Genomic DNA, 144179 nt, shown 5'->3' on the forward strand with positions numbered 1-144179 from the left:
TCTCCACTCCGAGAAATCTTCAACAAAACGGGGTAGTTGAAAGAAAAAATAGAAATTTATAAGAAATGACAAGAACCATGTTAAATGAACATAGTCTACCTAAGTATTTTTGGGCCGAAGCCGTTAATACGGCTTGCTACGTCATGAATAGGGTTCTAATAAGACCATCTCTATCAAAAACTCCCTATGAATTATGGAATAACAGAAAACCAAATGTTTCTTATTTTAAAGTTTTCGGTTGCAAATGCTTTATTTTGAATGAAAAGGATGCCTTAGGAAAATTTGATGTTAAATCCGATGAAGGCATCTTTTTTTGTTACTGTTCCGTTTCTAAGGCTTTTCGTATTTTTAACAAAAGAACTTTAGTTATAGAAGAGTCTATTCATATAGTTTTTAATGAAATTTCCGAGTTAAAGAAAAATAATTTTGATGATGATCTTGGTTTTGATAATTTGAATTTAAATGAACCCCCTCCTCAAAACAACAACTTGGATGCATCTTCTTCCGAAATTTCCTTACCCAAGGAATGGAAGTATTTAGATGCTCATCCAAAGGAGCTAATTATAAGAGATACATCAAAAGGGGTTCAAACTCGTTCTTCCTTCAAGAATTTTTGTGCTAACACCGCATTCCTTTCTCAAATTGAACCTAAATGCATTAACGAAGTCTTGAAAGATGATTTATGGGTCATTGCAATATAAGAGGAATTGAACCAATTTGAGAGGAATGAGGTATGAAAGCTTGTTCCTAGACTTAGTGACCATTTAGTCATAGGTACTAAATGGGTCTTTAGAAACAAGCAAGATGAATGCGGTATCGTGGTTAGAAACAAGGCTAGACTAGTGGCCAAAGGTTTCAACTAAGAAGAAGGTATCGACTACGAAGATACCTTCGCTCCTGTGGCTAGATTAGAAGTCATTAGGATGCTCCTTGCCTATGCTAGTAGTAATGATTTTAAACTATTTCAAATGGATGTCAAAAGTGCTTTCTTGAATGATGTTATTTCCGAAGAAGTGTATGTTGAACAACCTCCCGGATTTGAAAATTCTCTTCTTCCTAATCATGTATTTAAATTGACTAAGGCTCTCTATGGCTTAAAACAAACTCCTAGAGCTTGGTATGAAAGACTTAGTTCCTTTCTTATTTTAAATAATTTTACAAAAGGCAATGTTGATACTACATTGTTTATCAAACATTTTGAAAATAATTTTCTTATTGTTCAAATTTATTTTGACGATATTATTTTTAGTTTTTCAGATGAATCACTATGTGAATCATTTGCCAAATGTATGAGTCATGAATTTGAAATGAGCCTAATGGGAGAATTAACCTTCTTTTTAGGATTGCAAATTAAATAACTTAGTAACGGTATATATCTTAATCAATCTAAATATATAATTAGAATTGTTAAAACGATTTAACATGGATGGTTCAAAAGCTATAAACACTTCTATGAGTACTTCCATTAAATTAGACATGGATAAAAGTGGTGAAAGCTTTGTTCAAAAAACATATAGGGGAATGATTGGTAGTTTACTTTACCTCACTACAACTAGACCGGATATCATGTTTAGTATAGGACTTCGTGCTAGATTTTAAGCTAATCATAAATTGTCTTATCTTATAAGTGTTAAAAGAATCCTTAGATATCTTAAAGGAACTCCTAATTTAGGATTATGGTATCCAAAATCCGATAATTTTGATTTAATAGCTTATGTAGATGTCGATTTTGGCGGATATAGGATAGATAGAAAAGCACATATGAAACATGTTAATTTTTAGGACATGCACTTGTTTCTTGGACTTCCAAGAAACAAAATTCGGTTGCACTATCTACGGCGGAAGATGAATACATAGCTGCAAGTGCATGCTGTGCACAAGTTGTTTCGATGAAAAATACGTTGGAAGACTATGGAATTTACTTAAAGAGCATTCCCATAAAATGTGATAATACAAGTACTATTTGTCTAACCAAAAATCCAATTCAACACTCTAAAACTAAGCATATTGACAATAGGCATAACTTTATACGAGATCATGTCAATAATAATAATGTCATTCTAGAATTTATTGATACAAAGCATCAATTAGCGGATATTTTCACAAAAGCCTTAAATAAAGATCAATTTGACTTTATTAGAAGGGAATTAGGTATGTTGAATTGTCCTTGTGAATGATCTTGATTGTATATATTTTCTGGAGATTTTTAATCCTCTTTTCGGTTTTTGTGGATTTGACTTCTTTTCGATTTTGAATGACATCTTAAAGAGTGATCCAAGACACTATCCTTATAAAGAGGGGGGGTTAGGGTCGGCGGTGGAACCGCCCCTAACTCGTGAGAACCCTCCCTAGCACTCCCACTAACCCCTCTAAACCTCTCTCACCCTCATTCTAAGCCTCTAGAAGCCTAAGAGAGGGGTTCTTCTTGGATCAAGCTCTCAACCTCCCAAGAAAATTTATATAAGGTAAGATCTAAAATTTTTTTTTTTCTCTCATTATTTGGCCTATTCTTTACAGTTCTCTCTTGATCTATCATCATAATTAGATATGACTCCTAAGAGATCATCAAGAACCAAAGGGAAAAGGGTGGAAGGAGATTCCTATGACCAAATCCTCTTTAGATCTAATGAAGTAGCTCTTAGGTTTCCTAATTTCGAAACAAGAACAATACATAAGGGCAAACATGTTGATCTAGATGAACTTAGAAACCTAGAACCCATTAGATGGTTTGCAAATTTAGATACATTATCTCTCTTCCAAATCAATGAACCAATTTATCCTAGGTTAGTTAGGTTATTTTACGCAAACTTAAGTATGGACAATGATAGCTTAACTACCTACCTCTTAGGAACACAAATTCAAATCTTTGATAGCACTATACGCGAGTTAATTAGAATTACCGAAAAGGATAGGGGTTGTTATTTTAAAAGTAAATGGGATATCAATGCAATCGGAGCAACTTACTCCGAAGCCTTAGAAACTGTTTTTGCAAATTCGAATCTAGGCATGATTCCCAAAAGTTGCGAACACTTGTTGCCCTTTAACTCTAAATTTCTTCATCACATCATGATAAGCATCCTACTTCCTAAACAATTTCATCATGATGAGATTAGTCAAATAGAGTTAAGGACTATGTATTGGATTATGACCGGCCAAAATAATTGTTTTAGATACTTAATCTGGCAACATATGTAGGACACAATAGCTAAAGACTCAATGTTACCGTATGGGGGGTTAGTTACTCGATTAATGCTTGCCTATAATATTTGTATCTCACCCGATGAAGAAATAATCCAGGTCGATCAATTTAACACTATCAACAGAAACATACTCAAGAGACTTAGGTGCACTTTTAGCAATGGTATATGGATTAGGCAACCTAGAAGGACTGATCCAGTTCCCCCACCAGTAGAACACCCTAAAACACCTAGTTTTAAGGGAAATGAATCTTCTCCTTCTAGTCCCTTTAGTGCAGGACCTTCAGAACCAACTCTCGCTTCATCTTCTGAAGATCCTATTATGGTAGAATTAAATCAAATTAAAACACAACAAGAGCAACTCAAATCACAGCAAGAGCAAATCCAATTATAGCAAGTTGAAATTTTGAGGGAACTACAACAGATGAACCAAAAGATAGATGTCATGTATAGGAATTTTGGAATTCCTCATAAGAATTAATTGATGTGTTTCCTTATTATTGTAAACCTCTATGCTACCTTGACATGTGTTTGCATTATCCTAGTATATGATGTTGGATGTTTCTTTCCGAAATTTTGTCAACATTTTGATGGCACCTTCATGTTATTTTGGATGATGTGTTATCTTCCTTGAATGAATGATCTTAATGCCAAGTTGAAGCCTTGTCAATTTTGTCATCTCATTTTCAAGATTTTTTTTTCTTATGAGATGATTTTATGAATGGCTCCAATGATCACGAGTTTTATGCTTAAAACCTCATCTCCTTTTTTTTTTATGACAAAGGGGGAGAAGAATGTGTAAAAGATTGATGACTTATGCAAAATATGAAATTTGCATGACTTATATGTTGTATAATGCAATGAAAAATGTCTTATATGTGTTTTATTCCTTCAAAGCATCGCAAAACTTTTTTGAGCATATCGAATATGAAAGTTTTTTAGATTGGTTGTCGTATCATGTTTATCAATTTTTAAAATGATAAGCAATTATCTCATGATCAATATGAAATCATTCCTTGCATTTATATCATGAGATCCAATATGAAATTTCATATTATTATTATTTTTGTCGAAATGATAATTGTCTCTTATCATTTGGCTTGAAAATAATTTTCATGCCTTGAATTTATGAGAAATACGAAGAGGATCAAGCTATGAAAATTATTTTCAAGTCGAATGATAAAAGACAATTATCATTTCGACAAGAGATATGAACTTTCAACATAAATCTCATGATATAAATGTAAGGCATGATTTAATATGATCATGAGATGAAACGACAACCAATCTAAAAACTTTCATATTGCGATATTCTCAAAAAGTTTTACGATGCATATAAGACATTTGCATTACACAACATATTAGCTTTTGCAATTCATATAAGTCATACTATCACATTTGCGATGCATATAAGACATTTGCATTACATAAGCTTTTGCAATTCATATAAGTCATGCTATCGATGCATATAAGACATTTGCATTACACAACATATTAGCTTTTGCAATTCATATAAGTCATGCTATCACAACATATTAGCTTTTGCAATTCATATAAGTCATGCTATCACATTGGCACAAATCATCAATCTTTTGCTCATTCTTCTCCCCTTTTGTCATCAACAAAAAGGAGATGAGACTTTAAGCGTACAATTTGTGATCATAAAATCATTAGAAAAGGAGTTCAGCATAAAGATCGATCATACAAAATTCATCTCATTAGAAAAATTCAGCATTCACACAAAAAGGAGATGGCAAAAAAAATGACAAAGCTTTAACTTTGCATTAAGATTAACCATACAAGGATCGCATGTCAAGGTAGCAGAATAAGAAGGCATATCGATTAATCCTTAGGAGGAAATCCATAGTTCTTATACATGACATCTATCTTTTGATTCATTTGTCGTAGTTCCCTCAAAATTTTAGCTTGCTGTAATTGAATTTGCTCATGCTGTGATTTGAGTTGCTCTTGTTGTGATTTGATCTGATGTAATTCTGTCATAATGAGATCTTCAGAAGATGAAGCAGGAGCTGATTCTGAAGGTGCTGCGCCAAAGGGACTAGGAGGAGGAGATTCATTTCCCCTAAAAATTGGTGTTTCGGGGTGTTCTACTGGTGGGGGAATTGGATCAGTCCTTTTAGGTTGCCTAACCCAAATACCATTGTTAAAAACTGTACCTAAGTCTTTTGAGCAGGTTTCTATTGATAGTGGTAAATCGATCAACTTGAATTATTTCTTCATCGGGTGAGACACAAATATTACGGGCAAGTATTAATCGAGTGACTAACCCCCCATATGGTAACATTGTGTCTTTAGCTATTATGTCCTGCATATGTTGCCGGATTAAGTATCCAAAACAATTATGTTGGCCGGTCATTATCCAATACATAGTGCTTAGCTCTATTTGACTAATTTCATCATGATGAAATTGTTTGGGAAGTAGTATGCTAGTCATGATGTGATGAAGAAATTTAGAGTTAATGGGCAATAAGTGCTACAGTGCTACAGTATTCGGCTACAGTGCTACCGCTAGCCTATCGGACCGGTACGTACCGCCCGTACCGGGCGGTATGATTCGGTATGGCAGACCTTGCTTGCAGCTATGTATTCGGCTTCCGTCGTAGATAGTGCAACCGAATTTTGTTTTTTTGGAAGTTTGAAAATGATTTTGTAAATGCATAGAGATTTCGATTCGACAAAGAATGACTTGGTAACAGTAGCTCGAGTAAAGTAAGGAGATGAAAACCAAAAGCTTGCTGCTATGTAAATAACGGTTTCAGAAAGGTAAACACTCACACATTTAAGGAACACACCAATTTAAAGTGGTTCGGTCAAATGACCTACATCCACTTGCGAAGCCTTCTTCGATGAGGCTCCTAACTTCCACTAGCAAATCACTTTGAAGGGGAAGGACAAATACCCCTCTTACAACCTTTTACAAGTGGTTCACACTCTTATAGCTTTTCAAAGAGAAAGAGGGAGGTGAACACTTAAGCTATTGAAAACAAGACTTGCTAAAGACTGTGCTAAGGCTTTATCTCAATCTCTAACTTCTCAAAGGTTGTATTCTCTGTTGAGAATTGAGGGGTATTTATAGACCCCAAGAGGATTCAAATTTGGGCTCCAAATTTTGAATTCCTCTTAGATTCCCGGAGCTGGCGATGCCACCGCCTGACAATGTCATATTGATCGTTTACTAGCGGTGGCACCGCCTGTCGGTGGTGGTCGCCCGATCTTTCGGGTGCTGGGCGGTGCCACTGCCCAGTCTGACGGTACCACCGCCCGATCCTTCGGGTTCTGGGCGGTGCCACCGCCTAGACTATTTCAGCTCATTGGTTGGGCTCTAAACTTAGCCCAAACCAGCCCAAACTCGGGCCCAATTGGCCCCTAATCGGGTTATAGGATTAACTCTTAATCCTAACCCTAATTACATGCAAACTATGAAATTAAGACATAATCCTAAGCAAGTTTTTAACCGGCAACGTCTAGTTTCCTTCCGGCGAGCTTTTCGGCGAACTTCTGGCGAACTTCTGATACACCCTCGGATTTCTTCTGGCGGGCTCCCAGCAGGCTCCCGGTCTTGTGGCTAGTTCAACGAGTCTTTGGCAAGTAGCCGAACCTTCTCGGTGATCTCTGTGAACCTCCGACGATCTCTTCGGCGGACTTCCGAAAACTTTGGCAAGTCCCCGATTTCTTCTCGGTTGGTTTTGGCAGCACTTCCGACGAATCTTCGGACTCTCGACGGAGTCTCGAACACCCATCGAACTTGACTCCAGTAGACTTACTTTATGTTTTCAAGCTATCGTAGTTAATCCTGCACACTTAACTCAATAATATGGATTAGATTAATTAACCCATTAATTGATTTCATCATTAAAATCCGAGATTCAACACCCAGAACCCGAGAGTTCCGACGGTGGCACCGCCAGGACACTGCTGGACTGGGCGGTGGCATCGCCCAGAAACCGAGAGGTCTGACGGTGGCACCGCTAGTACACTGTCAGTGTCAGACACTGACAGGCAGTGGCACCGCCAGCACCGGGAACCCAAAAGTAATTCAAATTTGGAGCCCAAATTTGAATCCTCTCGGGGCCTATAAATATCCCTCAATTCTCAGCAAAGACAACACCTTTTTGAGAAGTTAGAGATTGAGAAAAAGCTTTAGCAAAGTCTTGTTTTCAATAGCTTAAGTGTTCACCTCCCTCTTTCTCTTTGAAAAATCTGTAAGAGTGTGAACCACTTGTAAAAAGGTTGTAAGAAGGGTATTTGGTCCTTCCCCTTCAAAGTGATTTACTAGTGGAAGTTGGGAGCCTCATCGAAGAAGGCTTCGCAAGTGGATGTAGGTCATTTGACCGAATTACTTTACATTGTGGTGTTCCTTGAATGTGTGAGTGTTTAATTTTCTGAACCACTTATCTTCTTAGCAGCAAATTGTTCGGTTTTCTTCTCTCCACTCTTGACTTCCTTTACTTGAGCTATTTTAGCTAAGTCATCATTCATCGAATCGAAATCTCTACACATTTATGAAATCGATTTCAAACTTACGAGTTTTAATCCGCTGCACTAATTCACCCCCCCTTTTAGTGCCGCTCCGATCCTATCAAGAAATATTGAAATGACCCATCTTGTTCTTTTCTTTTACAGTTTTTGATCTAGAAAGAAGAGCTAGCTTTCATTTTCTATTTCTTTGAGTTTTTTGTATCTGAGTTTAAAAAAGGTTTTATTTTGTGAGAACAAAAATGGATTTCCTTTTCCATTCTCCAAACTTTTTAAAGATATTTTCTTTGTTAAAAAGGATATCTATAATGAGATTGTATTGATAGTGTTTAACTTTTTGCAAATGTCTTAGGTAGAATGAAAATTGAATATATAAATATTGATATTGTGGATACTACCAATGTCGGTCCTAAGCCCGGATGAAGAAAGTAAAAGGTTGTGTTAGGTCACTAGCAACTAACATTTTAGATCTCATTAGCATGGATCTTAATATATTTTAGTATAGGGTTAGGTTATCTTTCGAAAGTGATGCAAGACACTTTCACCAACTAGGTGTCCCCAATTGCAAACAATAAGTAGGTTGCTAGGAAGCAAACCATCATACCAGCACTCGGATATGGTGCAAAGAAGGCAAGGGTTTTCTCGTTGTCTTCAACCATTGCGAGTACAAAAGTTAGTCCAGATTAGGTTAACAACTTGAAATATATGAACACTAAAAAAAAAAAAAAAGCTAGAATTTGTAGATACTATGACCAGAAGAAAAATAAGCATGTTTTGCTTACGAAAGACTAAGTGGGTAGGAGAAAAATCTAGAGAAATATATAGTATTGGTTAAAATTTAGTATATTAGAAAAGTTAAAAACAGAAATAGTGTAGAAATTGTTTCATAAGGAGATAAGAACAATGTTGTAGATGTGAAAAGATTTGGAGATTGAAGTATGTCTCTAAAATTTGTGAGAAGAGATTTTGAATGTTATAAGTTTTGATGCCCCACAAGTTGGATTGGATGATTAAAACAAAAGATATTTTTTGAAGAACTTACAAGATATTATTTAAGCGATACCTATAATTGAAGGAGATATAAATGGCTATTTAGTAATTACATATGATAAATTTAAAGACGTGCATGGGGGGCTTTGGTTATGAGGAGAGAAATGAAAAGAATGGTATGGTTTTGAAAATCTCATAATTGTAAATACTCACTTCAAGAAGAGATGAATATTTGATTACTTATAAGAGTGGCCATGACTTGACTCTAGTCAGATATACTTTTTTTCCTCACTAGAAAGTTAGATAAAATTATATATAAGAATTGTAAAGTTATACCCGTCGACTAATCAACATAAGTTGATGGTATAGATATTTATTACAAAAAATAGAAACAAAAATAACAAATTTTATAAGACTAGATGGTGGAATCTTAAAGATAATAATATAAGGATTTAAGAGAGATTTTTGATAAAACCGACGGTAAAGATGTAGCTTTAAGAGAGATTTGGTGGTGGTATGAGAAAATTCGAAAAGCAATTATTATTAAAAGGTCATGCTTTAAAAGTTGGCAAAATTATAAAAATAATAGGAGTGGCTAAAAGAGTTGTTGGTATAGTAATATATTATGGTAATTTTTATAACAAATTAGTTACTAAAGATGGGAAAAAAAAAAAAATATATATATATATATAAGGCCTCGTCGCGTCGCCTCAGTGACATCGCCTTTCCCTTCTCCCCGCATCGTCGCCTTTTATAATATATATATTATATAAATATATAAATATATATATATATTACCCGGTAATAATATATATATATATATATATATATATAACGTCACCTTTCCCTTCTCCCACACGGGGCGACGTCGTCGAGGCGACGTGACGTCACCTTTTTCAACAACGTCGCATTTTATAAAAATATTTATATATAAAAAAATTTATATATATAAATATTTATTTATATATAAATATATATAATTTTTTTATTTTTATATATATATTGGCGACTTCACCCCGCTTGGGGAGAAGAGAGAGGCGACGTTTTCGAATTTTTATTTTATTATATATATACTTATACCGAACGGTATACCGCTCGATATATAGTATCGTATCGTACCGGGCGAATATCAAAACTTCGGTACAGTACGATATTTCAATCCTTGTTATATATATTTAATTGCTAAATTGTGTAAGAATTTAGGTAATATTAGATACACTAAATATGAAGGTCAAGGAATCCTTGATAATGATAATGAAATCAAGGTAAGATAAAGAAATTATTTTTATAAATTATTTAATGAACATCCCATGGATGATACTTTTAATGATAAATAATAGTGGTAGATTTGATACATATAGATTTTCTCGTAAGATTATTGCTAGTGAATTAAAATATGTCTTAAAAAGGATGAAAATAACTAAGAGTATGTAAGACCTCATGATATCTATATTGAGGTTTGAAAAAGTTTAAGAGACTATGTAATAGCTTGGTTAACTAATTTATTTAACAAAATTTTGAGATTTAAAAAAATACCTAATGAATGGAGGAAAAGCTCTTGGGTGCCAATTTATAAGAATAAGAGTGACATATAAATTATTCTAATTATAGAGGACTTAAAATCATGAGACATACTATAGAGCTTTGGGAAAGAGTTATCAAAAGTAACATAAAATTTGAAAAAAAAAATCTAGCAAATCAATTTAGTTTTATATATGGAAGATCAATAATAGAAGTTATTTATTTATTAAGATAATTTACGAAAATTTATAGAAAGAAAAAAAAATTGCATATGATTTTATTGATTTAAATAAAGTTTATGATAGAATTGCTAGAGATTTATTATGGTGAGTTTTAGAAATGAAAATGGTATCAACTAATTATAGTAATGTTATTAAGAATATATATGATAATATAATCATTAGTATTAAAACTATAGGGAATTTGTTTAACGAGTTTCATATTAATATATGACGATATGAAAGATCCATATTAAGTCCCTACTTTTTTCATATTAATAATGGATGATTTATAGGATATATCTCTTGGATGTATGTTATTTACTGATGAGAGTTTAAACAAAATTCATTTTAAACTTGATTTGTGGAGATAATCCTTATAAACTAAATGTTTTAGCTTAGGTATAATAAATAAATACTCGAGATATAATTTTAGTTATAGTAGGAATAGGAATAGACAGGATGATATAGTTAAGTTGAATGGATAAAAGTTTCATTAAGTAAAGCTTTAGGCTTTTTGGATCAGTTATTCAATAAGATGAAGAGGTTGGTGAAGATATTATTCATAGAATAAAAGTATAATGGTTAAAATGGCAAGCGGTGTAGGAAGTCTTGTGCAATCATCAATGTTTTATATTAGAAGAAAAATTTTATAAAACAATTGTTAGATCGACAATGCTTTATAAATCTAAGTGTTAAGAAAATAAGAAACATTATATACCAAAAAAAAAGTTTATATTACTAGACAAGTATATTGAATTGGATGCATGAATTTACTAGGAAATATAGGAATAAAAACATTTATATTTATGAATAATTAGGTATCACTTCAATCGATGTTGGATAAAATAAGGGAGAATCGTTTAAGATGGTATGCGTATATGCTTAGAAATTCATGATAGTAAAAAGAGGTAAAAGAGTTACTATTAATGGTACAAGGAGAGATAGAGGAAGATAGAGGAAGACCTAAAAAGGTTTTAATAGAAACTATAAATAAAGATTTAAATGTTCCTAGCTTAATATATTAACTAAAAATATAATTTTTTACAAGTCTCAATGGCGGTAAAAGAACCATGTAGTCGACCCCAAATAGTTCATATTATGGTTTTGTTGTTGTTGTATCCATTGATAGTTTGTGTTTAACATGCATGTCTAGATTTCATTCCCTTAATCGTTAATTTACTTGGGAACTGGAAAATGATTATTTAGGACTACAAATTTAGTTGATACATATAAGGCTATACCTTTCTCTTTGTTTGGTTTCCATTTTTGCCTCTCTTTCTCCCTTCCTTTTTTATTTCCTTCTCAAAATTAGACATTTCTAATTGTAGTTTTCTCCCTGATAAATTTGCAAATTCCTAAAGTTGGATTGTTCATTGTCCAACTTATGCTTCTAGAAACTTCGAACTATAGCTGGAGTTACGGGTATATGGTTGATGAGTTTCTTCTTTTTCTTGGTTGACCATCTTTGTCCATTTTGCTTGCTTTAAGATGTTTGTGTTTCTTGTTAAATCTTACCCTCATTTTACTTTAAGGATCCTTGAGGTTTTGGGTACTTGATTTGCTTGATTGAGTTGTGAGACAGTTGCATGTTTTATTTTTTGCTAGGCTCCTATGTAACTGTTTTTATAAATTAAATTGTATATCCAAGGCAAGGTATTAGAAATCTGTCAAACCATTTCATACAGACTAGTACTGTTTCAACCGATCAATCTTATCCGATCTTGATTCTCCCTGCCTTCTGTTGTTAATATGCTGCCACTAGCTGTCTCATGTTTCCTGCTGCCTCACCGTCTCTAGCACTTCCCCTCTTCCTACTCCACGCTTATCCTTCTCTGTTCCCTTCTCTATCTCCACCAGTATATTGCGATTTTGTGTGTTGGCATATTGGTGTATACCTGATCCATACTGGTTCAGCTAGGGATCAGTGCTGGTTCAATATCTAGATTTAGAACCATGATCCAAGGTGCTATCATTTTCAAGGGTTATTTCTTTTCCATGTAGTATTACTACTTTCATGTCACTGCTACCTTTTTTTCGTCTTGTAACATTTCCTTTAGTCTTTATGTTCTTGTCTAATTATTCTCAAATTCTTTTCCATTTTTATTTTTCTTTTTGTGTTATCCTAGCAAACAAATAATATCCCTCTTTAAGATTTATATATTTTAGCAGTTGAAACTTAAGTTCTTGGGTCATTTAATATGCTTTTATATTTTTATCATAAACACTATCGATGTTGATTCTAAGCCCAAATGAAAAAGGTAAAAGGTTGTGTTAGTTCACTTAATACCAGCGTAAAACTATGTCAAAACTGATTTTAGTATATGCTAGGTCATCACTTAGAAGTCGCCTTCACCACCTGGGTGCCTTGAATCGTATACAGTGGTCTAGGAGGTAGTGAACGTTCTATAAATGACTTATTTTTAATGATAAATAATAGTGGTGGATTTAATAATTATATATTATTCATAAAATTAGAGTTAGTGGAGTTAAAAACACGTCAAGAAAAAAGTAAAAACAACTAAGAATGTAGACTTGATAGTATCCCTATTGAGGTTTGGAAAAGTCTAGGAGATCAAGGAATAGCTTGGTTAACTAGTTTATTTAATAAAATTATGAGATTTAGAAAAATATCATAAATGGACGAAGAGTTTATTAGTGCTAATTTATAAAAATAACGATGATATATATAACTATTCTAATTATACAAAAATTATAATCATTACTCACATTATGAAACTTTAGGAAAGAGTTATCAAAGTAGGATAAGATTTGAAACAAATATCTTTGAAAATCAATTTAGTTTTATACTTAAAAAATCTAAAATAAAAACTATTTATTTATTAAGATAATTATTGAAAAAGTATAGAGAGAAAAAAAAGATTTACATATGATTTTTATTGATTTAGAGAAAGCCTATGATAGAGTTCCTAAAAATTTATTATTTAGTAGATTTCAGAAAAGAAATATGTATCTATTAATTATATTGATGTTATTAAGGATATATATTATAACGTAGCCATCGGTATTAGAACTATAGGAAATTTGTCTAGTAAATTTTTTATTAGTATACGACTGCATCAAGAATATGTATTAAGTCTCTACCTCTTCATATTGATAATGGATGAACTTATTAATTATTTATATTGTATTATTTGTTAATATTATTGTCTTAGTTAATGAGTTTTTGTGAATTAATTCTAAACTTGAGTTGTTGAGATATTCCTTAGAAATTAAAGGTTTTAGATTAAATAGAACAAAAACTGAATATATAGAATGTAATTCTAGTAATCTTAGAAATAAATAGGAGGGTATAGTTAAGTTAGATAGACAAAAAGTTCTATTAAGTAAAAGCTTCATTTTTCTTGATCAATTATTCAACGTGATGAATATACTATTCAAAAATTAAAAACAAGATGGTTAAAATGACGAGTGGCTTAGGAGTCTTGTTTGATTATCAAATAAAAAAATAATTTATAAAATAATGTAGTATTCGATGGTTAAGAAACAATATATACAAAATATTTGTGTTGCTAAGATGAAAATATTGAGGTGGATTTATAGAGTTACTATACAAGATAGAAAAAAAAATTATTCGTGAATAATTTAGGTATTGATTCGATAGAGGATAAAGTGTGAGAGAATCATATAAGATGATACAAACATGTACTCAGGAGGTCTATTAATTTGAAAAGGTGAAATGATTAGGTAGAGGATGACCTAAAAAAAAATTAATAAAAACTATAAATAAAGATTTGAATATTATTAAGTCAACTAAACACATGATTTTTTATTGGTACTTTAGTTATATCTAAATGGTGGCAAAAGAACCATGTAGCTAGCTAACCCCAAATAGTTGGTACTTTACAGTTTTGTTGTTGATGTTGTATGATTGTTATTCATGACCAAGCAATCACATTTGCTCAATGGAGCAATCTCTATTGACAATTTGATATATATTAATCACTATTAACTTGATTTTGCACTTTGGTTCGTTAACTATGTGCATGTTTTTACAAGAAAAAATGATGGTTCTCTTTCCATTTAACCATATATAGGCTTTCTTTTTTCAGTTTCTTTTTAAAATTGGCTGCTTAGACCTAGGCAGTCCCCATAGATGACCAAACATTCATTATAGGCAATTTGGGGTTTTTGACACTTATGTATTGCTTAGCCACCTTAGACAACATTAAGTTGGAGACTTTAAGTAATTTGTTCTATCATGAGAAAATTGTTCAGCTGTTTGAACATAAATTGAAGACTTTCAATTGTCTACAAAAATATATTACTTGGTCAAACATTTTAATTAAATCAACCCTGAAGTTTCTGCTATCTCTGTTGGCAGGTGGCTGAGAGGTCATTGTTCCTATGGAATAATGATCATATTGAAAACTTGATCAAACAAAATGACAAGGTGTTATTACCCATAATCTTTCCTTTACTTGAAAGAAATGCAAAGTGTCACTGGAATCAGGCTGTTCAGAGCTTGACGTTAAATGTTTGTGAGATTTTCTCTGATAACAACCATGAGCTCTTTGCTGACTGCCTGAAGAAGTTCGAGGAAGATGAAGTTAAAGGCAAGGAGATCCAATTAAAACGGGAATCCACATGGAAACGCCTTGAAGAACTTGCTACTACAAAAGCTGCAAGTAATGAGCCTGTGCTTATTCCATGCATCATTCGCCATCCAGTTTAAGCCTACTTGTTGGTCAATGTACTTTTTTGTCTTATGAGTTTATTGGACGATATGGGGAAACATCAATGGGTATAGATCACACAATGTAATGCACCTGTATTGTCTGAGTTGTTGGGTGTTTGGAGGATTCAGGAAAATTGTACAGTTTAATCTGTAAATGTTGTTTATTAACAATTTTCAAGGAACAACAATGTCAATGTCTAGATTATGAAAATGTTGGAGCATGTTACTGCTCTATAAGCACAGTGGATAGCATCTGAAATTTCAGATGACTTGCTTTGACCATTAATGTTTTTTATGGTTATGATATGAAGCACTAAAGCTTTATGCTTTTGCTTCTCTCTGAACCTTAAGTTGTATGATTTTCACCTTGGATATATTTTTTAAGGTTCATCAAGTCATTGAAATATGCAATTGGTGATGTGGGCCTGATTCAAAATTGGTTGGCCAAGTCTGTCTTCTACTCTCTCTCTTGCTGTTGCCTGGCATCTGAGTTTACTAAACCTGTCTGGTCCTTGTTGATTTGTCATTAAAATTTTTCTCTTTTTTGTCCAAGTTGAACAATCTTTAAATCAATATTGTGAATCTTGTCTGCAAGTTTATAAGGTGTGGTCCTCACAAAGAAGTGCTGTGCTTAATTGCATTTATCAAATTTACTTTACAATGTGCTTAATTGCCTGTTCATGGTATGCATCTGTATAAGATTAATTGTTCCTTTATTCTGGTGCTTGCTCCTAAATTGAGAAGCTACTGTTTTGGGAATTTCCTCTTAATTCTTCATGACTCTTGCTTCTTACTCTCTTAGTTCTTATGCAGTTGCTTTAAACTCCAGTAGGTTTTTTGTCCTTTTTCGTTGAGAAAGCAACTACGAATCAAATGTTTGCTTGCGGAAGACTGCATCTAAAGGCATCTTCATTGTTCCAAATTACTAAACAAATAAGCTGGATGGGGAGTTAATCCTATCAATGGTTGTTGATATATGAGCACCGAATTAAGCATGTATCTTTTATGTTTTTTTTTTCCCCAGAAAAATATCATTCGAGTCCTATGGAGAGATTATATTTCAGGAAGTAGTAGCCTGAAGAGCAGCCAAAGTTCCAAAAGAAGGAGAACTCAAGTTCTCCCATAATTAACAAGGTTATGAGCCAATTGATTTTGCAGTCTTCCGCAATCTGGAAACAGCGACTATATGTGACATGAGACCTCTAATGTCTGAAATAAGGGAGGCTAAATACCATATCCGAGATTTGTGAGATGAAATCTTTAATGTCTGAAATAAGGGAGGTTAAATACCATGGGACATTGGTGAATCCCTTAGTATAATTAATTACAAGTTTCATGTTGGAGCAGACCCAAATGGAATTCAAGTTATGTAAGAGGCAGACTTCGATCCCTTCTAGTAAACCCCAGCTGCTAGCACTCCATCTCTATTCTTGATCGTGTAGCCAATGTTTGCCATATTATTAGGAGACTTAAATGAACAATCACAATCTAGAGAAGCTATTATCAAGATTATTTGTAAGCCTAGTTAGAGTTCCCTCAAGTTTGTCCTCATTTGTTATGGCTTCATTGGCAAAAGCCAAGACCTTCCATTATTCTTGTTGAACCAAGGTTCCATAAAGAGTAAGAGAGAACCAAGTGAGCTGCAGGTTTATCCAAATCGTTGGCCTCCTCTAACCAGGCTTTCATGTGCTAAAAGACAAGGATTTGAAGAAAAAAATGAGCTTAAATTGTAAAAATATATAGCAAAAAAATTATAAAAGCATATTCAAAGAGTATATATATGGGGGATTTAGTAAAAGGTGATAGACTAGATAAAGATCGATTTGATCATGGAAAACATGTGAGTAGAATTAGGACGTTAGTAATATGTGCTAAAGTAATTTTCATAAGAAAACTTAAATTTTGGAACCACTTTGAGCTGTCATAAATCAGTCAATTAAGTCTTGATGAGGGAGAGATTTTAGATACTTGTACGCACCAGTAGTCGAAACCATTCTGAAAAGATTAGGGGATAGTATTCATTCATCATCATGAGTGATAGGGCACATTTTGGTAATACACCCTTTGACAGTAGCCTACGCCTACGACAGCATCGATGGGGATTTCAGAGGCCGCTATGGCGGACCACGTCGGCCTAATGCCTCGGACCCAGCTAACTCAGTCACCTTCCTGTGTGGTACAGGGCCGTGCAAGGCATGCCCCCGAAAAGCTCGAGATAATGCCGTCGGGTATGAAGCCGCCCCAAAAAACTCGAGACGACACCGTCGGGTACGAAGCCACATCAAAAAAACTCGGGACGGTGTCACTGTTAGGAATGAGTCAGCACTAAGAGGGGGGGGGGGTGAATTAGTGCAACGGATAAAATTATGTTAGTTCAAAAATATTCGTACGTTGAAAACCGATTTAAGAAAAGATGATAACTTGAGACACATTCGTAAGAGTATGTAACTAAAGTAATTAGGAAGTATGGCAATTTACAATAAATGTAAATAGCAAAGCATAAATGCAAACTAGATTTTATAGCGGTTCGATCGTCGTGACCTACATCCACTACGTCGATTCCTCTTCCGTCGAGGCCACCAGCATCCACTAACGATCTTCCTTCAATGGGCGAAGATCAACTACCCTTATAACTCGATTCTCCTTTTGACAAGTTCAGGAGAGAACCTTTGCAACCCCCTTCACTCCTCTCTTAAACAAGTCTAACACTTAGAGTTTGAGAGGAGTTCACACAAGATTATAATAGTGTTTTCTTTTCTTTTTGCTCTCAGTTGTATGTTTGTTAACTAGGGATGAGAGGAGTATTTATAGGCTTCAAGTGAATTCAAACTTGGAGCCTAAAAGTATATCATCCCGGGTTTCCCGGGTCCTAGCGATACCACCACCTGTACTGGGCGGTACCATCGCCTGCAACACTAACACTAGGTGGTACCACCGCCTGGCACCCTGCCACTAGGCGATACCACCACCCAGTCTGGTGGTACCACCGCTTGACAGTTTCTCGGAGACTGTGTCTGGGCGATACCACCGCCTGACACAATCTCGGAGACTGTGCCACGATAGTTCCACTTGTTGGGTCACTGTTTAGGACTTTCACTTAGCCCAACATAGCCCAAACTTGGGCCCAATTAGCCCATAATTGAATTAGCCAAATTTCAACCCAATTATGTGCTAACTACGAATTTTAAGGCATACACTAAGCTAAATAAGTCCGGTAAGTCTAGGTTTCTTCTAGCAAGCTTCCAACGATCTTTCGGCGAACTTCTAATGATCTCTTGGCAATGTTCCAGCGAACTCTTGGCAAGCTCCTGGACTTCACGATGATCTTCTAGGCGAGTTTCGATAAGCTTCTTTAACAAGCTCTTGGACTTCTCGGTCAATTCCGGTAGAACTTTTGATGAATGTTCGGACTTTTAACGAACTCTCGAACTCCCAACGAAATCTCATTCTTGACTCCGGGACTTCATTTTGCTTTATGCCTTGATCACTATTGTAGTTAATCCTGCACACTTAAAACCTATTTCGATCTACACAATTATTATAAAGCTAAATTAAATGTTGTCCAGTATATCATTGGTTCATCGACGCTTCGTCTGATTCTTCGGCGCATCGTCCTCTCTTACGGCCTATTACCCAGTTGGCCAATTGACCTCTGCAACTCTGATTTCCTTAGTGAATTTCTGCTCTTCTTAGCCCGATGCTCAAATTCATGGCCCGAAGCCTTCTGCCGATACGTCGACCAATCATTCGGTTCGACGTCCAATCTTCTGACATGTTTCTCTCTGGCCCAACATGATTCTTCCTTCTTTAATTGTCTCTCCCTGATCGAAGCTTCTTGTGTCACTCAAAATGCAGATCAAATCATAAACACTATCAATTGGTTTCATCATCAAAATCCGAGATTCAATAATTGTCGGGTATGAAGCTGCCCCAAAAACTTAGGATGACACCGTCGAGTACCAAGCCACCTCAAAAAACTTGGGACGACATCGTCAGGGATGAAGCTACCTTAAAAAACTTGGGACGACACCGCGGGTATGAAGCCACCTAAAAAAACTTAGGACGACATCGTCAGGTACGAAGTCGCCTCGAAAAACTCGGAACGACATAACTCGGCGCCATCTCGCACAACATGACCGACTTCTATGTACAAGTATAAGAGCCCACCGCTTGGCCGATGCCAAGGGGGGACACTCAACTCTCTATCATTCCATGCCATTCTAACTTAAACTTCGGAAGGGTCGAGTCAGGAAATCCCCCTCTCGACCTTATCCTGAGTGCAAGGGCTGGCGACAGAAAAGTGGGCAGTGAGGCTAGCAGATCAACCCGACCTGAAGTCCGCCTCGGCCACCAAAGTTCTCATGTGATCAACCTTGGATATTTGGGATTGAGCTGAGCCATACTGACTCCTTGGCCATGGCGTAAAGGTGTACAAATATTTTGGCGCTAAAAGGAGGGCCTGATGTCGCAAGAACGCGCCCAACCGAGCAACTTTAGAGAGCATTCCGGAGAAGAGCCACTCCCAGTTCACCCGACCTTCAAATTCGGAGGGCAGCTCCACTTCCCTCGAGCTTGGAGGGGAACACCACCATCGTAACTCTGAGCTACTATTGGCGACTATTTAATGATCCTGGGCTGACGCCCCCCGGGACCACCATGGGACGACCTCCCATCTCAACCGAGGCATTCATTAGCCTCATGCACCAAGTCCAAACCTTAGTAGGAATGATGCAGGCCATCATTCCTCTCATCCCCTAGTATGCCTAGTAGTCGACGCCATCCTAACCGCCACTACCACCACGGGACCCGTCGACCCCTGCTCCCGAACCAAGAGCACCATCCCCGGCTCCTCAACAACCCCAAGCAGTGGGCGTCGATCCGTCACACGAGGGGTGATCGGGAAACCCAAGGTCTACCCCAAAGCATAGCACCTTGGGTCCCCGATACACCACCTCGAGCCTCCCTGAGCCCGACACCCTATCATCCGACTCGGTGGACTCCCTCCGGGCTCAGCTATTCTCGGTCAATCGACATCTAGACGAGGTCTAGGAGTTCCACAAGTCCAAAGAAGAGCTCGGGAAACCCTCTGTGGTAGGATCTCCCTTTGTGCAAGAAATTCAAGACAAATCGATCTTGTTGAGCTTCCGCCTCCCCACACTCGAAGCTTACGATGACGGCTCCAACCCCGCCGAACATGTTGTCGCTTGGCTCCGACCCCGCCGAACACATCACTGCTTTCTGGCTCATATGGCCCTGTATGGCACGTCTGATGCTCTAATGTGCCGAACGTTCCCAACTACACTCCGAGGTTCGGCTCAGATGTGGTACACCCGACTCAGATCAACTGCCATATCATCTTTTGATCAGCTCACAAGGGAATTCGAGCTTAATTTCCTAGCCAGTGCATAGCCAAAACCGTCTGTGGCCATGTTACTTGGCTTGAGACAAAAGGATGATGAACCCCTCTCTCATTTAGTCTCTTGTTTCACCACTGAAATCCGAGGAGTCCTAGATGCCCACACCTCTCTGATTATGCAAGCATTCTTAATGGGACTGTATCTATCCAGGTGTTAAATCTCATATTTTGATGATGAAACCAATTGATAGTATTTATGATTTGATCTACGTTTCGAGTGACATAGGAGGCTTCGATTAGGGAGAGACAACTAAAGCAGGAAGAATCATGTTGGGTGGGAGAAAAACATATTAGAAGATAGGATGTCGAGCCGAAGGATCGGTCGACGTATCGACAGAAGGCTTCGGGCCATGGGTTTGGGCATTAGGCCAAGAAGAGCAGAAATTGCACCAAGGAAATCGGAGTTGCGAAGGTCAACTGATCGATTGGGCAATAGGACACAAGAGAGGACAATGCATCGAATAATCAGATGAAGCATCGATAAACCAATGACATGACAAACAACACTTGATTTAAGCTTTATAATAATTGTTTAGATCGAAGTGGGTTTTAAGTGTGTAGGATTAACTACGATAGTGATCAAGGCATAAAGAAAAATGAAGTCCAAGAGTCAAGAACAAGATTTCATTGGGAGTTCGAGAGTTCGTCGGAAGTCCGAACGTTCATCAGAAGTTCTGTTAGAATTAATCGAGAAGTCCAAGATCTTGCCAAAGAAGCTCTTCGGAACTCACTAAAAAGATCGTCGTGAAGTCCAAGAGCTTGTTGGGAGTCCACTAGAACATTGCCGAGAGATCGTCGAAAGTTTGCTGGAAGATCGCCGGAAGCTCGCCGGAAGAAACCTAGACTTACAAACTTATTTAGCTTAGTAAATATCTTAAAATTTATAGTTAGCACATAATTGGGTTGGAATTAGGCCAACTCAATCAGGGGGTCAATTGAGCCAAGTTTAGGTTGTGTTGGGCCAAGTGCAAGGCCCAAATAGTGACCCAATAGGTGGCACCGTCATGGCACAGTCTCCGAGATTATGTCAGGTGATGGTACTGTCAGACTAGACAGTGGTACTGCCCAATGTTAGTGCTGCAGGTGGTGGTACCGCCCAGCACAGGCAGTGGTACCATTAGGAACTGGGAAACCCGGGATAAGACTCTTTTAGGTTCTAAGTTTGAATCCACTTGAGGCCTATAAATACTCCTCTCATCCCTAGTTAATACACATAAGAATTGAGAGCAAAAAGTAGAAAAACGTTGTTGTAATCTTGTGAGTACTCATCTCAAAAGCTCTAAGTGTTAGTATAGTTTAAGAGAGGAGTGAGTGGGGGTGTAAAGGTTCTCTTCTGAGCCAACAAAAGGAGAATAGAGTTGTAAAGAGGTGGTTGGTCTTTGCCTATTGAAGGAAGACCAATAGTGGATGCCGATGGCCTCCACGGAGGAGGAATCGGGAGTGGATGTAGGTCACGACAACCGAACCACTATAAACTCGGTTTGTATTTCTGTTTTGCTCTTTACTTTAATTGCAAACTACCATGCTTCCTCGTTACTTTAGCTGCACACTCTTACGAACGTGTTTCAAGTTAACATCTTTCCGATATCAGTTTTAATTGAACGAAATATTTTTGAATCGACGTGATTTTATCTACTTCACTAATTCACCTCCCCCCCCCCTCTTAGTGCCAACTCGTTCCTAACAGTTGGTATCAAAGCCAGGTTATTTCTCATTTGGTTTAACACCTAAGAGAAATGGCTCTTTTCGGCTTTCAAGAGGGTTTTTCTATCGTTCATCCTCCCATGTTCAATGGGACGGACTATATATTGGAAAACTCGAATGAGAGTTTTCCTGCTTTCTTTATATTTGAATTTATGGAATATTATTAAAAATAATTTTTAAAAGTCTTCTATTCAAATGAAAGAATGGAATGATTTGGAGAATAAAACTTTTTCTATGAACGCTCTATTTTGTGCTTTGAGCAAAAATAAATTTAATCGAGTTTCTATTTGCAAAATGACTTTCGATATTTGGCACATTCTTGAAACCACATATGAAGGCACTAGTAGAGTAAAATATTCGAAGATTAATCTTTTGATGCATGATTTCGAGTTGTTTCGAATGAAGCCGAGCGAAACTATTGTTGACATGTACACTTGCTTTACGGATATCATCAATAGTTTAAAAACTCTTGGCAAATGCTTTTCAAATTTTAAACTTGTTAACGAGATATTAAGATCCCTTCCAAAGAGTTGAGATCCGAAAATAACTATAATACAAGAGGCAAAAGATCTCAATAATTTTTTACTTGAAGAACTTTTTGGTTCATTGATGACATATGAAATAGTGCACAATGCACATGATGAATATGATGAACAAAACGAACATGAGAACAACCTTCTAAAGAATGGATTTGACACTTCGAACACTAGAATACCACTTGAGTGATAACTCAAGTAATGATGATAATGACTTTGAACTTCTCACTATAAAATTTAAAAATTCATGAAACAAGAATTAAAGAATAAAAATAAACTTAAAAAGAACGTAACTACTTGCTATGAATGCAAGAAGAAGGAAGTATATTGGGATGAATCGAGCTCATTCGATGACGAGGAGCAAACCGATGAAGACAAGACGACGAGCTTCGCTTTGATGACTCTCGACAATGAGGTAAACAACTCAAACGAAACTCCTTTACTTTATTTTGAGATTAATTGATGATTTTTCATGAGTTATTTTTAAATTAGTTAGTAAAAAAATAAAAATTATAAAAAAATTATACCATGCTTCTTTTTCTAGCTATTTTGAAAAAATAATCATGGCAATTGCATGTTTTATAAAAATATAACAAAATGATACTTGTACACCTAGTAAGATTAATCTTATGTTTAAGAAGCAATAATGTGTATTATGTTGAGTTCCGTATTGTTTTTCGATTTTGATTGAAGATGCCTTATGTTCAATGAAACCATGCTTGATGTTTTAATGAAAATGCTAAGAGGTTTAATATCATGCTTAATGAGTTTATCTTTCAAAATTATGCATGATAATTTTTATGATTTATGGATTATCAATCTTTACCGTAATGAAAGTTCTTTTTCGGTTTTAAATGTTGATGCATATTTTTATTTGGCATAAATGAAAAGGGCATGCTTCTATGAAATAAATCACATGAATTGAAACAACTAAAAAGAGAAAAGCATTTTTCTTGAAAATTTATTTTTCTCTATCTTATCGATTTTTCACTAAGAAATTGATAAAGTATTTATACCATTTTGAATCTCTTGAAAGTAATTTTGATGATTTGTTGATTTGAATTTGGATGAGTTTTATCTAACCATGATGTTTATCTTGATTTCTCGACATTTATAACTTGAGATTTACCCTATATGAATCGAGATCTTTTATCCTCGATATTTCTTTTTGCTATCTACTATCTAAATGAATCATGATTTTCTAAAATTATAATTTTTATGATTCATACTGAATTGAGAGATATTATATATGAATCAAGATCCTTTATGTGTTCTCTCGTGATACCTTTTGCTATAGGAATGTCTTTATCGACATCATGATCTTGAATTCTCGATATTGAAACTTGAAATTTTTCTATGAATCAAGATCTTGTTTTTAAACTCCCATGTTTCTTTTTTATTATTTACTAAAAGAGAGATTTGTCAAGATAAATCATATCATTTAGTATTCATGGCTTAATCCTTCATGATCTTTGATATTTTATCTTTCATGATATGATTTTTAAGTATAATTCCTTGCATTCATGAAGTGTTTATCTCATCACCCAACTAATTTTTCTTGATATTCTTCATATCATAATATGAAATTATGCATGAAATACTCATGATATTATGTTGATGCATATAAATGAGAAGTTATGATCATGCATAGTAGGATGCAATATAATTTGACATTTTGATACCATCATGATTTGAAATACTTATGATTTGGAATGATGCATGCAATACTATGATTTTTTATGAAATGATGTAAAAGTCAACAATTATCATTTTTTGATACCATATTATAATTAAGAATAATACTTTATCTTTGTCATGATTTAGAAATTGATGTAAAGGGAAAAGAATTACAAAATTATATTCTTTCCTTCTTTTTGATAACGACAAAGAGGGAGAAAAGTTGCTAGTTTGCACATCAGAAAGAGAAGCAAAAAGCTTGCTAATATCAAAAGATGCAAAACTTTGTCAACTTTCAAATGTTGTAAAATTTACTAGCTTGCATGATGTAGAACTTGCTATCTTGAACATCACCAAGAATTACTATCTTACCTATCTCAAGAAGCAAAACATGCAACTTGCACATTGCCAAAAAAAAAAAGCAAGAATTGCTAGTTTGCACACTTCAACAAGAGGCAAAAATGCTATCTTGCATTCTTTTTCCAAAACTTGCTAGCTTAAACATGACAAAGAAAAGCAAACATGCTAAACTCTGCATATCTCTAAAACATGCTAACTTGTATGATGATAAAACTTGATATTATGTTTATTATGAAATGATTTGAAATTATGTCTAAAAATTTGCTAGTTGTACTTCTCCTTTTTGTTGATGACAAAGGGGGAGAAGTTACGATGACAATCACATATGGAAAGATGTATTGAATGATTTGATTATGCATGATTTTATGACGACATATTATAATTATTAATGATTAAATTTGCTTAGACTTGAATTCAATTTGAATTCAAGTTTCTATCTCACATATGTCATATTGATAGGGAGAGTTAAGGTTAACTCCATCATCAATTGGTTGTCATCATCAAAAAGGGGAAGGTTGTTGAATCTTGAATTTTGATGATGAAATCAATTGATAGTGTTTATGATTTGATCTGCGTTTTGAGTGACGCAGTAAGCTTTGATCAGGGAGAGACAATTAAAGCATGAATAATCATGTTGGGCTGGAGAAAAATATGTCAAAAGATTGGACGTCAAGCCGAAGGATCGGTCGACGTATTGACAGAAGGCTTAGGGCCATGGGTTTGGAGATCAGGCAAAGAAGAGCGAAAATTACGCCAAGGAAATCAGAGTTGCAGAGGTCAATTGACCGATTGGGCAATAGGCTGCAAGAGAGGACGATGCGCCGAATAATCAAACGAAGCATTGATAAACCAATGACATGCCGAACAACACTTGATTCAAGCTTTGTAATACTTGTCTAGATTAAAGTGGGTTTTAAGTGTGTAGGATTAACTATGATAGCGATTAAGGCATAAAACAAAATAAAATCTCAGAGTCAAGAACGAGATTTCATTGGGAGTTCGAGAGTTCGTTGGAAGTCTAGACGTTCATCAGAGGTTCTGCCGGAATTGACTAAGAAGTCCAGAAGCTTGCCAAAGAAGCTCGTCGTAACCCGTCAAGAAGATCGACGTGAAGTCCAAGAGCTTGCTGGGAGTCCGCTGGAATCGTTGGAAATTCGCTGGAAGATTGCCAAAAGAAACCTAGACTTATGGAGTTATTTAGCTTAGTAAATGTCTTAAAATTTATAGTTAGCACATAATTGGGTTGAAATTGGGCCAACTCAATTAGGGGTCAATTGGGCCAAGTTTGGGTTGTGTTGGGCCAAGTGCAAGGCCCAAACAGTGACCCAACAGGTGACACCATTGTGGCATAATTTTTTAGACTGTGTCAAATGGTGGTACCGCCAGACTAGGCAGTGGTACCACCCAATGGCAGTGTCAAGTGGTGGTACCGTCAGTTTGGGTGATGGTACCACCCAGACATAGTCTCCCAAGCGATGGTACCGCTAGATTAGACGGTGGTACCGCCCAATGTCAGTGTTGCAGGCAGTGGTACTACCATGACCCGGGAAACCCAGGATGAGACTCTTTTAGGCTCTAAGTTTGAATCTACTTGAGGTATATAAATACCCCTCTCATCCCTGGTTAATACACACAAGAATTGAGAGCAAAAAGTAGAAAAATGCTATTGTAATCTTGTGAGAACTCCTCTCAAAAGCTCTAAGTGTTAGTATAGTTTAAGAAAGAAGTAAGTGGGGGTGTAAAAGTTCTCTCCTAAGCCTGCAAAAGGAGAATAAGGTTGTAAAGAGGTGGTTGGTCTTCGCCTATTGAAGGAAGACCAATAGTGGATGCTAGTGGCCTCAACGGAGGAGGAATCGGGAGTGGATGTAGGTCACGACGACCAAACTACTATAAACTCAGTTTGCATTTCTGTTTTGCTCTTTGCTTTAATTGTAAACTGCCATACTTTCTCATTACTTTAGCTGCACACTCTTACGAATGTGTTTTAAGTTAACATCTTTCCGAGATCGATTTTAATTGAACAAAAGATTTTCGAACCGACGTGATTTTATCCGCTGTACTAATTCACCCCCCCTCTTAGTGTCGACTCATTCCTAACACCAGGTTCTTTTAGTCGTTGGTCGAATGGCGAATGACAACCATTCCCGAGATGCTCCAACGTGAGAGTATTAAAGCAACCATTGAGAAGCAAAATGAGTGATACATGTCAGCTGCTAACAAACTCAAAAAGCATGTGGAGTTTAATGAGAGTGATTTGGTTTGGATTTATCTAAGGAATGAGAAGTTTTTAGTAGGCAAATTTAGAAAATTGAAACCAAAGGCTGATGGTCCATTCAAGATACTTAAGAGAATTGACAAGAATGCTCATAAGATCGAGCTACCTGGAAATTATAGAGTATTCTCAACATTCAATGTGGCTAATTTAAGTCCTTATCATGTTGATGGAACAAATAAGGACTTGAGAACATATCTTTTTTAACCAAGGGAGTTTGAAATAGGAGTGCCTAATTTCTTACAATCAGCTCGCGTAAATCTTGATGATCCTATAGCAATCTCTACAGCTCACAATGCTTGTCCTATAATCTTTAATCCAGACCTCTCAAATGTGATAGCCCATAAGCCAAATGAGTTGTAAGCCTATTTTCCAAAGTTGCAAATGGTCGAACTTAATTGAATTGCCCAAATTAAAGAGTGCCTTTATAAATAAAAATAAGCTCAAACTCAAAGCGAGAGTTAATTTTTTTTTTTTCATGATCAAGGAATATATTAATGGGTTTAGTTATTAGTTGCAAAGTAATAAATTTCATAGTTTCGAAAAGTTATTTCATGCATTATTTTGATGTTTTAGAGTTAAAAACCACTTAGAATCTAATTATATTTATAGAAACTCTTTGAGTTCTCCCTCTGTATCTTTTTTATTTATTATAAAATGGTAGGTTTCATCTAAATCAAAAAGTGGTGAGTTTTGTCTTTATATTTCTTAGATATTTTTTTGAGTAGTGAGTTCATTTTTAAAGTTCTACATCCTTGTTTAATTATCCTTTAAGGGTGGTGAGTTTTTATATCCCTTTATGATTTTAAACTTATTTTCTTTTCAAAAATATTTTTAGTAAATATAATTATCAATCTTTCAATTTTTATTTCTTTTTATGACAATGATTTTCACACCTAATGCCTAACCTGTGTTATTAGTTTGTTGATTGCAGGAGACTTTTCTAATAACCTGTGTTATTAGACTTATATATATATATATATATATATATATATATATATATATATATATAATTCAATGTATATAGGATTTGATTTGAAGAAAGAAGATCAATTAACTGTTGAATCTTAGATTTTGATGATGAAACCAATTGATAAGTGTTTATGTTTTAATCTGTGTTTTGAGTGACGCACGATGCGTCGATCAAGATAAGATAATTAAAGCAGGAAGAATCATGTTGTGCTGGAGGAAAACATATCAGAAGATTGGATGTCGGACTAGTAGATCGATCGATGTATCGACAGAAGGCTTTGGGTTGTGGATTCGGGAATCGGGCCAAGAAGAGCGGATATTGCCCCAAGGATATCGGAGTTGTGGAGTCAACTGGCCGATTGGGCAATAGGCCGCAAGAGAAGACGATGCGCCAAAGAATCGGACGAAGCGTCGAGGGACCAATGACATGTCAAACAACGTGATTCATGCTTAGTATTAATTGTCTAGATCGAAGTATGTTTTTATATATGCAGGATTAACTACGATAGCAAGGCATGAAGCAAAATGAAGTCCTGGAGTCAATGATGCAATTTCGTTGGGAGTTCGAGAGTTCGTCGGAAGTCCGGACGTTCGTCGGAAGTAGTGTTAAGGATTCTAAAGTCAATTTTTTGATGCACAATTTTGAACTATTTCATATGAAACCAAGTGAAACCATTGTTGACATGTACACCTGTTTTACAGATGTCATTAATGGTTTAAAAGTACTTGGTAGAAGTTTTTTGGATTTTGAACTTGTAAACAAGATTTTACGATCGCTTTCTAAAACTTGGGACTCTAAAGTAACGGCCATACAAGAGGCCAATGATTTGAATCATTTTTCACTTGAAGAACTAATAGGGTCCTTGATGACTTATGAAGTGACGTGCAATGCACGTAAAGAACTTATGAACAACCTTCCAAGGGACAGGAAGGATTTCGAACTTAGAACATTTGAAGACCACTCGAGCATAAGCTCAAATGATGGTGAACTTGAACTTTCAATGAAAATTATGAAACAAAAATTAAAGAACAAAAAGAACGTAACTACTTGCTTTGAATATAAGAAGAAGAACAAAAATTGGGATGAATCGAGCTCCTCCGAAGACAAGGAGAAAATCAAGAAAGGCGAGGTGGCAAACTATGCCTTAATGACTTTTGATGATGAGGTAATCAAAATCCCCCTAATTTATTTCAAAATTACATAATGCCTTTAATGATGCATTTTTTTTAGAATAATTATTTTTCTTGAAAATTGTATGTTTAAAAATGTAATGAAAATGCAAAAATCGAGATCATGCTAGTAATTTTAAAAATAATAATAATAATAATAATTACATGTTTTATGTTAAAGGAATAAAATATTATATTTAAATCTAATGATAATCCTATTTATGTTTTTGAAGCAAGAATATGTATTTTGATGATTTCCATATGGCTTTTCGAGTTTGATTGAAGATATGATATGAAACCATGCTTGATGTTTTAATAAAAAGACTAAGAGGTTTAATATCATGCTTAAAGAGTTTATATTTAGAAATGATGCATGATGAATCTTTCGATTTACGGATTATCAATTTTTACCATAATGAAAGTGCCTTATTGATCTTTGTCGTAATAAATCTTGCACTTTTGGTTTTAAACATGATACATGTTTTGATTTGGCATAAATGAAAAAGGCATGCTTATATGAAACAAATAAAAAGAGGATAGGTTTCTCCTCGAAAGATTTCTTTATCGAGTTTTCAAAAAATGAGAGATTAATGAATCTATCTATACTTTTTTATGAATATCTTGAAAACGATCTTGATTTGATGATTTAAATTTAAATGAGTTTTATCTTGATTTTTCAAAATTTATAACTTGAGATTTCTTATGCACGAATCAAGATCTCCTATGTTTCTTTTCTCCACTTATAAAAAGAGATTTATTGAAATAAATCATGTCTTATGACATTTATGAAAAATTGAGACATTATGCATGAATCGAGTTCTCATGAGAATCTATTTATGTTGTCTTCATTAAGTTTTCTTGAAAAGATATTGATGATTTTGATGATTTAAATTTGAATGAGTTTAATCAAAATCATGATCTTGATTTCTTGGAATTACATGATTTTTTTAAAAATCAAGATCACTTCTTTGTTTTCCTATGATTCTACTTGGTATTTTCTTAAGAGGAGATTTACTAAATGAATCATGATTCTTCTTGTGAGTTCTTGGATTTATTACTTGACTTTTTTAATCAAGATCTCTTATTTTAATCTATAATTTTTAGTATTTTATTTAAAGAAAGGATTTACTATATGAATCATGTCTTTTGGTATTTAATTGGTCTTATCCTTCATGACATGATTTTTTGTGTTTATAGCTTGTATGGCTTGAAATGTTTTGGAATGATGCATGCAACACTACGATTTTTCCCTTAGATAAAAATGCATGCAACACTATGATTTTTAAAATAATATAAAAATCAATAATTATCATTTTCTAAAATAATACTCTAGAATGATGACTTGAAATCATGCATGTAATGATAATTTTATATTTTATATACATGATGATTTGGTATTATACATGCAATACTTTAACTTATGATAATGATGCATGCAATGATGAAATATTCATGATAAAATAAGTGTTTTGACACTCATGACTTGAATTTTCATCTATGTTATTTACCTTTGTCATAATTTGAAAATTGATGTAAAGGGTCTTCCCTTCTTTTTGACAATGACAAAGGGGGAGCAAAACTTGCGAGAAAGTAAATTTGCTAGCTCGCACAATTCAAGAAGAAAGCAAAAATTACACTTCTCAAAAGAGAAGAAAGAACTTGCTTCTTGAACATCTCAAATTGCTAGCTTCCATGTTGTAAAATAATGTAACATTTTGTTAGCTTGCATTTTTGTAAAGGAAGTAAAAATAATCACACTTCTCAAAAGAGAAGAAATTGCTATCTTGAAACATAACCAAGAATTGCTAGCTTGAAATCTCAAGAAAAGCAAATATGTCAACTTGCATATCTTTAAATTTGCTAGCTTGTATGTTGTAAAACTTGCATATCTAAAACTTGATAGCTTGAATGTTCTAAGCATAATGTAACAATTGTTAAATTTTCTAGCTTCAAATTGTATGATGATAAAACTTGATATTATATTTTTCATGCAACGATCTGAACTTATATGCTCAAACACATGAGAATTGAACTTCTCCTTTTTGTTGATGATAAAGGGGGAGAAGTATGTTGATGTCATGCATGACTTGATCATGACATATTGCTTGGATTTTTGAATCCAAGAGTTTCTATCAATATGACATATTGATAGGGAGAGTTTGTTTAAACTCCGGGAGTTAAGATTAACTCTATCATCGATTGGTTGTCATCATAAAAAAGGGAGAGATTGTTGAATCTCGAATTTTGATGATGAAACCATTTGATAAGTGTTTATGTTTTAATCTGCGTTTTGAGTAACGCAGGATGCTTCAATCAAGATAAGATAATTAAAGCAGGAAGAATCATGTTGTGCTAGAGGAAAATATGTCAGAAGATTGGACGTCGGACCGGTGGATCGGTCGACGTATCGACAAAAGGCTTCGAGCCGTGGATTCGGGCATCGGACCAAGAAGAGCAGATTTTGCACCAAGGATATCAGAGTTGCGAAGTCAACTGGCCAATTGGGCAATAGGATGCAAGAGAGGACGATGCACCAAAGAATTGGACGAAGCGTCGAGGGACATTGACATGCCGGACAACATGATTCATGCTTAGTATTAATTGTCTAGATCGAAGTGTGTTTTTACATGTGCAGGATTAACTACGATAGCAAGGCATGAAGAAAAATGAAGTCCCGGAGTCAAGGACGTGATTTCGTTGAGAGTTCGAGAGCTCGTTGGAAGTCCGGACGTTCGTCGGAAGTTCTGCGAAACCAACCGAGAAGTCTTGGAGCTTGCAAGAGAAGCTCGTCAAAACTCGCCAAGAATATCGTCGTAAAGTCCAGGAGCTTGCCGGGAGTCTGCCGGAACATTGCCAAGAGATCGTCGGATGTTCACCGAAAGCTCGCTGGAAGAATAGACATAGGGACTTGTTTAGCTTAGCAAATGTCTTAGGATTTTGTAGTTAGCACGTAATTGGGGGTTGGATTTGGGCCAACCCAATTAGGGGCCAGCTAGGCCCATGTAAGAATTGTGTTGGGCCCAATAAGAGGCCCAAACAGTGCCCCAAGAAGTCTCACCATCGTGGCACAATCTTCGAGATTATGTCAAGCGGTAGTACCGCGAGTCTAGGTGGTGGTACCGCCCAACACTGCCCCCCAAGCGGTGGTACCGCCTAGGGCAGTGTTAGTGTCAGACTGACATTAGGTGGTGGTACCGCCTATGCCCGAGGAACCCGGGATGAAAAAGTTTTAGGCTCAAAGTTTGAATTAACTTGAAGTCTATAAATACCCCTCTCATCCTTGGTTAAAACACACAAGTACAGAGAGTCTAAAAGCATAGAAACACTATTGCAATCTCTTTAGAAATTCCCTCCTCTAAATCTAAGTGTTAGAATTCTGTTTAAGAGAGGAGAGTGAGTACTTGTAAGGGTTATCTTCTAAACCTAGTAAAAGGAGAAGAGTGGTATAAAAGGTGATTGGCTTTTGCCTATTGAAGGAATGTCTCTAGTGGACGCTGGTGACCTCGTCGGAGGAGGAAGCCGAAAGTGGATATAGGTCACGTTGACCGAACCACTCTAAAATCTTGTTTGTGTTTTATTCTTGCTATTTACCTTATTGCAAACTGAGTCTTTACATCCACTACTCTTTTACCTATGCTTTCAAGTTAAGTTTCCGAAATCAGTTTTCAACGTAAACGATTTTATCGTATGAAAGTTTCAAACTGATGTGATTTTACCGCATTAGTGCCGACCCCCGATCTCAACATTAACATACATCTGCAATTAAAATTTCAACAATACAATCAAAATAGGCTAAAGAAATGAGGTGTGAGATATCTTGATGCAATTTTGGTGAATAAAAAAAACAAAGGCAAAACTAGAGAGATGCATGTGCTCACACAATATATTTATGAAGTATCATTTCTTGAGCCTGCAAAATGTATTCCAAGTTTATTGTTCAATTATCAGATTAATGCATCCCGACCCAAACAAATGCCATGTTCTTGTCGCCAACACTATATCAATACCGATTCAGTTCATTGAATCATAAAAGATTCATCACGATCACAACAATGATGTGTTAAAAACCTGATTTCATGGACGGAGTTTTTCTTGAAGTTTCGTAAGACTTGATATCTCATTAGTCTTTGTTTATCAAGTGAATTATTCTAAAATCTAATCAAGTATTAAAATCCCTCGTGCTCACATTTTCTCAAGTGATTCGAGACGTCTCTCACTCGTGCCACTTCAATCCACTTTAATTAATCAAACATAGAAATTTAAATCTTTTTTTTGTAGAGAAGTCGACTTAGATGATTTATTGTGCGTGTCACAATTTGTAACAATATATTTCTTATTACTTAATATTTTATAAATTCAAAATTATTCATATATCTATAGAGAAGGAAATAGAAATTTTGCAAGTAACTCTACCTATTGAGCTTTTGCAGACTCTGATTAGAGTGAAAATTTCTGTAATCATTACATAAAATGATATATATATATATATATATATATATATATATATATATATATATATATATATTATATATATATATTACGGAAGTAATAATGCTAAATTACTCCAACCATTAAAAGCCCATGGAAGCCCATCACAACCCAATATATGCGAGTCCGAACTACCCGTAGTGATGGGAGCGAGAGAGAGAGAGAGAGAGAGAGAGTGAGGAGCGGATGGATGCTGTTGGTGTGCTTGCAATATGCCCCTGTGGTCTATCCGAATCCTGGGGGAAGAATGGAGCCGCTGCCTCCCATGGCCGAGCCCACAGCCTCTCTTTCCGATCCTATCGCCATCTTGCCGCCTTCCAACCCTCTCCCTTCCTCGCCCTTTCCTACTCTTGCCGTCACGCAGGCACAGTTCGCGCTCGGAGGACCAAAACTCGCATATTCCTGCCACACCTTGTCGCTGCCATGGTTTGAGCTCTCCTTCCCTCTCATGCCCATCCAGGAGTGATCAAAATCTTGTCTTTCAAGCGTAGTCGTTCTTGATTTCGTGTTCGAAGTCAGGAAGGGACATAAAGCATGCCTTTCGACTGCTCTTTTCTCCTTTTTTGGGTGCAGGAAGGGGTTGAGGAGACTTACATCATGATAAAGCCCGATGGTGTCCAACGTGGGCTGGTAAGACTTTTTTATGCTTTTCCTTCTCCATACTTTATGCTTCCTTTCTGCTTGATATGTTCTATTTCTTGTTTGGTTCATGGTTATTTTGGTGAATGGCAAAGGTTGGGGAAATCATTTCCCGCTTTGAGAAGAAGGGATTTTTGCTCAAAGGTTTGAAGCTTTTCCAGTGTCCAAAAGAGTTAGCTGAGGTTCGCTTTCTGGCTTGCTTTCAGCTTCATGATTTGCATTGGTCTGGTTTATTTTTCTATTTCATGTTACTGTTGGAAAAATTACCATGCACAGGGTGAACTATGATATTATTTGTTCAATAAGGATAGAATGTTTTTTTTTTTTTAATTATGTCAGATTACTGACTATAATGTGCACATATATGTCACATTATTTTGACTTCACTGTTGAAGGACCATCATTTAGTATTACAGATGCTTCATGTAAAGCTGGTCCATTTACTTATTTTGTTTTTCTGTGGAAGTAATCTAGACATTTTTTCTTAACCTAAGCCACTAATTACTTCATAAATCCAATCAGTATGTTTGTTAATACTAGATAAGCAACAACTTACTTTGAACTTTTTTCTTAAGCTATTCCAATAAATAATTTATCAAATATGTTATCATAATATTTGCTACTTGTTTATGTTTTTCATTTCAAGATTTTGCACATTTTCACCATTTTATGTTGCTAGTATGATTGTATATCTTACTGTTATACTTTGATCTTATGGCATTAACCTCACTAGTGACACATGTTATCATATTGATCAGAGCTAATCTGCAAAATGTTTATGCACATAAAACCATCACTCTTTTATTACTCAAAATTAGTAAGAGAATTGAAGAAATGTGCACAGCTTGGCACAAATACATCCTGTATTGCATGCTAATACAAAGAGTCTTACGATTTGATAGCATAGCTAAGAGGGTGATAATGATTAAGCAAATTGTGATAGTAAATCCACTTGCTGAAATGTTCCTTACTGGGAACCTAGATGAGGAGTAGCATTTGTCATTGAAAAAGAACAAGAGATATAAGGAAAGAAATTACTACTAATCTTCTTAGCTCCACAAAATCCTACGAAAGGTGGACTCTTGAACTCTCAAATATGTGATTTTTAATTGGTAAACAATATGCTGTAACAATGTTGGGGCTTTTAGATAACAGCTGAACTCAATAGGTATTCAGAAGAGTAGTTAGAATATCTAGGAAATTAAGGATAATCTCTTTCCCGAAATAAAAAATAGAAATTAATTCCTACTGTTGTTTTTACTAAGGACCAAGTAGCTCTTCACTATTCTCTTTAGATAGGAGTCAGTGGATGCCATTCAGGCCATCATCTTGCTCAGTCATGGACTTGCAGGGCATGTGTTTTGGTTTGGTGACTGATGTGATCTTAATTTTTTCATCATACATATGGCTTTGTATGATGTTGAATGTCCAAATGAATGTTGATGTGACAAATTCTAGATGATTTCATCTTGTTGCATTCGACACTGAATTAATGATAATGAACCATTGATCATCTGGTCAAATCATCAAAGAATTATCACAGTATGTAAATTATCTCCCTGGAAAGGACTAATATGGATATCTGTAAGTGCAATCCTTTGTATAGTGATCATTGAATTAGTCCCAAAAAGGATTTTTCAGCATTGTATAAATTAGCGAAACTGGGTTTTATAAGGTGTTGGGATGCTCACAAATGTGAAATAGTCAAAGTTACATGTTTTTTCCTGTAGTTGATAGGTAGCTGTTCTTTTTTCTCCAAAAAGGAATGCAAAATAGAAAAATAAAAATAAAAGTTATTTGTGATTATGATTTGTGGATTGTTCCTTTCCATAGGCATGCAAATAAAGAGATATTTAGAAGCAGAAGCTTTTTTAATCAAAATAAAATAACTGATGAACTTATGACTTATTTGATTAACTAAGTGCTCTAGAAAGCATTTATACTATATTGGTTGAAGCAAAGCACTCCTGTGTCAACCATCTTGATTGTGTCAATAAGGTGCTGGCATGGATTCGCATGCCCTAAAGGTATTATACAAAACCTAAGAAACTATAGTTAGCTTGTGTTGTCACACCTCCTTTTAGCATGAAGGTATATTAGAAAAAAGGAGCTTTCATAAGGCATTTATGGTTCACACTAAATACTAATTAATTAAAGGCACTACATCACCTATTCCACTCACCAAAATACCAAAAAATACATTAAATAGAATGCATATGTTGAAAGCAACATATTCTAAAAATGAGATAAAAACACAAAAACAAGTAGGTAAAGTATGCTATGGTTGAATAAAAAATTGTATTCAAGTATGGTGAACTTATGCATTCTTGTTTAGTAACTTGTAATACAAAGTAACTAAAGTCTAAGAAACTAATGTATTGTTAAATATAGGTATGATAGCATGATAACAATCATATGGTACAAATAATTGATTCTACATATGATATTTGACCAACAAGTTGTTATTAGCTTTTTCTTGACCTCTTTTCCTTCTGGGGCATTTGTTCTCACACAAAACTATTTTAACAAATTATGACATAGAATGTTAACATAATGATAGTTTCAAGTTAGGAAAGCAACTAGAGAGATCATTAGAGGGGCATCTGAGATAATGTAAGAGTTAAGTAGATGATTATGACAAATGTGATGAATATTTGTAAAATTATGTTGAAAAAGAGGTGCAACACTTAGATTTTTTAACAAAGATTCATGCACCTGCGATTTTCTCAGAGTGTGAGTTACGTATCGAACCGTGGCAATTCATACCATACCCCAATACAAAGTCAGTTCTAATATCACAAACTAAGTCGGCTCCCTAGTGTTAGAGCCAAGAATATTGGGAAATGATGTCAATTGTCATGCAATTATACAAATTAAATCGTACATCGAGAAAATCACACCATGAAACTTCTATTCAAGAATCTAATTATAAAGAGATATACATTTTTTATTCAATATAATTTCACAAATATTCATCACATTTATTGTAACAAATAATCAGCTTAGCTTTCACATCATCTTGAACACCTTCAATAGTCACTTCAGATCTTTTGTCAAGTTGAAACTATTACCATGCTAACAGTCTACACTCCACCAGAATTCATGAAGGTGGTTTTGGATAAGCAGGAATGTTTGATAGGGAAACAAACAAAGTATGGAAAAGCTAATAACAACATATTGGTTAAATATCATATGTAGAATCAGCTGTGCAAATGAATTATCAAGGATAGTGTGCAGATGATAAGAATGTATGCAGTATGCATGTATGTAATATTATTCATAAATACAATCAGTCATACATATGCATCTCATCAAGCATTGACATACAAATGAGACGTCTGATGGTTACTTCTTCCACAACAACTGATGTAGAAAAACCATATAATATGTCTCATGATTGTCGCATGCGTTAATACAATATAATATACAAAATCCAATTATGCATTCACATCATCATCAACAATATCCCGATGTAGTCAAACACTTGATAGTGCACTCTCAAATAGTTGATAGAGCATGACTCTAATGGGATGAGTTCTTTATCTCCCAACAGCTGATGGAGAGAACTCATATTACACTCCCATAACATTGATGGAGTGGTGCCCCTCATCCATCGTATTAGGACATGTTCCTCCCAATGGTTAATGGAGGAATTATCTAGCTATCATGTCTAGCAGCCCATTAGATCTCGAAGGGAATGATTTTACCATAATACTATACTAGCCTTTCTATGACAAGAGCCAAGAACAAGAACAGTACTCAGAAGTTATATCATTATTTATTATATCATTTTCATACTAACGCTCAATTCATGCTAGTGAATCATGCATAGTGAATAGTGTAGGGATTCAATCCAATAAGTACTATTCAATCCATTATGGGCTTGTACCTCCTGCCATATGGAGCAAAACCACATGGAGAGCACAAGCCTAAAATATGCATATGCAAGGTAACATCAAAATACATTAATAGATACTAAGAAAATATGATCATGCAAGATGAATAAATCGTTATATGTCAAAAAAGTGTCAAAAGTATCACAATGAATCGATGCATATTATCTGGCATGTCAGACAGCCCAATGACGACTCTATACCATGATGTGACCACAGTGCCTTTCACGGATAGTCCTTTCCCCTTTGAGGACTTACTAAACCAATATATTATCAAATCAATAAAACTCAATAGATCAGTGAACATGGTCAATTAGCAATGCATGATTTATATTTGATCCAGTTTGACAAAAATACTTTTTAGATAATCATTCATATTCGAAAGAAAAATTCGATGGGAATACTTATGGTGGTCATATCTCAATTTTCATATAATGCTTTAAGATTTTCTTGACCTTTCAATGGCTTGAGAGAGAGGGGCAGAATCTTTTGATGATCATTCATATTCAAAAGAATAATTTGACGGGAATACTTTTGGTGGTTAGATCTCCCAGGCGACAATACGGCAGGAGAGAGGGCAGAAGATGATGAGCATTATCTCTTCCCTATGTGCGCTTTGAGTATGTTACTCGTATGGAGCCACCGTCGTTGAGTCCATGACATAGCCAGTATCGGTATTCCGAGCCGTCCATGGTCTTGAGTCCAGTGTCCTATTCGTTCTCCTTGTTAATATCCTATCCACGTTCAGTTGATCTCCTCTTTGCATATCATGATATGTATATTATGATATCATGTTTTTACCTTATGAAATACATTTAAGATTGATCTAAGAGAAGGCACGTGAAAAGGGCTAACCCTTTACACCTGACCAAGAAACCCATTGGCTGCATGTATTCTTGTAGGGTTTCATTGTTAAAGATCTTAGAATGGCTAGAGATTTTCCCATATTTTTTTCCTTAGACGTAGATGATAAAATTGTGTCTAAGTTAGAAATCTGGAAATCATTTAGTTAACCTTAGATAAAAGATCCGAGGATAACATGCGTCTAGTAATTTTTTTTTAACTAAATCTTTGTCCATTTGGAATAGGATGCTTATTTCCTGCACTCTCTCTCTCTCTCTCTCTCTCTCTCTCTCTCTCTCTCTTTCTCTCTCTATTTTTCTCCCTTTCACTGTGGAAATATGAATGCATATATAACCACTTATATATATGAGTCTGTATGTCTGTGTAAACAGCCAGATGCATTACTAGCATTTGGAGCAACCAGAGGAGAATGATCTTGTTCCTTAATAACTAATGTCATTTTTTATGTTATTTTAATGAACAGGAGCATTATAAGGATCTTAAAGACAAATCTTTCTATCCTAAGCTGATTGATTATATCACTTCAGGCCCAGTTGTTTGTATGGTATGCTTTCTAACATTACGGACTATATAATTTTCAACAGGTAGATAATTGTTTTCAGTTCTTAATAAATTTCTTCTTTTCTTTTCTTTAGGCATGGGAGGGTGTTGGTGTTGTTGCATCATCTCGTAAACTTATAGGAGCAACAAATCCTCTTCAAGCTGAACCAGGAACCATACGAGGTGACCTGGCAGTTCAAACAGGAAGGTTGGCCACTTGATTTCTAACCTCTGAAAGTTTCAGATTTATTTGCAATTTGTTACGTTGTCTTTTGCATCACTACTAGGATTATTTGATTCCTTTGGCAGAAATGTTGTGCATGGAAGTGATAGCCCTGAGAATGGCCATCGTGAAATTGGTAAGTTATGCAACACGTTGTTAGCCATATAAATTTTACATGGAAACAGAATTTCTCCTTTTGTAGGAAAAACTATTTAGTTTCTATTTTCTGGCCTCTGGATTTGGGCTGGATAGGCAGAGTGGACTTTATCACTCAGACACAGTAATCATTTTATGTATCTTTAAAAACATTTCTCACTCTGGAACATCTAGATAACAATCTGGTGGCGGAAACATTTTTTCCACTCTAAACAAAATCCCTGACTAATTTTTTTGGATAATTAACCAAAGTTTTACTTTAATCAAGAACATCTTCTTGATTTAGTATCTTGGCCAAGATTTCAAATCCCAATCACACCATCTAGTATGGTTAACAACTGGTTCCACAAGAGACTGGCAAAAAGGCTGGACGATTTCATTCGGTTCGGTCTGGGATAAACTGTACCATCCAGTAAGATCACTGTACCGAGCCTATTGGGTGGTAAAGAATGCAGTACAAAAGGGTCCTGGACAGTAGGTCTATCATCCAGTACTGTTAACCTTTTTTTTAATTTGGACAGCTGCAACAGCTGTCATTCATATCTTTTCTTCTCTCTTTTTCTCCATCTCACATCTCCCCGATGTTCTCTCTTTCCTTACTCCACATCCTCCTCATTGATGCTGCCGCGTTCTAATCATCGCTACATTGGTGCCTTCTCTCCACCATGTCATCACCATCGCAGCCATCACCTCCTATTGATACGCATTGCCACCTTCTAAGCATGGAAGCATACTGACACATGCTATGCCCAGCCATATCAATTAGCACAATAGAATATCAACACATGATACACCCAACTGTACCGGTATCTTACTGGTCCAAAACCTTGATTCTGACATTGACCTGGGTCTCTTGGTTATTTGACTCAACTTGTAGAGTGTCCATTAACTTCATTAACTCTGCTAATTTGTTTCATAACTTGCATTGTATCGTTATTGAGTCTAGACTTAAATCAAATTATTGCACACATCGTGGAAGTTTTTTGGACTGTTTTGTTAATTGCATGGTACTTGCGTAGAGCCAGGTGGATTATGACTAGCAACTTTTTGTTGTGTTATGGAGTTTGGAAATGTAGCAACATGCAAATTGCCACAGTAAAAAAAAGGATATTGTTGCAATTGAACAATTTGGATTACTTAGCACAAGATTCCATGAATCCTTGAAAAGACTGTATCATCTTTTGAGATGAGAATACAACAAGATGCATATAGCTGAGCAATTTGCTGACAAGTGTTGAAAAATTGGATACTGGATAGGATGATTCAATAACTAGTTGGTTTTGTTAATCAAGACTAATAAATGGGCCTGCATTTTGACTCCTTGATTTTAAGTTGATATCCACACCAACAGTAATAGAGTGAGTTTAAACACCACAATTGCTGATGCATCTGGATAGCAAAATTATGGTTGTCGTTCACATTGATGATTGCATCTAATCCTTGTATCACGTGCTCTACAGATCTATGGTTTAAAGAAGGTGAATTATGTCACTGGGTACCAGCTCAAGCACCTTGGCTGAGGGAGTAAATTTCCGCCATTATTTCAAAAATTCTTATGATTGGCGGCTTACTTTGCTGCCATGTTTTCTGAGTTCTCGTTATTCTGTTGATTGCGGCATGTGCCATCGGGTCACACACGTTACTTGATGAGGCTATGAACCATTATTACTTTGAGCTGACTGCCAGAATTGAAATCATTACGAACGACGTTTGCCTTAACCTATCATTTTATTGGTTGAGAGAATGTGGTTTGTGGTCGCAGCATGAAAACATTTTGATATTCTTTTAAATTTACATGTAATGCAAGCGTTGGCCTTTCGTCTTTTCGTCTATATTGGTTTGAGGAAGCCTTGTATTACTTAGTCGTTGGTCATATCGATTCTTGCAAGCAATTGGCATCAGTACATCTCATCTCATGTGGGAGCGAACACGAAGTTGGGATTAATACTTCGGAAAATGTGATTTTATGATATTGTTTGATGATGCCACGGTTAATATCAAGGTTTAACTAACATCTGGTCTCTTGATCAAATACTTCGGTTGTGTGTCTTCCGGTTCAATTCCAACAAGTCTGAGTTGGAATGTTTTGTACATCCGTTATCCTATCATCCTTTGGGGCAAATTGTTTCTCCCAAGTGGGGTCTGATCTGAAGTGATACTTGAAGGAAAAAATCCGATCCCTTAGAAAAATTATGCCAAGACAAAATTGATACTTTGTCGAAGAACCAACAGTTTCCCTGTGAAAGATTTCAGAAAGCTTACAACTATTCCACAATAATGTGTTTTAATGGGTATCAATAATCATAATAAATTTGTATAAAGAAACATCAATTTAACATCACCCTCAAATGTGTTCAACCAAATGCGATGTCCATTTGAAGCTTTAGCAGAGGATGTAAACAGCCTTGGTAGTGCCTTCGATAAGAACATCCATTTCGGAATACATAGCTAATGAAGTCCTATTTTCGCAATATTCTTCTAAAAAAGCCATGTTTATGTGCTTTCAGATCCTCGGCTGCAATTTTACAAAGACCACCCTATTAAATCAGTAATTGGGAGAATCTCTTTGAGTCAAATTCAATACAAACAAAGACTACAAGCTTCGTTTTAGGTAGGGAAGTTTATAAGAGTATGTGTTAGTTCTTCATAAAATCACCTTTGAGCCTTCCAGCTTTGTAAAGAACTTCTTCCGCAATTGGCCTCCACTGTTCAGCGCACGAGCAGTAGATTCTCATCCCCACACTAAGTCCTCTCAACAGCTGCATTGTCCGGAGAACAGAAAATAGTTCCTCCGGGAACCTCTATTGCAGATAGACAGGTCATATTAGTAGTGTCATAAAAAGACAACTTGGAACAGGAAATTTCAGGCAGCACAGAAAGCTAACATCCTCTATCTGGCAAAAAAGACAACCTCCTAGACACTTCCAGTCAAAGTGGGCCCCGTATTAGAGATCCCTCAGAAAAACAAGGAAGGCCACTGCTGTCAAAGAATGCCAAGCAATCTAAACCTACAGCCCAGCCGATTTGCTTGTAACTTCTTTAACAAGAAAAAAGCTTATAAAGGCATAAGTTGGCACTTGTGAGCATGCCAAATGTTTTAGTGGAAAAGATGGACACCATAGCATCCTCAATTGCATATATCTTGACAAATTTCCTAAAATAATGTAATTTAATATGACTGTATGTCATTCCATCGGTCATCTTGTGGTTATAAGCATTTCATAATATGGGATTTAGCAAATATTTATGTTACAATACACTTTAGACTTTTTATCCAAACTAAGATGCTGGTATGCATTTTTTTTCTAATTTTTAATATTTTACCCTTTTGTCTGACTTGTGATTTTACATTTTAGATGTTATTTTCCCTCTAGTTTTTATCTATGATATATTGCTAGCCGTTCTTTATAGATTAAATTGTTTGTCATATCAGATACTGTATTATTTTATGGCTAAATTATCATTATCATGCTTATACTATCAATAAAATTTGAAGTATTTTTTTAAATCAGTTACAATTGTCTTAACATCATCTAACATAAATTGTACCTAACAGGATGCTGAGTTGTTGTAATAGTCAGCATGGAAAAAAAAGCTTGTAGTAAACTAAGGATAGGCTCACAATTTAGTGTGCTCATTTGTCACTTGATTTGACAATTAAACTACCATGTTATCATTTTAATGCATGCAAGTATTTCATCATGCTGACTCTAACAAAACATTCTATCAATAATTATAAATGAGAAATGATGGTACCAACAAGTTTGCTTTCTAAATTGAAAGAAGTTGAAGTTAGGGATGAGCTTCAAGTTTGCTTATTGTTTAAGCCTTTAAGGACCATTTGATTAATTTAGCATACAGAAGTTTACACTACTCTGAGGATGCATGTATCTTGCAATTTTTTAAAGGTTTTAAACTTCATAATTTTTAAATTTTACACATGGATAACTTTACTCGATCTTTGCTCTAATTCTATTCTACCAATTTGTCTTTGTTATTATATCAAATTATTAATATGATTTATTACATGCATTTATACTAACTACAGTTAAATTACACAAATTTCAAAGTACCATTATATAACACAATGTAATATTTTTGAATTAAAAATAGTCATGCAAATACTTCTCAATTAGTATCCACTAAGCACTGTCCCCTGAATGTAAATCCTAGTTCTGTCCCTCTCAAAAACCATAATGGAATAATATAATTCGTAAAACAAAAATATAACAATGATCACACAAAATTGATGCAATCAAGTTGACTTATTCAGTGTTATCCTCAGTAAAAAAGGGTTCTAAAATGCATTATAGCTTATACTGGACACTAAAGGAGTTGCCAAATGCTCAATAACAAAAACAAGTAGGTCTAACTACAAATTACTTCAATCCTGAGTGAATAACAAATAACGGTTCTTTGATGACCACAATGTGCATAGATTACTAATTGTCCACAAACTAAACAAGATGTAAGCAACAAAATGTTCAAAAAAACATAGTCAAGTTACATCGAACTCACATTTTATTGAAAATAATGCCTTATCTATACTCTCCTACTTGGCATTAACTGCAGGTAATATTTCAACTTATAAGTTCATAGGCTCTAAAGATATGCTGGCCTTTATTAACAAAGTTCTTTATTAACAACATAACATTCTTTATATGTTATGGCACACGTACTATATCAATATATACCTATAGATCTCAATTGAACCAGTCAGCATGGACCGATAGGAAGTCTGACGGTTGCAGCCCTCTAGGCTTACTGTTCTGAACTTCCCAGAAGGTAAGACAACCAATACCAAGCTGCACCCTAATGGTATGCTACTGGCAGATATTTTAATAGCATTTGACATCAATATATATATATATATATATATATATATCTGTGAGAGAGAGAGAGAGAGAGAGAGAGAGAGAGAGAGAGAGCTTTAACTGGAAATACTCTATAAAAAGGAGCCATTATACTTGGCGCTTAAAGCAGAAATCCCTCAATCATATTCAGCTATCTGATATCCTGTCAATTGCATTTGAAAATCAAATTATTAAGTGTTACCTATAGTTCCATAAACCATGCATGCATAGATGTCCATGATGTTGCATCTATGACCATGATCTACCATCAATAATTTTCTGGATAACATATCATAAGAGTTTTCCAGGTAGAATCTCCATATGTTATTTTGTATATTGCAGATCAGTTCCAAGCCATGATTATTTTATTAAGCTGACAGCTGAACTAATACTAGGTCCATGCTTTGCCACATGCGGACATTATAGTCATATTCTAAGCATTTGCATACACCTAGTTTGGATATTCCATTCGAATGTGAAGTCTCACATGTTCTAAGCTTTTTCTATTAAGTCGCACATGTGAAGCCTAGGCAGTATTGTTTGAAACATGCAAACATATGACTGACACAGTTGGTAACATGATGTCAAGGACCTGTACCTTCTTGGATCATGAAACATCAATAATATGGTGTTATCTGCATCAGGTTTAAAACTTCAGTCTGAAATCAGTTTCAACACTTTGTTAGACCGGGAAAATACTTGTATGCTGGGTGTTATACTATCTTGTATCATCCAGTATCACTGAAAAGACTAAAAAAAATGAAAAGTGACCAACACAGAGCTATATGGTCCAGTAACAGTATGTGGTTGGACAGGTAAATAACCTTCTGTACATATTGATCTGACCAATTTTTGAAACCCTAATATTCATTTATGAGTAATGATGTTTACTGAATAAATACAAAATTAATTATCATGTTATATCCACAACAGGAGATAATAATAGATTAAGCACTTAACATGGAAATTATGAAGCCTGAAAGATCATCACGTATACTACTACTAAGGATAGTGTACCTGGACAGTGATTTTGTTCAAAGAAGAGTCTTCTGAAAATGGTGAAATCATAGTTACTCCAGGAGGGAATTTAGTGTCAAACATTTTTCGTGCTAGCGTCAACAGTTCCTGGTCACCATCTGCATGTGTACTCAAGGTTTTGATACCAAGCTCCCTACATAATTTTGTCATTTGTTAAGATAAAAATTATATGCCAAAGTTGAAGAAAAACCAGATAATATCATTTCATGTCTATAAAACTTGATAGGTCAATATTCTGACTAGAACAGAGATAAGAACTCGCTTTATAACATATATTGATCCTTCACCAACCTAACCTACTGCTTGGTTTTCCTCTTAATTAAAGAGGTTTTGGTGTAAATCTTTGTGAAGGTGGCCCAAGGACCTCACCCAGGTAAATTTTTAGGTGGGGATTAGACCATCAGTTATTATCAGCAGAAAAAAGAAGAGAAAAAGAAATTCATGTTGGTCCTTCCTAGAATAGCGTAATACTATCCAACTAAAAGGTGAGAAATTATATACTCGACACTCAGTTTAGCCATTAGAGGGTCACTATCAGCCATAGCAAGCACAAGTTTTGCATATCCAAGCCTCAAACTGTCCGGAAGATCCTTCACTTGGCCGTAATCAAGTAAGGCAACCTGACACAAAAAGGAAAAAAAGAATATATAAGTTTAACGAACCTTGAAATTTAGATATTTGCAAGGAAATTTTCCTTGTTATGAATCACAACTGCAAGTGCGAACAAGAAAGAAATTTAGAACTGTTAGATACAAAATCATAAACAATTTGCCTCTGAGCCCTTGCAGATAAGTATGTTTCCTGGATGTGGATCTGCGTGAAAAAAGCCATTCTTTAATATCATTTGACCATATGCAAGTGTCAAACTTTTCAAGATTTTCCTGCATTAACACAAAAATTTCACTAGGAACTAAGATATCTTCCTTACCAAAGCATCTGTTATCTACACTTTAAATATGAATTTTTTTTAAATGTTTTATTTAATAACAAAAAGAAACTTCAGCAAGACAAATGCAATCAGCCAATTTGAAGGAGATTAACATAATCCATGTAGTTTAAATTTAAACCATGCAGCAAGGTATTTATGCAGCATAGAAACCATCAAAGATTTTGTTTTTTCACCAAAACATATATAAAATACTCAGCTTTCGAATTTTGAACTCCACAAGAAGCATTGTCATCAATCATGTACCTATATACCAAACATAGTTGTTTTTGCACTGAAAATAATTGACTAAATGAAGAAATTTAACAAATTATCCAAAAATCATATAAAATCGACTTGAGGCTATGTTTGAATCCATAATTTGAGGACCAGTGGGATTTTATTTTGATAAGAATCTAATAATTATGAATTCATAGGACAAGCAGAGAAAGAAGATGCATAGGAGGAAAGAGAGAATAAAGGTGACAGTTGGACTGATAACAACGAGGGTGTTGAATCCCAAGGTTTTGAATATCGATCCGTAGAGCTCGGTACGATACGTATCGGGATGTACCATCGGTATAACTTGGCGTACTGACGGTACATCCTAAAACCTTAAAAATACCTCAACCTACCACACCGCCTCAGTAACAGTCAAAATCCGGGGTAGTATCAGTCGGTACGCCTCAGTACTAGTCAGTACACCTCGGTACCGGTCAAAACACTAGTACCGCTCAATAGAGGGCGGTTCGCATACCGATATCCTCTCGGACCGGTACGTACTGCCCATACCAGGCGGTACACATCAAAATTGAGAACCTTGTTGAATCCTTTGATGATGGGCTGATAACGACGAGGTTGTTGAATCCTTTGGTGATGAAATCACTTTGATGATGAAATTAATTGATGAATTTGATGAACTAATGCATTATTGAGACAAGTAAGAAATACTTCGACTAAGGATGCAGCCCATTGAAAGATGGAATGTCCAATCAGAGAATCGATCATCATGCCAAAAGATCATCGAGGCAAGGAATGAAACGTTGAGCCTGATGATTGATCAATGTGACGAAAATTGGACATCATGCCAGAGGTGTCAGAAATTGAACATTATGTCGGAGGATAAGATGATGTGCCGGAAGTTTCAGTAATGTGCCGAAAGATTTGATGATATACTAGAAGTTGTGAAAATATGTTGAAAGTTGCGACAACATGCCAGAAGCTTCAACAATGTGTCAGATAAGCCATTAATGATTAGAAGACTTGATCAAAGTCATGTTGGGACAAATAAGGTTGGTATTCGGTTGGTTTGGAGCCCATCCATTGAAGCAAGCATTGAGCTTGAAGTTTGGCTGGACTTGAGCCCTTACTAGGTCAAACACACAACCGTACACTGCCCGAGAGTGATAGTACCACCAACACAAGAGATAGTACTGCTTGAGTCAACTGACAAGAATTGTTGATGCTTTGTTAAATATTATGGTGGTAGTCCTACCTACAATGGTGGTACCATCCAGTGTCGACTTTTGTGGCATGCCAAAAATTGTGATGGTAGTACCGCTCGAAGTCATTGTTAGTACCGACCATACCCTGAAATCACGAGAATTTAAACTTTTTGGTTCCACATTTTAGGGCTTTTAGGAGCTATAAATACTCAGGTTGACTGATAGAGCATTCATTCCTTGAGTTTGCAAGTGTTGAAGCTCTCTCTTTGAGTCTTGTTTCAGTCTCCTCCACCTTCTTGAGTTGAGTTATGATTCTAAGTGGTGGGAGGTGAGAGTTCTTTGTAAAAGAATTGAGTGTGGTTCTCTCCTAAAGCCTCAAAAACGAGAAGGTTGTAAAACATAGCTAATATTCATCCTTTGAAAAGAATATTGTTAGTGGAAGCTGATGACCTTGAGGATTAAAAAATTGGGTGTGGACATAGGTCGTGAAGACCATTCCACTATAAATCAGTGTGTCATTCTATCTCTTACTTGTGCCTCCATGATTGCATACTTAAATTGTTATCATGTATATTTTTCACTTGTGCTTAAAAACTAGGCTAATTTTGTTTCTGATACATGTTTTCTCGATTGAAATTCAAAATTTATATAAGTGCTAATTCACCCCTTTTAGTGTCATTAAGATCCTAACAATTGAAGATTAACACCTAAGAAAGAAACAATGACATTCTCAAACAATTAAGATGTGACTCCATCACATAACCACCTATCTTTATGAGACGAATTACATATTGAAAAACTAAAATGAGGATTTTCTTATTTAAATGGATTATGATTTATTAAATGTTTTCAAACTTGATTTTCAAAAATCACTAAACCAATGGATGAATGAAATGACTTTAAAAAATAAATATTTTCTTTAAATGCTAAAACTATAAATGTTTTATTTTATGTTTATAAAAGAATAGATTTAATCGAGTTTCTACTTGTGATATTAATATTTGACACTTTAAATCAAAAATGAAAGAATAAATAAAATAAAAGAATCTAAGATTAATCTTTTAATTCATAATTATAAATAATTTAAAATGAATCCAAGTGAATCTATTAGTGACATGTACACCTGCTTTACAATTATTATCAATAAATTGAAAGCACTTAGCAAAAGCTATATAAACCATGAATTGGTGAGTAAGATTTTAATGTCTTTTCCTAAGAGTTAAGATCCAAAGGTAACAACAATCCTAGAAAGTAAAGATTTGAATAATGTTCCTCTTAAAGAACTCATATGATATCTCATGATCTACGAAATAACTTGAAAGTTCATGATGAAAAAGAAAACCTACCAAGAAAATCGACATTACCCTAAATCCAAAGAAGATTATCTAAAATCCAAAAAAGGTGACTCAAGTAAAAGCTCGAATGATGACGATAAAGGCATCACACTTCTCACAAAAAGATTCAAGAAGTTTATAAAGAAAACAAGACAAATCAAACAAGAAAGGATGGTAAGACCAAAGAAGATTATCTAAAATCCAAATAAGGTGACTCAAGTAAAAGCTCGAGTGATGATGATAAAGACATCATACTTCTCACAAAAAGATTCAAGAAGTTTATGAAGAAAACAAGATAAATCAAACAAGAAAGGATTGTAAGACTAAAACCGAGCCTAAGAAATATGTAATCATATGCTACAAGTGTAAGAAGCAAGGATACTCCAAGAATGAGTGTCCACAACTGAAGAAGTCATCATCCCTAAAAAAAGAAAGTTTTTAAAGTAACATAGGATGAATTAAGTGAATCGAAGATGAAAGAGCAAGCCACTGAAGTAGTGGCAAATTATGCCCATATGACTTTCAACAATGAGATATTTAACTCTCTTGAAACATCTTTATCACATAAGAATTACTTAAACATTCTATGAATTACATGATGGACTTAAAAAGATTGGTCAAAAATATAATTCATTGGAAATGAACACTAATGAGTTTGATACGTTGAAAAATGCTCGGAAGAAATGAATGTCACCATGTTGTAAAAAATTTAAAGTAAAAAATAGTAACATTCATCGTAAGCTAAGCCAACCAATAGTAACATTCTTACACATGCTCCCTTAGTAAGAATGACCATTATAAATTAATTTGGGTATAAAAAAAGAACCATAAATAATTTAAACCTAAAAGGAAGCAAAGATAATGTTAAACATGAAAGACCAAAAGTTAAATAGATACCTAAACCAACACTCTTTCTTGTACATATGTCTGTAAACAAAAGCTGGAGTAAAAGATAGTAGATGCTTAAGGCATACAATCAAAGATCCTACATTTTTTCAAAGCTCACTATCCAAGATGAAAATTATGCCACACAATAATAAAAGAAAATTTATCAGTTCTCATACCCCTCAACCAATGTGAGACTAAATGGTCTTATTAGTGCTCCCTCCTGTAGGGGAGCTAAGGGCTCATAGCCAAGGTGCACAGCTCAGGAGCGAGTTTGATCGGCCAAGGTGCAGGCCTTAGGCCCTTCTTTTAGCGCCAATCTGATAGGGGACAATTTGGTCGTCCGACCATTGGTGCGGCCCGTAAACTCGCGAGGAATTGTCCGCTTTGGATGATGGGCGTACCCGCACGGTTTTGTCCTTTTCGGAGCATGTAAGCTGCAAAAGGTGCCTTTGAGGGTAAGGGAGACCTGGCGGACTTATGAGCCCTTGGTTCCCATACTCCTCAACCAATGTGGGACTAAATGGCCTTATCAGTGCTCCCTCCCGTAGGAGAGCTAAGGGCTCATAGCCAAGGTGCACGGCTCGGAAGTGAGTTTGCTCGGCCAAAGTGCAGGCCTTGGGCTCTCCTTCTAGCGCCAATCTGATAAGGGACAATTTGGTCGGTCGGCCATTGGTGCAGCCTGTAGGCTCGCGAAGAATTGTCCGCTTTGGGCGATGGGTGTACGCGCACGGTTTTGTCTTTTCGGAGCATGTGAGCTCCGAAAGGCGCCTCTGAGGGTAAGGGAGACCTGGCAGACTTATGAGCCCTTGGTTCTCATACTCCTCAACTAATGTGGGATTAAATGGCCTTATCAGTGCTCCCTCCCGTAGGAGTGCTAAGGGCTCATAGCCAAGGTGCACGGCTCGGGAGCAAGTTTGCTCGGTTGAGGAGCAGGCCTCAGGCCCTCCTTCTAACGTCAATCTGATAAGAGACAATTTGGTCGGTCGGCCATTGGTACGGCCCGTAGGCTCATGAGGAATTGTCCGCTTTGGGCGATGGACATACCCACACGGTTTTGTCCTTTCGGAGCATATGAGCTCCAAAAGGCGCCTCTGAGGGTAATGGAGACCTGACGGACTTATGAGCCCTTAGTTCTCATACTCCTCAACCAATGTGGGACTAAATTGCCTTATCAGTGCTCCCTCCCATAAGGGAGCCAAGGGCTTATAGCCAAGGTGCACGGCTCGAGAGCGAGTTTTCTCGGCCGAGGTGGAGGCCTCGGGCCCTCCTTCTAGCACCAATCTAATAAGGGACAATTTGGTCGGTCGGCCATTGGGGCGACCCGTAGGTTCGCGAGGAATTATCCGCTTTGGGCGATGGGTGTACCCGTATGGTTTTGTCCTTTCGGAGCATGTGAGCTTCAAAAGGCACCTCTAAGTTCTCATACTCCTCAACCAATGTGGGACTAAATTGCCTTATCAGTGCTCCCTCCCATAAGGGAGCCAAGGGCTTATAGCCAAGGTGCACGGCTCGAGAGCGAGTTTTCTCGGCCGAGGTGGAGGCCTCGGGCCCTCCTTCTAGCACCAATCTAATAAGGGACAATTTGGTCGGTCGGCCATTGGGGCGACCCGTAGGTTCGCGAGGAATTATCCGCTTTGGGCGATGGGTGTACCCGTATGGTTTTGTCCTTTCGGAGCATGTGAGCTTCAAAAGGCACCTCTAAGGGTAAGGGAGACTTAGCGGACTTATGAGCCCTTGGTTTCCATACTCAACCAATGTGGGACTAAATGGCCTTATTAAATGTACAAATAATCTTTATTTATTAGTTTAATAATATTATATATTTTAATATTTTAATATTTTAATATTTTAATATTTTAATATTTTAATATTTTAATATTTTAAAGTGCGTTGCTTCGCTCGAGCGAGCACCTGAGCGCCTTGGGCATTTTGGAACCTTGGTGCCTTTTGGCACCTAGCACTTTTTAAATCACTGAAGAGGAAAGAACAAATGTCTAGAAAGGAAGATAGCTATGGAGGAGGAGGAAAAAGGAAGAAGGTGAAGGAAGAAGAGGAGGCAGTGGAGGTAGAGGAAGAGGAAGCGATGGAGCAGGAGGAAGAGGAGGAGACAAAGAGAAGAGGAAGCATACCTGCAATCAACAGCACATAGTGGGTGACGAAGGTAGGCGGCATCGGATGGCATTCCGCACTTCCTGTGTTCATAAAAGAGGCCTCGACTTGCGTTTGCGAGCCCTAATTGATGGGTAAACCCTTTTTTTTTTAATGGGTCAGACAAGGCTACTCGAAACAAGGATCATCTACGTCTCGATTAACACTCAGACCGATGCACCACCCATTTTGTACCGATCCAAACAAAACATCATTCCATGGTACAATCACTAATTAGTTTTATCCTCATTATATTACCCTTTAACTGTTTATAAATAGTGAGCCCAATCCTTTTTGCAAGATATTCAGGATGCAAGTTTTTGTGAACTTCAATTTAGAGAATTCTCTAGAGGTATAAATGGCTGGAAATTCTTTTTTTATCCTTTTTCCTTTTTTGGAGTCTTCAATGGTTAGACATGTTTAGAACCTTAGTTAATTCTTTTAGCAAGGTTTTAACTCTCAGACAAATATTGGTTCATAATCTATAAGGGGTATGATATCAGTGTGCATATATTACCCAGTATCAGCTAAAGGAATTAAAGAATTAAATACCTACCAGTACCAAACAATATGGTTAGACAGACTTGTATTTGACACAATGGTTGTTATTATCTACCCCATTGATCAAAATTATCTGGATTTTAGTTTTTTTTTCTCTTTTCAGTCCAACTTTGGTATTTAGAACCTTGGTTAACTATATATGCACCTAGTGGACTAGCAACGTTTTCATTCTATGCATAGAATTTGTTTGGTCTGTAAGTTTAATGACTTGTTAAGTGTTTTCTGTTTCAGATTATGGTTGTGTGTTATTTGTATATTTGTAAGATGTCTTTCTGGACATTAAATATATGTTCTTGCCCTAGGATTGGGATGTAACAAAATATCTACATATGATAAATCAGCTGCTTTGTTATCAAAAATGAATCTTGACTCACTCAAGGTTAAAACAGATACATGCAAGTTTAATCAGATATAGCTATCATATAACAGTATAAGCAACAATTGGTATGGAACAGCATTTATTATTCAGCTATGTATATGCATACACATGCATATGTATATATGGATGTGTTCGTATGTGTCTATGCATATGCAAATGTGTATACATTTGTGTATATGTGAATGTGAGTATGCTTATATATATGTGCATATATTAAGCATTTGTTTCTATATGTTTATATATATACATATATATGTATAAACACAACAAACTCGGATGATACAGGAGCTTACTGCTTTGCAAGTGCTGCAAATTTACCACCAGGATCAATGCCCCTTTTTGCCATTTCATCACCAAGATTCATTATCGGGATACCATCAATAAATTCCATTGCAAAGACCTTCCTAATCAATTGGAAAAATGTTAAGATACTATATTCTTTCAAAAGCAAGAAATTTGGAAATAATGCTTTTAATATTTGACAACAACAAATGTAAGCATGAGAAACAAATTTACAATATGACTTTTGGCTCTTAATATCTTGTACAGCAAGAAAACAATATGCCATATATCTGCATCCTTAGGCACAGCATACGGCAAGCATATGGCAGGAACTATGACCAACTGACATGATTTAGCCACAAGGAATGGATTCTCAAAACTTGATAAGGTTGCAACAACTGAATCAAATGTTTTCATAAGCCAAACGGTTTCGTACTATACGTATTTAATGTCTCATGACCATAAAAATAGTGAACAAGAAAGCACGATAGACACATGTAGCATAGATCCTGATGTATTAACATTTACATCTACTGCAATTGTTATGCAGATCTGGAGAAACTGAATGTTCACAAAGAGAAAATAAGAAATGGTAAAAGAGATAAAGGAGATGATATGGTGTTAGTTTCTTTGCTAGTGTTTATTAGGACCTTATTTTGCATAATCATACTGACAATAAGGAACTTACAACAAATTGATCTACTTGACATAAAATAGCATAGATCTTTCTGAATAAACAAGGCAGCATAATGTAAGAGCAGACAACTTCTGTTTCTTTGCACATAATTGCGAAATTGAAAGTTCAAGCCTGCATCACAAAAAGGTGTAAAGTTGGACAATGTTTGCATCTTTTTAAGAATCTGCACAAAATTGCACTCCATACTGCCTATTTTGTCCTTCAAATATTAGAAACATTATTAAGTATTTAATTATAGTCCAATAGTTGACCTGCAATAGCAAATTGAGGCATCAAACAGAATGGAGCATCATGTCATATACCAACTCAACAGCTGGTAATGGAAGGGCTAGAATAAACTCTGTAAGCTCCTTCAGTCTCCAAATTTTGTCACATATTTTTCCTAGATACATTTTTATGAATGATATAATCAACTTGAGGTCTGACAATTGTACATTAGGGGTTTCAATAAATTAGCATAGCTTAGCTGGTTTTACTTTTTGTAATAGCTAGAGCCAAGTCAAAAAATTATCCCAAAGGTTAGCTATCTTATCAATATTACAGTAACATCATTCTTGATATAAGCAATTACTTTCTCATGAACTTGTTTGGTGAACATTAGTATTGACCAAAAGATATCCTAGGTTATCTGGCTTTTCATTCTTATTCTTCTACCAATTTCTTGTTTCTTGCTCTTAGACAATAAGGTCCTTTGGAGCATGGTTCGCATTACTAATCCATACCGATGTATTGACCAGCTACCAGTACGATAGATACCATGCCATATCGAGCATACCGACACATGATATATGAGAGCATACCAATGTACCACCCCGTAGCGGTCCCCTGTTGGACCGTTACATACTGCCCGTATCGAGCGGTATGCCGTGGTACGGCGAACCTTGCTTTGGAGACAAGCTGACATCTTTTTCTGCATTTAACAGCTTGTACTTACGTTTACCCCATGAAAGGAAGAGATAATAAGAATGATAATTACAGTCTGTGTGTCAAATATGGAATCTTCATACTTTAAATATGCAATAGAGTTAATCAGCTGTTCAGCATGTTTGAGAACATTTGCCGCCAGAAACTAGTGTACAGGAATTTAGACATGTGAGCAGCTGACATGACATCATCTCTAAATTATGTATAAAGAGATTGTTCAGTAATTTGCTGTCTGGGTCAAATGAAACAAAAATATATATTTTTTCAATGCTAGCAGCCAACCTATATGATACTGGAACAATATGTCAAATGAAACAACTCAAAACTTGCTTCTTAGCTAGTATCTGTATATACAGCAGTCAGTAGTGTTGCTAAGAAATTCAGCAAGCAACATCTAATAATCATGAGTAAATCATTGTTCAAAAGAAGATCCAGAATCACAGAGGCTTTTTAATCTGCGAAGTAAGTTCATAAATGCTTAAGATGCCAAATTTTTTTCTCCTTAGTCTCAATGATGGACAAGATTCCGCACATGAAATATAAAGTAAATAAAGTTGTATACATATATCCTAGACTTTTTTATCAAATGTCATGATAAAGACTAACTACAAATTTTCTCTATTCTATAATTTTACCTAGTCACCATGCCTGGAATGACACGTGGTACCAAAACAGGAACCTTCTTGTTGTTATCATGAAAAAACTTATTAATTTTTTCCATGGCTGCAGCTTCTCTCAGGAAATCAAATTCATAAGCAACCTTTAGAAGCAGGCGAAAGGAAAAAAATAGTTAGAAGTAAATAACCGCAAGCGAATTGAACATGATCAGTTCTAGAATGAATCTTCTAAACCAGAATTAAGGATAAGAAGATATTAGAACATATCAACATAGGAAATATAAGGTGAATTATAAAATGATCAACACAGTCATGTGTAAACTTAAAATATGATTAGATATTAATTGTGTAAATGTCATATAAAAGATATTCGATAGAAGTCTACACCATTGTAGGCAATCAGACTACCAAAATGAATGGTGATAATAAAAGTCCTAAGATGCTTTAATAATGCCATTGACTTGAAATACTTTCTGACAAATCATTCTGTTTACTGTCTGATCCAATTGTGACCATTCTAGTATATGTTATGTATGATTAATATGAATACTTAACCTTGACCTGTTAACGTGAAATAAGCAGACAGCACAGCCAAATAAGAAACAATATATTAGAAGCATAATTTTTTTTAATAAAAAGAAGAAAAAGCCTGGAAATTTTACATCACCAAAAGACTTAACATACCCAATGCATGGGAAACTGTCACCAAAATAGAGAAGTATACTCCCATGCTATGAAGTCTTAGGTGGAACCCAATTGAGGAGTTTATGGTTGTAAACCATAAACTTCAGCTAGTGGCAACTTCTTAAGTAAAATATATTGGCTTGTAAAAGTTATCATCCAAAATATGGTCTGATAGTAGAACCTACATGATGAATTTATAGTTGTTATTGAAAAGTTCAAGCATGGTAAGTCCTCAAGAACCTTGGAATCTCAAAGCTAAAATATAAAATTTAACTCCAGTGAAGGACCAAAGGACAAACCTATGATTATGGACATTCCAAATAGATCCTGTAGCTATTATATAACAGAGGTTACTCTGAGATACCCATTTGATTAAAAATTTAACATACAACTTGCTAGACAGAAGATAGTACATAAGATTATAGAGGTATAACCAAATTCGATTAGTCCAATTGCCTACAAGATCTTAGCAGTATTCCTGTCAGCTAAAAAAGAGATTCCATGATTTATTTGAGCTGATATGGCTAATCCAATCCTAAATCTGATGGCCACCCATGGTCCTGTAACCCTAACTACAAAATGGTGCTGTTGGTGTCTAAGTCTCTTTTCTCTAAATCATAATTATGATATTCTACCTCTTGTTTCTTTTCATCTGTTTCCTAAACATTCTCTTTTACAATCTCATTTATATGCAGTATTTTTATCATTTATAAAAAAATAAAACAAAGGTTTCTTATTGCAACTTTTCATCTACTATGTAACCATGAAGTATATTTTTAAAAATAGGTATGACAAATTAAAAAGAAAACTGAAAATACACTATAGCATATAGAAATACCTGTTTCTCAACTTCTTTGGTGAGTGAGAACAAATCAAAATTGATATCTGTCTTTTGTAAAAACAAGGCAAATGCTTGCAAGTTGTGAATATCTATCATCATCAAATGTTGAACCCCAGGATGTTGAACCTAGAGATTTTCACTGAAATTAATTATTATGGTAAATCAAAAATATTAAACAGCACATGTACTAAGTATGCTGTTTCTAACCTTGATTGCGACATCAGTCTTTAGACCTCTGAGTTTTGCTCGATGAACCTGCTATAATTCATCAAGAAAGATAAACAAGGTTTCAGAATGAGTGGTGAGATAGTATTCAGAAAAAGGGGCTTGTAACGAAACCACTGAAAGGAGACAAAAGTTGAATGTAGTCCGGCAACAAGCTAGTGAGTACCAATGATAAACTAAGATGGACCTTGGACAACATTTACGATGGACTAAACTAGAACTTTACTAATTTCTTTGCTTATGAAGATTTTACTATACTAACATAATATAGCTTTGTTAACTTGTGGGTTTTGACAACAAAATGTTAGCATCGCCGATGGTATATTACATTTTATCATTTGGATGCTTCCAAAACATAGAAACATATTCTTGCACAAATAAAGGAAAGCCCTGATGAAGTTCCAGTAATCAGAGCAATGAGTCTAGTATTAGAAATATCAGCAGTATTAGAATAACCATACTGCAGACATATCAAGATTCATTCAAAACCAATAAATTAAAATTCTATGATAATTTTAACAGATACTTCGAAATGCAATGAAGTTATAGTTGATGTTTAAAAGGTGGATTATGCAGTGTTACTCCTACCCTATTAAACAGAAACTACATAAAAAGGCAGATATATTAACACTTGATGCACTAGTCCTTAACATCTAATTAGTAAACTTTATAAGAGCTATTCTTGATGGACGTTTGGTCTTATGCTTGATAAGAGATATTCTTTATGTTTAATATATCTTTTAAAAAGAAATTGTTTTGTGATATAAAAAAAAAAAAAGAAAACCAACCCATTAACTACTTAAAACAATATAATTAAGTCAAATAATTAAGACTTCGATGAAAAAATATAGGCATGAGTTCAGCGCTTAGTAAATGCATTTGATCAGCATTATTGAACATGCACATATATTTGAACTCTGAACAGAACCTGTGCAATTGAAGCAGATCCAAGAGGTTCAGCATCAAATTGCTCAAAAATATCACTGAAATTTTGTCCCAACTCCTCCTCCAATATTTTCTGGATTACTGAAATTGGGGTAGCAGGAGCCTTATCACATAAAGTGACCAGTCGTTTTACCCATGCTGCTGGAGCTAAATCAGGTTTTCCAAGAATCTGTGCAGCCTGATAAAATCCTGATACCACTAAGAATCAAATTTGTCCAAAAAGATTTAGTTTAGCAGAAAGAACTAAGAAGCATACAGGATTTTCTTCCCAGAAAATTCATGAGAGGATAATGTGCGGGAAGAGTTTATGTAGTTTGAGTGATAGAGGTAGAATATCTCAAAGCCTATAAGAATAAAGAAATAGCAACTATAATGCAAGGACTCTTCATTCAGGGTTCCAAATTATTTGACTGGGGAAGAATAATGAAGCATGGAATAACTATATAAGATATGCGTAGGTACGATCTATGATGCTTGTATGATACTTCTAGAGCACATGTTTGATTCTTTGAGGAACCATCTGAATTTTTTATAATCATTAAAAAAATCATATGATATTTTAGGTTTTATGATGCTTAGGCAAATTTTCTTGATGAAACTTTGTTTTACTTGGATACTGATTCTTTGATTATATAGGCAGAATGATTCAATAGATTATTACATGTTATTTGTGTTAAGCAGAAAAGATGAATGAAATTAATAAAATGAGCATATTACCGATGGGTTCTTGCTATCTTCTGAGTTTGTGGCATACTATATTACCAAAAGCAAAAGACTTTTTCATCACGTGTGGCTAAAAATAGCTAGTCAATATCTAGCTTTTCCAACACATAGATATATATATATATATACATCTTATTTTTCAAGTTTTTATGTATCCCCATATCCTTATCGTGTCATATGTTTCCTTTTTTCTTTGACAAATGGTAAGTCGTAAAGGCAGGGCGGGATTGAATCTCAAGACCTTGCACCATTTCTTTACTAGCTAAGCTATCCAGCTCCTTCAAAAATTTGTCTGAAGAGAAATTGGGACCCTAACCTGTGGCTATGGGATACACCACAATCAAACCAATGTTTAAGGTGCATATGATGTCATATGTTATAAAAATATTTTTGCTTCTAGGGGAAGACTCTTCATGGATAACTACTTGTTTTCAGCTGTTCCAGATTATGAATATGAAAAATCCATTTTAATAAAGGTTTGATATCTTCAACATAAGGCATAGTATGTGTCAACCAATCCCCAGGCATCACAGCACATTAAAGAGGGAAACTCTCATTAATGCCGCAGAAAAGTGAAGGATAGATAAAAGCTTGGAAGAAATTTATTTGATAATGCATGTTTTTCATATTAAAGTATACAGAGGTAGGTAATGATTATCTGCAAGGCAGCCAGAAGAGTGTTTGAAATGAATTTTTAGATCATTATAAACGCTAGGAAAGAAAGAACACAGGTTGTGAACTAAAAAATTCTTCTTGCTAAGGAAATAACCTTGAGAGTATCAACTCAAAGACATCATTCTGGGAAATCAAGCAATTCATTGCTCCTAATGAGATCATTTTCAAGAAAGCCTCATTTCGCCCACAACAGAGAGACCATCCATTTAAAAGACATCTGCAAGCACGAAGAAGACCAATCCGGTACCTTTAGGAAGAGCCCACCAAGCTCAGAGCAGAGGGAGTACATCTTAACGGCCGCGAGCTCGTGCTGCCTCTCCCACATCGCCTCCCGCTTCTCCGCATCCTTGACGAGACCCGCTCGGAACTGGCAAACCTGGTCACACCCAAAACAGCAAATCCAAGAAGCCCATTAAGATCGAGACTATGGGACAGGAAGAGCGAGGAAGGGGAGACCTTGTAGGTCGTGTACACGTCGACGGCTCGAACCCAGAACTGGAGCGAGCGGTGGCAGGGGGCAAGCTGGGCGGCGAACTTCTCCCGGAACTCTCGAAGCCCAAGGGTCGGCATTTCAAATGGCGCTTCGAGCGAGGACGGGGGTTTCTAGCTAACGAATCGGGAACGAGAGGTAGCGGAGAGAGATGTAGCAGATTAGATGGGAATTCATCGCGTGCAGGCAACAGACCTGCGTTAATCCTTGGAGGTACTTGCAATGGCTCGTCGAGGGTACGATCGATGTCCACGAGAAGGGAAGCGTTACTTGATGTGCATAAGATGGTGCGTGATCTATTTGAGCGACTAAAAATAAAAGAAAAATAAAAGAATTTATTGATAATTTATTAGGGTTCACGTGGATGATAGTTATCAAAATGACTACGTTTGCTACAAGCTTATACGTTGTTCCTCAAATTTATTCCTCAAATTTATGTTTAAGATATATTTATATCTCTCCAAAACATATATATATATATATATATGAGGGAAAAATATGATTAACATATCTCTAGGTATAAATACTATACGCCCGAGATGAAAGTATCGTGCTCCTTATTAAAATCGTAAAGACGTTAAGAGGACGAGGGTGAATTAATGTTATTGAAATAAAGTTTCAATTTGTAAATTTCAATTGATAAAACTCGTATCGAAAATATGTTTAACTAAAAATGTAAGTAACGATAGTTTAAATCAGTAAGTAATGATAAAGGAAAATAAGAAAATGATGCAAACTGATTTATGATGGTTTGGTCATCCTGACCTACGTCCACTCTCGATTTTGTTAAGAACGAGTCGGCACTAAGAGGATGGGTGAATTAGTGCAATGGATAAAAATCACGTCAATTCAAAAATCTCATTTTGATTAAACCTGTTTCGGAAAGATATTAACTTGAAAGCGTATGGGAACGTAGTGAAAGCAATAAGAAGGTAAAACACTTTGGTAAATTGCTCAAAAAGAAATGCAAACCAATTTATAGTGGTTCGATTGTTGTGACCTACATCTACTTTTAATTCCTCCTTCATCGAGGTTACCGACTTCCACTACCGATCTTTCTTCAATGAGTGAAGATCAACTACCCTTACAACTCAATTCTCCTTTTGATAGGTTCAGGAGAGAACTTTTACAACTCCGTTCACTCCTCTCTTACACAAGACTAACACTTAGAGCTTGAGAGGAATTCTCACAAGTTTACAACAGCATTTTTATTTCTTTTTGCTCTCAATTCTTGTGTATGTTAACCAGAGATGATAGGGGTAGTTATAAGCTTCAAGTGGATTAAAACATGAAGCCTAAAAGTATCTCATCTCGGGTTTCCCGGGTCCTGACAGTACTACCACCTATAGCACTAACATTGGACGGTATCATCACTTGACATAGTCTCGGAGACTGTGCCACAACGGTTCTACTTGTTATGTCACTGTTTGGGCCTTTTCACTTCGCCCAACATAGCCCAAATTTGGGTTTAATTAGCCCATAATTGAGTTAGCCCAATTCCAACCCAATTATATGCTAACTACGAATTTTAAGACATACATTGAGCAAATCAAGTCCGGTTAGTCTAGGTTTCTTTCAACGAGCTTCCGACGAACTTCTGATGATTTCTCGACAATGTTCCAACGGACTCCCAACAAGCTCCTGGACTTCATGACGATCTTCTTAACGAGTTCCGATGAGCTTCTTTGGCAAGCTCCTGGACTTCTCGGTTAATTCCAACTGAACTTCCAACAAACGTCCGGACTTCTGATGAACTCTCGAACTCCTAACGAAATCTCGTTCTTGACTCCGGGATTTCATTTTGCTTTATGCCTTGATCGCTATCGTAGTTAATCCTGCACACTTAAAACCTACTTCGATCTAGACAATTATTACAAAGCTTGAATCAAATGTTGTCCGGCATGTCATTGGTTCATCGATACTTCATCCGATTCTTCGGCACATAGTTCTCTCTTGCAGCCTATTGCCCAATTGGCCAGTTGACCTCCGCAACTCCAATTTCCTTAGCACAAATTTCGTTCTTCTTGGCTCGATGCCCAAACCTATGGCCCGAAGCCTTCTGCCGATATGTCGACCGGTCCTCCGGCTCGATGTATAATCTTCTATAAGTTCCACTCCGGCCCAACATGATTCTTCCTGCTTTTAATTGTCTCTCCTTGATCGAAACTTTCTACGTCACTTAAAACATAGATTAAATCATAAACACCATCAATTGGTTTCATCATCAAAATTCAAGATTTAATAATCTCCCCCTTTTTTATGATGACAACCAATTGATGACGGAGTTAACCTTAACTCTCTCTATCAATATGTCATATTGATGGAACCTTGAATTCAAGTCAAAGCAATATTTCATGATGAATATTTCATCATTGCATGCATTATTATCATAAGTTGAAATATTGCATGCATAATACCAAATCATCATGTATATTTTCAAAATATAAAATCATCATTATATACATGATTCCAAATCATCATTCATAAATACATCATACCTTCTCCCCCTCTGTCATCAACAAAAAGGAGAAGTGTATCTATCAAGTTTTATATATATATATATGAAAGCTTAACAATTTAGCAAATTTTTTTATGACTTTAGAACATGCAAACTAGTGAATTCTTTCTTCTCTTTTGAGAAGTGCAAGCTAGTAATTTTTTACTTCCTTTATAATGTTTGAACTAGCAATTTTTGCTTCCTTTGCAAAGAACAAGCTAGTGAAATTTTACAACATTTGACAATATGCAAACTAGCAACAATTTAAGTTTTGCAAGTTTGTAAATTTTGCTAAATGTGCAAGTTAGCATGTTTGCTTTTCTTTACGATGCTCAAACTAGCAAGTTTTAAAAAAAAAAAGCAAGATAGCTAGTTTAGAACATGCAAGCTAGCAAGTTTTTATTAAGACCCTAAAGTCTTATTGTAAAAAAGAAGAAGAGAAAGGGGATGATCACTTCGCGGGGATCGGCCTCCTAGGGTTTATCAAAAGATAAAATAGTATTTTTCGTAGATTACTAAAAAGAAGCAGTTGCATCTCTATTTATAGAGTTCCACCTAGAGTCCATCAGGACTTAAACTCTAATTATAAATAAATATTAAATAAATCTCTAGTTGACTTTAACTAAACCAAACTGACTCAATAAACAACTAGACTAAACAGACTCAATAAACATTATTCAAAAGCTCAGAAAAAGGATCCTAATAGTTCCTCCCTCTTCAAATCAGCCTTGTCCTCAAGGCTGAGGCAGCATCAATCTCGGGGAGCTTCTCTTTCAGCACTTCTGTCATAGGCTATCTGCAACGTATCACAACCCGTTGATCAAGTAAGTATGGTCTCCACTTTTTAACGGTGTAAGCAATAAGTCGGTCTTTCGGTGTAGTAATCATTGAAAAAAACTCCTGGCCTTTATTATCACAAGTTAAAATCCGTCCATCAATGATCTTTAGTTCGAATATGTCACAGCCCTCAATATGGTGGGCTAGTTGGGCTGTAACTTTCCTATCTATAAAATTATTAGTACTATCTATATCAATCAAAATAGTGACAGGTTGATGCTTTAAAGTTCCTCTGATTTTCATAGTTTGTGGGTTAGCATAGCCAGCCAATGCATGCACTGTATGTGTGATGGCTTCAATATCTTCATCAGGTTCCACACCTTCATAATCGAAGTCCAACTCTTTTGCTTTCGGTTTCGCTTTCGGTTCCTCTATAATTGGCTCAATCATCAGATGTTGCCCTTGTTTACATTGGTGCTCCATACTTCACTTTTCATCATAGTGCAAACCCCTTGCTGATCTTTCCTTGCTAATTTTTTTCTCATATAGATTTGCAAATGAGATCGTAGCTATCATAGTGCGGGGTTGACGAGCCTTAACTTCACACCGGATCTCTGGAATAAGCCCTTCAATAAATGTATCCAGAAGTTATCGGTCTGACCAATCTCTAGCTTGATTTGACAATCTTTCAAACCTACTATGATATTCTAACACTGTAGAAGTCTAACGAATTTTGATGAGCTGACAATCAATATTCTCATATTCGGATGGGCCAAAGCGAACAAGAAGCCCTCTTTTGAACTTCTCCCACGAAGGAACTCCGTAAACAGTTTCATACCAATCGTACCACTGTAGTGCATCTCCATCGAGCTGGATTGAGGCTATTTTCACCTTGGATTCTTCTGGAGTTCTGTGAAAATGGAAAAAATTTTCTACCCTAGAGATCCAACTGGTCGGATCCCCATCTTTCTATCTCGGAAATTCCATCTTCATGTGTAAGTAGTTTGTGTCATAATCTTGGGGTCTTTTTCCTATATTTTCAGATATGTGCAACGTAGAACTTGAGCCCCCATTTTGTTGAAATTTACTGAGGCTCTCCAGTAGGCTCTTTTTGAAATCATTAAGTGTTTCTTGCAGTCGGTTCTCAATTCTGATTTCCAATACTTCCATTTGTGCTTTCACCAAGTTATCAGTGGCCATTGCGTAAGACTGCAAATCTGTAATCTCAACTCCTGTTTTTGGTGTCAATCAAGGGCATCAACACTATCGATGTGAAGTTGCCGAGGAGATGGATGCCAAGGGAAGTGCTGCGGTCGCTGTGTTGGAGGAAGAGTAGCTGCCCTGTTTCTATCGTTGCGTGAGGTGAGAGCACCGGGGTCAGAAGGCGACTGATTCAAATAGCAGCAGACGATTATTAAAAGTTATGGAACTCCTCAACGATTGAACCGGCTTCCTTCACTGGCTTCGTAGCGTGTAGTTGGCCTGGTATGCTTTTTCGTGATTCAAAGCATCTCGCAAGAAAGCGGTCTATGCCCTTAGCCTGCTAACTATTATACTCGCTCCTATAGGTATCTCATTGATTGAAAGGCACTTTTTTAGCAATTGTGAAACGCCGGGCTTCCACATAATCTTCTCCCCGCTCCGTGTGTGAACACCTTGACTTTATTGTTGTTGGCTCTAGCTATTCTCTTCTGAAACCTTAGATGATACAAGGCCAGTAGCCTCATTTTATCAATACTATCCGGGGGCAAGCCTAATTGGAGTCTCAGGAAGTAAAGTTATTTTGATAGGTGACTCTGATATACGAGATTGTGATCCCCATTGGAAGTACGGCATCGATAGGTGTTGACAAATTGAATCATTCCCTTACCTTGAGCGATAGACTGACGGATCTTTGTATAGGCCCCTTTAGAAAATAGAAAATGGGTAATAGTTACGGCCCCATGGGTCCACTACCATGTAATATGACTCTTTTGGTTTTTCTAGAGTTGGGTCCTACTCCTAATTCCTCTTAGGCGGAAGAGATGCAGGTATCTTTTTCTTTGAATCAAATTGGCTATGCATTCTAGGATAAATATGCCTCTAGGCAAACTTCACTAGTTTTTGAATTCTATAAAGTAAAGTAAAGTATCCTATGGTAGCTGTTGTTCCGGTGCATAAAGATTCCAGTAGTGTAGTTCTCTCATGATTCATTCAATCGCTTAGAAAAGAAAGCTAGCTGCTATTGGGCCGACAGCCCAAATTCAACCCAATGTGAGCTTTATCAGCCCACATCTCACCCCCTCTTAATCTAACCCTAATTAACATTAGGAGAGTGGTGGCTACGTTTTAGAGGCAGAAAAATGCTATAAAAGGGCAGCAACACAGAGATCTTCGTAGCATAAAAGAGGAGAAGAAAAAGGTAGAAAAACAAGAGAAAGAAAGGGAAGAAAACAAGGACAACGCAGAGAGACTGTTCTCAATCATCTAGCAGTATTCTCATTTCAGGTTAGATCAAATCTATAGTAGACTCTTGCTGTAATTACTTGGGGAGGTTTTAGATATTGTGAACAGTGACGTAATCCTTATATCTCAGTTATTCTCTTGTGATTGTTGCTAGGGTTTAGGGCAAGAGATTGAGATTTGTATATTCATTATTCTCATAGTGGATTATCTCTAGTTTGCCCCCTGATTTTTAACCTTCACATTGGAGGGATTTTTCACGTATATCTTGGTGTTCTATTTGATTATGATTTCATTTAATTTCGTTGCATATCATGGCCTGTTAGTATTTGTTCATATACAAAAGTTATTCCACTTTATATACCATCAACTGATATCAGAGCAAGAGTTTTGATAATTTAATTTTTTATATTTGAACATGGAGGCTAGTAATATTTCTCGCATGATTAGTTTAAATAGAAACAATTGAATGATATGAAAACCAAGAATGGAAGATTTCTTGTATTGCAAAGATTTGTCTGAACCTTTGCAGGGGGATAGTGTAAAACCCACAACTATAACAGATGATAAGTGGAAAAGGTTAGATCGAAAAACAATTGGATTTATTCGATAGTGGCTTGATGATAGTATCTTTCACCATGTTTCTAATGAAATTTCTGCATATTCTCTTTGGAAAAAGTTGAAAAGTCTCTATGAAAGAAAAACAACTGACAACAAAGCTTTTTTGATAAAAAAAACTTGTGAACCTAAAATATAGAGAGGGTGCTTCTATTGTTGAGCATTTGAATAAAATGTAAAGTATTACTAACCGGTTATCCTCTATGAAAATGTCTCTTGATGATGAGTTGTAGGCATTGTTACTTCTTAGTTCATTACCAGAAAGTTGGGAGACACCAGTAGTTTCCCTCAGTAATTCTTTCCCTCAGTAATTCTGCGCTAGATGGTGTTGTCACTATGAGTCAAGTAACAAGCAGTTTGTTGAATGAGGAGTTGAGAAGAAAGAGTTCAGCAACATCTCAAAATGATTCCCAAGCACTTATCTCAGAGAACAGAGGAAGGTCAAAGTCTAGAAGTTATTCACGTATGAGTAGGAGCAAGTCATTACCAGAAAGTTGGGAGACACTAGTAGTTTCCCTCAGTAATTCTACGCTAGATGGTGTTGTCACTATGAGTCAAGTAACAAGCAGTTTGTTGAATGAGGAGATGAGAAGAAAGAGTTCAGCAACATCTCAAAATGATTCCCAAGCACTTATCTCAGAGAACAGAGGAAGGTCAAAGTCTAGAAGTTATTCACGTATGAGTAGGAGCAAGTCATTACCAGAAAGTTGGGAGACACTAGTAGTTTCCCTGAGTAATTCTGCGCTAGATGGTGTTGTCACTATGAGTCAAGTAACAAGCAGTTTGTTGAATGAGGAGTTGAGAAGAAAGAGTTCAGCAACATCTCAAAATGATTCCCAAGCACTTATCTCAGAGAACAGAGGAAGGTCAAAGTCTAGAAGTTGTTCACGTATGAGTAGGAGCAAGTCAAGATCAAGAAAAGATATTATTTGCTGTAATTATGGTGAGAAAAGACATTATAAGAACCAATGTAAGCAACCTAAGAAGAGCAAGAAAAATGGAAAATAAGTGGAGTCTATAGAGTCAAAAGATAATATCACAACTACAATGCAGGGTGGTGATTATTTGATTTTGTCTCATTCTGATGATATTTTTTCTTGTGTGTGTCAGGATCTTGAGTGGGTGATTGACACATGTGCTTCTTATCATGCTGCACCACGGAAGGAGTTTTTTGTTACATACAGGTCTGAAAATTTTGGTGTTGTCGAGATGGGCAACTATGGCACAGCAGACATCATAGGCATGGGTGATATCCATTTAAAGATCAACCTTGACTGCAAGTTGGTGCTTAAGGATGTGAGGCATGTGGTTAACTTGAGGCTGAATTTAATTCCGGTTGGAAAGCTAGATGATGAAGACTATGATAGCAGATTTCACAAAGGGCAATGGAAGCTCAATAAGGGTTCTTTTGTTATAACTAATAGAAAGAAATATCATACTTTGTATAGGTTACAGGCTAAAGCTTATGGTGAGCAGTTAAATGCTATAGAAAAAGACTTCAGTATGGAGTTGTGGCATAGGCGACTGGGACACATGAGCGAGAAGGGGCTGCAAGCTTTTTCCAAGAGAGAGGTATTGCCAAACCTCAGAGGTATACATCTGAACCCTTATATTGATTGTTTGGCTGGTAAACAACATAGAGTTTCATTTGCTAGTCCTGCTTTGTCTAAAAAAATGTATGCCTTAGACCGTGTTTATACAGATGTATATGGTCCTTTTTATAGATGATTTTTTCAGGAAAGTTTGGGCCTATGCTTTGAAGACTAAAGATTAGGTTATTAATTTCTTCAAAGAGTTTCATGCTAGGGTTGAAAGGGAGACAGAAAGGCAATTGAAATACATAAGATCAGATAATGGTGGTGAGTATACAAGATTATTTAATGATTATTGTAGGTCACATGGGATCCAACATGAGATGACAATTCCTGATACACCTCAGCATAATGCAATTGCAGAGAGGATGAACCGTACCATCATGAAAAAGATCAGATGTATGCTTTCACAGGCCAAGCTACCCAAAAGGTTTTGGGATGAGGCTTTGGGGACTACAGTTGATGTGATCAACTTATCACCATGTACAACCCTAGATGGTGATGTTGCAGAGCATGTATGGTCAGGGAAAGATGTTTCCTATAGGTATTTGAGAGTGTTTGGTTGTCGTGCATTTGTACATATTCCAGACAATGAGAGGTCTAAGTTGGATGGTAAAACTAAAGAATGTATTTTTCTTGGCTACTCACATGATCATTTTGGTTACAGGCTTTGGGATCCAGAAAAGCAGAAGGTGTTTAGAAGCAGAGACATAGTCTTCTTTGAGGATCAAACTTTTGAAAATTTGAAGAAGAAGGCACCAGCCAATACTTATGTAAAAGGATTAGCAGATTGTAACCCAATTACTCCTTCAGTATATCAGGGTGATGGGGGAGATGTGCAGGAAGATAGTGTAAAGCCTGATGTTGATTTACTTGTAGGACATGTTGAGCAAGAAGAAGTTAGAGAGCAACTTACCGTAGAACCTCAATTGAGAAGATCTTCTAGATAACGTTAACCTTCCAGAAGATACTCTACAAATGAGTATGTGATGCTTACTGATGTAGGTGAACTAGAGAGTTACTAGGAAACAGTTGAAAGTGAGCAGAAAGAGAAGTGGTTAGTTGCTATGCAGGAAGAGATGGATGCTCTTCAGAAGAACCACACTTATGATTTGGTGCTACTATCAAATGGAATGAAGGCCTCAAAGAACAAGTGGGTTTTCAGGTTGAAGATTCAAGAATATTGTACTCAACCAAAGTACAAAGCTAGATTGGTTGTGAAAGACTTTGGTCAAAAGAAAGGTATTGACTTTGAAGAGATTTTTTCTCCTATTATTAAAATGTCTTCTATTTGTGTTGCTCTTGGTATTGCTGCTAGCTAGGACTTGGAGGTTGAGCAGTTAGATGTGAAGACAATTTTCCTTTATGGGGATTTTGAGGAGGAAATTTATATGAAGCAACCAGAAGGCTTCAAAGTCAAAGGTAAAGAGAACTTTATCTGCAAATTGAAGAAGAGCTTATATGGACCAAAATAAGCTCCAAAACAGTGGTACATAAAGTTTGATTCATTCATGATAGAAAATGGATACAAAAGAATAACTTCAGATCATTGTGTGTATATCAAATGGTTTGGTGAGGATTTTATTATTCTCTTACTTTATGTTGATGACATGCTTATTCTTGGGAAAGATATATCTAAAATTGATAGATTGAAGAATGAACTAAATAAGTCTTTTGCAATGAATGACATGGGGCCAGCAAAGCAAATACTGGGTATGCAGATTTTTCGTGACAGGAAAAATAAGAAGATTTGGTTGTCACAGGAGAAATACATCGAGAAGGTATTGGAAAGATTCAGTATGAGCAATGCAAAGTCAGTTGGTTCTCCTCTTGCAAATCACTTCAAGTTGTACTTAGAACAGAGTCCGTCAAGTGATGAGGAGAAGGAGAAAATGCAAAAGGTTCCTTATGCTTCGGCAGTTGGAAGTTTAATGTATCCAATGGTATGTACAAGGCTAGACATCACATATGTAGTTGGTGTTACTAGCAGATTTCTTACAAATCTAAGCAAAGAGCACTGATAGTAGTGAAGTGGATTTTTAGATATCTCAAAGGGAGCTCTAAGGTTTGTTTAAGCTTTAGAGGTGGACCACATGTGTTGACAGGTTACACATATGCAAATATGACAAGAGATATAGATACGAGGAAGTCTACTTCAGGTTATGTACTTACTTTTACAGGGGAAGCTGTGTCATGATAATCCAGGTTGCAAAGGTGTATTGCTTTCTCCACCATTGAAGCAAAATATATTGTTGCTATAGAGGTATGCAAAGAAATATTATGGATGAAAGAATTCTTACTTGAGGCTAAAACAGAAAAATTATGTGGTGAATTGTGACAGCTAAAGTGTCATCCATTTGTGTAAGAACTCAATATTTCATTCCAAGTAAAAGCATATAGATGTTAGATACCATTAGATTCGAAATGTATTTGAAAAGAAGCAGTTGCAGCTTCAGAAAATTCACACAGATGATAACGGAGCAGACATATTGACAAAGACTTTACCAAAAGAAAGACAGAAGATATGCCGACAGCTGGTCGGCATGGCTTCACATTGAGGAGTCATGGGACAGCCTCCCTTATGGGCTGAAGGGGGAGGTTGTTGGGCTGACAGCCCATATTCAGCCCAATGTGGGCTTTATCAGCCAACATCTCACCCTCTCTTAACCTAACCCTAATTAACATTAGGGGAGTGGTGGTTACATTTTAGAGATAGAAAAAGGCTATAGAAGGGTAGCAACGAGGGCAGTAACACAGAGATCTTTATAGTAGAAAAGAGGAGAAGAAAAAGGCAGAAAAATAAGAGAAAGAAAGGGAAGAAAATAATGACAACGCAGAGAGACTATTCTCAATCATCTAGCAGTGTTCTCATCTCAGGTTAGATCAAATCTACAGTAGACTCTTGCTGTGATTACTTGGGGAGGTTTTAGATATTGTGGATAGTGACGTGATTCTTGTATTCTAGTTGTTCTCTTGTGATTGTTGTTAGGGTTTAGGGCAAGAGATTGAGATTTATATATTCATTATTCTTATAGTGGATTATCTCTAGTTTGTCCCGTGATTTGTAACCTTCACATTATAGTGGATTATCTCTAGTTTGTCCCGTGATTTGTAACCTTCACATTGAAGGGGTTTTTCACGTATATCTTGATGTTCTATTTGATTGTGATTTCATTTAATTTCGTTATATATCATGATCTGTTAGTATTTGTTCATATACAAAAGTTATTCTACTTTATATCCCATTAGTTGTAGATCTGGAAGACCGAATATTCCCTATTAGACTATCAATCCATCTGAACTAAAGGAAAGCGCATACCCTTCACCGGAGAGTTAGAGTTGTTTCTATACTAATTGCTTGCATCAAAGCCTTTGTAGTTGCTCGCCCTTATAGACAAGTTGTTTCTTGCTCTAGTAGTAGCTTGGCTACTTTCACTTATTAACGCTGCTTGGCCAGGGATTAATGCGAACACGTCTCTCTCCTCCTTTCATTTCTACTTGGTCTGGGAGATTCTAGAGACTAAAGATACAGCGAACTCTAACATATATCTCAAGAAGACATGTATCCATTGCTCCACTGGCATAAATAAAGTTAACCATTTATGCAGATAGGACCTCCTTTCAGGACGAATCCACCATTGTTTCGGGTCTGACTACCAATAATAGAACTCTTCCGTGATGGTCTAAAGCCTTTTTGCCTTTACGGGCAGCTATTCGTCTTCAACCATCATTACTGTGCTAATAAGGATAAATCACCTGATTCAAGGCCTGATGGTACCTCCCTAAGATTTATGATGCTCCTAGACTGAAAGGCAAGTAAGCGATCTGCACCGCTTCGATCTCTTCCCTTGCTCTCCCCCATTAAGTACTCTTCCCTTGCTCTCTCATTAAGTAAGTTAAGGATCGGGCCAAAGATAAACCCCAGCCAAGTATACTAAAACCCCCTATAATGAAAAAGAATTACCCTATATTAGCTCCAGTTATCCTTTCGGTAAAGGGTCCTTTTTGACATTAGACATAAACCAATCTTTCCAATATTAACAGCAGCTATGGTTTCTCCTTTTAAGCTTCTTTGGATGAGAAACTTAGCTTTGATCTTTGATTTCTCTGCTCAATGATTTATATGGATTTCTATCACTCACTCTTTATTGGAAAATTGCTTTTCATTTTATATTAGGGGTCTTGCTTGCTTGCTCTAGCCTCAAGGCCCATAGAAGGTCCTTTCGTCTTAAAGAGAAAGAGTTCCTAATTTACAGTTTACAGTGATTTACTACTAAACTATAAGAGACAGCTATTCAACAAAAAAGATGTAAGCGTCAAAATATACAGAGATAGAGACTTCATCAAAGAAAGAGGAAAAGCTGTTTAACCAGTTTATTTCTACTGTACATATATGTATATATATATATATATATATATATATATATATATATATATATATATATATATATATATACATATACATATATATACATACATACATACATACAAACATACATATTTTTATAAATATATACATACATACATATATCACCTGTCTGCTGTAGCCCGAGGAAAATGGGAGATAATGATAGTGGGAATTAAAGAGAAAAATGATTGGAGAAAAATAAGTAATTATATATGACTAGATTCCTTCATAAGTAGGCATGCTCGTGGCATCCCGTATGGTTGCACAAACAACAAATTACATATGACTTCCAGCGAGTGCCACAGGCAAGAATAAGAAACACAAAATGTCTTCTTCTAAGAGAGAGCAGGCGGAAGAGATTACATTAATTACACTTGGCCTTTAACCTGTCATTGTGAGGCGAGACTACATGCAGTAAGATTTTTCCGTCCGACCAAACCAATTGGAAAAACTCCCCATGTTTTCGCCAATGTCGCAGATTTGCTGTGCCGAGTATGGGAGGACAGCTAGCGATCCACATATCCACCTACAGCAAGGAAACAAGAAATTAATTAAGAAGCGGTAGAAGCCACATTTGTGACGAAACTGTGTCACATTAATTCTTATAGAGGTTTTATAAGGGCGACTATTTATGCAAGCAACAGTATCACTTTATCATCTTGATTAGCCTTTTTAAGGCTCGTGTTTAATTATTTGCAACCATGAATGATTGCGCGAGTCGCACAGATAACTCAGCAGAACCAAGGATCAAAGACGATAAAGAGTACACGGGCATGCTGACCGCTGAGTACAACCTTCTCAAGTTTATCCGCCCATAAACACAACATTATTGTGTTTAACTAACACCTTTTAATCCCCTAATCCCAGGGTTTGGTTTAGTTTGTTTGTCCGAGAAATGAAGCCAACATTACAAAGATCAATACCAAATTAGCTAGGCAATCATAGCTTAAGAAGCCTCAAAAAATAGATGGCAAGGGAACTGTCTTGTATCCGAAACGAAAACCGAATCGTATGTTCCGAGATGCACACTAGATATTACTCCATTGCAACGCACGTAATAGAACATTTATAGATAATGTGGAAACAAGGCTGAGGCAAATATCGAGACTGCAGGGCTGATCTTGGAGTTGGAATACACAATTTGAGTTATGGCCTTCGGAACTTGAAGCGGAATTATAGAAACAACAGAGTAATTCTACCCCATTTAACAATCTCTTAGAGTAAGACTAAATCATGAAAAGAAAGCCTCGCTGCTATTAACATCAAAATGCTGGCAATGCATAACAAACAGACGAACTGCAGTGATGAAAAGCTTGGTTATGAATACACACACTATGAAAAAGTCTCGTATAATAACAGGCAAAATAGGTGCTTACACTGATTAACTAGCATGCAATTCTCAGATGATGCCATGAGAAATATTTTAGTAGGAAAAACATACCAACTTCCCTAGTCTATTAGAGAATCCCTAATTCTTGCTGTATAAACCAATTTCAACTCAAATTATGTAGTATGAAATGAGCAATTTGATAAACCTTTTTTTATGGAAAAAAGAGAAAATTACAAAGTATGCATGTGGTTTTATTTACAAGAGAACTATTTGATTTTTACCTCCAATTGTATAACCTTTTATCTTGCCATATCCAACTGTAGTATAACTAAATTGTAACAAGGTTTTCTACAACCACTTTACATATAAATAAATATATATATATAATAATTTTCCAAATCTATCAAAGACCACACAAGCAATATCAGTTTAATTCTTCTGAGCATTTTCTGTTATCAAAGTGTGCCAATATAATTGCACAAACAACAAACAGTAGTAAACGCGTTTCGAGCGTAAGATAATTCAACCAAGTCCACTTCCTACACAATCTTCTCCAAAATCTTATCCTAATTTTAGAAGTTAAAATTTCAGTTTCAAGAAACCTAGAGAGCTTATCATAATGTCAGGCATTTGCATTGTCACCATCTTAGCTGTCCTAACCTTTTTGAGATCCCATCTCCACTTAGCCACCTTTATGGCAGCAACTTGCAGCGAGAAACAAATAGGTGACTCAAAGCAGCTCCCACAAGTAACTAAAATCCCAGAGTGCAGACTCCAAACAGATTCCTGAAGGCTTTAATCTACTTCCAGTCCTTCGACCTGAATTTAGGCTCCATCTCCACAATCATAGATGACTAAAAATCACAATCAAATTAGACAATGCTTGCCATTACTCCACTCATCTAACTCCGAGGAAATAAATATCACCTCTATATAAACGCAGCTGCACTATGTATACAATAACAAGCATAATATACACCACGAAAAAATTATATGCTCCAAACTCACATAACTAATTATGCCAGTATCTATATTTTGATTGATATAGGTCACTTCCAGAACTTATATAAAACTATTAGAATATTTCCAGAACTAATTTTGCTAATAAAACTCACATAAAACAATTGACTGTCAATTATGCCAGTATCTACATTTTGATTTATATAGGTCATTTCCAGAACTAATTTTGCTCATAAAATTATTAGAATACTTCCAGAACTTATATAAAAGCTCGGACTGCCAAATGGGCAAACTAGTAAGCATTCCTCAAGACAGCATGATGGTTCAACCATCCTAAATAGAAAATTTGTGCAACATATTGCAATTATAGATGATTCTGATAGTCAATCATATAAAAATTCAGCAAATTTCTCAGCTCTTAACAATGTAGAAAAATGTGAAGACAGCATTCGAGTTAAAACTCCTCTAAATTTACTTTAGCGCTGCAGCAGTTGACAAGCTCGATTGCAATCATGAACTCTTGGCATCATATACCCTCAACTAGCCTGAATGGATGTTCTAATCAATGACCTTCAACTTGTCTAAGACTCTGGTTCTAAGCAAACCAAGTCTTACCGGCTTTTGTAGATGATTGTAATTCTAGGCTGAAATGCATAGATAATTTAGGAAAATTTAGAAGTCTTAGCTACCAAAAATTATCATGGCCTCTAGCATTGAACTCTATTCCTATATTATATGTTTATTTGTTTATTTGTGTCTAATACATCTAGTGCCAGGCAGCATAATCTTAAAAAAATTACAACAATATAGTTATCCCAACTTGTACATAAGATTTGCATGTCTAATAGATATCAAACCCCATCAGACAATGGGACCAAGCATTTAGAATGAATGATTTTGGACCTTAAAACAAACAAATGCAAAGTCAACATCTTTCCCAAAGTACAAGATAACTAGAAAACAATAATTGAAACAGGAAATGATTTTCGCCAAACTTTATCAGCAACCATGAGACTGATTAAAGATGAGAAAACATATGTTAGCTAGGTCAAAAAATGAAATAAATACTGTGAAGAAACAGTTTCAATTAGATGGATATAACAGAGAGATCTACAAAAATAAACCATATGGATATAAAAAGAGGTGCAGAAAAATAGGGAGAGCTAAAAAATCAGAGCTTGTCGCTTAATTGTTTTAGCAAATAATTAACATATACCCTAAGATTGGTTGCTATGGATCAACCAGCAACTCAATGTGTCCCTAAACATTGTAGCTTAGCCAAGCATTGGTTGGAAAAAGAATCTTAATCTCAGTGATTTAAAAAGCGCTAGGCGCCAAAAGGCGCCAAGGTCCAAAAACGCCCGAGGCGCTAGGCGCTTGCCCGAGCAAAGCGAGACGCTAAAATATTAAAATATATAATATAATTAATAAATATAATTATTTAACAGTATTAAAATCAAAATAATATATTATTAATCTAATAAATACAAATACATTACTGTTATTGTTAACAATATACAGTATACTGTTAACAGTATACTTTCGAAAGAGGAGAAGGAAGAGGAGTGTAAGGGAAGACCGAGGGTGCAGTGACAACGGTAAAAGTGAGCAGCAACAGTGAGAGCGGCGACAGTCGCAACGGCAGCGGCGAGCAGCGGCAACGACAACAGGAGCGGGAGCGGGAGAGGCGCGTGGCGACACCGACAGCGGCAGCAAGCAGCAGCAGCGGGAGCGACGATAGTGGCAGCGAGCAACGGCAGCGGGAGAAGCGACAGCGGTAGCGGCAACAAGCAGCGGCAGCGGTAGCGGTAGCGTGAATGGCGAGCAACGGCGACGGTAGCGGTAGCATGAACGACGAGCAGTAGCAGTGGTAGCGGTAGCGTGAACGGCGAGCAAGGTTAGGGTTGGGCAACGACAACTGATATCAGTGCTTTAGTTCGTTCGATTGAACCAACTAAAGCACCGGAGACCGAACCAGACCTAAAACGCTAGTTCGGTCACCTGGTTTAACCCAGGCGCTTGCCCGAAGCGCCCGATGCCTGGGCTCGGGCGAGTGCCCAGGCGGCACCTCTTTGAAGCGCGTCGCCTAGAAGTGAAGCGAGCTAGGCGAGCGCCTGAGCGCCTATTGAAATCATTGCTTAATCTTAAAATCAGGTTGAATTTGGCTCAAAATCATGGACAATTCCATATAGACCATATTCTAATATGCTTTTCTCTATAGTAGCCCAACACTATCTCACGCATCCAAAATAATTCTATCCCTTGCAAACTACCAATACCAAACAAAACAAAAACAACTTGGCCAAACTCTACAATGGTTATACAAGACCAACGCCATCCTGCTAGTCTCTATCACATCATGGCTTGCTTTGAACAACATAAGTTAGTTTACTGCACTAAGGTGACAACGAATCTCCTTGGCAAGTGACTACTGGTGTTAGTAATAGTTTGTAATTTTGGAACTGCATTTTTGTATATTATAATATGAAAGACTGTCAAGAATTGGATAACATGAACAGACTTTCTTACCATGCTATGTCACATCAGCATTACAATGACATCAGAAGTTCGACCTAAAGCCTAGCAAGCAACTTTAGATAGCTTGAGGATGCAATTAATGGGCTGCTTGATTAACTCAAGTGGAGCAGTGAGGGTTGTTTTTACAAGCTAATTTCACATACATGATTCAGTCAAATGATAGCCACACCTGACACGAATCCATATTTACCGAACAAGTCTGAAGACATTTTTATGAAGCTGTTTCCTCTAAAACAATAGAAAAGAAAGATTGAATGGAAAAAATGAAAAGAAAAATGCAATACATACTCAAGCCAACCTCACCACAAATTGGCTTGCCGGTCCTAAGCAGCAGGAATCTCAGTGGAAGACAATAAAATAACCCTAATGATTGTAAGAAATGAAGCATGCCAAAAAAAGCAGAGTGATTTGTTGGGTGATGTTTGAGTTTACTATGTAAAAAACTACCAGTATCAGGTTCATTTCAAACATCAGTGGTCCTCATGGAAAGTTACTTGTCCTGTTTAACTCAAGAATGCTATTAAGCAAGGTCCGCCATACCATACCATACCGGAGTTTCGACCCGGGCTCGGTACGGTACGGTACGGTACCGGTGTACCGGGCGGTACACCAGGGCGTACCGAGCGGTACACCCTGGTGTACGCTACAGTGTAGTACTGTAGCACTGTAGCGGTACAGGGCGGTCCGCGTACCGAGTACCTGGCGGACCGGTACGTACCGCCCTGTCATGGACTTAGTTGGTTTTGCCTAAGTCGTGTGGCACCCTTGCGTGTCCGTCCGCAAAGGTCAGCCTCCCCGAAGCCTCCCATTGTCCCTTAGGACCAACAAAAGAGAGAACGGGTTAGAGAGAACGCCTCAATCGGGATCCACAAGCAAACATCTCTGAAAAACACTTCATAGACAATGCAAATTACAAACAGACTTTACAAGCTCTGAACAGTGGCACAACAAAGGGTAAAATGGTCCATTACAGACCGAAAATCTCTCGCACGTGTCCACATGACACAACCTTTATTTACAAGCCTAAAGAGGCCACCAACCCAACTAAAATGGGACTATCAAGCCTTCGGCCACCCCTCTACCTGCTGTACAAGGCATGAACATGCCAAAAGACACGAACATACATAAGCATTACATCAAACATCCTGTTTCGAAGTTTGTCCGTGACATTCTCCCCCACTTATTCCTTCGACGTCCACGTTGAAGCCTTTGTCGACACTGCAACCCCTCGCCTTGCTGATTCTTCAATATTCTGCTCCAACTACAATGCGCCTCTCGGCTCCTAGCTGCTCTCCACTGCTGTTTTTGAGTAGTCGAACCTTTGATCCACCATGCTGCTTCAACTCACCAATGACTCTGACTCTGGTGTGGGGTTGGCTGAGTTGTGTTGATCCTTGTTGATTCCTGCGGATCCCCCAGATGAAGGAAAAGACCATCCTTACTGCGCCAGTCTCTCAAATTTCTCATGCTGCTTGAACTGGGTGGATGCTTGTTGGAGCTTTAACGAGCATCATCTCGCAAACTTCTGAAGTTTTGGGTCCTTCCTCCACGAAATTTGCTCATTGACTCTTCTTTCACTTAGTTGTCACATCCAAGTAGGTTCGCATCACTTCCGCTTTCGATTGGCATTTTGTTGGGAAATGAAGCGGACAATCTACTCTCAGTAACACTGATCACCGTTGGTGAGGATTTGACAACTATTGTCTTCCATTATCTTCGAAGGGTCTTTGAACATATGCAAAGCTCCTCTGCTGGATAGATAAGAGAATTGGGGTACTCGGTTTCGCCCATTCTCTTAAGAGTTGAGAAGGCAAAGGTTACTTGACTTCGCCCGCCTCCTCGAGGTTGTACTCCATGCATCGAGCTGGTTACTGGCCTTCGCCTGCTCTTTGCTCACACTTCTGAAGCACTTGAAGTGTTTGCACTCCTTGCGTTGAGTTAGCTACTGTGATTCACCTTCTCAATGCCATTGAACTTCTGGAATGCAGGAAGTTTTCACCCCAACTTGGAGTAGTTCTCTCATAGGTTTGGTCGCCTCTGGGATTGTACCGTCTTCTCCATCAACCCTACCGCCTACTCCACTGAGTAGCAAAGGTACAGCACCGCGTACTGCTTACTTCGTTCCTTGGTTATGCACTCTTGAATGACCCGAAATCCTTCACTTTCGGCTATCTTGATGAGAAGCACATTGACACCGGTCTTACGAAGTTCTTCGGCCTCTGCCCTTCAGCCTTGTCACGATACTTGGAGATTGCCTCTGCATGCTCCACCTCCTAGGCCCCTTTCACGACCAAGCGCTCTCCCTCCATGAGAGCAAGGGATTAATGACTTTCACAGAAGTCCCGCCTCTGCGGTACCATGGCGCTGCCATGCCCATGGCCCTACTATCCGTCGCCTCGCATCTGCATCCCTTTTCTTCACGATCAGTAGAAATGTTTCCGTGGCACTCCTCTGAGTCCACCTCCATTCTAACTGATGCTTGATTTTGGGTAGCTAAGTCCCTTTGGACTCGTTGTCGCTTCCTCGCCCCTTTCGACCCCCTGCTTCAACACCTCTGTGTTCTCCAAGCAGTCCATTTGGTCGATGGAAAGACAGACTGCAACTCCCATGCATGGCCTCTGCCATCACATTGTAGGGTTTGCACCGATTCTGTTCTCCTTAGCTTCCTTGGTAGCAACGTTCGCTTACTCGGCCTTGTCCTCTGACTTGCCGGGCTCCCTTAAGCGAATATGAGCTCTGGAGAAGTCCAACTCTCCAACTGCTTCGATCATACCTCTGCATGATCAAGTCCCTCCCATGGGACTCACTGGTACTTGCATTCGAACTTTTTCCCTTAGTGGAACACAGCCCCCATATGCTGATGACCAAGGTTTTCATCCGATGCAAAATTCGATGCACGCCCGGAAGACCCGCCTCTGCGGTACCATGGCCTTCACTCCTTGAATCCATAGCCCTTCTTGCCGTCGTGTTGTTCACCGAAGTGGAGCTTCCAGTAGCTCCCGATCATACCTCCATATGATCTAGTCCCTCCCGGGACAAAGTCGTGTGTATCGCATTGCCACGAACTGTTCCACCACGATCTGCTGCACCATGTCGCCTCCTGGTGACATCTCCATTGCATTCTGATCCTTGTGGAATAAACTCGAATTGTGAACCCTCCATGTGTGGCCTCTGCCAATACATCGCAGGGTCTCCTCCACCTTCAATTTTGTTCGCTCCTTTGGCAATCGACATTCATCCACCCACTCTTGGGTCACACCTAGATGAAGCACCGCTCTAGGACAGTCCGTCGCCTAGTAGCTCCCGAAGTCCACCGACTTCACTGTAATTTGTGCACCATTGTCTGGATCCTGGGCCTCTACCCCTACCAGCACAATCTCCGCTGCGCACCGCTTCCTTCATAGCAACTCGAATGGCAACACTGTGGCATATTCTTCAAGAGTACCCGCTTCTACGTCCTCTTGCCCCGTGCTAAGGCCTTCTGTACCCAACTTCGCCTTCGCAAATTGAGTCGCCTTAGTTCCTCCATCAAATGCTTCTCCGAGATAAGGTGCATGTGCCCCGAAGCTCCCTTCGTCTTTGGCACCATGCAAGATGAGTCCGCTCCGTCAGAATGAAGGACCCATGGAACAACATGATCCTACTCTTGCCTCTGCAAGAGTTCATGTCCTTGACCTCTGTCTAAGGAAAGCACTGTGCCTCTGCTCCACGTTCCAACTTCTATGATGGCTCCCTTCATGCGGCTTGAGTACTTCGCCAAGTTAACCCAAGCTGCTCCTCTCCTCGTTTTCACATTGAGTTGATGGTGGCCCTCGCGCCCACCATTCCACGGGTCAGCCCTCTCTTGAGTCCGATCTCCACATCAACTCCAAGTGTGCCTTCATTTAAGTTGCTTTGGGTCGCTCCCCCACTTGATCTCGCAATGCATCCACCTATGCATTCTCTCAAGCGAGATCATGCGACGACTCCTCGCCGCTTGCTCAGTCCATCGAGCTTCGTGGAGTTGTTGTTTGTTGAGGTACTCCTCCTCAACATGTGAGGTCCGTCTCACATGATTCTCCCTCTGGAGAGCCGGGACTTATCCCTCCTGGATAACTGTCCCATGGGAGCAATATCTCTCTTCGTTTCAGAGACCACCATCCCTTTGGACTACTTCGATCTGCTGAACAAACTGTGCATTGTTCTGCCTCCTGCAAACGCACTTGCTAGATTGCGACTCCCCGTCAATACAGTCCCCACTGCACCCCTCAAGGTCTAGCAACATGCTGAACTCGTTGCACACTTCAGCCTCCTACGGACGTATCCTTCACATGCCAAAGAGAAAGTTTCAATGCTCCATGGCACCGAGTTTCGGTCGCCTTGGGATGGCCAGGAACATTCCATCGTCCGCATACAAGCCCATGCATGAGTACCAAATTCTTCGAGTTAGCAATTCCCCTCACCTCTGTGAGCTTTGCATAACTCTTTTGGTCGTTGAGCAACTCATTCCACCTTGGATGGTCTCATCCTTTGCCAAGCGCCTCGCTTGCCTTGAGCACCATCAAGTATTATTGTCAACGTTGAGCCACAGCTCAAACTCAGCCATCCCAACCTTTGTGCGCTCCAAATTCTTCCAAGCTTGCCTGTTCTCGTGGTACCTCTTGCGCGAAGGGTTGGCCATTCCTCTGAATGCCAATGTCAAATGCCCGCTCCTCCGAGCGACTCCTTTTCCCTACATCTCCATGCTCGTTTTTCCCCTAAACGGTCGCGCGCGTGCTGACTGCCCTCAACGCAGCCCCGCTAGGTCCCCCACGTTTGCATGCTAAGTGTTACTATGAGTGCTTGTCCCGCTCTGATACCATCTGTCACGGACTTAGCTGGTTTTGCCTAAGTCGTGCGACACCCTTGCGTGTTCGTCCGCAAAGGTCAGCCTCCCCGAAGCCTCCCATTGTCCCTTAGGACCAACAAAAGAGAGAACGGGTTAGAGAGAACGCCTCAATCGGGATCCACAAGCAAACATCTCTGAAAAACACTTCATAGACAATGCAAATTACAAACAGACTTTACAAGCTCTGAACAGTGGCACAACAAAGGGTAAAATGGTCCATTACAGACCGAAAATCTCTCGCACGTGTCCACATGACACAACCTTTATTTACAAGCCTAAAGAGGTCACCAACCCAACTAAAATGGGACTATCAAGCCTTCGGTCGCCCCTCTACCTGCTGTACAAGGCATGAACATGCCAAAAGACACGGACATACATAAGCATTACATCAAACATCCTGTTTCGAAGTTTGTCCGTGACAGCGCGGTATGGCCGGTACGCTTCGATACGACAGACACTGCTATTAAGTTTAGCCAATGACCAGTGCATGCATGACTGCATAGTCGGATAAGACCAAGTGACAAACATTAATTCATGCCAAACAAAGGTCAGGGCTTGGAAGTCAATCCAAGCAAGTATACACCGAAACAAGGATTAGTTAAAAACTTTCTGTTCACCGAAAAAAATGTGAGTCAAGGTACTTTCGATCTACATTTGCATGAAAACTTAAGTTAAACAATCAGTACAGCTTTAGCTGTAGAGCGCAGACACAACTTCACATAATCAATAAATCATCATTACCACTCTTGAAATTCTGGCTGCATAAGGGGGCATACTGCACTAAGTCCATCAAAATTTAACTCAGCATTCAAATCAGGCATCATAAGATTTGTCAGACCAACCTGGTCATATCATTTTTATCATACAGAGCAGATCTTATGTAATTTTTATCATTATGTGGATAGCTAACTTTTGAAATCTTTTGTGGAGTTTCTAATATTCCTTTTTGCTCTAGCTTCATTTTCATCAGACCTAAATAATGACAATTGTCAATGGAAAATTTGCTATGTCCCAATTATCAAAATTGGATGAAGGGTTGGGCTATTATACAACGTTGATGTGCTTCGTATTAGCAACTTGAACATAAACCTTTCAAGTTACTTCATTTAAAGTTCTTTACATTATTAACTCAATACCCGACAAATTAATGTTATAGTATACCTAGTATAATGCATAGATGAGTAGCCTCATGGATAGCACTAAGGTTTGCAATACATATGTGTAATGCTCGGAATGGATGGTATGTACTGGTCCGATAGGATACTGATATGTGGACCGCCCTCTACCATGTGGTACCGATCACTTGACCTCGTATTGAGCGATACGAGGTCTGTATAGGATGGTAATGGTCGAAATATGACTGTTACCGACCTGTACCAGTCGATACGTTCGGATTTCGACCGTTATCGATCAAGGGCTGAGACAACATCGAGTCAAAACGTGGTGGAAGGAGCCGAACAACATTGAGTTAGACTACTCTAGGAACTAAAGACACCCAACAGTCACAATCGTTCGCCCAGCGTACAAAGGCAAAGGCAAAGGAGAAGGCAGTAGCATCAACTAGGCCGTTGGAAAAAATCGAGTCAAAGCGATGAGACACTACATGACATACAGTGTATCAATACACTATGTTGTGAGATCAATTTCAAGATTGGGTCTAACAAACATATCATATTGATATACAGATATATAAAATCGAGAATCCCGATCCACCACCTGTAGTGTCCTATTATTCTTTTTGGTAGTAGAACCTGGTATATCAATCGATTGATTATTTAATTCATTAGAATCAGCGATTTCAATAGGTGCACGGGCTTGGCGAGGCGAGGCCCGAGCACCTCGCTTCATGTCCATGTGGCGCGCTTCAAAGAGGCACGCCGCCTAGGCGCTCACCCAAGCCTGGGCGCCAGGCGCTTCGGGCGAGCGCCCAGGTTAAACCAAGCGACCAAACTAACGTTTTACATCTGGTTCGGTCTTCGATTCTTTAGTTGGTTCAATCGAACCAATTAAAGCATCGATATCAACCTCCCAACATCCCTTTCGTGACTTCCCCAACCCTAACCCTGCTCATGATTCTGTCGTCGACATTTCTTCTTTGCTGCCATTGCCTCTCTCCGCTACTGTTGCCTCTCTGTTGTCAGTACTCTCCGTTGCCACCGCCACCATCGCTGCTTGCCGCTGCCACTATCGTTGCTCGCCGCTCCCGCTGCTCTCAGTCAACAGCCTCAGTCTTACTCTTACTCACTCTTCTCAAATCAACTCGATAGTATACTGTTAACACTATATTAAAAGTATATTGTTAACTATATACTAGTAACAATATTTTTATTTATTTAAAATTATTGTTATTATTTTGAATTTAAGAATTTTTGTTAATGTGACATTGTGATTTTGTACTTTAGATTTTCTCAATTTAATATCATATTTTTATTTAAATAATTATATTTATTAATTATATTATATATTTTTATATTTTAACGCCTTGCTTCGCTCGAGCGAGTGCCTCGGGCATTTTTGGACCTTGACGTCTTTTGGCACCTAGTGTTTTTTAAATCACTAATTGTAATCTTAAAGTTTAAGTTGTACAAGAAATAATACAATAATTCAAATAATTTCTTTGCAGATAATTCAATATTAACGGAAGGACGATCTAAAACATACCACAAAGCTACTCCTCAAAGCCCGAAAAAGATATATGACACTATTCTTTCCTAATTTATATTATTTTTATTGAAATTATACTAAATTTATATTTATTTCTAACTTAAAAACCCTAATATGACTTTTTTTCTATTTTTCAAGTATTTTTGAATTTTTTTTATTATTGTACACCCTGACGTATCGTCGATATGCCTCGGTATATACTATACCAAGCAGTACATCGGTATAAACCGAAATTGCAATTCTTAGATAGCACAAATGGTACGTTATAGTGTAAAAGCCAGAATTTATCTCATGTACCTAGTAACTCGAGTTTAGATATTTTAAACAACATGGTTCGCCAATATCAAGTGAAAAGTTTCATGATTAAATCCTACAATAAAAAGTATATAAAAGACAAGATAAAAGCTAAGACCAAAATCACTAAGTGCTCACTTGTACCAAGGTACAAATTACCCTAGAGTTCTTATTATAAGACCAAAATCACTAATAGCCTAGATGTGATTCTACTAGAGTTCTTATGATGTAACTACAAGCATTGAGTTGATGACCGTATCAATCAGCAGGTCTACAGTATTGTGTGCCTCTTTTTTGAAGTTGTTTTCTGAACTTGGCTAGTAAGTTGGCAGTTGGCACCATGCAGAAACGGATTCTGATATGTTGACATACAGTCATGAGGCTGAAATTACGGTAAGATTCAATAAAGCCTTCTCAATTTTAATTTACAGAGACATACTACTAGGATAACTGGAAAACACGTTTGTTTGAGTATTCAAACAAAACCACAAATTGCAAGAGAATTTAACAGGAAGATAATAGGCAGAGGGAAACGTATAATTGCAGTCCTCAAGTCCTTTGAGATGGCTTTTAGAGGGCACATGAAGAAAGCTGAATGAAAAATCCCATTTTCAGTTTGTTTGAGTATTCAAACAAAACCACAAATTGCAAGAGAAGTTAACAGGAAGATAATAGGTAGAGGGAAACATATAATTCCAGCCCTCAAATCCTTTGAGATGGCTTTTAGAGGGCACATGAAGAAAGCTGAACGAAGAACCCCGTTTGTCCATAAAGTTAGAAATAAAAAGGGCACATGAAGAAAGCTGAATGAAAAACCCCATTTGTTCACAAAGTTAGCAATAACTGTATCTTACACATCAATCAAAATACAAGTTACCAAGAAGCTCTCAAGACATCAACATCTCTCTTCATTCCAAGCTAATTATGTAAAACACGAAAACAATCAACAAAAATATTCTTTCCAAGAACAAATAATACATCAGAACATATAAGATAACAAGCACTTAAACTACCATCAAATTGGAGAAATCAAGAAGTTCAACATGCTTATTTTTTCTTCCTCAAATCATCTTTCCTACTGTCACTTAGGATAATCTAAGACTGAAACACCCTTTATTATGTATTCGTAATGACTGCCCACTGAGTTACAATAAGTATAACTCACATGCAAATATTCGACAAAGATTAATTTTAATAGTGTACAAGTTTAAGCAGGCTCACAGTCTAAAATATATACCTAAATTCATTTTCACTCCTAAGTTCATACTACATCAAACACTTTCTGCATATTGGCAGTATTACTATAAATGGTATAAATAATATTTTACCTCAACATTTAGACGATGGGCAACCACCAAGAATTTTTCAGAATCTATTATCACCACTGAATACATGCATTCAAAAAATTACCAGTACAACACATATAGATACATAAACATAAAATAAGCATCAATTCATATCAAATTCGATAAAATTAAATGCAAGGGAATATAAAGCCTAGAAAAAAAATTGTCACATAGAGGGAATATAAAGCCTAGAAAATTCTGAAATATAGAGATAACAATAAAGATCATATGGATCAATACCAGCCAGACAGAGGAGAGAGTTAAAAGGGGAAGACGAAGAGGAGGTGGAGGCAATTTGTACCAAAGGAGGAAGCAACAATGACACAAAGAGATGACAACAGCAGCATGAGTAGGCCGCAGAATATGAAGAAAGGTGTGAGGAGAAGAAAGGTGTGAGGAGATGAATAAAAAGGCGGCAGCAATGCCAAAAGCCAGATGCAAAGGTGATGACAGCAATGTGAGGAGATGGCAGCAAGGGTGGCAATGGGGGAGAGAGAAGAGAAGTGATGGTTAGGAGCTATTGAAAGTGTTAAAATCCGAATCCCATATCTAAGAAGTTAAAACAATTAAAAATTCCAAATTCTAGTACTGGTTCTCTTATCCAGTGGTGCTCTCTGTAAGGCAACCTAACTAAACGGTACACTCAGACTGAGTATCAGTCAACACTGGATCAGTAAATAATGGTCAATACCGACCAATATAATGATGTTCAAAGCCTCTCTATACTGTATATGTATGCAAGTACATAATAAACATGCAATGATCAAACAAAAATCCAAAGGCCAGTAAAGCAGGAGTCATTTTGTTTTTTTTTTCTTTTTGTTCCCTTATTCATTATTTGGGTGTTTCTTCAAGAAAAGATAAACCCCAATATGTGTTTTCTTTTGGCAATTGTAGCAAGTTATCATGTGACAGCATCATATGCATTTTTAAATTATCTACCAAGATTGTCCAAGGATAATAAAAAAGAAGATGAACTACAGAGGCTGGATGAGAAAATATCGCTTAAAGATACTCTTCCATGAAGAAAAACCCAATCAAAGATCTTATCAATAAGAAAAATTATCACCAAAAACAAAATGGAAGTGACAATTCTTCAGAAATCAAAGATGGGTGAGTCTCTAGCTTTAAAATCATATCATATAAATTCCTAAATTGTATTCTTTTCATTTATTTATTTATTCTTTTACTTGGGGATCTATACAACAAAAGGATTTAAATTACAAAATTTAGCCTGAATTTATGAAGTTTTGTTTTCCTAATTATGCATGAGGTGTAAATTGTTCATATCAGGTGGAGATTTAAGTGCCAAGGTGAATATGATACTTGGGCCCCCAATCGTGTCTCAATCATTCGTGTGTAAAGTGCATTTGTTATGAAATCAGGTAAGGAATCAAAATTAGTCTTGGTATTATCTTCTCCTCCCTCATTTCTCTTTCACCATTATCAAATCCTTTAAAAAGAAAAAAAGACATGTTCTTTACCAAATCCCCTCCCCACAGAATGCTGATAGACTACACATCACTCTGCTGCCTTGTTAGAATTTTAAAGCAAACATCGATGATTCAAAAAATATGTAAAAATACCAAGCATTAAGTACTAATCATTTGGCCCTCCTTAATGAACCAATTTTTGTTCACATGTTTATTACTTTGAGTAGTGTTTTGTGTCAAAGGATATCATAAATATTGATCATACACAAAAAAACTTGTAAAATGCACCAAGCATTTAGTAATTCAAATCATTTTATGCTTTGGTTGCTATCTTTAGTGAACCTCTTTTTGTTCACATGTTTAGTAGTTAGATATTGTTTTGGACCAAAGGATATTGTGATCAACTTGCTAGGAGCAATTTAATACTTACTATATTTTTTATGCACTTCATTGTTTATCAAGCTCCAAATCATTGATATTTTCCTTGTCCTCATTTTTATCTATGCTTTGACATTCATCAATTGTCTTAAGTAATTTGTTGCTTGAGTTCCCTTTATTCCCTGGTTATCAATGTCAAAGCATAAATTTGACCTCCCCACATCTAAGCAACATCTAAGCAAAGAATCCAAGCTTTAGCTATATTAGTTTCTTATCTATTCAAATATGATAAGAAGAGTTGTCACTAAGTAATATTTAACTCTAATTCTTACATACAAGAGATAATAGATAAAAAGGGCAATAAGGATATGGACAGGAGCAATATACATAACTTTATCATACAAGCAACCTTATCCCAAGGAGCAAAGAAGCTATTTTTGTGACTCAACCTCAAGGACTGCAATTTCGTGCCGACCTATCATAGACTTAGTTGGAATTGCCTAAGTAGTGAGGCACCCTTACGGCAAAGTTACGGACTTAGCTAGAGTTGTCTAAGTCGTGAAGCACCCTTACACCAACTCCTTGAACTTAGCTAGGATTGCCTAAGTCATGAGGCGCCCTTGCGACCTATGCGTCCGCAAAGGGTCAACCTAGTTGCAACCTCGTACAAGTCCCGAAGGACCTGTAAAACAGAAAGTTGATTAGATTGAAAACGAGCGATAGACAAATCCCGACGTCTCGCGAAGAGAGAAGCTTTACAAGCAATTCAGCGAGCACCTTTAGTGCAAGAGAGAAAAGAGAGGAAGGAGAAAACAAGGACTTTAGAAGGTAGAACGAACAGTTACAAGTCCACAAACAACTGCTCACCGAGTGTCGGGCACGAAGGCAAGTTCCCATCAAGTTAACGTGCGAACTTGTGAAGATTGTTCAACGCCCGACAATATACTGAAGCCCCATCGAACCCTATGCCACCCGAGGGGTTCCAAGGTGCTGAAATGGCTTACGTTTTGCATGCAGCTGCGGTTTGCAAAAAACAAGCAGCGACACGTGAAAACGAAGCCATTTTGGGGCAGTTCGGCCTGGCGCGGTGAGCGGTCACACTGTAGCACTGCGAACTATCGTTGCTTACATTTTCCAGGCAAAAACACACAAAACTAAGGCAAAACATGTTGCCATGTCTCTGTACAAGCATGCAAAAGTGACGAACGGTTCGTTGAACAAAGTTGTTGCGGGTGCGCGACGACCATTCGTGACATTCTCCCCCACTTAAACTGTCAACGCACTCGTCGACGCTTGTTGGTAGTTGTTGATGACTGCTTCTTCATGTCGTAGGGCATCTTCGAGCTCCCAACTAGCTTCGATTCGGGGAAGCTTTCGCCACTTCACCAAGTACTCAGTCTGCTCAGCTCCATTGGGTAGCTTTATCTTACGATCCGCTAAAATGGTTTCAACTCCCTTTTCGTAGAAGGCTTTGGTGGGGGGTAGTTGAGTTGAAACACTTCGGGAAGCATATTGCGGATATGAATGGTAGACTTTCAAGTTGCGGGCATGAAAAACATTGTGAATTTTGAGCCACGCCGGCAGCTGCAACTTGTAGGAGACGTTGCCCACCCTACTGATAATTGGGAAGGGCCCTTCATACTTGCGCACCAATCCTTTGTGTACTTTGTTCCTAAAGAATTGGAGTGATGGTGGTTGGAGCTTTACCAACACCAATTCGCCGACTTTGAATTCCTGCGGTCGCCTTCCCAAGTATGCCCACTTCATCATTTTGACCGCCTTCTCCAAGTAAGCCCGTGCAATATCCGTATTTCGGTGTCATTCTTTTGCAAAGTGATATGCTAACGGACTACTCCCAGTATACCCGGTTGCCAAGGTGTGAGGAGTCGACGGTTGTTGTCCTATAATGATCTCGATGGGGCTCTTGTTGGACGCAGAGCTCCGCTGCAAGTTGTAGGAGAATTAGGCTATGTCCAATAGCTTCACCCAATCTCGTTGGTTGGCACTCACATAGTGCCGAAGATATTGCTCAAGGAGCGAGTTTATCCTTTCAGTTTGGCCATTCGTCTAGGGGTAGAGGCTTGTGGATAAGTATAACTTAGATCCCAACAATTTGAATAGCTCCGTCTAGAATCATCCCAGGAACCGAGCGTCTCGATCACTGATGATATTGTGCAGGACTCCCCAATATTTCACCACATTCTTCATCATCAGCTTTGCCGCCTCCTTTGTTGAACAGTGTAGGGGTGCAGCAATGAAAGTTACATACTTTGAAAATCAATCGACCACCACGAGTATCGATCCAAGTCCCCCTACTGCCCACAAGCTTGATATGAAGTCCAAGGAAATGCTCTCCCATAGCCTTTCTGGAATGGGCAACAACTCCAAAAGTTCGACCGGCTTCCGCTGCTCCACCTTGTCTTGTCGGCAAGTGAGGCACATTCGAACATATTCCTCCACATCAATCCTCATCTTCGACCAGTAGAAAGCCCTCTCCACGAGAGCTAAGGTTCTGTGAATACCGGGATGTCCAACCCAAAGGGAATCGTAACACTCTTAAGAGTTCACGCCTTAAATTGTCCACTCGAGGAACATAAACCCTATTTCCTTTTGTGTAAACGAGTCCCTCCTGGACCCAAAATCATCGTGCCTTACCTTCTTTGATGAGTCGCATCAGGGTTACTGCCTGAGAATCACTGTACAGTCCATCCCTGATCCTGGAATGGTCTTCTTTGATGAACTCCTTCAGAACGTTCGCCACCATAGTAGGTTCATAAATGGCCTCCTCGTCGAGGGGCTCTAGCTTCACAATAGCCACGAATGTTAATTCGCCTTTTCGTACCCCTTTTTTCAGTTAGTCGATATTTGTTGGGGGTCCCTAGTTCCTCTCCGAGAGACGGGAACCACACAGGGGTCGTCACCTCCCATCATACATAGGGAGTTAAGAAATGGCATTGGCACCAACTTCGTCGCGTGCATGAACTCCATTCTGAGAATCACTTGGAAGTCATCCAATGGCACCGCCATCATGTTTGTGCTCCCGCTCCATGTTCCAATCTTGATAGGGAGTCCCTTTGCTAGCCCGGAGATCCACTTAGCCTCCGAGTTCACCGCCTTTATCCAACTTGGGTTCTTCTCCAAGATCAGCCCAAGTAGCTTTGCTTCTCAATCGGCAATAAAGTTGTGGGTAGCGCCCGTGTCGACCATTGCACGAGTTGTTTGGGCATTGAGCTTAATGTCCACGTACATCAGCTCGCTACTCCCTGCTTTCAATGGCTTTGCCTTCATGTTATCCCCCACTTGACCCCGCAATGCATTCAACAAACACATTGCTCCCATTTGGGGACCTTGCGACTCCTCATCGTCGTGGCTGGATTCTGAACTACTTGAACTGAGGGCGACGGCCTTGCCCTTGTCTAATTTGGGGGGATGGATTGAAACTGTTAAGGCATTGAGTGCCTGTTTATGTGGCCAGTCCCTCACCATGTGTGGCCCTCCGCACAAGAAGCATTTGCCAGGTTTTGAAGCTTTGCCTTTTGAGCTTTGCCCTTTGTGGGAACTCTTCTTTATTTGTTCACCCCCGGGTTCCTTCCCTCGAGAATATTTTGGAGGGCGATTTCCTGAAGATTATTTCCTTTTCCCTGAGTCCTCCGAGGAAACAAAATCGGTGAGCCTTTCTGCGGCCGCAATTGCCCCAATCATATCGGTGACATTCCTTCGATGCAGTTCCTGTTGAACCCATGGCTTCAAGCCATCTAGGAAGCTAAACAACTTATCCTTCTCGAACATGTCCTATATGTACAGCATCAGTGAGAAAATTGCTTCACATAGTTGATAAGACCCTAAAGTCTTATCGTAGACTCTAATACCAAATGATAAGACCCTAAAGTCTTATCCTTCTCGAACATATCCTATATGTACAGCATCAGTGAGAAAATTGCTTCACATAGTTGATAAGACCCTAAAGTCTTATCGTAGGCTCTGATACCAAATGATAAGACCCTAAAGTCTTATCGTAGGCTCTGATACCAATTAATAAGACCCTAAAGTCTTATCAATTGGTATCATAGCATACGATAAGACTTTAGGGTCTTATCAATAGTCTCCGATGGAAGTGCTTTTGGCAGAGTTATCTCAACTTCCTCCTTGCAACGAACTTTGTGTTCTCGGTAGGAACTGAGTTCTCAACTCCCGCTTCAAGTCCTCTCATGTGTCCACTCAACACCGACCTTGTTGGATCTCCTCCCAACGAGTTCGCCACCAAAGTTTTGCATCTTCATTCAGATACATGGTTGCTATTGAAACTTTGGTATCTTCAGAATCAGGCCTTGTAGCTCGAAAGTATTGTTCCATGCCAAACAAAAAATTTTCGAGCTCTTTTGCGTCCCTGGCACCTCCATTGCAATGAGCCTCAGGTGCCCTCAAGTTTTGTGGTGACGTAACGCCAGTGTTGCTCCCTCCCGCATTTAGTGCCCTTGTGAGTGTTCACTCTGGAAGTGAGTTTCGCCATGACTTCGTGCAAATGTTGCACGGAGTCTTTGGTATCATCCATCAGTCGATCAACTAGGGCCTCCACCTTGTTGATTCGAGATTCAACTTCTTCTTACGAGCTCTCTACCTCAAGAAACCTTCGTTGGCCTTGGTAGAGTTCCTCCAAGCTCGCTTCAAGAACATCCAGGCAGGTTTCCGCCGCTATGAGTCTCTCCTTATGGCTCTTCTTCCCGGTTGGCGCTCCAGATTGCGCCTCCTCCGCTCGCAGAGAGCAGCCAACATATCGCTCATCATGTTTGGTGTCACGCTCCTCCAGAGAGACTCCAACAGCATAAGAGCAAGTTTGCACTTGCAGCCCACCTGCGGTTGCTTAAGGCAACGGTCCGACTGGCCCCGTCTTGCTCGATTCGCCACGATGCTTTGCCATGGCGAGATTGCGAAGTTTCTTCGTTGCTTGCTCGAATGGCTTGCCTGCTCTGATACCACAATGTCACAGACTTAGCGAGAATTGCCTAAGTCGTGAGGCACCCTTGCGGCAAAGTCACGGACTTAGCTAGAGTTGCCTAAGTCGTGAAGCACCCTTGCGCCAACTCCTCGGACTTAGCTGGGATTGCCTAAGTCATGAGGCGCCCTTGTGACCTATGCGTCCGTAAAGGGTTAGCCTAGTCGCAACCTCGTACAGGTCCCGAAGGACCTGTAAAACAGAAAGTTGATCAGATTGAAAACGAGCGACGAACAAGTCCCGACGTCTCGCGAAGAGGGGAGCTTTACAAGCAATTCAACGAGCACCTTGAGTGCAAGAGAGAAAAGAGAGGAATGAGAAAACAAAGACTTTAGAAGGTAGAACGAACAGTTGCAAGTCCACAAACAACTATTCACCGAGTGCCGGGCGCGAAGACAAGTTCCCGTCAAGTTAACGTACGAACTTGTGAAGATTGTTCAACGCCCGACAATATACCGAAGCCCCATCCAACCCTGTGCCACCCAAGGGGTTTTAAGGTGTTGAGATAGCTGACGTTTTACATGCAACTGCGGTTTGTAGAAAACAAGCCACAACACGTGAAAACGGAACCATTTTGGGGCAGTTCGGCCCAGCCCGGCGAGCGGTCGCACTGCAGCGCTGCGAACTGTCGTTGCTTACATTTTCCAAGCAACAACACACAAAATCAAGGCAAAACATGTTGTCATGTCTCTGTACAAGCATGCAAAAGCGACGAACGATTCGTTGAACAAAGTTGTTGCGGGTGCGCGACGATCGTTCGTGATAGACCGACCATGCAGGTCTATGGCCAATCCAATAGGAACTGATCTGTACCAATATACTGACATATGATACCTCAAAACATGCCGATAATTCCAAAAAATATACAGAAAATATCAAAAAATACATGAAAATTGGGGAAAAGCCTAATTTAGGATATTTTAATTAGATCTAAATGTATATTTAGCTCTCTTTCAATAAAAAAAAATCCAAATAGAGAAAGGATAGCGGATTTATCTTTTTGAGACATTGATATGCAACTTTGCGACACATGTCAAATGGTTCTTCCATTGATATTGAACAAGAGTGAGAATTTGTGAGAAAGAGTTTGTAACTTCATGGAGGGTATACTAAAATATGCAGTAAAACTTCAGCATACACAAAGGAAAAGGTTACCTTGCACCAAAAATTACTTGTCACTGCTGGTTTCCAGATCCTTGAGCAGTGTGAGCACTTGCTTGCTGCTGTTGTTGAATTTGGAGAAGCAAGCTAGCAGCAAACTGGAGGGTTGACTGATATCGCTGATTCTTGTCATCATCACTTTGGTATGTTCCCTGGCCATTACTTGAAAAAACATTTTGTAACTGCTGCCCTTGGGTAGGGATCTCCATATTTCCCTTTTCACTTGGTAAAGGGTTGTAAAGTTGATGCTGCGGCATATTTCCAATGCGATCATGAGCAGATGAAGAACCAAGTCTAGGTTGCTGCTGAACAATAGAACCAACCACATCAGCAGCATGTGTTGTTTGTGAACTTCCATAGTTATCACGAGAAGCAACAGGAGTATCAAACTGATAAAACTGATTGCTCTGAGTGGTGGAAAATTGTCCGTGTTGTGATATCGCATAACCATTCAACATACTAGTTGGAGCAGCCAGAGCTTGAGGCATGTTAAGAGCAGAATTTTGAATCTGCACACAACCAATTAATGGCTGCAGAGAGGGATCAGTCCCACTGGATGTGTTACTATATGGTTGGAACTGAGAGACCGGCTGTGCCTGGTTACTGAAGTATTGCCCTAAATGTGGTTGCAGACTCTGTTGCTCCATAGAAGTAACAGAAAGACTTGTTTGATTCTCTTGCCTCCAACTTTGAGATTGCATTGATCCATCAGGCATCCCAGCATAGGATGAAGTTGGTCTCACCGTAGAGCTAGGTGGCAATTGAACAGCAGCAGAAGCTGATGATTGGTTGTTGTTGGGTATCAAAGAAGCTAAAGTAGCTATCAGATCAGGAGTCAAGGAGACCTTCAACTGGGAGGCAGCAAGAGCAGCATTGCTTTCCTGTTCCAAGGCAGTTGTTCGTGCAAGGCGTTGTTCGTTCCCATGTGGTATCAGGAATTTTTCAGTCACTGCATGGCATGCCATTTCCTCATTCAAGGACTGATTATAATCAACACTTGAAGCATGATCTTCAATATGGGAGACAAAATTGTAACTTTTCTGTGAGCTAGGTACATTTTGCCGATCAGTGTGATGAGATGTTAGGGGAGGAACCGTCAGTTGTGATTGTTGCACAGCCACACTGATCGGTTGCTGTGGCATGTTCAGAACAACACCATATAGACGTTCAGGACCACTGACACCCAGTACCTTGGTCAGGAATTCAGATGGAGGCACCAAAAATAGTGTAGTACCATCCTCAAGCTTCACAACCCCAGCACGATTTTTTAAACCCAGGTACCGGAGAAAATCTGTGTACGAGGCAAAATCTTCTTCACTATCTGGTAGAAAGAAGACAATGTCGAAACTAATGGCTTCATCATAATGTTTTGAAAGCATATCTAATCCAGTTCTGGCTGAGCAGTTAACAACATCAGGTCTGCCAAAAGATGTCATATCACAATGGTCAAATAAATCACTTTGCTCATATAAACCAAGCATGCAAAGGGAAAAGAAATTCAAACTTACAAAGGAGAGTCAATGCCCTTTCCTATTGGTATACAGCGAGCATAACAAACATGAGTTCCACCTTTAGCAATAACACCGCGCCAACAGTAGTCTTTATCAGAAGAGTGTACATCACGATGGCTATGAGGGGCAGGACCAAGTTGACCTCGACTAGAAGCACCTCCATCAGGATGAGAAAACAGAAAGGGGTGCTCCCCAATCTTGCTGCTGTCAACCCTCCTTGCATGAAGTAAACCATTATTGGTGGGAGAAGTATCCACCCTCAACCTCTTTGTATCTCTTATGTCAAGACCATCCCATCCTTCAGGCATGGGTCGGACAGCTTGGAGAACACCTGGAGGAGAAGGTAGAATGCCTGGAGCTGAAGGAGATCGGTGTCTCCAACTATGAGGTATAGATTTGCTAGCATCGACATCAAATAAGTTTGGTGCAAGACCACCAGATTCATGGAACTCAGGTCCCACATGACGAGCATCAAATCCTTGTGGTCCAAATGACCTTTTGAAGATATTTGTTCCAGGCATTACATTAGGGTTTAGTGAGCCAGGAAAATTATCCAGGGCAATTGAACGACCAGGACCTAACATTTCCAAAGGCCCAAAAGGGCCTTCATCCAAAAACATCTCGGGTCTACGTGTTCTTAACGCAGAGAAAGGTGGCAGATTATCCTTACCACGTGCAAGTTCACTACTTGAGAAGAGTATCTGTATCCGAGGATCATTAAAAAGACGGCCTTGTAGGCCTTCTTTGGCACGCCTAGCTTCATCAACGCTTCTAAACTCTACAAAAGAATAGTGCCTCGACGGAAAGCACTTTATCCTTTCAATTTCACCAAAAAGAATCATAGCATTATGAAGCATCTGCTCATCAATTTGAACTGAAGGTGGATATCCTACCCACAGAACATTGCTTGGCTGACCATCTCTGTGAGCTCCATGAGACTGAAATTATAAAAAAAAACACAAAATCATGTGAATATAAATATAAAGCATTGTCCATTCCTATGTGCAGCAGCAAAAGACAAAAAGAGATTCAGCATGATTTAAACTTTTGTGTTCAAAATGTACCATATCCCTCTTAGACCCAAGCAAAGAAGAATTATGAAAATTTCTCAAGTCATCTGGTGGAACAGATCGTTCTAGTGCTCCCAAAGTCCGGTTGCCGAAGTATCCATTTCTCGAATCATGGCGGTCAGGCAAATCCTATTTCATTAACAGCATTGTTATGAGCAAGAAGCATAAGTAAATTATCCTAAAGATGCATATCAAATGCAAAATCATCAAGATAAAGGACTGCTGCATTACTACAGCCCATGCCCATTGACATTTTTCTGTTCCAGCACAAAATCTACACTAGGCATGAATCAATGCTGGTGTCATGCCACACAGCAATCATTGATCAAGATAACTTACAAGCAAGAAGCTCAAAAATATCTAATGGTACCACCAGGCTATATAGAGTACTGACCCTTCTAGGAGGTAGAGATCGCAGAAAATCTACACATAATAGTTCACCAGCTAACCGCTTCCCCTTCATATTTTTGTGAGCAGCAATGGCATCTTCCAATTTGTGATATTCGATAATAGCTGAATTCCGATCCCTAAAGAATTTATAATCTTCAATCTTACCAAACTTCGAAAACTCATCTTCAAGTTGTTCCTTTGTTATGGATGTATTAAACCCACCAACCCATATCTGCTTAGCCGCTTTTGGCTGCATCAGAAAATTAAACACAAAACTATTATTAAATAGAAATACTTAACTACATGTTGTAGCATTCAATTATAATATGTCAGCTTTATGACATGCAGACATTGTTTATCTGTTTAGTCTACAAATAGATGGACTAGAACGGAATAATGCACGTTTGCATTAGTCTATCTTCCTGATTCTTCTATAAAAATGCCATATCTTTTAAACTCATTTATATTATCTATCAAAATAACAAGAACAGAATAACTGTTTTCAGCTAAGAATGATTACACAATACAGTGAAATATGAACATAGCATAAATAACAATAGGGTAAAACTCCATAAAACCTGATAAATAAACCAATAAATTTGTGTTTTATCAAATGAACCAGCCCAGATGAAAGATTTAAATAACACACAAGTTCTCTCTCTAACCTATGATCAGCAACAAACAACATAAATAAGTTGATGGACTACAGGCTAAAAATTAAAGTTCCTCAAGACTTCAAGCTAAAGCAATAATATTGTGATATTTAAAACAACATCACAAAGAAGGAGGCTATGCTACAAAGCATTATGCTAAATTCATAAAGTCCAGATCAGTTGACAGCTCCTTAAAATAAATGCTAGTACATCAAAACTACTCACACCAAGGTTCCCTAGTTCATTTCACTATATTGACATAATTTCAAAATGTTACTTCTGCAGTGAAATAATGATGACCTGAAGAGCACCCAAATTCACAGAGTAGCTAAAAAATTTATGATATGTAGCTTATCAGGCATGTAAACAATTTCAAAATCACAATACATGGACTGATAGCTTCTATCCAAGATGGTACATATACTAAAAATGATCATTTTCTAACAATTTAATGCAGGATTAACCAGACATCAGAAATTGAGGATTGCAATTTTGCCTGGACTGGTATGTACCAACTGGTGTTTAATGATTCGAACAAGGGCCACAACACAGACCATCCCATTTCAGGCGGTCCAATGATGGCCTAGGTTTTACCACGCTATAACATGCGAACCAAAAGATAAGCTAGGCTCAGGATTTTTTTTGACTTCTTTTTTAGTTTAAGGTTAATCCTAAATCAATAATCCCTCACGCTGTGGCTTTCTCTGTTGATATCCACTTGCCTCACTTATGCTCCCCTCTCTTGCATTGCCCATGCTGTCAGCCTGCCACTCATGCAGCCAGATACCCCTTATCCTCCTCTTTGTGCATTCCCACCTCCTTCCCTTTTTTTGCTTTCTCGGTATCATATGTACAGACATAATGTGTGTCGACATGGCAATACATATCAAACCCACATGGGTCCAGACAATGACCAACACAGGTCTGATACCCAAAATTGCAATCCTCGTAATGAAACTACTAAAAACCTTTAGTATGTTGGGATTGCTTGCCATATATAAACCAGCAAATGCACACATGATCGACAAATGAATATTTATAATAGAAACAATAATGTCATGCATTTATAATGAAGTATTTCAAACAAGGCATTTTTACAAAAGGAAATATTAGTCCCATTAATCTATCAGCAGAAGCTATTTGAGATAAAAATCATTTTCACAAGGCTAATACACATTTTTACTAAAGAACAAATTTGATGCTACAAGAAAAAGAATATCTGAATTATTCATGCATTTTAAAAAAATGAAAAATACTTTGCATTTAACAAAAAATATAAAAAATGATATTTGTCTCATAAGAACCTACATCAGCGCAACTGGATACAATATCACATCTGATTATCAGATATCATTGATGCCTTAAACACTATGACTAACAAGATATCCTTAAACAGGTCTTTATCACTATGTAGACCTCAAACCTATGCTTCTAAAATCCATTATAAGAGACATCCTTTATGCCTTGACACCATGACTTACAAGATGCCCAAGGACAAAAGACTGGCATATATACCTACAGAACAATAAATGTAATCGGAGATGTATGTTTGATTGAAATGTTATATTTATATTTACTGGCAATGACATCTGCCATGACTATAGTACTATATGTAAAATTTTATCGATGTGTATACAACAATGGATACAAGGACATATATAAAAATATGATATTTATACTGCCCGTACCATATGGGGCGAAATTGCAAACCTTGAAAATATCACAAGGGGGGGAAGGTGGGATCATCAAGTCTTCAGCTTTCAGCATGTGTTACATGCCAACATAACTAAGAATATGTTTTTCATTGTTTGCTAGCATGTGCTGGTTTCTCATACATGAGAAGGTGTTACATCAACTTGTGTGGACCCAGCTTGGCTTGCTGACATACCTTGGCATGTGCTAACACTGCTAGCACTATTAGCTTACATTGTCTATGGCTTACAGTATCTATAAATCTAATATCTATTTCACAAATAAGTACCACACATCATAGAAAATCATAAACAGATGCTAACAAAGATATATCTGACTGACATATGCAAGAGGCTCTAAAAAGAAACATAGTGCCCGTGGATAGACAACTCTGCAGATACACCAGGACAAAGAAAATATATCTTCCATTCCTTGCATATGGACAAAATGTTTTCTCCTTTTGATGACCTAAAATATCATATCAGGGACCTATTTATATTTTTTTGACTTTGACAAAATGATGCAGCTGCATTGAGTTAAAAAAGAGATGCAAGGCTATTGTTCAATTAAAGAAGAAATCCAAGTCTACCAGAGTTGAAAAGTTAAAGGTGAAGATGTTAACTTATCATTGAAAAGAAGCACTTCGTTTCAAAATTTGGAGTATGCTTACATGATTGTGTCGCAAACCCAAATGGCAACTTTGCTCTGCTTTTTGGTGCTTTCATACTAAAGTGTTGTATAAATTGTTTTTCAATTAGTCCCCATACATTAAAAGAAGGCAATGTAGCAAGTTGGTATTAAAAACTAAGTATGGTGGTTACTTTCAGTTTCTCTTACTAGAAATAGTTCAACAAATGTTATAAAGTTTTTTCCACCATTTGGTATATGATGACTAATTTATAATATAATGCTGCTCAGAAAGACATGTACAAATATCTACCAATCCAACCAAGGAACAGTTCTGGACCATATAACTTGATGTTAATCGGAATTTGCATTTTTATTATCTTTAAGTAACATTAAGCATCACAAACCTATATATTGACACTCTCAATATGATAAATTGTCAAAACCAGTATTGGACCTTATTCATCATTGTAAAAGGGTTGGCAAAAGGTCATGCCAATGTATGCACATATTGATGAAATGAACTATAAGATAGAATTTACTATTTAGAGAGTGATCCAATAGCTAATAGTTAGAATTTTTTAGGGTTCCTAATTCAATCAAGGAAGTGTTGAATCTCGGATTTTGATGATAAAACTAATTGATAGTGTTTATGATCTGATCTGCGTTTTGAGTGACGCAGGAAGCTTCGATCGGGGAGAGACAATTAAAGTAAGAAGAATCATATTTGGCCGAAGATAAACATGTCAGAATATTGGACGTCGAACCGAAGGATCGGTTGACGTATCGGCAGAAGGCTTCGAGCCATGGGTTCGGGCATCGGGCCAAGAAGAGCGAAAATTGCACCAAGGAAATCGGAATTGCGGAGGTCAATTGGCCGATTGGGCAATAGACCGCAAGAGAGAACAATGCGTCGAAAAATCGGACGAGACGTCGATGAACCAATGACATGTCGGACAACATTTGATTTAGCTTTGTAATAATTATCTAGATCGAAGTAGGTTTTAAGTGTGCAGGATTAATTATGATAACGATCAAGGCATAAAGCAAAATGAAATCCCGAAGTCAAGAATGATATTTCGTTGGGAGTTCGAGAGTTCGTCGGAAGTCCGGACGTTCGTCGGAAGTTCTGCCAGAATTGACCGAGAAGTCCAGGAACTTGCCAAAGAAGCTCGTTGGAACTCGCCAAGAAGATCGTCGTGAAGTCCAATCGCTTATCGAGAGTCCGCTAGAACATTACCGAGAGATCGTCGGAAATTCGTCGGAAGATCGCTAGAAGCTCGCCGAAAGAAACCTAGACTAACCGAACTTGATTTGCTTAGTGTATGCTCTAAAATTTGTAATTAGCACATAATTGGATTGGAATTGGGCCAACTCAATTATGGGCCAATTGGGCCTAAGTTTAGGCTGTGTTGGGCCAAGTAAAAGGCCCAAACAGTAACCCAACAGGTAGTACCGCCCAAACAGTCTCCGAGAGACTATCAAGCGGTGGTACCGCCCAATGGTAGGGTGTTAGGCGATGGTACCGCAAGACTGAGCAGTGGTAGTGTCAGTGTCAGTGCTACAGGCGATGGTACCGCCAGTACCCGGAAGACCTGGGATGAGACATTTTTTAGGCTCCAAGTTTGAATCCACTTGAGGCCTATAAATACCCCTCTCATCCCTGGTTAACATACACAAGCACAGAAAACTTAAAAATGAGAAAATGCTGTAGCAATTACTTGAGAGATTCCCTCCTCTAACTCTAAGTTTAGAATTTTGTTTAGAGAGAAGTGAGTGCTTATAAAAGGTTATCTCCTAAACCTGTGAAAAGGAGAAGAGGGGTGTAAAAGGATAGTTGATCTTCGCCCATTGAAAAAAGATCGTTAGTGGATGCCCATGGTCTCAACGGAAGAGGAATTGGGAGTGGATGTAGGTCACGACGACCGAACCACTATAAAATCTTATTTGCATTTCTGCTTTGCTATTTATATCTATTGCAAACCGTCATACTTCCTCATTACTTTAGCTGCACACTCTTACGAACGTGTTTCAAGTTAATATCTTTTCGAAACGGGTTTAATCGAAACGAAATTTTGAACCAACGACGTTTTTATCCATTGCACTAATTCACCCCTCCTCTTAGTGCCGACTTGATCCTAATAAGAAGAAGTGCTAAAGAGGTTCTAAATGTCGAGAAAAATAATAGCTTATCGAAGCTAGAAAAGACAAAAATAATATCTTATCTTTATTATGAAAAGAAAATTGAGTTCGCAACATGGAATGAATCATTTTTGTTCTCTTAAGGGATCAAGTTCGAATTCATTTCACTTGCGTGACAATTTACTCACATCATGACAAACATCAAACCCTTTTCTACTACCTTGATTATAATCTTCGGCTTGAGAAAATAAAAACTAAAGGAACAATATATTAGTGTTCATCAAAAGAAACATGATTGATTAAGTTTGTGACAGCTGAAGCATGCTAAATTTATGCTTCCTATTTATCTGTAACCTATTCAAAGGGGGAAAACCACAAAAGTTTTCTTTTCTTCAAGAGCAACAAGAGGATATACAATAGTTATAGTCGAGAATACAGTAATTAAAAAAAGTATATTTTAAGAAACTTAAAACAACAATTAATTACCAATGTTACAAATGAGCATTCAATTTTATTCATGCAAAATATGATGGACACTCATGTGATTTACACAATGATATAGCGAACCAATCTTCCATTTTTGCACTAAAACCATAACCAAATTCCCTGCCCCAAAGAAAAAAAGAGAACAAAACATATATGTACCTGGGAAGCAAATTAGTGAACTACAACTATATTCTATTGTCATTTATTTTGCATTAATTTTTGTAAGTAGTGCCTTTGCTGTTTATTTCATTGTCACAAAGCCAAACCAGAAAATGGACCAGTTTGAATCTGATTAATCATAAGAACTGCCATATAAGAAATTGGGCTTGATTATGTTGGCCATTACACAAAGATCCTAATTTATACGATCGCCAGTATGATCATTCAAGGGAGCCTCATCCAAAGAAAACTGTAGTTGAATAGGAAATGCGTATAATCTTCCGAATAAATCTACACTAATACTCATAATGTTTCTACCAAATTATTTGACAACTTCCACAGCTATTATGTATCATCAAAATTTTTTGGTCCTCAAGATGCATAGTTCATTGGAATTTCTTGACGAATTGCATTTTACAAAAAAAACAGATCGTATTCTCTCCTTCCGGTTATATTTTCTTCCGAGTGTAACGTAGACATGTTGATATCGATCGAAATGCCAAAAAAAAGCTACCCGATGTAGAAATTAGAGATAACTATTTTGATTGCTACGGTTTTTTGCTTTGGATAGAGCCAAACATGAGCAAAATATTATTTAAGCAGATCTTGTGCACTGATTGAATGAGTAATCCATTTTGAAATTGTTTCAAATTGCTTCAAAATACATGTATCAAGTCTGAAAAAGAATCAAAGGCTCACCTACGTTAAGGATCTCCATCTTCTCGTAGGAAGTAGTAGTGTTAGTGCTTGCTACCTCAATTCTATCCTTTATTTTAAATATATTTATTAGCATTTGTATACATATACATACGTAATGTTTATGAAGTACAAATCTAACAAACCATTATGCTGAATAGCCAAATTTCAAGGAACCTAGTCAAATTTATTAATCTACAATTGGAGTCTTCAAACAATATGTTCTTCCTTCCACCCGTATGTTCTACTACTTAATCAAAGACGTTCAGTGTTAGGCAATTCAGTTTATACTTCACTGGAAGTAGCACCACGCTATTAGGTTGCGACATGAGGATGGACGTGTAATCTGTAATAATGGGCAACACTGGGGTTTGCCCAGTTTTGATCCAGTCTTTTATCATTATTAATAAACGAAAGTCCTACTTGATAGATGCCCCAGCTAACGAATAAGGGTAGATAAAACACATTTCTAAGAACCACGTGTTGGAGCTTGCTGGATCCTATTGACCATATCGATGGTGATATTAGAAAGGTACTTGTGTCTCCGTCGCATGCAAAAGCAGCTTATTTCCTAATGATCGATTTCATGTTGAAAAGCAAATATAACGAATGATTCAACCCTGCGAAATGAACCTAATGAATGGTTCAACATTGAAACACTCCCATTCAATTTCCACACGAAATCGTAGATTCAAAAAATTAAACTAACTCTTCCGTTAATTTAGCTAATATCCATGTCAGGTTACACGAAAGGGGGGGTACAAACCGGTCGGGCAAACTCGGTCCTAGATGCAGCCCCATGGATTGTGGTATCCCGAAGGGCTTCCTTTGCAGCCTTGGCTTCATCGACGTGCCGGAAGTATACGAACGTGTACCAGCTCCTCGACCCGCGCATCGTGGTACAATCCAAGGCGCCATGCTTCGCGAGGACGGCCATCACATCGGAATCGGTAGTGTCGGCGGGAAGGTTCCCGATCCAGAGGGTGTTCGATGGGCCCTCATCGCTCTCTGACTCCTTGGATGGTGGCGGCCTGCGATGGTCCGAGGATCCGGATCCGCCGGCCGAATTGTTCGCTGACATCGCCGGCTCCGCAGGAACCCTAGACAATTTCTATGGAATCCACGAGATCTTGCGACACAAGGGCGACGAAAATCGATCTTCAGGGAAGATTTCGGAAGCGTCGACGTTGATTCGGTAGAACGACGGAGACAAAAGGGAGAGGCAAAAGAAACCCTAGCGCGATGACGGGGGCGACTTGTGACCCTCGCCTCATATGTCGGTGCGAGTTATGTCCCAGGCCTGTTCAGGGACACGACGAACGTTACGCCAAGGGACACGACTGCCTGGCAATGGGCTTCTCGGGCTCTTAAAGCAACAGGATAAAAAGAACAAGAAGAATGGTGATGATGATGTAATAATAATAATAATAATATTGATGTTGAATAAATCATGTCATTAAGAGTAACGTAACGGGTTTGGACTTCGAGTCACATAGGTTTAATGTAATATTATATAGTTGAATTTACTATTTTTATAATGATTGATATGGATGATTTTCTCTCGTACCAGCTCATTTGCTACATATCTGAGGAGGACTCTAGGTTACCAATCTCAAAATGATGTCGCAGTACGTCCCGATATGCCCCGCATCATTGAATAGCAATAATTATTCTACCTTATTAAGATTAGAGATCAGAATGATCAAGTAGTTAACTTAATCTTATCTCAGACCAACCGATAAAAAGGCCCAAGTATAAAAAGACACCCATCAGCTCACGCTAAAGGGGAGCTCTTCACACACTAACTCAATCATACAACTTATACTATTATCTTCTCCCTTTCTCTAATTTAAGCATCGAAGGAGTCATGCCGGGCAACCCCTGATGTTGGCTTGTCATACAGGATCGCTGGTCGCACAAAAACACCCGGACGACCTAGCCCCCGAGGAGGAACCTTTGTTAAGATTGTATCAGCACTAAGAGGGAGGTTGAATTAGTGCTTTCGAAAATCTTTGACGGTTCGAAAACTCATTCGATAAAGCTCATATCAAAAAGATGTTTAACTTGAAAATGTTCGTAAGAATGTAATGAGCTAGCAAAGTAGTTTACAATAAAGGTAAACAGTAAAGGAAAAGAGCATACCAAATTTATAGTGGTTCGATCGTCATGACATACTATCACGGACAAAGTTCTAAATAGGATGTTTAATATAATACTTATATATGTCCGTATCTTTTGGTTTGTTCATGCTTTACACAGCATGTAGAGGGACGGTCGAAGGCTTAAAAGCCCAGTTTTAGTTGGGTTTGGTGGCCTTCTTAGGCTTGTAAATAAAGGTTGTTTCATGTGGACACTTGTGAGATATATTCGGTCTGTAGTGGACTATTTTGACCCTTTGTTGTGCAACCGTTCAGAGCTTGTAAAGTCTATTTATAATTTACATTGTCTATGAAGTGTTTCCTAGAATGTTTGCTTATGGATCCCGAGTGAGACACTTTCTCTAACCCATTTTCTCTTTTGTAGGTCCTAAGAGACTATGGGAGGTTTCGGGGAGGTTGACCTTTACGGACGGACACGCAAGGGTGCCGCACGACTTAGACAAAACCAGCTAAGTCCGTAACAAATGGTATCAGAGCAGGATAAGCACTCATAGAAACACTTGGCATGCAAACGTGGGGGACCTAGTGGGGCTGCGTTGAGGGCAGTCAGTACACGGACGACCGTTTAGGGGAAAACGGGCATGGAGATGTAGGGAAAAAGAGTCACTCGGAGGAGCGGGCATCTGAGATTAGCATTCAGAGGAATGGCCAACCCTTTGCGCAAGAGGCACCACGAGAACAAGCAAACTTGGAAGAATGCAGAGTGCACAAAAATTGGGATGGCTGAGTTTGAGCTACGGCTCAACGTTGACAACTATACTTGATGGTGCTTAAGGTAAGCGAGGCGCTTAGTAAAGGATGAGTCCATGCAAGTTGGAATGAGTTACTCAGTGATCGAAAGAGTTGTGTAAAGCTCACAAAGGTGAAGGGAATTGCTAACTCGAAGAATTCGGTACTCATACATGGGCTTGTATGCGGACGATGGAATATTCACGGCCATCCCAAGGCGACCGAAACTCGGCGCCATAGAGCATTGAAACTTTCTCTTCGGCATGTGAAGGATACGTCCGTAGGAGGCTGAAGTGTGTAGCGAGTTCAGCATGTTGCTAGGCCTTGAGTGGTGTAGTGGGGGCTGTATTGACATGGAGTCGCAATCTAGCAAGTGCGTTTACAGGAGGCAGAACAATGCGTAGTTTATTCAGCAAATCGGAGTAGTCCAAGGGGATGGTGGTCTCCATAATGAAGAGAGATGTTGCTCCAACGGGATAGATATCCTGGAGGAAAAAGTCCCGGCTCCCTAGAGGGAGAATCATGTGCAACAGACTGCACATGTTGAGGTGGAGTACCTCAAAAATAATAACTCCACGAAGCTCAATGGACCAAGCGAGTGGCGAGGAGTCGTCGCTTGATCTCGCTTGAGAGATTGCATTGGTGGATGCATTGCGAGATTAAGTGAGGAAGCGACCCAATGCAACATAAATGAAGGCACACAATCGATATAGAGATCAGACTCAAGGGAGGGCTGACCCGTGGAATAGTGGGCATGAGGGCCACCATCAACTCAATGTAAAAATAAGAAGCTGAGCAACTTGAGTATAACTTGGCGAAGTACCCAAGCCGCATGAAGGGAGCCGACATAGAAGATGGAACATGGAGTAGAGGCACAGAGCTTTCCTTGGACAAAGGTCAAGGATGAACTCTTGCAAAGGCAAGAGCAAGATCATGTTGTTCCATAGGTCCTTCATTCTAATGGAGCGGACTCATCTTGCATGATGCCAAAGATAAAGGGAGCTTATGGGCACATGCACCTTATTTTAGAGAAGCATTTGATGGAGGAACTAAGGTAACTCAACTTGTGGAGGCAAAGTTGAGTTCAGAAGGCCTTGGCACGAGGCAAGAGGACACGGAGGCAAGTACTCTTGAAGAATATGCCACAGTATTGCCATTCAAGTTGCCATGAAGGAAGCAGTGCACAATGGAGATTGTGCTAGTAGGGGTAGAGGCCTAGGATCCAAATAATGGTGCACCATTTTCAACAAAGTCAGTGGACTTCGGGAGCTACTAGGCGATGAACTGTCCTAGAGCGGGTGGATAAAGATCGATTGCCAAAAGAGCAAACAAAATCGAAGGTGGAAGAGACCCTGCGATATATTGGCAGAGGCCACACATGGAGGGATCACAATTCGAGTTCATCCCACTAGGATCAAAATGCAATGGAGATGTCACTAGTAGGTGACATGGTACAGCGGATCGTGGTGGAACAGTTCGTGGCAATGCGATACACATGACTAGTCCTGTGAGGGACTATATCATACGGAGGTATAATCAGGAGCTACTGGAAGCTCCACTTCGGTGAATAATACGACGACAAGAAGGGCTATGGATTCAAGGATTGAAGGCCATGGCACCGTAGAGATAGGTCTTCTGTGCGTGCATCAAATCTTGCATCGGATGAAAGCCTTGGTTATCAGCATATGGGGGTTGTGTTCCACCGAGGGGAAAAGTTCGAATGCAAGTACTAGTGAGTCCCATGGGAGGGACTTGATCATGCAAAGGTATGGTTAAAGCAGCTAGAGAGTTGGACTGCTCCAGAGCCCATATTCGCTTAAGGGAGCCCAGCAAGTTAGAAGATAAGGTTAAGTAAGCGAACGTTGCTATTAAGGAAGCTAAGGAGAATAGAATTGGTGCAAACCTTACAATGTGATGGCAGAGACCATGCATGAGAGTTGCAATCTATCTTTTCATCGACCAAAGGGAGTTGCTTGGAGAACACAGAGGTGTTGAAGCAGGGGGTCAAAAGGGGTGAAGAAGCGACGACGAGTCCAAAGGGACTTAGCAACCCAAAATCAAGTATCAGTTAAAATGGAGGTGGACTCGGAGGAGTACCATAGAGACATATCTACTAATCATGAAGAAAAGGGATGCAGATGAGATTTCCGTAAAAGTCATTGATCCCTTGCTCTCATGGAGGGAGAGCGCTTGGTCGTGAAAGGGGCTGAGGAGGTGGAGCATGTAGAGGCAAAGTCCAAGAACCGAGACAAGGCTGAAGGGCAGAGGCCAAGGAACTTCGTAAGACGTCAATGAAATTCTCATCAAGATAGCCGAAAGTGAAGGACTTCGGGTCATGCAAGAGTGCATGACCAAGGAACGAAGCAGACAGTATGCAGTGCTGTACCTTTGCTACTCAATGGAGTAGGAAGCCGGGTTGATGGAGAAGACAATACAATCCCAAAGGTAACTAAATCTATTAGAGAATTACTCCAAGTTGGGGTGAAAACTTCCTGTATTCCAAAAGTTCGATGGCATTAAGAAGGTGAATCACAATAGCTAACTCAATGCAAGGAGTGCAAACACTTTGAGTGCTTCAGAAGTATGAGCATATAGCAGGCGAAGGCCAGTAACCAGTTTGATGCATGGAGTACAACCCTTGAGAAGGCGGGCGAAGTCAAGTAACCATTGCCTTCTCAACCTTTAAGAGAATGAGTGAAACTGAGTACCCTAATTCTCTTATCTATCCAACAAAGGAGCTATGCACAGGTTCAAAGACCCTTTGAAGATATTAGAAGATAATAGTTGTCAAATCATCACTAATGGTGATCAGTGCTACTAAAAATAGATTATCCGCTTCATTTCCCAACAGAATGCCAATCAAAAGTGGAAGTGATGCGAATCTACTTGGAAGTGACAACTAAGTGAAAGAAGAGTCGATGAGCAAATTTTATAGAGGAAGGACCCAAAACTTCAGAAGTTTACAAGGTGATGCTCGTTAAAGCTCCAACAAGTATCCACCCAGTTTAAGCAACATGAGGCATTTGAGAGACTAGCGCATAGTAAGGATGGTCTTTTCCTTCATCTAGAGGATTCGCAGGAACCAACAGGGATCAACACAACTCAGCCAATCCCACACTAGAGTTAGAGTCATTAGTGAGTTGAAGCAGCATGGCAGATCAAAGGTTCGACTACTCAAAAACAGCAGTAGAGAGCAGTTAGGAGCCAAGAGGCACATTGCAGCTAGAGCATAAGATTGAAAACTCAGCAAAGGTGAGGAGTTGTAGTGTCGACAAAGGCTTTGACGAGGACGTTGAAGGAATAAGTGGGGGAGAATGTCACGGGTAAAGTTCTAAACAAGATGTTTGATGTAATACTTATATATGTCTATATCTTTTGGTTCGTTCATGCTTTGCACAGCATATAGAGGGACGGTCGAAGGCTTAAAAGCCTCATTTTCGTTGGGTTTGGTGGCCTTCTTAGGCTTGTAAATAAAAGTTATGTCATATGGACACCTGTGAGAGATATTCGATCTATAGTGAACCATTTTGACCCTTTGTTGTGCAACCATTCAGAGCTTGTAAAGTCAGTTTGTAATTTGCATTGTCTATGAAGTGTTTCCTGGAATGTTTGCTTGTGGATCCCGAGTGAAGTGCTTTCTCTAACCCATTTTCTCTTTTATAGGTCCTAAGGGACCATGGGAGGTTTTGATGAGACTGACCTTTACGGACGAACACGCAAGGGTGCCGCATGACTTAGAAAATACTAACTAAGTCTGTGACACTACGTCCACTCTTGATTCCTCTTCACTCGAGACCACTGGTTTTCATTATCGATCTTCTTTCAATGGGCAAAGATCAACTACTCTTTACAACTCTTTCTCCTTTTCACAGGCTCATGAGAGAACCTTTATAAGTTTTATACCTCTCCTAAAATGAACTCTAAACTCTAAAAGGTGTAGGGGAACACTCAACACTTTTCAAGCTTTTTCAACTCTTTTTTGTCAAGGATTCTTTCCCCTTTTTTATTTTTTTTTCTTGCTTACCCAAACAAAAAATAGTGGGGTATTTATAGACCCAAATGACTTCAAAAATGGAGCAAAAATAAATTTCATCTTGGGTTTCCCAAGTCTTGGTGGTACCATCGCCTATAACACTATCATTGGGCGGTACTATCACCCAATCTGGTCATACCATCACGTGATACACTATCACTAGATGGTACCACTGCCTAGTCTGGTGGTACCATCGCTTGATAGCTTGGAAAAGTATGCTCTTGACTTTTTCAGCTTATAGGTGGTTCCACCTAATCCTGGGTCACTGAATGGGTCTTATACTTGGCCCAAAATAGTCTCAACTCAAGCCCAATGGGCCCCTAATTGAGTTAGTAGGGTTCCTCCTAAAATTAACTCAATTACAATCATGACTACTTCAATTTAGACACAATCGATTACAAATAGAATACTATATTGTCCGACATATCATTGGTTCATCCAACGCTTCGTCCGATCCTTTTGGCGCATTATCCTCTCTTACGACATATTGCCCAATCGATATGCTGACCTTCGCAACATCTAATCTCCTTAGCGTAATATCCAATCCTTCTAGCCCGATGCCCGAACTCATGGCACGAAGTCCTTTTGCCGGTACTTCGACCGATCCTTTGGTTCGATGTTCAATCTCCTGACATATTCCACTCTGGCCCAACATCTAATTCTACTACTTTAATCGATTTGTCGTCCCTAATTGAAGTTAGTCCTACATCACTTAAAATACACATTAGATCATAACTTCATTAATTGATTTCATCATCAAAATTCGAGATTCAACAATCTCTCCCTTTTTGATGATGATAACCAATTGATGATGAAGTTTAAACTAAACTCACCCTATCAATATGCCATATTGAAATAAGGTTGAATTTCAGAAAATGATAACCGTTGACTTTCACATCATTGCATGCATCATAAAATCATGAGTATTACATGCATCATTTCAAATCATAAATATTTCAAATCATCATGGTATCAAAATATCAAAGTACATTATATCCTACCATGCATGATATCATAACTTCCCCCCCTTTGTCATCAACCAAAAGAAGAAGTGCAACTAGTAAGTTTTTAAAACATGTAAGCTAGTAAGAAAGCAAGTTTTGAATATGCAAGCTAGGAAGTTTTTCACATATGAAAGTTAGTAAAATGTTTGCTTCTTTTGAGATATGATATTTGCTTTTCTTTGTGATGTTTAAGCTAGCAATTTAGCAAGATTTACATCACTTTAGAATGTGCAAGCTAACAAGTTGGCAAGTGTTACTTCTCTTTAAAGTATGAAGGCTAGCAAGTTTCGCTTCTCTTAGATGAGTAAGCTAGCACTTTTCTCTTGAGATGTGCAAGATAGCAAGTTTCTATTTTTTTGAAATGTGCAACCTAGTAATTTTGCTTTCTTTTGCAATATGCAAGCTAACAAGTTTTCTTTCCTTGAAATGTACAAGCTAGCAATTTTTCTTTTCTTTACGATGTGCAAGCTAGCATGACTTTCTCCCCCTTTGTTGTTGTCAAAGAGAAGGGAAGAATATAATAGTGTAATTTTTTTTCTTTTTTAATCAATGATTCAATCATATCATGAGATATACAAATCATAAATATAAGATAATTATATATAATAAAAATTATGTCAAAAAAGATATAATATCAAAGATCATGTGAATACCAAAAGACATGATTTATTTTGATCTCTTTTAAAAAAAAATAAAAAAAACTTAGGAGATTGAATAGTAAGGAAAATCTTAAGTCAAAAATTTTGAAAAAGATATTATCTTTAGTAAATAGCAAAAAGGAACATAGGAGAATAAAATATCTTGATTCATGTATAAGAAATCTCAAGTTGTCAAGATCATGATTCATATATTAAAAAATTTCAAGTTATAATTCCTATAATTCATAAAAAAAATCATGATTCATAGAAAAAAAAAATCTCCTCTTAAATAATAAGAAGGAATGATACGAGAATATATAATAAGAAATCTTGATTAATAAAATATTTCAAGTTATAATTCTGAGGAATCAAAAGAAAATTTATGATTCATTTAGATAATTCTACTTTTGTAAATAATAAAAAAGAAATATAGGAGATAAAAGATCTTGATTCATTTAGAATAAATCTCAAGTATTATGTGAAAGATTTGGGTAAAAGTCTTTCAAATTTAAATCATCAAAATCACTTTTATAGTTCAAGAGATTCATAAAATAACATAAATTCATCAATCTCTTATTGAAAAACTCGGTTGAGAAAATTTTAGGAAAAATGCTTTCCTCTTTTTAGTTATTTCAATTCATGTGATTGATTTTATACGAGCATGCCTAAGTTTTTTTTTATTATGTCAAAACCATACATCATGTTTAAAACTGAAAAACAAGATTTATCACAAAAATCATCAAGATCAAAAGTATAACACATAATTCCAAAATATAAGATTTTAAATCATCAATACTTCAAATCCTCATGGATAATATAAAATAATCAATATGATTTCATTGAACATAAAGCATCTTCAATTAAAATTATTTTGTTTCGACTAGTGAGCTTTGTGAAGTGTATTGGATCTCTGCTCAAAAGCCTTGAGCATCCACTGTCAAAATTTTATTTTTGCTCCTAGCTTTCAATTGTAGAGATGTCTACAAGAAAGATGAGTTTCTTTTAGGTACCTATTTTGTTAGGAATAGGGGTCGGCACTAAGAGGGGGCGGGGGGTGAATTAGTGTAGTGGTAAAATAACGTCAGTTTCAGAAAATCTTTTCATATGATAAAATCGAACTCGGAAATACTTAACTTTAAAAGCGTACATAAGAGAATGGTGGATGTAAAAAGCAAGTAAGGAGGTTTGCAGTTAAAGTTAATTACTCAAAAAAATATAAACCAGATTTTAGAGTGGTGCGGTCATCGTGACCTACATCCACTTCGTCGATTCCTCTTCCAAAGAGGCCACCGACATCCACTATCGATCTTCCTTTAATAGGCAAAGATCAACCTCCTTCTTACACCCCTCTTCTCATTTTACCGGGTTTAGAAGACAACTCTCACAAGCACTCACTCCTCTTAAACATAATTCTAAACTTAGACTTAGAGGAGGGGATTTCTCAAGTGATTGCAATAGTGTTTCTTCACTTTTAAACTCTTTGTGCTTATGTTTTTTAACTAGGGATGAGAGGGGTATTTATAGGCTTCAAGTTGATTCAAACTTGGAGCCTAAAAACATCTCATCCCGGGTTTCCTGGGTCCGGGCGGTATTGTTAGGATCAAGAGGACGATACTAAGAGGGGGGGGTGAATTAGTGCAACGATAAAATCACATCTTCAAAAATGTTTCATTTCGATAAAACTGATTTTGTAAAGATAGCTTGAAAGTGTATGGAAAAGTATTGAAGGTAGTAAGCTATTAAAGAGGTTTGCAGTAAGGATAAATTGCTCAAAGTAAAATGAAAACCAATTTATAGTGGTTCGGTCATCGTGACCTGCATCCACTCCTCTGATTCCTCTTCTGTCGAGGCTACCGACATCCACTATCGATCTTCCTTTATAGGCAAAGATCAACCTCCTTCTTACACCCCTCTTCTCCTTTTCATGGGTTTAGGAGACAACCCTTATAAGCACTCACTCCACTCTTACAGAATTCTAAACTTAGAGTGGAGGAGGAAATTTCTAAAGAGATTGTAGTAGTGTTTCTTCACTTTTAAATTCTCTGTGCTTGTGTCTTTTAACCAGGGATGAGAGGGATATTTATAGCCTTTAAGTTGATTCAAAATTGGAGCCTAAAAACATCTCATCTAGGGTTTCCTAGGCATGGGCGGTACCACCGCCTGCGCTGGGCGATACCACTGCCTACACTGGGCGGTGCCACCACTAGTGTCAGTCTGACACTGACAATGCACTAGGCGGTACCACCGCCTGGCACTGGGACACTGGGTGGTACCACTGCCTAACACAGTCTCGAAGTCTGTACCACAACGGTGCTACCTTGTGTCATTGTTTGGGCCTCTCATTGGGCCCAACACAGTCCTTACATGGGCCTAGCTGGCCCCTAATTGGGTTGGCCCAAATCCAAACCCAATTACATGCTAACTACGATTCCTAAGACATTTGCTAAGCTAAATAAGTCATTATGTCTTAGTTTCTTCCAGCGAGCTTCCGATGATTTTCCGGCGAACTTCCGACGATCTCTCGGCAATGTTCCGGTGGACTCACGACAAGCTCTTGGACTTCATGACGATCTTCTTGGCGAGTTCTGATGAGCTTCTCTGGAAAGCTCCGAGACTTCTCGACTGGTTCTGCCAGAACTTCCGACGAACATCCGGACTTCCGACGAACTCTCGAATTCCCAACGAAATCATGTCCTTGACTCCGGGACTTCATTTTACTTCATACCTTGCTATCGTAGTTAATCCTGCATATGTAAAAACATACTTCGATCTAGACAATTAATACTAAGCATTAATCATGTTGTCCAGCATGTCATTGGTCTCTCAACTCTTTGTCTGATTTTTTGGCTCATCGTCCTCTCTTGTAGCCTATTGCCCAATCGGCAAGTTGACTCCGCAACTCTGATATTCTTCACACAATATCCGCTCTTCTTGGCCCGAAGCCTTCTGTTGATATGTCGGCCGATCCACTGGCTCGACGTCCAATCTTCTGGCATGTTTTCCTCCGGCCCAACATGATTTTTCCTGCTTTAATTGTCTCATCCTGATTGAAGCATCCTGCATCACTCAAAACACAGATTAAATCACAAACAATTATTAATTAGTTTCATCATCAATATCCGAGATTCAATAGGTACCACCGCTTGTGCTGGGCGGTACCACCGCTAGTGTTAGTCTGACACTAACATGCTCTGGGCGGTACCATCGCCTAGTCCAGCGGTGCCACCGCCTGTAGCCTCTCGGAGGCTGTGTCTGGGCGGTACCACCACCCATATAGATGGTACCACCGCTTGACACAATCTTGGAGATTGTGCCACGATGGTGCCACTTCTTGAGACATTGTTTAAGCCTCTCATTGGGCCCAATATAGTCCTTACATGGGCTCAACTGGCCCCTAATTGGTTTGGCCCAAATCGAAACCCAATTACATGCTAACTACGATTCTTAAGACATTCTAAGCTAAACAAGTCCATAAGTCTAGTTTCTTCTAGCGAGCTTCCGGCGATCTTCCGGTGAACTTCTAACGATCTCTCGGTAATGTTCCAATGGACTCCCAGCAAGTTTTGGACTTCACGATGATCTTCTTGGCGAGTTCCGACGAGCTTCTTTGGCAAGCTCCAAGACTTCTCGGCTAGTTCCGACAGAACTTCCGATGAACGTTCGGACTTCCGACGAACGTTCGGACTTCCGACGAACTCCCAACGAAATCGTATTCTTAACTCCAGGACTTCATTTTGCTTCATGCCTTGCTATCGTAGTTAATCCTATACATGTAAAACATACTTCGATCTAGACAATTAATACTAAGCACGAATCATGTTGTCCGCCATGTCATTGGTCTCTCGATGCTTCATCTGATTCTTCGGTGCATCATCCTCTCTTATGACCTGTTGCTCAATCGGCAGTTGACTTCGTAACTCCGATATCCTTAGTGCAATATTTGCTCTTCTTGGCCCGAAGCTTTCTATCGATACGTTGACCGTTCCTCCGGCTCGACGTCCAATCTTCTGACATGTTCCACAGGCCCAACATGATTCTTCCTGATTTAATTGTCTCATCATGATCGAAGCGTCCTGTGTCACTCAAAACGTAGATTAAATCATAAACACTCAACAATTGGTTTCATCATCAAAATTCGAGATTCAACAATCTTCCCCTTTTTGATGATGACAACCAATTGATGATGGAGTTAACTAAACTTCCGGAGTTTAAACAAACTCCCCCTATCAATATAGCGTATTGATAGAGACTCTTGGATTCAAAAATCCAAGCAAACATGTCATGATTAAAATCATGCATAATATTAACATACTTCTCCCCCTTTGTCATTAACAAAAAGGAGAAGTATAACTTTCATTTGTTTGAAAGTTCAATACATTGTATCATAAATCTCAAGTTTAATTATCATGCAAGCTAGCAATATTTCAAAAACAGATGCAAGATAGCATTCTTGTTGAAGTGTGCAAACTAGCAATTCTTGCTTCCTTTTGCAATGTGCAAGTTGCAAGTTTTGCTTCTTGAGATAGGCAAGATATCACTTTTGCTTCTCTTAAGATTTCAAGATAGCATTTCTTGCTTTTGAGCAAACTAAAAAGTTTTGCCTCTTTTTGCGATATGTATATTTACAATTTTTGCTTCTCTTTAGATGACAAGCTAGCAAATTTAGCAAATTTTACATCATGCAAGGTAGTAAATTTTTGGTGATGTTCAAGATATCAAGTTCTTCTCCTTGCAATATATAAGCTAGAAAATATTTGCTTCCTTTACAATGTTTAAGCTAGCAGTATTTCTCCCTCTTTGTCTTTGTCAAAAAGAAGGGAAGAATATAATGTTGTAATTCTTTTCCCTTTACATCAATTTTTAAATCATGACAAAGTTGAAGTATCAATCTTTTTTTTGCATCATAATAGTTTCAAATTAAAACATATATAATTTCAAAATCTTATATTTCATTTTTCATGCATGATAAAAAAAAAATAAATCAATCATCATTATGATCATATCATACATGATGCTAAGACATTAAAATTTTTAAGCATTTATCAACATTTTGATCATGATACCAAACATTCATCATTTAAAGTATTTATGATATCAAACATTAAATCAACATTTATAATACATCATTTTAGTAACAAATCATAGCATTTTAAATCATGATGGTATCTAAATATCAAATTACATTGCATCCTATATTTCATGCATATTTTTATTTCATCACATTCAGAAAAATTAATTGGGTGATGAATACAAGGAGTTATATAAAAATAAATCATATCATGAGAGATAAGTGTTGAATCTCGTATTTTGATGATGAAATCACTTGATATGTGTTTGTGATTTAATCTGCATTTTAAGTGATGCAGGATACTTCGATCAAGATGAGATAATTAAAGCAAAAAAATCATGTTGCACCGGAGGAACATGTTAGAAGATTGGACGTTAGGCTGGTGGATTGGTCGACGTATCGACAGAAGGCTTCGGGCCGTGGATTCAGGCATCGGGCCAAGAAGAGCGGATATTGTGCCAAGGATATCGGAGTTATGGAGTCAACTGGCCGATTGGGCAATAGGCCGTAAGAGAGGACGATGCGCCAAAGAATCGAATGAAGCATCGAGGGACCAATGACATGCCGGACAACTTGATTAATTGCTTAGGATTAATTGTCTCGATCGAAGTTTTATTTTACATGTGTAAGATTAACTATGATATCTTGAAGACATAAAGCAAGTCTACTGGAGTTAAGTTCGATGGGTGTTCGAGAGTCCGAAGATTCATCGGAGATGCTGCCAGAACCAACCGAGAGGAAATTGGAGACTTGTCAAAGTTTTCGGAAGTCCGTCGAAGAGATCGTCGGAGGTTCGTGGGGATCACCGAGAAGGTTCGGCTACTTGCCAAAGACTTGCTGAACTCGCCACAAGATCGGAAGCCCGCTGGGAGTCCATCGGAAGAAATCCGAGGGTGTATTGGAAGTCCGTCGAAAGATCGCCGGAAAGCTCGCCAAAAGGAAACTTGACGTTGCCGATTATAAAGATATGCTTAGGACAATATCTTAATTTCAGAGTTTGCATATAATTAGGGTTAGGATTAAGAAATAATCCTATATCCTAGTTAGGGGCCAAATGGGCCCGAATATGACTTGGTTTCGGCCAGATCTGAAGCCCAACCAGTGATCTGTAAGGTCGGACGGTGGAACCGCCGGACTGGGTAATGGCACCGCCCAGAACCCAAAGGATCGAGTGGTGGCACTGCCCAGCACCCGAGAGGTTCGGCGGTGGCATCGCCGGATTGGGCGATGGCACCGCCAGTACACTGTTAGTGTCAGACATTGACAGGCGGTGGCATTGCTAGCATCGGGAACCCAAAAGTAATTCAAATTTGAAGCCCAAATTTGAATCCTCTTGGGGCCTATAAATACCCCTTAATTCTCAGCAGAGATAACAACCTTTTGAGAAGTTAGAGATTGAGAAAAAGTCTTAGCAAAGTCTTTAGTAAGTCTTGTTTTCAATAGCTTAAGTGTTCACCTCTCTCTTTCTCTTTAAAAAATCTGTAAGAATGTGAACCATTTGTAAAAGGTTGTAAGAAGGGTATTTGTCCTTCCCCTTCAAAGTGATTTGTTAGTAGAAGTTGGGAGCCTCATTGAAGAAGGCTTCGTAAGTGGATGTAGGTCATTTTGACCGAACTACTTTAAATTGGTGTGTTCCTTGAATGTGTGAGTATTTACTTTTCTGAAACCATTATTTACATAGCAGCAAACTTTCGGTTTTCATCTTCTCACTTTACTCGAGCTACTTTCTCTAAGTCATTCATTGTTAAATCGAAATCTCTACGCATTTATGAAATCATTTTCAAACTTACAAGTTTTAATCCGCTGCACTAATTCACCCCCCCTCTTAGTGCCGCTCCGATCCTAACAATTGGTATCAGAGCCTCGTTATTTCTCAGTTGGTTTAACACCCAAAAGAAATGTCTCTTTATAGCTTTCAAGAGGGGCACTCTCTCATTCGTCCTTCCTTTCTCAATGAGACGGACTACACTTATTGAAAAACTCGAATGAGAGTTTTCTTACCTTCTTTGAATTTGAATTTATGGGACATAGTTGAAAATGGATTTGAAATGTCTTCTCTTCCAATGAATCATTGGAATGATTTAGAGAAAAATATGTTTTTTCTAAATGCAAAGGCTATGAATGCCTCATATTGTGCACTTGACAAAAATGAATTTAATTACGTTTCGATTTGTGATTTGGCCTTTGATATTTGGAAAACTCTTGAGGTCACTCATGAAGGCACTAGTTGAGTGAAAGAGTCCAAAATCAACATTCTTGTACATTCTTACGAACTTTTCCGGATGAAACCAAGTGAGTCCATCGGAGACATGTACACCCATTTCACGAATGTCATCAATGGACTCAAAGCTCTTGGTAAAGATTTTTCTAACTTTGAACTAGTAACTAAAATTTTAAGATCCCTTCTAAAGAGTTGGGATCCAAAAGTTACGGCCATTCAAGAGGCTAAGGATCTTAAAACATTTCTACTCGAAGAATTAATTGGGTCTTTAATAACCTACGAAATGAACAATATGACAAAAAGGAAACTCGAGAACAATCTTCTAAAGGATAGGAAGGATTTGAGACATATAACACATGAAGACAACTCGAGCATAAGCTCAAGTGATGGTGAACTTAAACTACAAATGAAACAAAAATTAAAGAACAAAAAGAACGAAACTACTTACTTTGAACGCAAGAAGAAGAACAAAAATTGAGATGAATCAAGCTCCTCTGAAGATGAGGAGAAAATCAAGAACGGCAAGGTGGCAAATTATGCCTTAACGGCTTTCAACGATGAGGTAATCAAAACCCCCTTAATTTATTTTGAAATTACTTGATGTTTTCCGTGATGCTTTTTTTTTTGAATAATTATTTTTCTTGAAAATTGCATGTTTTATGTTTATAGAATAAAACATTAGATTTAAATCTAATGATCATATGTATGTTTTTTTTAAGAAGAAAAAATGTGTATCTTGATGATTTTCGATTTTGATTGAAACCATGCTTGATGTCTTAATGAAAATATTAAGAAATTTAACATCATGCTTAATAATGATGCATGGCTTTTGTATGGAAAACTAAGCATAAAAAGATAGATTAATCTAAAAAGAAAAATGCATGACTATAACAAATAACAAAATTATTTTGGTTAAAAATACCTTATGCTCAATGAAACCATGATTGATGAATATGCTTTATGTTTAATGATTTTTTTACCTTGAATGTCCTATCATGATAAATATTTTGAAAATAAATGAAATCATGTTTGATTTGAAGTAATGCAGAATGATCATGCTTAATGAGTATTCTTTCAAAATGATGCATAATGATTTTTGTGATTTATGGATTATCAAATTTCACGATATTAAAAGTGGCTTTTTCGGTTTGAAAAAAAAAATTGATGTATGTTTTGATTTGATATAAATGAAATAGGCATGCTTATATGAAATAGTATAAGTGTTATGCTTGACGATTGTATACTTAATAATGCTTGATGTTGTAATGAAAATATTGAAGTTTTGATACCATGTTGATGACTTTATGCATGAGATTTTAAAGTAATACATAATGATTTTTGTAATTTATTGGTCTTGATGGTTTTATGACGAAATTCAATTTTTGATCCTAAATGTTGATGCATATTTGAAAAGCATGTTAACATGAAATCAATCACTTAAAATGAAACACTTTAAAAAAAAGGGGGGGGGGGGGTGCGGCGGGGGCGGCGGAGGAAGGGAATCTATTATCAATAAAATCATGAATCTACTTATATTATAAATTTTGTGAACCATAAAAATGATTTTGATAATTTGAATTTGAAATGAGTTTTATCAAAATCATGATCTTGATTTTTTTCCTTTGATGATCATTTTGATTATTTAAAAGGAGATATGTCGAAATGATTCATGGAATTTTGGATTCATGACTTTGATCCTTCATTTGTTTATGAGATGGATGAAATCTTTATACCTTTGAATTCTTCCCTGCTCCTTTCGATTTTTAAATTCATGCATGTTATATGTTGAAGATTTGAAACCATGTTTTGATATCATGCATACCCAAGAAATGTTGATTTGACAAATTGAATGATTTGAAAATGAATGATGATTTTTCTCTTGTATGTAACTTGTGATATTCTTTATGAATCATCATCTTGATTTCTCGATATTCGATACATGAAATTTTATTGTGAATTAAGATCTTGTTCTTTGAACTTCCATGTTTCTTCTTATTGTTTAATAAAGAAGAAAATTTCCAAAATGAATTATGATTTTTTTTAGAATTATAATTTTTATGATTCATAAAGAATTGAGAGATTAAAAGACCTATCTATGTTTTTCTTTTTATGAATATCTTGAAAATGATTTTGATTTGACGATTTGAATTTTAATAAGACTTATCTTGATTTTTCAAAATTTATAACTTAAGACTTCTTATGCAAGAATCAAGGTACTATAACATTTGATCTCCTACATTTCTTTTTGACATTTATAAAAATAAAGGAGATCTATTGAAATAAATCATGTCTTTTGGTATTCAAATAGTCTTATCTTTGATGATATGATTTCTTTGTATCTATGATACAAATACCTTGATATGATTGAATCACTGTTATAAAAGAAAAAGGAAATTGTTAGCTTGCTAATTGCAAAAATATACGCTAGCTTGAATGACAAAACATGAGATTGTCTATAGTGCAAATTTATTGTTATCATGATGTGTAGATTGAAATAATGATTAGAATATTAATGTAATTATAAATGATGATTTGGTATTATGCATAAAATGCTCTTGATATTATTTTTATTGATACAAATGAAAAGTTATGAACATGCATGGTAGGATATAATTTGACAAAATTGATACCATCATGATATGAAACATTTATGATTTACAATGATGCATGCAATACTTATGCCTTTTAATTATAATGTGATGTATTACATATGATGTGAATCATGATTTAAAATGCTATGAATTATTGCTAAAATGATGTATCATAAATGTTGATTTAATGTTTTGTATCATGAATGCTCTAAATGATGAATGTTTGGTATCATGATCAAAATATTGATAAATAGTGAAAAATTTTAGTATCATGTATGATATGCTCATAATGTTGATTGATTTATTTAATATCGTGCATGAATGAAATATAAGTTTTTTGAAATAGTGCATGATTTAATTTGAAAATATGATGATGCACAAATAAGATTGATACTTACCTTTGTCATAATTGATGTAAAGGGTCTTTCCTTCTTTTTGACAATGACAAAGGGGGAGATAGTTAGCTAGCACAAGACAAGAGAAGCAAAAAATTACAAACGTATACATCGCAAAAAGGGGCAAAACTTATTAGCTTGCTCATCTCAAAAGCAAGAAATGCTATCTTGTTATCTTAAGCAAATGTGCTATCTTGCCTATCTCAAGAAGCAAAACTTGCAACTTGCACATTGCAATAGGAAGCAAAAATCATGAGCTTACATAAGAAAGCTATCTTGCATTTGCTCTCAAAATTTTTGCTAGCTTGTATGTAGTAAAACTTGCATATCGTAAAAATTGCTAGTTTGTAGTCTAAAGAGAAGCAAACAGTTGCTATCTAAAGATGGTAAACATACTAAACTTGCACTTTGCAACAGAAGCAAAATTGCAAACTCAAACATTGCAAAGGAAGCAAAATTTGATAGCTTGCAACTTGTATATTTCAAGAAGCAAGAGTTGCTTTTTGAACATCTCAAAACTGCTAGCTTGCATATTCTAAAATATTATAAAATGTTGTGAAGTAGGACTTGCTATCTTACTATCTTGCATATCTAAAACTTGATAGCTTGCATATTCTAATGTGATATAGCACTTGCTAAATTTTTGCTAGCTTGCATGATGTAGCATTTGCTAAATTTTCAAGCTTACAAATTGCACGATGATAAGTTGAATTCTAATGTGATAATATCAAAATACTTGATATTATGTTTTTCATGCAATAAGTTGAATTCATATCTCTCAAACACATAGAAAGTGACACTTCTCCTTTTTGTCGATGACAAAGGGGGAGAAGTATGATCATGTTATGCATGATGATGTGTTACAAATATTCATGATGAATATTTGCAATGACTTGAATTCGGCTTGAATTCAAGGTTCTATCAATATGGTATATTGATAGGGGGAGTTTGTTTAAACTCCGGGAGTTAAGGTTAACTCCGTCATCAAGTGGTTGTCATCATAAAAAAAGGAGAGATTATTGAATCTTGTATTTTGATAATGAAATCACTTTATATGTGTTTATGATTTAATCTATGTTTTGAGTAATGCAGGATACTTCGATCAGGATGAGATAATTAAAGCAGAAAAATCATGTTGTGCCGGAGGAACATCTTAGAAGATTGGACGTCAGGCCGGTGGATCGGTTGACGTATCGACAGAAGGCTTCGGGCTGTGGATTCGGGCATCAGGCCAAGAAGAGCGGGTTTTGCGCCAAGGATATCATAGTTATGGAGCCAACTGGCCAATTGGTCAATAGGCTGCAAGAGAGGATGATGCACTAAAGAATCGGACGAAGCATCGAGGGACCAATGGCATGCCGGACAACTTGATTAATTGCTTAGGATTAATTATCTCGATCGAAGTTTTGTTTTACATATGCAAGATTAACTACGATAGCTTGAAGATATAAAGCAAATCTACTGAAGTCATGTTCCATGGGTGTTCGAGAGTTTGAAGATTCGTCGGAGATGCTGTCGGAACCAACCGAGAGGAAATCGAGGACTTGTCGGAGTTTTCGGAAGTCCGCCGAAGAGATCGTCGAAGGTTCGTGGAGATTACCAAGAAGGTTCAGCTACTTGCCAAAGACTCGCTGAACTCGCCACAAGATCGGGAGCCCACTGGGAGTCCGTTGGAAGAAATCCGAGGGTGTATTGGAAGTCTATCGGAAGATCGCCGGAAAGCTCGCTAGAAGGAAATTCGACGTTGCCGGTTATAAAGATCTGCTTAGGACTATGTCTTAACTTCGTAGTTTACATGTAATTAGGGTTAGGATTAAGAAATAATCCTATATCCTGGTTAGGGGCCAAATGGGTCTGAATATGACTTGGTTTGGGCTAGATCTGAAGCCCAACCAGTGATCTGTAAGGTCAGGAGGCGGAATCGTCGGACTGGGCGGTGGCACTGCCCAGAACCCAAAGGATCGGACGATGGTACCACTGGACTAGGCGGTGGCATCGCCAGTACACTTTCAGTATCAGACACTGACAAGTGGTGGCATCGCCACTTACATACAGTAACACCGCCAGCATCGGGAACCCAAAAGTAATTCAAATTTGGAGCCCAAATTTAAATCCCATTGGGGCCTATAAATATCCCTTAATTCTCAGCAGAGATAACAACCTTTTGAGAAGTTAGAGATTGAGAAAAAGTCTTAGCAAAGTCTTTAGCAAGTCTTGTTTTCAATAGCTTAAGTGTTCACCTCCCTCTTTCTCTTTGAAAAATCTATAAGAGTGTAAACCATTTATAAAAGGTTGTAAGAGGGGTATTTGTCCTTCCCCTTCAAAGTGATTTGCTAGTGGAAGTTGGGAAACTCATTGAAGAAGGCTTCGCAAGTGGATGTAGGTCATTTTGACCGAACCACTTTAAATCGGTGTGTTCCTTGAATGTGTGAGTATTTACTTTTTTGAAACCGTTATTTACATAGCAGCAAGCTTTCGGTTATCATCTTCTCACTTTACTCGAGCTACTTTCTCCAAGTCATTCATTGTTGAATTGAAATTTCTACGCATTTATGAAATCGTTTTCAAACTTATGAGTTTTAATCCGCTGCACTAATTTACCCCCCCTCTTAGTGTCGCTCCGATCCTAACAATAAGATCATGTAAATACCAAAAGACATGATTCATATTTTAAATCTCTTCTTAAATAAAATACCAAAACAAATTGTAGGAGTATAAAGAAGAGATCTTGATTAAAAAAAAATCTCAAGTTAGTCCAAGAGATCAAGATCATGATTTGAGTAAAACTCATTTAAATTCAAATCGTTAAATCAAAATCATTTTTAAAAGAAAATGCTTTCCTCCTTTTGTTTGATTTCATACATGGATGTTCTTTTCTTTCAAATCCATGCATCATTCATTAAAAAAAAAAAAACTTTCAAAAGATCGTAAAAACTATCATGCATAAGTTCGAAATATAAACTCGTTAAGCATGCTTTCAAATCATCATTACATCAAAATCATCATGATAAAAAAAAATAACATATTAAACATAGGATTAATTATTAGATTTAAATCTAACATTTAGTTGTATTTTCATCATTAAAATATCAAGCACGATTTCATAAGGCGTTCAAAATTATTTTGTTTGTTTATCATGAAACATGCATTTGTCATTATCATTTTCAAAATTACTAGCATGATAAGCATTATTCTAATTTTTAAGCATTTTCATTATATTATTTAAACATATAATTTTTAAGAAAAATAATTAAACTAAACTAAATTAAAAATAACTTATGAAAAGCATTATGTAATTTCAAAGTAAACTAAGAGCACTTTGATTACCTCATCGTCGAAAGCCATTAACGCATAGTTTGCCACATCGCCTTTGTTGATTTTCTTCTCGTCTTCGGATGAGCTTAATTCGTCCCAAAGAGCTTCCTTCTTCTTGCGTTCATAGCAAGTAGTTATGTTCTTTTTAAGTTTATTTTTGTTCTTTAACTCTTATTTCATGAACCTTTTTAATTTCATAGTGAGGAGTTCATGTCCACCATTACTTGAGCTTATGTTCGAGTGGTCTTTAATTGTTCTTAGTCCGAAATCCTTCATGTTCTTTGGAAGGTAGTTCTCAAGTTCTTTACATTCATTGCACGTCATTTCATAGGTAGAGACCTAATAAATTCTTCAATAAAAAAAGTATTCAAATTTTTTGATTCTTGTATAGCCGTTATTTTCGAATCCCAATTCTAAGAAAGCGATCGTAAAATCTTGTTAATGAGTTCAAAATTAGAAAAGCATTTGCCAAGAGCTTTTAAACCATTGACGACATCCATAAAATGGGTGTACATGTCAACAACGGTTTCACTCGGCTTTATTCGAAAAAAGTTTAAAATCGTGCATTAAAAGATTGACTTTAGAATCTTTAACTCTAGTAGTGCCTTCGTGTGTGATTTCAAGAGTGTGTCAAATATCAAAAGTCGTTTCATACATAGAAACACAATTAAACTCAGTTTTATTCAAAGCATAAAATAGAGCATTCATAGCTCTAGCATTTAAGGAAAAAATCTTCTTCTCCAAATCATTCCAATGGTTCATTGGAAGAGAAGACCTTTCAAATCCGTTTTCGATAATATTCCATAAATTTAAATCCAATGAAAGCAAGAAAACTCTCATTCGAGTTTTCCAATATGTGTAGTCCATTCCATTGAACAAGGGAGGATGAATGAGAGAGAGAGGACGAATGAGACTCTAATACCAATTGTTAGGAACAGGGGTCGACACTAAGAGGGGGGGTGAATTAGTGTAGCAGTAAAATAACATCAGTTTCGAAAAATCCTTTCGTACGATAAAACCGAACTCGAAAAATGCTTAACTTTGAAAGCGTACGTAAGAGAGTAGTGGATGTAAAGAGCAAGTAAGGAGGTTTGTAGTTAAAGTAAATTGCTCAAAGAAATGTAAACCAGATTTTAGAGTGGTTCGGTCGTTATGACCTACATCCACTTCGCTGATTCCTCTTCCGTCGAGGCCACCGGCATCCACTATCGATCTTCCTTTAATAGGCGAAGATCAACCTCCTTCTTACACCCCTCTTCTCATTTTACCGGGTTTAGGAGACAACCCTTACAAGCACTCACTCCTCCTAAATATAATTCTAAACTTAGACTTAGAGGAGGGGACTTCTCAAGTGATTGCAACATCGTTTCTTTACTTTTAAACTCTCTGTGCTTGTGTTTTTTAACTAGGGATGAGAGGGGTACTTATAGGCTTCAAACTTGGAGCCTAAAAACATCTCATCTCGGGTTTCCTAGGTCCGAGCGATACCACCGCCCAGACTGGGTGGTACCATCGCCTAGACTGGCGGTACCACCGCCTGTAGCCTCTCGGAGGCTGTGTCTGGGTGGTACCACCACCCAGACCGGTGGTACCACCGCCTGACACAATCTCGGAGACTGTGCCATGATGGTGCCACTTCTTGGGATATTGTTTGGGCCTCTTATTGGGCCCAACACAATCCTTACATGGGCCCAACTGGCTCCTAATTGGGTTGGCCTAAATCCAAACCTAATTACATGCTAACTGTAATTCCTAAGACATATTCTAAGCTAAACAAGTCCGTAAGTCTAGTTTCTTCCGGCGAACATCCGACGATCTCTCAACAATGTTCCAACGGACTCTCGGCAAGCTCCTGGACTTCACGACAATCTTCTTGGTGAGTTCTTATGAGCTTCTCTGACAAGCTCCGAGACTTCTCAGTTGGTTCCGACAGAACTTCCGGTGAACGTCCAAACTTCCGACGAACTCTCGAACTCCTAACGAAATCACGTCCTTGACTCTGGGACTTCATGCCTTGCTATCGTAGTTAATCCTGCACATGTCAAACATACTTCGATCTAGACAATTAATACTAAGCATGAATCATGTTGTCCGGCATGTCATTGGTCCCTCGACGCTTCGTCCGATTCTTTGGCGCATCGTCCTCTCTTGCGGCCTATTGCCTAATTGGCTAATTAACTCTGCAACTCCGATATCCTTGGCACAATATCCGCTCTTCTTGGCTCGATGCTTGAATCTATGGCCCAAAGCCTTTTGTCGATACGTTGACTGATCCTCCGACTTGACGTCAAATCTTCTGACATGTTCTACCGGCCCAACATGATTCTTCCTGCTTTAATTGTCTCATCCTGATCGAAGCATCCTGTATCACTCAAAATATAAATTAAATCATAAACACTCATCAATTGGTTTCATCATCAAAATTCGAGATTCAACACATTTGACTTTGGGTCCCTAATGGTTGGATCTATCTATCTTAATTTTTGGCATTGTCATTCATAGTTCCTTTAGGAACCTAAACTAATTTATGCAAGTCATATATTTTAAATAAATATTTATATATAAAATGACAATATCTATTAAAAAATTACACTTAACCTTATGGGTAATATGTAATGTGAGTCCTTTAACAAATGTGGTTGGCTTTTGTTGAGTATTACTACTCACAAAACTGATTTCTTCTTTTCTACGAACATAACTTTTATTGGTAAGAATCATGTTTAAAGATTTACTATCAATTTTATATTTTTTTAATGTTTGTTTTAGTAATAAATTTTTTTTTTGCATGAATCTAATACTTCACATTGAGTTTAAAAGGTTAACATGCAATTATCATGCTCATTTTTTAATTTTTTAAATTCACTAGAAGGAGAGACATGATCCTTTTTTAATAATTTATAATTTTTATCAGCTGATTTAAATTCATCAAATAAATCATGAAAACCATTAAGAAATTTATTATAAGGTAAAGGAGTTTCGGTTGAGTCATTTAACTCATCGTGGAGAGTCATCAAGGCGTAGTTTGCCACTTCATCTTCATCGATTTGCTCCTCGTCTTCGGATACAGTTGATTCATCCCATGTTATCTTAAATACTTTTATTTTCTTTGGTAGCCACTTCTTTTTAACTTCGTTTTTTTTCTTAGTTTCTTGTTTTATGAATTTTTTTAATTTTCTTGTGAGGAGTTCAAAGTCATCATCACTTGAGCTTTCACTCGAGTGATTTTCTTTTGTTCTAAGTACCAAATCTTTCATGTTCTTTGGAAGTTTATTTTCAAGTTTATCATGTGCAATACATGACATTTCATAGGTTATCAAAGACCCAATAAGTTCTTCGAGTGAAAAATTATTTAAATCTTTTGCTTATTGTATTGCCGTTACTTTATGATCTCAACTTTTTGGAAGGAATCTAAGTATTTTATTAACAAGTTCAAAGTTAGAAAAACTTTTACTAAGTGCTTTTAGACCATTGACAACATCTATAAAATTGGGTATATATGTCTCCAATAGTCTCGCTTGGTTTCATACGAAATAACTCATAGCTATGAACCAAAAGATTAATTTTTGACTATTTAACCCTACTTGTGCCTTCGTGTGTGACTTCGAGTGTGTGCCAAATCTCATGTGCAGTTTCATATATAGAAACCCGATTAAATTTATTTTTATTAAGAGCGCAAAACAAAGCATTCATCGCTTTAGCATTCAAAGAGAAAGTCTTCTTCTCCAAATCATTTCATTTGTTTATTAGTTTGAAAGACTTTTCAAAACCTCTTTCAACAATGTTACATAAATCGAAATCCATAGAAAGTAAAAAAATTTTCATTCTAGTTTTCTAATATGTGTAGTCTGTCCCATTGAACATATGAGGTCAAGTGATAGAAAGACCTTCTTGATTGCCAATAAAAGCCATTTTTCTTGGGTGTTAAACTAAACGAGAAAAATCTTAATTTTGATTATTGGGAAATCTAGGGGCGACATCACATGTGCAACGGAAGAATAAAAAATAAAAACATAAAATTTTCAATATGTGTTCGTCGTCATCCTAAGATTGGTGTGTGAAATATGCAAAATTAAAAACTGTATGTCAGAAAGATAGTTATGTTACCTAGAGAGATTATATATCCCTGAATCTCTATAGATATATTGGAGAGAATGAAGGAGATCAAGTATCCTCCTCTCTAGTGATAATCTACACAATAGGGTTATGACAATGCTCCTCAAATCTCCACACTTGCTATCTGAGGAGGAGAATGGGAGAGGAGAATAGGAGGTGGCAATTAAGAAGCCGCAGCGTATGGGCCTTTAGTTCCCTCCTATTTATAGAGGCTCATAGTTAACCCTAATGGATCCTATCCTATTGGGTATTAGATCTCCATCCAATTACCCAAGCCTCTTTAATTAGTGGGTCTCTACCCAATAATATCTTATTAGCTCTTATTGAATCTCATCCATGGGAACCAATAATTCAGGGGCTTATTGTATATCCTATAAGATAATGACTCTAATGGATATCTCATATCCAAACCTCTAGTCGTCACAACACCTACCATATGTGTGTGACCCTCTAAGCCCAATATTGAGCTAGCTATGAGTCATACCTGTGAAAACTCCTTCTGGCTCAGTGAATTATTTTCTCCATAATAATTCACTTGACTCATCGACTACAGACGTATTTAGCCATTACGTTGTAGTCCCTAGACGATACAAGGGAATCCAATCCTTTAGACCAATATATCCTCAGTTACCATATACCTATAGTCTCTCATCCATCTAATATCCCAAAGACCATATACCGAGCATGGTGCTATTAGGCCCATACAGTTTCTCCTCGAGTCTCGCTCTAACCGGATTCTCCCGGAGAACTCTTTCTCTCTCAATCCAAATGACCTTGGCTAAGGATTTGTTTGAGCAAAAATACACAGGTTATTCCTCATGATACTGAGACCTGATAATATTCTATCGACACTTAATAGCCTTTATAAGGTTGGTTGCCACTCCTAATAATCGACTATACTAGATTTGGAACTTCTAAATCTATATGTTCAGTATCAAAGAGTAGAGTACTCATACAAGACATCCTTGGTGTCTCAAGTCTAAGGACCAGATACACTACTAGGACACGGAATCACTAGATGGCAATAAGGCATCATCAACTATCTAGTATTCTGTGAGCAGATCAATCAATGAACTCATTCTCTAATGCGCACCTACATTGTATCCTTAGTGTCCCCACACGAGCAACTATAAGACCAGTTACCTCCATCATATAGATGGGTATATAGCACACTAGTATGTCTGGTTATCTCGATGTCTCTTTTGAGTAACCTATGACTAGGATTACTTAGGGTCTGTGTTTAAAGGTGAATCTGTCTCATTATCATGATCTTATCACGATCCGATTCTCATTGTATAGATCCATAGACATCATAATATATATGTATATATACAACAAACAATATAAAATGATAAAATATCAAAATATAATAAGCAAAAAGAATGCGTATCATATCACACGTGTCATCACTCACGTGATTGGCTTGTAGGGCACCTATGACTAGCAATCTCTCACTTGACCTAAAGCCAATCACCTATGAGTCTGATCCCTATCAAACCCTTGTGACGCTCAAAGACAATCTGAGACAATGGTTTTTTCAATGGATTTGGGATGTTATCTTTGGATGGAACTCTTTCCACTACTACATCTCCTAGGGCTACGATCTCTCTAATAAGCTGGAACCTCCTTAGAACACTTCTAATGAGACCTTGGTTCCCTCATTTGAGCAATTGCCCTATAGTTGTTGTAATATAAGGGAATCGACTTCTCACTGTCTGGCACAACTCCCAAAATCTGTGATGAACTTCTTTATTCAGACTCCCTCCTTTGCTGTCTCTATTGCAGAAATGTACTCCGCCTCTATAGTATAGTCAACAGTAGTATCTTGCTTGGAACTCTTTCAACATACTGCTCCTCCATTTAGGGTGAACACATATCCTGAATTAGACTTGCTATCATTGATATTGGACTTGAAGCTCGAGTCTATGTAGCCCTCAACCATGAGGCTACTACCTTAATATACTAGTAAAAGATCCTTAGTCATTCTTAAGTACTTAAGGATACATTTTACTGCTTTCCAATGCTCCAAGCCTGGATTCGCTTGATACCTGCTTGTGACACTCAGAGCATACACTATATTAAACTTGGTACATAGCATAGCATATATGATAGATCCTATCACTAAGGCATAGGGTATCATATCGATGTCTACCATTTCTTCAAGAGTCTTTTGGAACATACTCCTATAAAGTGATATCTCATGTCTCACCAGTATGAGACTTATCTTAGAATTTTTCATACTAAATATTTTGACAATGGTGTTTATGTACCTGGACTGGGACAAGCCAAGCATTCTCTTAAATCTATCTATATAGATCTGAATCCCCAATATGTAGGATGCTTCCCCTAAGTCCTTTATGGAGAAGTGTCTAGATAGCTAAGCCTTTACTATGGAGAGCATTCCTACATCATTCCCAATGATCAAGATGTCGTCTATATATAACACAAAGAAGGTGATAGCACTCCCACTACCTTTCTGTACATACATGGCTCATTTTTATTCTTAATAAAGTCATAAGATTTGATCCTCTCATCAAATCTTATGTTCCAACTTCGGAAAGCTTGCTTTAGTTCATAGACGGACCTAAGCAACCTGTACACTTTATCTGGACTATCATTGGACATGAATCCCTCAATTGTATCATATACACCTCCTCCTCGAGGTTACCATTGAGGAACATGGTTTTCATATCCATGCATTATATCTCATAATCATAGAGTATTGCAATAGCTAATAGAATTCAGGTGGATTTTAGCATGGTTACGGGTGAAAAGGTTTCGTCATAGTCAACACATTGCCTTTGACGATAACCCTTAGTCACTAGCCTTGCTTTATAGGTCTCTACTTTTCCATCTACTCCGATCTTCTTAAGATTCACTTGCAACTGATGGGTACCATACCCTTGGGTGCATCAACTAGGTTCCAAACCTTATTGGAGTACATGGAATCCATCTTAGAATTCATGGCTTCTTGCCACTTCCCGGAGTCTATACTTGTAATAGCCTCCTCATAGGTCTGAGAATCAATATCCTTAATATCCTCTCCTCTGATATATCTCACATATCTCTCAGGAGGATGGGATACTCTACCGGACTTATGTAAAGTAAAAACTTGTGTACTAGGTACCTGAACAGACTTCGGCTGTGGAATGGTACTTGAGCTAAGTTATCCAACCTCGCTCAACTCTACCACGCTCCCATTGTCTTCACCAAGAATGTGTTCCTTCTCAAGGAACACTACACTCTTGGCTACAAAGACTTTTTGGTCCACGTAGTGATAGAAATAATACCCATTAGTTTTCTTTGGGTATCCCACGAATAAGCATCGTTCCATCCTTGATTCTAATTTATCGGGGTTATGTCTTTTGACGTGGGTAGGGCAGCCCCAAATCTTAACAACCTTAAGATCAAGCTTCTTTCCTTTCTATATCTCATATGGAGTAGACACTACCGAATTAGTTGGAATTCTATTCAGAAGGTAGGCTACGGTCTTTAGAGCGTATCCTCAGAATGAGATGGGGAGGTCGGCGAAACTCATAATAGACCGCACCATGTCTAACAATGTGCAATTCCTCCTTTTGGATATACTATTTAGTTGGGGTATATAAGGAGGTGTCCACTGGGACAGAATCCCATTGTCCTTGAGGAACTGGGTGAACTCTGTACTCAAATACTCACCTTCTTGATCCGATCAAAGTGTTTTGATACTCTTTCCAATATGATTCTCAACTTCATTCTTATACTCCCTAAATTTCTCGAAGGACTCGGACTTGTACTTCATCAAGTATATATGTCCATAACTTGAGAAATCATCAGTAAAAGTAATGAAGCAGGAGTAACCACTTATGACATGAGTTGACATGGGACCACATACATCACTATGTATGAGTTCCAACAACTTAATGACTCTCTCTCCAGTTCCACTAAATGAAGAGTTTGTCATCTTTCCACGAAGGCAAGGCTCACAAGTTTCATATGACTCATAGTCGAATGGATCTAAGTATCTATTATTTAGTAACTTTTGAATCCTTTCCTTATGGATATGACCAAGCCTACAATGCCACAAGTATGCACTATTTACCTCATCTTATTTCCTCTTAGGCTCACTTACATTCATGATATATGGAGTAGTATCTAGTATAAACAAACCATTATGCAATGTTCGTTACGCCAATCTCCTAGGTTTTGGCAGAATCTATAACAAATTACAGATGTGATAAGCATTACCGGTATCCAATACCCATGCACTATCATAAAAATCTAACAATTGGAGACTGATCATGAATATGCCTGAAGCTTCTCTAAGCTTCTATTTTGCCTTCTCTATAAGGTACTTTTTGCAGTTCCTCTTCTAGTGCACATCTTTGCCATAGTGGAAGCATTGACCTTTGTCCTTTGTTGGGTCTTTCTTAGTAACTTTTATTTTACCCGATCTACCCTTACCCTTGCCCTTCTTAAGAGACTTTTCTGTCTTTCTTTTCTTTCTGGTCTCACCAGCATAGAGAACTGGCTTCTCTTTCTTGATAGTTCTCTCTACCTCCCTCAACATATTGAGGAGCTCAGGGAAAGTCATCTCAAACTTGTTCATATTAAAATTTATTATGAACTAAGAAAAGGAATCTGGTAGGGACTAAAGTACAAGGTTTATACACAGGTCATCCTCTAGGACAATTCTCATACCTGTGAGTTTCTTTATCTACTTAATAATCTTTAGAACATGGTTCATAACTAGTGTCCCCTCAATCATCCTAGTACGGAAGAGACTCTTGGATATCTCATTTCGTTGAGTCCTTCCCTGTTCCTCAAATAGTTTACGGAGATGTAGGAGAATGGATCTAGCATCCATCTTTTCATGCTGTCTCTATAACTCAAGAGTCAAAGAGCCCAACAGATAACACTGATCAAGAGTGGAATCATCTTTGTACTTCACATAGCGAGCAATCTCATCCTTGCTTGCCCCTTCCTCGAGCGTAGGCATCACTGTATCAAGGACGTACGCGATTTTCTCTACCATAAGAATGATTCTCAAGTTGCGAAGCCAATCAGTGTAATTTGGACCAGTAAGGTGGTTGACGTCAACTATGCCATATAAGGGATTTGAATGTGACATATTTATGAAAATAAAAATGTAATAGAAATGAATAACATGCAGATTTTATAAAATAATTGTTAGGATCAAGAGCACTAAGAGGGGGGGGTGAATTAGTGCAGCGGAAATCTTTCGACGATTAAAACTACGTTTGTACATTGAAATCCGATTCCAATGTAAAAGTCGTTTCGTGCAGATAATAACTTTAAAAGCTTATGGAAATGTATTTGAAGTAAAGTAAGGTAGGAAATTTGCAGTTAAGATAGAAATCGTAATGTAAGCACAAACTAAAATATGATGTTCGTACGATAAAACTGATTTCCAACGTAAAACCGTTTTTGGAAACTTAACTTGAAAGTGAGTTCGTAAAAGAGCAGAAGGCAGTAAGCTATTGAGGAGGTTTGCAGTAAAGATAAAATGCTCAAAGTAAATGCAAACCGAGATTTAGAGTGGTTCGGTCAATCTTGACCTACATCCACTTTTGGCTTCCTCCACCAATAAGGTCACCGACGTCCACTAGAGGCATTCCTTTAATAGGCGAAGGTCAACCATCCTTTTACAATTTCACTCCTTTTGACGGGCTTAGGAGATAACCCTTACAAACTTTTCTCTCCTCTCTTGAAAGATCAAAACTTGGAAAAAGAGGGAGGAGAACTTCTAGCCTTTACAACACTTTTGAGCTCTAAAAATCACAGAGTAAGATTGGATTTTTGGTTACCTTTCATGTAGGAAAGGGTGGGGTATATATAGGCCCCAAACTAGTTTGAATTTGGAGCTCAAAAATATCTTTTCCTGGATTTCCGGGGTCCTAGCGGTACCACCTCCTGACTGGGGCAGTACAACCGCCTGGCAACTCGGAGACTGAGCTTCTGGGCGGTGCCACTGCCTGACAGGGGCGGTTGCACCGCCCAGTCTCACTCGGAGACTGAACCCTGGCGGTGCCACCGCTTGTCAAGGGCGGTTGCACCGCCTAGTCTCGTTCGGAAACTAAGCCCAAGCGGTGCCACCGCCTGCCTAGGGCGGTTGCACCATCCAGTTTTCCTGGGAGACCCTCTGCTGGGTGGTGCCATCGCTGACCCTGGCGGTGCCATCGCTGACCCTGGCGGTGCCACCGCCTAGTAGGAATTCTGGTCCGAATGGGTTGATCCATTCGGCCCAATTTGGGTCTATCAAGGGCCCAATTACCCACATATTAAGTTAATGGGATCACCTCCCATTCCTAACTTAATCTGCATGCTAACTACAACAATTCTTAAGACATTTACTACAGCTTGCTCTGGTGCGTCAATCGCTTCTTCCGGCGAGCTTCCGGTGAACATCCGACGAACCTCCGGTGATGCTCCGACGGACTTCCGGCAAACTCCTGGACTTGCGACGATCCACTTGGCGAGTTCCAATGAGCTTCTTTTGGCAAGCTCCTGGACTTCTCGGATTTGTTCCCGCAGAACCTCCGACGACCGTCCGGAGTTCCGTCGAGCTCTCGAACTCCCAACGTGATCATAGTCTTTGACTCCAGCTCAACTCCTACTGCATGTCTTACTTTCATCATAGTTAATCCTACACACTTATCTCAACATATTGTCACGGACTTAGTTGGTTTTGCCTAAGTCGTGCGGCACTCTTGCGTGTCCATCCGCAAAGGTCAGCCTCCCCGAAGCCTCCCATTGTCCCTTAGGATCAACAAAAGAGAGAACGGGTTAGAGAGAACGCCTCCATCGGGATCCACAAGCAAACATCTTCGAAAAATACTTTATAGACAATACAAATTACAAATAGACTTTACAAGCTCTGAATAGTGGCACAACAAAGGGTAAAATGGTCCATTACAGACCGAGAATCTCTCACACGTGTCCACATGACACAACCTTTATTTACAAGCCTAAAGAGGCCACCAACCCAACTAAAATGGGACTATTAAGCCTTCGGCCGCCCCTCTACATGCTGTACAAGACATGAACATGCCAAAAGACACGGACATACATAAGCATTACATCAAACATCTTGTTTAGAAGTTTGTCTGTGACATTCTCCCCCACTTATTCCTTCGACGTCCTCATTGAAGCCTTTGTCGACACTGCAACTCCTCGCCTTTGCTGAGCCTTCAATCTTCTGCTCCAGCTACAATGCGCCTCTTGGCTCCCTACTGCTCTCCATTGCTGTTTTTGAGTAGTCGAACCTTTGATCGTCCATGCTGCTTCAATTCACCAATGACTCTGACTCTGGTGTGGGGTTGGCTGAGTTGTGTTGATCATTGTTGATTCCCTAGATGAAGGAAAAGACCATCCTTACTGCGCCAGTCTCTCAAATTCCTCATGCTGCTTGAACTGGGTGGATGCTTGTTGGAGCTTTAACGAGCATCGTCTCGCAAACTTCTGAAGTTTTGGGTCCTTCCTCCACAAAATTTACTCATTGACTCTTCTCCCACTTAGTTGTCACATCTAAGTAGGTTCGCATCACTTCCGCTTTCGATTGGCATTTCGTTGGGAAATGAAGCGGACAATCTACTCTAAGTAGCCCTGATCACCGTTGGTGAGGATTTGACAACTATTATCTTCCATTATTTTCGAAGGGTCTTTGAACTTGTGCAGAGCTCCTCTACTGGATAGATAAGAGAATTGGGGTACTTGGTTTCGCCCATTCTCTTAAGAGTTGAGAAGGCAAAGGTTACTTGACTTCACCCGCCTCCTCGAGGTTGTACTTCATGCATTGAGCTGGTTACTAGCCTTCGCCTGCTCTTTGCTCACACTTCTGAAGCACTTGAAGTGTTTGCACTCCTTGTGTTGAGTTAGTTACTATGATTCACCTTCTCAATGCCATCGAACTTCTGGAATGCAGGAAGTTTTCACCCCAACTTGGAGTAATTCTCTCATAGGTTTGGTCGCCTCTGGGATTGTACCGTCTTCTCCATCAACCCTGCCGCCTACTTCACTGAGTAGCAAAGGTACAGCACCGCGTACTGCCTGCTTCATTCCTTGGTTATGCACTCTTGCATGACCCGAAGTCCTTCACTTTCGGTTATCTTGATGAGAAGCACATTGACACCAGTCTTACGAAGTTCCTCGGGCACTGCCCTTCAGCCTTGTCTCGGTACTTAGAGATTGCCTCTGCATGCTCCACCTCCTCAGCCCCTTTCACGACCAAGTGCTCTCCCTCCATGAGAGCAAGGGATCAATGACTTTCACGGAAGTCCCGCCTCTACGGTACCATGGCGCTACCATGCCCATGGCACTACTATTCGTCGCCTCGCATCTACATCCCTTTTCTTCACAATCAGTAGATATGTCTCCGTGGCACTCCTCCGAGTCCACCTCCATTCTAACTAATGCTTGATTTTTGGGTAGCTAAGTCCCTTTGGACTCGTCGTCGCTTCCTCGCCCCTTTCGACCCCCTGCTTCAACACCTCTGTGTTCTCCAAGCAACTCTCCTTTGGTCGATGGAAAGACAGACTGCAACTCCTATGCATGGCTTCTGCCATCGCATTATAGGGTTTGCACCGATTCTATTCTCCTTAGCTTCCTTGGTAGCAACGTTCGCTTACTCGGCCTTGTGCTCTGGAGCAGTCCAACTCTCCAGCTGCTTCGATCATACCTATACATGATCAAGTCCCTCCCATGGAACTCACTGGTACTTACATTCGAACTTTTTCCCTTGGTGGAAAATAGCCCCCATATGCTGATGACCAAGGTTTTCATCCGATGCAAAATTTGATGCACACACGGAAGACCCGCCTCTGCGGTACCATGGCCTTCACTCCTTGAATCCATAGCCCTTCTTGCCGTCGTGTTGTTCACCAAAGTGGAGCTTCTAGTAGCTCCCGATCATACCTCCATATGATCTAGTCCCTCCCGGGACTAGGTCATGTGTATCGCATTGCCACGAACTGTTCCACCACGATCCGCTGCACCATGTCGCCTCCTAGTGACATCTCCATTGCATTCTGATCCTTGTGGAATAAACTCAAATTGTGAACCCTCCATGTGTGGCCTCTGCCATTACATCGCAGGGTCTCTTCCACCTTCGATTTTGTTCACTCCTTTGGCAATCGACCTTCATCCACCCACTCTTGGGTCACACCTAGATGAAGCACCACTCTAGGACAGTCCGTCGCCTAGCAGCTCCCGAAGTCCACCGACTTCACTGTAATTTGTGCACCATTGTCTGGATCCTGGGCCTCTGCCCCTACCAGCACAATCTCCGCTGCGCACCGCTTCCTTCATGGCAACTTGAATGGCAACACTGTGGCATATTCTTCAAGAGTACCTGCCTCTGCGTCCTCTTGCCCCGTGCTAAGGCGTTATGAACCCAACTCTGCCTCCGCAAATTGAGTCGCCTTAGTTCCTCCATCAAATGCTCCTCCGAGATAAGGTGCATGTGCCGAGAAGCTCCCTTCATCTTTGGCACCATGCAAGATGAGTCCTCTCTGGTAGAATGAATGACCTATGGAACAACATGATCCTACTCTTACCTCTGCAAGAGTTCATGTCCTTGACCTTTGTCTAAGGAAAGCACTGCGCCTCTGCTCCATGTTCCAACTTCTACGATGGCTCCCTTCATGCGGCTTGGGTACTTCGTCAAGTTACACCCAAGTTGCTCCGCTCCTCGTTTTTGCATTGAGTCGATGGTGGCCCTCGCGCCCACCATTCCACGGGTCAGCCCTCCCTTGAGTCCGATCTCCATATTGACTCCAAGTGTGCTTTCATTTAAGTTGCTTTGGGTCGCTCCCCCACTTGATCTCGCAATGCATCCACCAATGCATTCTCTCAAGCGAGATCATGCGACGACTCCTCGCCGCCTGCTCAGTCCATCGAGCTTCGTGGAGTTGTTGTTTGTTGAGGTACTCCTCCTCAACATGTGAGGTCCGTCTCACATGATTCTCCCTCTAGAGAGCCGGGACTTATCCCTCCTGGATAACTGTCCCATTTGAGTAACATCTCTCTTCGTTTCGGAGACCACCATCCCCTTGGACTACTCCCATCTGCTGAACAAACTATGCATTGTTCTGCCTCCTGCAAATGCACTTGCTAGATTATGACTCCACGTCAATACAGCCCCTACTGCACCACTCAAGGCCTAGCAACATGCTGAACTCGTTGCACACTTCAGCCTCCTATGGACGTATCCTTCACATGCCGAAGAGAAAGTTTCAATGCTCCATGGCGCCGAGTTTCGGTTGCCTTGGGATGGCCACGAACATTCCATCGTCCGCATACAAGCCCATGCATGAGTACCAAATTCTTCGAGTTAGCAATTCCCCTCACCTCTGTGAGCTTTGCATAACTCTTTTGGTCGTTGAGCAACTCATTCCACCTTGCATGGTCTCATCCTTTACCAAGCGCCTCGCTTGCCTTGAGCACCATCAAGTATGGTTGTCAACGTTGAGCCGCAGCTCAAACTCAGCCATCCCAACCTTTGTACACTCCAAATTCTTCCAAGCTTTCCTATTCTCGTGGTGCCTCTTGCGCGAAGGGTTGGTCATTCCTTTGAATGCCAATGTCAGATGCCCGCTCCTCTGAGCGACTCCTTTTCCCTACATCTCCATGCCCGTTTTCCCCCAAACGGTCGCGCGTGTGTTGACTGCCCTTAACGCAGCCCCGCTAGGTCCCCCACGTTTGCATGCTAAGTGTTTCTATGAGTGCTTGTCCCGCTCTGATACCATCTGTCACGGACTTAGCTGGTTTTGCCTAAGTCGTGCGGCACCCTTGCGTGTCCGTCCGCAAAGGTCAGCCTCCCCGAAGCCTCCCATTGTCCCTTAGGACCAACAAAAGAGAGAATAGGTTAGAGAGAACGCTTCCATCGGGATCCACAAGCAAACATCTCCAAAAAACACTTCATAGACAATGCAAATTACAAACAGACTTTACAAGCTCTGAACAGTGGCACAACAAAGGGTAAAATGGTCCATTACAGACCGAGAATCTCTCACACGTGTCCACATGACACAACCTTTATTTACAAGCCTAAAGAGGCCACCAACCCAACTAAAATAGGACTATTAAGCCTTCGGCCGCCCCTCTACATGCTGTACAAGACATGAACATGCCAAAAGACACGGACATACATAAGCATTACATCAAACATCTTGTTTAGAAGTTTGTCCGTGACAATATGGATTAGATAACAAATGACAATTGACTTCATCATCAAAATCCGAGATACAACAATCTCCCCCTTTTTGATGATGACAATCAATTGATAACGGAGTTAACCTTAACTCCCCCTATCTATATGCCATACTTGAGATAAGTCATTCTTGAATTCACGGCCTTTGAAATCAATAGACTTATTGATAAGTTAAGAACTCTTAACCTTATCAATTACTCCCATCATGATTCCTATCATGATGTATCTTACTGAAAATGATGTCAAGACTTGACATCCATTCTCAAGTTTTACATTTCAAATATGAATAATTGTAGCAGTTCAACATAAGATATCAACATGTAAAATTACGATGCAAGTTCTTGATATCTTAATATGATGCAAACATGGCATAATGCAAATATGACAATTATAGTTATCATCGATTCATATATTTTCGATGATGCAAGCATGGCATAATCATAGCATCAATTCATATATCTCTCCCCCTTTGTCATCAACAAAAAAGAAAACGATATAAACAATTTTTAAGCATAAGTACGGTTTTATTCATGCCATAACTAGGTTCATGTCATTTTCCAACAGTGAGTGATAGGATACCAATTATGCAAAATCTCAAGGAAAACATGACATGGAGATAGCTTTTAATACTTCTTCCTTTTCATTTGTTATTATCTTTTTGCATGAAGGAGGAAGGCTATTTGTGATACCAACTATTTGTGAGTTTACTTTGAATGAAGTTAAAATCGATGAGAGATTAAATCATATTCCATTTTTACAAGGATCAAGATATGTATGTGAAACAAATCCTTGCAAGTAAAAACACTATCATCTATATTTCAAAAAGGAATTTACATGCAGGAATCATTTTATCAAATTCATTTCTCAAAAAATATTTTTCACATGATAAGTGTATAAGAGATGTTTTTGCTAGTTGATTCCATATATCAAAAATCAATGATGAGAATCAAACTCGATATACATATGCTTATTAAGTTCGGAAAAGGATAATGTATCGAGAAAATCCGATTGTTAGGATACCCCTAGTTAAGCGAATCCAAAAATAAAATTAACACTTTCATGCATTCAAACAAGACTATACTATAGATTTTCAAATACAATCATGAAGACAAAATATGCTCATTGTTATGAAAATTTTTGTATCCAAAAAACATAATTTCCAACATGTAATTTTAGGCATGTAATGGCAATCAAATGATTTGATCATTCAATCAATAAAGTCCGAAAAATGATTTTAACAAGTTTATGCATTCGGACACATTAACATTCCTAATTCTCTTCTAATGAAATCAAATTGTTCTTCGCTTAGAGGTTTTGTAAAAATATTAGCTAGTTGATGCTTAGTATCAATAAACTCTATGATTACATCATGATTAGTGACATGATCTCGTATGAAGTGATGTCTAATATCAATATGTTTTGTTCTTGAGTGTTGAATGAGATTCTTTGTTAAACATATTGCACTTGTGTTATCAAGAATATTTTTAAGATGGACTTTATAATCTTCTAAGGTGTTTTTCATCCACACAACTTGTGCACAACATACACTAGCTGCAATATACTCAACTTCGGTTGTTGATAGTGCAACCGAGTTTTGTTTCTTATATGACCAGGAAACAAGGGAATGTCCCAAAAATTAACATGATCCTGATGTGCTTTTTCTATCTAATCTACACCTAGCAAAATCCGCATCAGCATACATAATTAACTCAAAATTCTTGAATTTTGGATACCATAATCCTATATTTGTGGTACCTTTAAGATATCTAAGTATTCTTTTAACCGCTTTAAAATGAGATATCTTAGGGTTCGATTGAAACCTAGCACAAAGTCCTACACTGAACATGATATATGGTCTAGTTGTAGTGAGGTAAAGTAAACTTTCTATCATACCCCTATAAGTTTTTTTATCGAAGCTTTCTCCACTTTCATCAACTTCTAACTTAGTGGAGGTGGTCATAGGAGTGTTAATAGCTTTTGAGCTATTCATATTAAATCTTTTTAGCAAATCTAAGGCATATTTAGTTTGACTAATAAAGATGTCATTGCTTAGTTGCTTAATTTGTAAGCCTAAGAAAAAGGCTAATTCTCCCATCAAACTCATTTCAATTCGAGACTCATGGTTTCAGCAAAAGATTCACAAAGAGATTCATTTGTAAAACCGAAGATAATATCATCAACATAAATCTGAACAATGAGAAAATTATTTTCAAAATTTTTGATAAACAATGTGGTATCGACCTTGCCTTTTATGAAATTATTTTTAATAAAAAA

The 144179-nt window shown here is 37.9% G+C and overlaps 4 protein-coding genes across 6 annotated transcripts in view; 2 read left to right on the plus strand and 2 right to left on the minus strand.

Moving 5' to 3' along the window:
• Positions 1-15364, plus strand: part of LOC103972904 (serine/threonine protein phosphatase 2A 57 kDa regulatory subunit B' theta isoform) — a 24736-nt gene extending 9372 nt beyond the window's left edge. The window contains exon 3 of the mRNA XM_009387300.3: positions 14769-15364. Coding sequence (XP_009385575.2) covers positions 14769-15119 — 351 coding nt within the window. The 3' untranslated portion in view covers positions 15120-15364. The remainder of the gene's footprint in view (positions 1-14768) is intronic.
• Positions 15365-33848: 18484 nt separating this feature from the next.
• LOC135678067 (uncharacterized) lies at positions 33849-41864 on the plus strand. Its single transcript, XM_065190404.1, has 7 exons — positions 33849-34143; positions 34291-34347; positions 34452-34538; positions 39577-39657; positions 39749-39861; positions 39963-40012; positions 41493-41864. The coding sequence occupies exons 1-7, from the start codon at positions 33904-33906 to the stop codon at positions 41558-41560; spliced, it is 696 nt and encodes a 231-aa protein (XP_065046476.1). The 5' UTR covers positions 33849-33903; the 3' UTR covers positions 41561-41864.
• Positions 41865-42238: 374 nt separating this feature from the next.
• On the minus strand, positions 42239-60985 carry LOC103973984 (uncharacterized). 3 transcript variants are annotated; one of them, XM_009388693.3, is made up of 12 exons: positions 60673-60984; positions 60464-60592; positions 58802-58996; positions 57856-57903; positions 57646-57774; positions 56142-56266; positions 53897-54007; positions 46696-46804; positions 46425-46543; positions 45903-46056; positions 42689-42833; positions 42239-42547 (listed from the first exon to the last, which is right to left on the minus strand). In XM_009388693.3, exons 1-12 carry the CDS (start codon positions 60784-60786, stop codon positions 42492-42494), a joined length of 1434 nt encoding a protein of 477 aa, XP_009386968.2. In that variant the 5' UTR covers positions 60787-60984; the 3' UTR covers positions 42239-42491. The 3 variants fall into 3 exon arrangements, with proteins under 3 accessions (XP_009386968.2, XP_009386967.2, XP_065046469.1); XM_009388692.3 differs by having other exon boundaries at positions 57856-57906; XM_065190397.1 differs by lacking the exon at positions 56142-56266 and having other exon boundaries at positions 53897-54003; positions 57856-57906; positions 60673-60985.
• Positions 60986-73228: 12243 nt separating this feature from the next.
• LOC135586406 (flowering time control protein FPA-like) lies at positions 73229-105709 on the minus strand. Its single transcript, XM_065190415.1, has 6 exons — positions 105197-105709; positions 97980-98225; positions 97580-97714; positions 96513-97453; positions 94999-96423; positions 73229-73566 (listed from the first exon to the last, which is right to left on the minus strand). Exons 1-5 carry the CDS (start codon positions 105509-105511, stop codon positions 95019-95021), a joined length of 3042 nt encoding a protein of 1013 aa, XP_065046487.1. The 5' UTR covers positions 105512-105709; the 3' UTR covers positions 73229-73566; positions 94999-95018.
• Between the last annotated feature and the right edge of the window lie 38470 nt (positions 105710-144179).

Source organism: Musa acuminata, chromosome BXJ1-1, assembly GCF_036884655.1.
Source record: "Musa acuminata AAA Group cultivar baxijiao chromosome BXJ1-1, Cavendish_Baxijiao_AAA, whole genome shotgun sequence".
In the NCBI taxonomy this organism is placed as follows: domain Eukaryota; kingdom Viridiplantae; phylum Streptophyta; class Magnoliopsida; order Zingiberales; family Musaceae; genus Musa; species Musa acuminata.

Bases quoted from the DNA above. Each gene is read 5' to 3' on its own strand.
- LOC103973984 (XM_009388692.3), bottom strand. From the start codon at position 60,786: ATGCCGACCCTTGGGCTTCGAGAGTTCCGGGAGAAGTTCGCCGCCCAG. The intron at 57,907-58,801 runs GTTCTGTTCAGA...GATGAATTATAG, and splicing joins GATCTGCTTCAATTGCACAG to CAGGTTCATCGAGCAAAACT. The intron at 46,057-46,424 runs GTATATAATTTC...AAAATTATGTAG, and splicing joins ATGGCTAAACTGAGTGTCGA to GGAGCTTGGTATCAAAACCT.
- LOC135678067 (XM_065190404.1), top strand. From the start codon at position 33,904: ATGGATGCTGTTGGTGTGCTTGCAATATGCCCCTGTGGTCTATCCGAA. The intron at 34,144-34,290 runs GTTTGAGCTCTC...TTTTGGGTGCAG, and splicing joins CACACCTTGTCGCTGCCATG to GAAGGGGTTGAGGAGACTTA. The intron at 40,013-41,492 runs GTAAGTTATGCA...CGTGCTCTACAG, and splicing joins GAATGGCCATCGTGAAATTG to ATCTATGGTTTAAAGAAGGT.
- LOC135586406 (XM_065190415.1), bottom strand. From the start codon at position 105,511: ATGTCAGCGAACAATTCGGCCGGCGGATCCGGATCCTCGGACCATCGC. The intron at 97,715-97,979 runs GTCAGTACTCTA...TTAATGAAATAG, and splicing joins GATCTCTACCTCCTAGAAGG to GATTTGCCTGACCGCCATGA. The intron at 96,424-96,512 runs GTAAGTTTGAAT...ATCTTTTGGCAG, and splicing joins AAGGGCATTGACTCTCCTTT to ACCTGATGTTGTTAACTGCT.